The sequence below is a fragment of the Dama dama genome, chromosome 2, assembly GCF_033118175.1.
Source record: "Dama dama isolate Ldn47 chromosome 2, ASM3311817v1, whole genome shotgun sequence".
NCBI lineage: Eukaryota > Metazoa > Chordata > Mammalia > Artiodactyla > Cervidae > Dama > Dama dama.
Window position 1 is genome coordinate 10,879,519 of NC_083682.1, and position 138,377 is coordinate 11,017,895.

Sequence of the window (138,377 nt, forward strand, 5' to 3'; positions counted from 1 at the left end):
TGCTCCTTGCATGCCTGTGTTTTGGGGGCTTCCCTGGTGGCTCAGTGGTAAAGAATTCTCCTGCAATGCAGGAGCTGCAGGAGACACAGGTTCAATCCCTGGGTTGGGAAGATTCCTGGAGGAGGGCATGGCAACCCACTCCAGTATTCTTGCCTGGAGAATCCCATGGACAGAGGAGCCTGGTGAGCTACAGTCCGTGGGGTCGCAAAGAGTCGCACACGACTGAGCGACTTGACACACGTGCGTGTGTTTATCTGTATATACTGACCATTTTCTCCTTTTTACCTTTCTATTGACTATTGGAGGTCAGCTTCATAATTTAATCTTTATATAATAGAATATTTAGTGAGACCATGGCAAATTTGTGGAGTAATTAATATAGTCAGCTATGGATACAGTGACTGTTGGGACTGTATGTCTTCTCATTTTAGGGGAAGAGTGAGAATGTCACTTTAAAAAATATATTTATCTATTTGACTGCATCGGGTCTTGACTGTGACACGCAGGTTAGATGAGGCTGCAAAATCTCAGTTGTGGGGTAACCCTAATCCTAACCCTAGTTCCCTGACCAGGAATCGAACCCAGGCCTCCTGCATTGGGTTCAGTGCACCAGGAGGGAAGTCCCAAGAATGTGGCTTTTAAGAATAGATACATGTTGTCAGTAGGAATGCAACATGGAAGTTCAAATAAGTGTAGAATGGTGCTTGAAAGCTGAGTAGCTGAAAAGACGGACATGAGCTCTGCATTCACCTTCAGAACCTGTCCTGTGATTCCAGACTGGACTTGGCATTTCTCCCCTTCAGTGAGCACAGTGGTAAGCCCTGTCTGTAGAGGGCGCTGGAGGGACATTGAAGGAAGGAAAGGGCTTGTCTTCCTAGCTCCCATAAGCTCTGGTTTGTTTTTCCTGCTCCTGCGCTGTGGTCTCAGCGATGCAAGTGGATGTGTGTGAGGACAGCTAGGATATCAGATGATCCTCTCCAACCATGTACCAAGAGCGGGCACTCCCTCGGCAACCTTGAGAACCTGGTCCATGCCTGGTGACCTCTTTGCGGTGGCCCTCCTGTCGAGGATACCGCGTGCTCTAGGCCTTGGCACGCATGGCAGTTCCCTAACTGTGCACTTGCCCCCGCGGCCTTGTTTATCTCTGCCCTGGATCACCCTTCCCCAAGCCCTCAGGCATGGACAGTGTGCATCCACAGTGGGGCCCAACTCCACATGTCTGCTCACCAGCCTTGGCTCTTCTCCCCTGAGGGTTGATTCCCGTGGCCCTCCATGCCCGGCATGGACAGCATGCACTGCAGGCCTTGTGCACCTGGGGCATTCCTACTCTTTGGGTGCACCTGCCCAATGGCCTTGGCTCAGCTGTGCCCCAGGGGGTTGTTTCCTGCCTGGCAACTGTGAACCAGCTCTGCCTTGGCCAACCAGCGGACTTGTCCACCACTCAGTGGGCTGTCGTGAGGCCTAAACCCCAGATTTGGGGGTGGGGGACCCTACAAAGTTTGTCCTCAGCCCTCAGGTACCCTTTTAGAATTCTCTGTACATTTTTACAGGGCTTTCCAGGTGGGTCAGGGGTAAAAAATCTGCCCACCAGCGCAGGAGACACAGGAGAGGCAGGTTCGATCCCTGGATTGGGAAGATCCCCTCAGGGAGGAGATGGCAACCCACTTCAGTATTCTTGCCTGGGAAATCCCATGGCCAGAGAAGCCTGGAGGACTACAGTCCACGGGGCAGGGGGGGCGGGCATTGCAAAGAGTCAGACACGACTGAGTGACTAAACAACATTATATTTTTATAGTTCCCCTCTTATAATTTAAGGATTATGTTAAACCTGCCATGTATAAATTACTAGGTGGTTTCTGTCTTCTGATTGGACTTAGATTGGACCACCTAGTTATCTTATTGTTACTGATTTCTAACTCATTTCCATTATTGTCAAGAAACATGCTCTTTCTCCTGTTAAATGTACTAATTATTGTTTTATGGTTCAGCATGTGGCTTGCACTGGTCATTACTCTGTGTACATGGAAAACACTGCATTTTATATTCATAGGTATTATAAATAACTTAATAAGAAAAACATTTAAAAATAGTCTTTATATTTACTCAGATACTATTTCTGATGTACTCCATCCCTTTCAGAGGATCTGAGTTTCCATCTGTTATCATTCCCCTTCAAGCCAAATAACTCTTTTAGCATTTCTTTATAGCGCAGGATTGCTGGCAACAAATTCTCTCAGTTTTATCTTATATCTGAAGTATATTTTTGGTAAATTTAGATTTCTGAGTTGACCTCTTTTTCTTGCAGCACTTTAGAGATGGTGTTACACTCTCTGCTGGCCTCTGATTTCTGGTGAGTAGGAAGTTACTAATTGTTGTTCTTCTGTATGTGGTTTGTTTTTCTCTTGCTGCTTTCAAGATTTGCTCCTCATCTTTAGCTTTTGACTATGATGTTCCTAGATGTGGCCTTTATGTGTTAATCAAGGTGGCTTTGTGGAGTATCTAAAATCTGTACATTGCTTTTCAACACATTTGGGGAAATTTGGGCTATTTTGTTTTTCTGCTTTCTTCCTTCTCTTTGCCTTCTAGGATTCTAATCATACATTTGTCAGACTGTTTGACATTACCTAACTGGCCTGGGAGACTTTAAAAAGAACTCTTTTTGTCTCTGTTCTGCAGCATGGGGAGTTTCTATTGGTTTACGTTCTAGTTCATTGACCAGTTCTGTAATCTCTTTTGCTGTTAAATCTATCCATTTGATTAAAAATGTTTCAGTTGTTGTAATTTTTATTTCCAGAGTTTCTATTTTTCAAAAGTCATTTGTTTCTTTGCTGAGGTTACCTATCTTTTTATTCACTGAGAACATAATTTCACTGCTTCTTTATTATCCTTGTCTGTTAACTCCAGTATCTGGGTCACCTCAGTACTGGTGTCAGTTTTGAACGTTAAATTGTGGAGACTCTGGTTTGTGTTATTTGTCTCCAAAGAGTGACGGTTCTTTTATCAGGCAGTTAGCTTGGGTGGATTGTTGTTGTTGAAGTCCTTTCCAGCTCTTTTTTGACCCCGTGGACTGTAGCCCTCCAGGCTCCTCTATCTGTGGGATTTCCCAGGCAAGAATACTGGAGTGGGTTGCCATTTCCTTCTCCAGGGGGTCTTCCTGACCCAGGGATTGAATCTGGGTCTCCTGCATTGGCAGGCAGATTCTTTACCACTGAGTCACCTGGGAAGCCCATTTCGGGTGGATACACAGTGCAAATCACAGTTAAGGGGCAGCAGCTCCAATCTTGGTTTAGATTTTCTGTCTTTAGCTGAGTTGCTTGAATCTGAACAACACATTTGTGGTCCAGAACTTGGTGGTTGCTGCCTCTTCCCCTCTGAGACTCCCATCTTTTCCTCCAGTGGCTTCAGTTGCCCTGGCTCAGTACTTGTACTGTGATTGTCCACCAGCATAATGTACCTACTGCTTTGTCAGCTGCCAAGTTACAAGCAGCAAAAATAGGAAACTTTCTCTGCACAATTTCCTCCTGAGTGTGAACTCCCCATCAAACTTTCTGTCTCCCTTCATTCTCCAGTAGTCTTTAAGTAGCTGTTTTTCATATCATGTTCAGGTTTTACAGTTGTTTGTTGGAGGGGTCATTCTCAAGCATAGTACTCAGTCATTATTAGACATCCTTAGGTGTAGTCTAAATAATTAATCTATTTCTTCCATATTTTCCTCTATTTCTTGAACATATCAGTTTAAACTCCTTTTCAACCTTCTCAACAATATTTGGCTCACCTGTTTCTATTTTCTACTTTTGCTCTGGTTTTAAATAATATGGTCTTATCTCTTGACTTGCTAGTGATTCTTACTGGAGTCAGAAATTGTATATAAAAAAAATTATAGCACCTCTAGATTTTTTTTCCAGTTTTTTCTCTGTTACACCAAGAGAATGGGGGCTAATCACCTTAATCCACGCAGAGACTACATGGTTTGCACTGGGATTTTAATAAGCCTGAGTCTGCCTGTTTCACCTTGTTTCTAGTAAGGAGCCCTACTGAGCTTTGAACTGAAAGACCTGTGTGTTCACCAGTCCCTGCCCCATCGTGGGTCCTGAATTCTAATCATCAGCACCATTAGTCTGCCAAAAATTCGATTCTGCTTTTCAGAAGTTTGAGGTTTAGCTCTTTATAGCTTCTGGCCCTATACAGCTTCAGAGTTTGGTAAGTATCTTAAAGAAGAAATGTGTTACATCCTTGAGGCTCTTTCAGTCCCATTTTGTTCTTCCAGTGTTATGAGAGCACTAAGCTCCACTGGCTTCTCTGGTCCCCTCTGCCTGGGCAATGCCTGGATCCTCAGCCTCTTGCTCAAACCCAGTCAGCAAATGCTCCCAAGGGAAAGTCTGCTGCAAACTGTCAGCTCACGTCCCTGGTTCTACTTCAGAATTTTAGGCCCTTTCATCATCTTTCCGTCAGCAATTCTCTAAGATCTTTTTAGACGACTTTCATATTTTTTCTGGTCTTTCTAGTTCTCTAATAGAGCACTGGTCAGCTAGAAGCAACTCCATACGATTAAAAGTCAGCACTTTTAAAAGTGTTTATTTTCTTCCTTTGATCTTCGAAAACTAACTGCCCCAAGCAATCAATTTACATCACATCTTAAAAATATATTCCTACTGCTAAGTGAAAAAAGAAAAGCAAACTATGTTATGGCATATTCCCCATAATCACAACTGTATATAAAATATAAATACATACCATCAAAAATATGATATTATTTATTTCTGGGGTAGGATTAGCGATTTTTTCTTCTGTAAAAATGTTTCTGAAATGTTACACTGTCTGTAAGAAATTATGCAACTAAATGTAGATTGTCAAGAGGGGAGGAAGAAGGAACTCAGTGACTGAGATACAGAAGTGGAAAGACTAATTGCACAAATATAACTTCAATTTCGTATCACATGAATGCATTAACTATCAAGATAAAGAAAGAAACAAAGGAAGAGGGAGGGAGGGAGGGAGGTGGGAAGTAAGGGAGGAAGGAAGGAAGTAACACACACACACATACACACACACACACACACACCCAAGAGACTCCTGGGACTACAAAGTGCCATTTATACTGGGAGTGAGGAAAACAAACATTTGATTGTACTCACTAGCTGCAGACTGCAGAGAACAATCCAGCCCTGATTCATTTGGGGACACAAAAAAATCTATCTTTCAGGGATTGTGATGAGCAAAGGGGATTATAATATTCCTGTAAGAGCTTTTATGAAAAGATTCAAAATTGGGCTATTGTCATTTTTTGTACAGACGAAGGTACAGTACACATAGATGGTGGTTTTGTTAGGACTTTTTAGATCACTTCTCCCAATTATAGGGGATGAGATCTTAGGTATTTTCTTAGAACTCTGTAACTTGCTTTTAAAATATCTGATAAATCTTGACAGTACAGCTGATTACAGCCTCTCTTTCCCTAGGACTTCACTGTAGGCTTCTAAACTAGGGGTCAGCATACCATAGCCTGAGGGCACATCTAGCCTGTTTTGTATGGCCCTCAAGTTAAGATTAGACTTACATTTTTATGTGGTTGAAACAAAATCAATATATTTGTGACATGGGTCATTCATCTGAGTTTCATCTCTGGCTGCTTTTGTGCTTTGATGTCAAAATTGAGTAACTGCAACAGAGGCCACATGGCCCTCAAGATCTAAAATATTTACTATCTGACCTTTAACAGGAAAAGTTTGCCAACTCCTGGGCCAAAGTACTTTTTTTTTTTCAGAGTACTTCTGAATAATGAGTTTCATGGGGCAGCTCTCTGGTGGGGCAGACCGACCGCACCCTTGTCTTTTGCCAAGAAACCTCCTAGTGCTTTCCCACTCTGACACTGGGCTCAGTCACATGATTTGCTTTGACCAATGGGAGTTGAAGAGACAGTAGAGGCTTGAACTGGGGTTGCTCCCTACAGCTTGATTTCCTGCTTCTCTGCCCACTATCTAGTCAACCGACCCAGGCAAGCCTGCTGGACAATAAGTCATGTGAAGCAGAGTCATTCTAGCACAGGTCAGCCTAGGTTAGCCAGAAGTCAATGATCTCAAGATCAAGACAGCTGCCTGGCTGACCCTCAGCTGACCACAGACACATGTGTAAGCCCAGCGAAAACTACCCAAACCCAGCCAGATGAGCTGAGCCCCAACACTCAAGAGCCATGCCACTGAAGTGTGGTGGTGGGTCTGTTACACGCGACTATTCCGGCAATAGAAAACTGATACTACGGGCACACGAATGTTTAAAATTTCTTTTGCCAAAAGAGGCTAGGGAACATTTCACTCTCCTGAGGACAATTCTGGGTTCTGACGGGGGAAAGACTGAATAAAACATGGAAGTCTGAAACTCCAGAGATGGGGGTGGGGCATCAGATCACATCTTGATTTTCTGCAAAACTATCTTGTACTCACAATGGGATTCAAGGAATACCCATATCTGCTCTGTGGCTCAATTTGCCCACTGGACCAAGTAGACGCTAAGGCTAGGCTAGCCTAGGACTTGGCATTCCTCTTAACCACAGAGGGATTGAGCAAGGCAGAGACTCCATCATTTATGGAAAAGAATTTATTTCCTATTTATACAATGTAAAAAAAAGTACCTTGGGTATAAACTCTAAATGTCTGAGGTGTGCTCAGTCAGGAGCCCAGAAAAGTCACTCCTTGCATCCTTCAATCATCAGTGTGCAGTGCAAACAGAGCCAGGGCTGGGAGCTCCTCCTGTACTAGCATCAGTGGAAAGTTCCCTTGGGAAAAAGCCACAGAGCCCTTGGTGAGGAAGAGGGGCAGAGAGAGGGAAGGAAAGGCGGCAGGACTGAGGAAGGAGGCTGGGAAGGAATGGTGTTCAGGAGTCTGTACTGGGGACACTTTAATTTGCTAGAGGGAGGCTCCTCCTCTTCACCTGCTGCACACTGACTGGCCGGGGCCTGTCCTCGGAATGTCAAGCCACTTCCTAGCACACAGGCCGACTGCCCCTCTGCAGAGCCCCCAGTATGACTTCTGTCAGAAAGGAAAGGTGTTCATCGATGTGACAGAAAACGGTCACCTTCGAACTTGCATGAACTCCTTGCGCAGCCATAAAGAGTCCTGGTAGAAGCGAGGATCGCCCAGCCTCACAGCTGTCCGTTTGTAGAAGTAACAGTACAACACTGCCGCTGTGGAGAATAAATAGGAAAGGAGAGTCAGGGATGCACCTGAGTATTTGTTTCAGGGGAAGAACATGACCAGACGAGGCTGAGGGGCCCAGTCCCATGATTTCCCAGTGACTCCCAGAAAGGGCAGAGGGCAGTGGTCTCTCCTGGTCTTGGCATGGCTGTTCCACTCCTCTCATGCTGGTTGTGATGGGCTGGGAAGCTAGGATCAAGGCCCTCACTGCCAGAGCCAGAGGTGGGACCGAACTGAGGCCTGAGGTTGTTCTGGTTCTTACCTAGCCTCTGGAATACAAACAATGTTTGAAGTCCATCTGTCCAGACAAAGAGGTTGGAGTTTTTCCAGCGTAAGTTCTAAAGGAGACATGAATAGACAGAGAAAGGTGAATGGCCAGATGATGCCCTGACATCTCCAGCCTGGTGAGCTGCAGATGCTGCTTGATTTAGTATCAGACTCATCTCACCCCCTTCTTTCTTTCCACAAGCCAAAGGACTGTTTCTCAAACAAGCTTCAACAAGTGCCCTTGTTTTTTGCTGCAGAGGAAGTAATTCTTTTAACCCTGAGGGAGTAAGTTTGAACTAAGCCATTTATTTCCTTTCATCCCATTGCATTGGCCAATAAGAAATGATACACATTATCTCAGGAGTTCAGCATGGTCTGTTTTGCCTTGGAAATCTGAGGCTTGGTTCCTGGCAGATAAAGGCTTGGTGCACTCAGGGTTTAATCAGATTAGCAGTTTCACAGTACAAAGCCAGGGCTATTTTGGCTCTAGGAACCTGAGCAGAGACAATCCTCTCTGGGAAGCACCTTGAGGCTTTGGCACTGTGCTGCTTCTTCCCTGCGAGTTCTTGTTCTCTCTGTGGAATCACAGGGGCAACCTAATGGGAGGTTTAGTCTGAGAACATGCCTTTAGTAAAGAAATGACTAGAGAACACTGAGGTTTTAATGTGTTCCATTAAATGAGTACAAAGAAACACATGAGATACCCACATAGAATTTGTGGAGCAGAAGAAATTTGAAGGCGTTCCCTGGTGCCCCAGTGGTTAGGACTCCACACTTCCAATGCAGGGAGCATGGGTTTGATCCCTGGTCGGGGCACTAAGAGCCCATAAGTCACTCAGTGCGGCAAAAAAAACCAAAACAAAACATGAGAAACAAAAAAGAAATCTGAAACCATGAAAACTGGATCTGCTTCAGGCTTATGTTAGAACCAGAGGGAGGCATCTCGGAGGCACGTTCTCTTAATGTAAGTGATGGGGACATAGCAGAGGGCTCGTGGCACTCCTGCCTGGCTATTTCCCATGGGACACTGATGCCTAAGGATAGCCTGTATCAACATGCACCTGCCCAAACAGCTAATGATGGAACAGATTCAACTTCCTGTTTTAACCTGCAGGTCTTTGGGGGCAAAATGAATCAAACATTCCACAAATGCACCTGGACTCCTGGATACGGCTGTTCTTCAACACATAAGGTTGAGAAAAAGTGCCTTATGAAATTCTCATGTGTTGAGCTCCAGGCTGGACCACATTCATTTCACGTGTTTCTTATCAAGGATTCTGTGAGATAAACATCCAGAGATGCTGGATTCCGACAGATAAGACATTCCAAGTCCTTTAAGGACTCAGAGCCTCCCTCTTACCATGACCCAGACATGAAGAGAGATGCTCAGGGCGAAGTACACAGCTGTCAGGATGATGGTCCCTTTGAACTTATGGAAGAGGAGGTTGACCAGGCCAGCCTGGAAGACGAAGGTGTTGAAGAACATGAGGAAAATGATGATGATGTTGAAGAGGATTGCGATATCCTGGATGCTGCAAACATGGAAAACAAAAGGATGGCCAAATGGAGGCCTTGGGAGCACCCAAGAGTCAGCCCTGAATCCTAAGGGACACCATGAGGTCTGTCCTTACCTCTGAAACCCCCCGAGAAATAGTGTGGGTTTTGGACCCCAAATGACATGAAATTAAAACTACCCGCTACCTGTTGGTCCAATCAGTTGAATTGCAGTCTATGGACAAGGCTTTCCTGCTGACACTCCCAACTCAACAAGCCTCCCCGGGACCTGTGAGAAGCAGCTAGTTTCCTCCTTGTATCCAGAAAATGCCAGCCTTGTCTGTCAAATAACCTGGTGCCTAGTGCCATTCAAGTGTTGGTTCAAATGTCCCCTCTTCAGAAACTTTTCTTTCACCCCACTACCTAAAGTAGCCTTCTCCCCATTCCACATACTTTATATCCACTGTATAACATTTATTACTATTTGAAGTTATTAAAATATTTGTTGTCTCTCTCCACTAGAATGGAAATCCCATCAAACAGAACTTGTCAGGTCCACCACTGCAACTATAGCACTGTCTGGTAGGCTGATGAACATTTGCTGAGTGAAGACAGGGTCTAAAATTGTGGTTTTCTGTTTAGAACTTGCCTCATGGAGACTAAAAATCACTGTGGATGAAACATGACAGTAGGTTCCATCCTCTGGGATGCATATATGTTATCAACATGGTTATTCTGGAAATTTCCTGGTGGTTCAGTGGTTATGAATCTGCCTTCCAATGCAGGGGATGCAGGTTTAATCCTGGTCAGGGAACTAAGATCCCACATGCCACAGGGCAACTAGAGAGCCCATGCTGCAACGAAAACCCAGAACAGCCAAAAAAAAAAAAAGATTATTTTTACTCAGGGCCAGGGCAGGGAAAGCACTGAGTCCTAACCCCTGGACTGCCAGGAAGTCCCTGATAACCCCTTTACCTGACATTTTGCAACCCTGTTTCACGGCACTGTAAGACACTTTCTACTCACAGATGGAGATGACAGTGTCAACAATCTGACCCTCATTTTCTATGTGCACTGCTTCCTGTGTTCCAAACCCTTGTTAGAAGTATATCAAAGCAGAAGTATCAAAACGGTGTATCCTGTGACATGTCTATGGACCATGGAGTACCCAAGACAAACTGCAATTTTATTCTCCCTGATGTTTCTCTATTAATAACTTTAAAACGCTAAATCATGCTTTTTGGGGCTTTTTGAAATGATTGGGTTGAGCTGCCCAGTCCCACTCACATGAAGAGCACCAGCTGGATTACTGGAGCCATTCGGAGTAGCTCAGAGAAGGAATTGACAAAGAGGTCATAGGACAGCAGCAGGAACTGCAGGGAGAGCACCAGGCTGTAGTTACTGGTCTGGAGCATCTTCCTTCTGCTCTCTTGTGCCCCCAAGGGCACATACCACAGTTCCTCAGAAAACAACTACTGGTCCACTCCCAGGCACTGAGTTCTTCAGAATGGCAGCTGCTTCCCTTGCTCTAAGACAAGGGTCTGTTAAAGGCCCCCCAAAAAAAAATAAAAAGAAAAGAGAGAAAGAGAGATTAGAAATTCAACAGTACAATAAATATTTACTTAGCACTTACTATATGCCAGGTACCATTGTAGGTGCTTGTGATACATCGATGACAAAACCAACAACAACAAATGCCAACTAGTCATTCCTTCCAGGGACCCTCACCCTCAAACCTGTCTCCGTGCCTGGAACCCTCTAAATGTAGAGCTCTTTCTAACCAGTTTTGAGTCCAAAGGAATCTAGAGAAAATACAAAGTGACTGTCTGGTCATGTAGCGATAATAATTCTAATTGCAGAAGCAAATCTTTGTATATCACTTACAATTCTAAGCACTAACATTTAAATCTCTCCATTACCCTTGAGGTGGAAGACACACTATAACTCTCTCCATTTTACAGAGGGGACAATTGAAGCCCAGGGAGGAAAATAATTTGTCCAACGTCATGCTAGTAATTGGCAGGGCTAGCGATCAGATCTAGGCAGTCTGGGTCTGGAGTCTGAGCACTTAACTACTGCACAAAGCTGTCTCTCACAAAACTGACAGCTTTACATGCAACTAGGCAGGAAAGGGCTTCTCAGGTGGTTCAGTGGTAAAGAATCCACCTGCCAATGCAGGAGACGTGGGTTTGATCCCTGGGTTGGGAAGATCCCCTGGAGGAGGAAATGGCAACCCACTCCAGTATTCTTGCCTGGAAAATCCCATGGACAGAAAAGCCTTGTGGCTACAGTCCATGGTGTCACAAAGAGTCAGACACAACTGAGCATGCACATGGGCAGGAAAAACATTGGCACAGAAGTGGTTAATGATGTACGCAGAAAAAGCTGAGAGAAAATAGTGCTCTTCTAAGGTTAAAGATTATGGTAGCGACACAATGGCACCAGGTAAGGGGGGCTGGGCCTATATTTTCATTTATTTCAAGACAAAGAAGCTGCTCTGGGGTTGTCCTATGACCCTCTCCAGCTGGATCAAATCCATAAGCAAATTTCAAAATGTTTTGAAGTGTTACAGAATGATTAAATCAACATATGTAAAATGTTAGTTTACAAACTCTGCATATTTACTTCCTTATTTAATCCTATATCCATTTTAAGAACTAGCTGTTATTATGCTTATAACCCCACTTTACACAGAGGCTCTGAGAAGTTGCAGAACCTCGTCCATCTCCACCTAATGAAGTCCCACTAAGGATGTACAATGTGGTTTTCTCTGAGCCGAGTTTCCTTATTCATTAAATAACATTGATAGTATCACCTATGTACCCGCACCATGATAAACTTGTCAACCAAGATAAATTCCTTTAGTCCTCGAAACTACTCTGCAAGGTGGGAAAGAATTATCCCCGTTCTACAGGCAAGGACAGTGTCAGAGTTCAAGCCGGTCCTCCACGATTCACAACTAGGTGTGATACGAAAGCCCATGCTCTTAACCGCTAGTTCACAGGCCGCCACAGAAGGCTGTTGTGAGGCTCCGTTAAAAAGAACCGCTCACCGCCATCACTAACGGAAAGATGACCATCACCTCGGGTTAGCGTAGCGGTGATCTCGCAAGGTAATGAAGCAGTTCGGTCTTCTCACCGCTATCTGCCGCGTTCTCTCGGTAGAGCAGAGCAATTTTCCCCACCCGTCCCAACCCACTTTTAAATGGGACTGCCTTAGCGAAAGACCAAAACCAAAGCAATTAACAACGAAATTCCGACTTCTGGCCTCTTTACACACTCCTCAACACGGACTCTCACCTCAGAGGCCCAACGTCGGTTGTCATGGGGATATCACCCTGGCTTCCGGAAACCGGTTTTAAATTCCGGAAGTAGATGGCGGACGCGGGCTCAGCCTGCGCCGTGCTGCATGGTTGTCCTCGGCTTTCTCTCCCCGCTCTATGGCCCGCTCGGCCGCCATGTTTGGGCCCCCGTTTTCCTGGGCTTGCCTCTCTCCAGGCCTTCCCAGCGTCGCCGCGGCCTGTTCCAGGGCTCCTAGATCCGGCCAAGGCCTCCCGCTCACACCGCGCGCCGTTTTGCGGAGGGCCAGTCCCTGGCCAGAGGCTTCGCCTCGGCCTGAACATTTCCGCTTCAACGGAATCGTGGGGCTGAGGGTGAAGGACAGGGCCGACCCGTGACGGCGTTCCTGGTCCCCGGTACCTCGGGGTTGGGGAAGAAACGCCAGCGGAAGAACTGGAGTTGGGGGTCAGCACCTTGGCGCCTGAGAGCTGGGGACCCCCAGATCCGGGACTTCATTTCCCAGGCGGCCACGCGCGCGACCGGAAGTATGCGCGCCTATAAGAGGACAATGCGCCCCCAGCTTTTCGGCTCTAGCGCAGCGGTGCCTGGTGGTCGAGACTGTTGCTGAGAGTGTCTCACTGCATCTTTCAGGAGGCTCGGGAGCAGCGGCTCCGGCGCGGGTTGCCAAGAGACGGGTCTCGGAGACCCCAGTCCCCTTGCGTCCCACTGTGGTTCGGGGGTGAGAAACAGTCCGGGCTGGGAGTTCCGGGACCTGGGTTCGAGTGCTAGCTCTGCTACTACCTCGTTTCGCGCTGTCACGACCCCTCTCTCTCTAAGTTTTCTCTCCTAGGAAATGGACACTATTCTCCATGCCCTTCCTTCCACAGGTGGTGGTTGTAAAGCACGAAAGCTCTTCGGAAGTCGCAGTCAGCAGGCGGAGCCCCTCGCCTAACTTTTCACCCAAGGTTCAGTTCAGTTCAGTCGCTCAGTCGTGTCCGACTCCGCGACCCCATAAACCGGAGCACGCCAGGCCTCCCTGTCCATCACCAATTCCCGGAGTTTATTCAATCACCATTGAGTCGGTGATGCCAAGGTTAGCTGGGACCAAGGTGGCCCCGGCGGCGGGCGAGTCAAGGATCAGTCCCTGGGTTCCTAGTACCCTTATCTGGATACTTCGGTCAGACGAGAGCACGGTGCGAAGGGCGTCCCTGTAATCACTCTGGCGCTCAGGAGGACCTTGCTTATCTATCTCCTGCCTGGTATTTAAGGCCTCTCACTCCTGAGTCCCTGACTTTAAGGACGCTCCGTTTGGAAGTAAGGAGTCCTTGGAGCCGAGGGGGAGTCAACCTGGAGTCTTTTACCAGCTCTGCCACTCACCTTGGCCGAGTCACTTTCATAGTTTGGGCCCCAGTATTTTTAATCTGTAAGATAAAAGTTTAGGATTTGAGCTCTAACTGTAGGTCTCAAGATTCCTAAAGCTCCCCACTATTCATCTGAAAAGTGGGAGCAGCCAACAGCCTTCCTATGCCTTGATCTATTTGCACTTCTAAGTGCTTGTGAAAAAGTTTGGAATCGTATGTTTTCCTAAGACTAGGGCTGAGTAGGATATAGCCGTTTTCTGCCCCAGGGCTTGATCTGTTTTAGTGCAGCCTGGGAGAATCTTTTTTGCTTAGGGATTGAGAGTGTATTAGGTTGGAGAGTACAACTCCTTAGATCAGGGTCAACAAACATGACCCACAGTCCAAATCTGGCTGACCTGAATGGGTTTTACATTTTTCAGTGATTGAAAAGAAAAGGATATTTTGTGATGTGGAAATGATATAAAAACTGAAATTTCAGTGTCCATAGTTTTTTGAACACAGCTTGTACATTTGTGAAAGTATTGTTTATGACTACTTTTGCAGTATGTCAAGAGTTGATAGCACAGTTGTGACAAACCATATGGCCTGCAAAGTCTTAAGATATTTACTATTCTCACACTTCACAGGACTTTGAGGACTTTTGTTTTTGAATGTGGCTCTACAAGTGCGGGCAGACTAGGAGCCTGCACACATCCTGAAATCTTAGCACATACTACTCTCTTGGAATAAATGAGAGGATATTCTTAGCATTTGGATGACAATTTTCACTGTGTTCTTTTTCTCTCCTTTTGCTCTCCATTTCAAGCAGAGGGAGGGTGCGTCTGTGTACTCTGAGCAGTAAAACATTCCAACCAGTCTGTCAGGAAAGTGTCCCCATTATCTATTCCAAGTCTGTCCCAGAGCAGTAATCCAGATCTCTTCTAGGGGGGTGGATATGGTCCCTTTTGGATATTTTCTTTTTTCCTCTTAAAAAGGGAAACAAATTTAAAAGTAGATACTAGCCAATGGATGAAGCCTGCTGATTGGGAGCTCCTTTGTGCTAACACTTCCCTGGGAAGGGGGTGATTGAACATCTGGTGACCTGAAACTTCCACTGCTCTTATAGGAACTAAGGGGACACCTCTGAGGCTGGGTAGCAAATCGCTGAGTTCAGCAGCTGAGTCCAAAAGCTTCCAGGAAGCAAGTGGCATGATTTTTCTCCCTCTAACCCCCTGGAAGCTTATATATTTTTTTCCCCCAGAACTCAAATCTTGCTTTCTTAGAGACTCCTGCCACCTTGGATCCCTTTTGAGAGCTCCGCACCTGGTTAGGTGGACATCTGGCATCGAGAGAGCTGGCATGACATGGAATTGGGACCACTGAGAGGCTTGGGCAGCCATGGGGGCCATGGGCTTCAGGGTTTCATTAGTAGTTAGGATGAAATGCTGTAATACTACTAAGAAAATGTTAATAATTTACAATGTCCTTATATATTTTCTCACTTGATCCTCTGGCAACCTGTGATCAAATCAAAAACATGGAGATTGAAATGGAAATAACCCCTCACAGGACTGTCAAGAGGAGAACATGAGATCGATCATGTGTCTTAAGGTTCTGGTGTGATGTCTGTTCATAGCTGCCTTTCAGTAAGTTATATCCTGTTGCCATGGTTTTCTTTCAGATGAGAAGACAGTCCTTCAGATGTTAAGTGATTTGCTCAAGGAGCCTCAGAGCCTAAGAACTGGAGTCCAGGCCACTACTCTGTCAGCTTGTCACTGGGTATAAAGGTGAGGGTCAAATGTTTTATCTCCTTGGGAGTTCTTGGCGATTTTTGGGGCGTCTTCTCGTGTTAGCTGGTTCCAGTTGAGGAACCTCAAGTTCCGGAAGCCATGTGTCACCTTCTTGCCCTGACTCCTTGGGGACAGTGTGCCTGCCTTGAGAGCTGTGTTCATGCTGAAAGCAGGGGCATCCTGTGGCTTTGCAGACTGCCTGCCAACTCTCATGCCCACCTGCCTGGCTTTTAAGAGCAGCTGCTTAGGGGGCTAGGTGTTCACCATGCCTGAAACCAGAGTTGGTTTCTGAGTTATCAGGTATACGTGGAAACTTCAAAATAAACTCTTTGCTTTCTAGATCATGAGTTCTTGCTTCCTCTTTTCTACTCTGGACTTTCCCTAGAGAAGAGAAAGCAGAAGTTTCAGGTCTGGGGACCAGCTGCAGGCTTTTGCCCAATTCAAGATGTGGAGTATGGGGACTGGAGCGAAGACCCCATCTTACCTTCCCATGGGTAGAGGTCACTGTCTGGGGAAGAACTCTGCTGCGGAAGTGGGATCCTGTAACACTTTTCTCCCAGGTGGCCTTGTAATCGTGTGGAGACTGAATTTTGCCTCCTTATGTTAGAATGGAAGGCCTGGGCATTTGTGTTATCTAGGCTGGATTTTGATTTCTGCCCTTTCTTTTTGCGAGGAATGGGAGTATAATTCTTCACCTCTGGTCCTGTGAGGGGAGACCCATCCTAGGGCTCTGGACTTAGCATCCGGCCACCTCAGAGGAGGCCTCTCTCCAGGGCCAGCCCTGGGGCTGAGGTGGCTGCACTGTGCGCCGCCAGGTGCTGGGGTGGCGCCTCACTCTCACTGTTCATACCAGAGATGGGGTCCAGCCTGCCGTCAAGGCTTCATGGGACAGAGCCCAGGCTGGTGGCAGGGGAACCACCCTTCCGGCCAAGAGCAAGGTCAGTGCTACCTCCTCTAGCTGGGGTGTGGGCCGCACCCGAGCCAGCAGGGATGTGTGATCTCCCCTTCCTCTAGGGCTGCCTGATGAGAATGGCGGTGGGATGGTTCTACCTGTCTGTCCTGGCACTGTGCTCCCTGGGCTCCATGTGCATCCTCTTCACCATCTACTGGATGCGGTACTGGCACGGTGGCTTCGCCTGGGACGGCAGCATACTCATGTTCAACTGGCACCCGGTGCTCATGGTTACAGGCATGGTGGTGCTCTACAGTGCTGGTGAGTACGGGTCGGCAGCAGACACGTGGCGTGGCCCAGGCCCGTGTGGGGCAGCGCTCTCCTCTCATCCTGGCCTTTGTTACTGTAGGTTCAGGGCTGTGGGAGGCGGTGGGTTGTCTCTGGGCCCAGCTGACATTTGGAAGAAGTAGTCTTGAGAACTGAGACATCTGAGAAGGGCAACTCCACGGATGTTCTTAGGCAGAGGTTTGCACACTTCCTGTTAAAGGCCAGATAGGAAATATTTTAGACTGCATGCCCTGTGATCTGTGTTGCAACTACTCAGCTCTGATGTTGTACTGTGAGTGACCAGAGACATCACAGAAACGTGTGTGGCCGTGTTCCAATAAAACTATTTATAGTGGTGGGAGGAGGAGAGAAATAGGTGAGGGAGAGCAAGAGGTACAGCGTTCCAGTTGCAGAATAAATGAGTCATAGGTACAGTGTGGAAAGTAGAGTTAATGATTATATATCTTTGCTTGGTGACAGATCATAACTAGAACTGTCACAGTGATCATTTTGAAATGTACAGAAATATCGAATCACTGTGTTATGTAATAGGAAGTAACATAGTGCTATAGGTCAGTTATACTTCAAAAACAAACAAACTCATAGTAAAAGTGATCAGATTTGTGGTTACCAGAGGTGAGGAGTTGAGGGGAGGGGGAACTGAACGAAGGTCGTCAAAAAAGGCACAAACTTCCAGTTTTGAGATAAATAAGTACTAGGGATATAATGTACAACATGATCAATATAATTTTTAACACTGCTGTGTGTTAAATATGAAAGTTGTTCAGATAGTAAATCCATAAGTTGTCATCACAAGAAAAAATTTTTTTCTATTTAATTCTGAATCTGTATGACAAGACGGAGGTTCACTAAACTACTGTGGTCATCATTTCATGATGTGTCTGCAGCAAATCATGATGTTCCACACTGTAAGCTTATGCAGTGCTGTATGTCAGTTATATTTTAGTAAAACTGGAAAAAATCAGTAAAAATTTAAAAATCAGTGCCATATAAAGTATTATTTAATATATATGATTTGATTGGGGTTGCAAAGAGTCAGACACGACTAAGCTACTTCACTTTCACTTTCCGTAAGCATTAATTACCTCGGCATAAAGGAACAAAAGTCATATAAATTCTACAGAGAAAAATGTATAAAACTGTATTGAGAGAAATTAAAGAAGCCTTAAATAAATGGAGGGATATAGTACGGTGTAAGTGGTCTGAAAAACTAAACATTGTAAAGATGTAAGTTCCCCTGAAATTATTTTGTAGGTTAATTTCAATCCCAAAGCCTCAGTGCTTTTTTGTGTGAAAACTGACAATTAAATTACCTTGAAATGCAAAGGGCCAAGATTAATCAAGAAGGTTTTGAAAAAGAGCACAGTTGGAGGGCTTGCTCTCCCATCTAGACAGGTTTATTATAAAGCTACTGTAATCAAGACAGTGAGGCACCTACCGTATAACACAGGGGTTATATTCTCTCAATATTCTCTAATGGCCTGTAAGGGAAAAGGATCTAAAAAGGAGTGGATATATGTATGACTGATTTACTTTGCTGCACACTTGGAACTAACACAACATTGTAAATCAACTATACTCGAGTAATAATAAAAACAGTGTGGTCATGATAAGTGAATAGACAGGTGAGGAAAGGTGGCTCTGTAGAGCTGTGGGACAAAATGTTCTTTTCAATAAATGATATTCAGTCAGTCATAAGAAGAAAAACCCCTTTATTCACAAAAATAGGCAGCGGCCTGGATCTAGCCTGGGGATGGTAGTCTGCCAGCCGTGCTCTAGGAAGCATGAGGGTGAAGCCCCTGCTGGCACAGTCAGGTCCCGACACGAGGGATCTGCTTACTCCTGCCGGGCCATCCTTGCTTACCCTAAAAACTTGTGTCCTTGACAGCTCACTTCAGTTGTGAGAGTTCTTAAAGTTAGATGAAATAATGAATGGGACACTGCTTTTCAGCCTATATATAAAAATGCATACACATGGCATATATTATTTTAATGACAGAACATCAAGTCCATGAAAGCTGTTCCTCCCTCCCCTCCTTTTTAAAAGAAATTTAGGTTTTTGTTGTTGTTTTTGGCCGTGCTCTGTGGCACGTGTGATCTCAGTTCCCTGACTAGGGATCAAACCCATAACCCCCTGCAGTGGAAGTGTGGAGTCCTAATCACTAGACCACCAATTCAGTTCAGTCGCTCAGTCGTGTCCAACTCTTTGCAACCCCATGGACTGCAGCATGCCAGGCATCCCTGTCCAGACCACCAGGGAATTTCCTAAATTGAAGTAGTATTGTTTAGTCACTAAGTTATGGACTGTAGCCTGCCATTATCTTCTGTCCATGAGATTTCCCAGGCAAAGAATACTGGAGGGGGTTGCCATTTTCTTTTTCAGGGGATCTTCCTGACCCAAGGATCAAACCCACATCTCCTATATTGGTGGGAGGATTCTTTACCACTGAGCCACCTGGAAAGTCCAAAAAATTGAAGTATAGTTGATTTACAATGTTATGTTTCTCATATACAGTGATTCAGTTTTATATATATATATATATATACACACACATATATATATATTCAGATATTCTTTTCCATTATAGTTTATTACAAGATAGTGAATATAGTTCCCGTGTTACACAGTAGGATCTTACTGTTTATCTATTTTATATGTAGTAGTTTGTATCTGCTAATCCCAAACTCCTAGTTTATCCCTCCCCCCGCTCCTCCCCTTTATCATGATCCCTTCTCCCCCTTCATGAAGTGATGCCAGGATGGAAGATCCTGGGGAGTTGATACTGGTGTCCTAGCACTTCCTCCTCCCTGTTAGGCAGCTGTTTGGGAACACGGCAGGGTGACTCCCCTGATGCTTGGGTGAGCATAAGGGGAGGAGGCTGAGCCCTGGGACTGCTCTCTCCAACAGCATCGCTGGTCTACCGCCTGCCCCAGTCATGGGTAGGGCCCAGGCTGCCCTGGAAATCCGGCCATGCGGCCATGCACCTGCTGGCCTTCCTCCTGACGGTGCTGGGGCTGCACGCGGTCTTTGAATTTCACAACCATGCAAAGATCCCCAATCTCTACTCCCTGCACAGCTGGCTGGGCATCACCACCGTCTTCCTCTTCGCCTGCCAGGTGGGTACTCTCTGTGCTCCTTGGGTACCCATTGGCTGCCCACTCCGCCTGGGGCTTCCCTGGCATCAGCACCAAATCTTCCTTCTGTTCAGTGCCTGGAGATGGTGTGGCAGGGCACATGCTGTAGGATCGGCAGTTTGAGGGGCTCTGGGAGGTTGGTGGTTCTCCCATTCACCCTGTTCTGCTCTCACCCCTCACACCACCCACTGTGGTCCTGGAGCGCTCTGAGCTAGCTTGATCGCAGTACGTACCAGGCTGACTCTACGTCACCTTTTCCACTACCCTTTTCTGTGAACCAGAAGCAATTCTAGTAGTAGTAGCCACATCCTGATTTTAGGCTTGTACGATTTGGGAGTTTTGTGAGCCAGGATAGGCAGGGAGCAGAGACAAACAAGGACGGCTGGGTTTGCGGGAGGGTGGAGGGTAGCCAGGCATCTCATGCAGGTAGCGTTTCTGTTTGTGTCAGACCACAGGGAGGAGGCTGCAGTGCCTGGCGGAGGGTTGAGCTGGGAGAGATGGGCCAGGGTTCACTGACGAGTAGGGGCTGCTGATGGGTGGTGTGACCCAGCGTGCCTTTGGTCACACGCAGTAGTTGGGTATTTCCTGTGTCCACAGTGGTTCCTGGGCTTCTCGGTCTTCCTGCTGCCCTGGGCATCCATGTGGCTGCGCAGCCTCCTGAAGCCCATCCACGTCTTCTTTGGAGCCTCCATTCTCTCTCTGGCCATTGCGTCTGTCATTTCTGGCATTAACGAGAAGCTTTTCTTCAGTTTGTGAGTGTGGGGGTGCATGGGACCCCCAACTGTAAGGTGGGGGGCAGGAACAGGGTCTTCAAAAGATGGGTCATAGGACCCGACTGAGGGAGGGAAGCCTTTGGGGTTGAGCTCATTCCTGATCCGGACGGTAATGGACTCATCTTTCTTTAGGCTGAGATTGGTAAACTAGTCACAAAATACTTACCCAGCATCAAAGTGATTTAGAACCCACTGTGTGGCAGAAACTATTGTAAACGTCTCAAATTTAGTCCTCCAGGTGCCCTACAGCATTGATAATGTTGTCACTGCCACGTATAAATTAGGGAACAGGGGCACAGAGAGGCTTAGCAGTGTGCCCAAGGGCACACAGCCAGTATGTGGCAGAGCTTTGAGTTAGAGGACTAGAGCTCATGCATCTAAGCACTACCATTCTCCATTTGGGGAGGCAGTGGGGGTGCAGTGAAGAGCAAACAAGATTTGAGGTCACACCTGGGTATAGATCTTGGCTGTGCCATTTCCTAGTTGGGTAACTCAGGACAAGTTCATTTCATGTCTGGGAGCTTCAGCTTCCTCAAGGGTAGACAGCATTCTGCAGACACTAGTCATGGCAGAGACTTAGAAGGTATGTTAATATTCCAGGTTGCAGCAGGCCCTGGGAAGTCTTTCTCATCCTCTGTTAGTGGCATTGGGAAAGAACAGGTAGAAAAGTTGCTCAAGGGCCCATGTTGTTTTTGTCCTCCTCAGGAAAAATGGCACCAAGTCATACTCCAACTTGCCCAGTGAGGCTGTCTTTGCCAACTGCGCTGGGATGCTGGTGGTGGTCTTCGGGCTGCTGGTGCTCTATATCCTACTGGCATCATCTTGGAAACGCCCAGAACCAGGGATGCAGGCCGAGAGAGAGGTATGAGGTCTTGGTCTCCTGTTTCAGGTTGGGCTAGGGCCAGGTCTGGGGAGGGGCCACCCAGTAAAGGCTTGGGCTTTGCCAGGAAGACCAACCCAGTAACGTGGTGGGAAACCAAGTAGCTTGAAAGTGGGGTTCGGCTGGCTGATGGGGAGCACCAGAATGAACCCAGCGCTTCCTGCTGTGGCAAGTGCAGCTGCTCCTGGGAGCCTGTCCGCTGGGGGAACAGGGGGTTCCTCCCCTCCCCAGATGGCTGTGGTCTCACAGGTGGAAGTGTGGCCTTACCTTCCCCAAGGGCGGGCTTGAGCGTGAGGAGGAGGCGTGCTGATTTCTGCTTCTCCAGCTTCACGGCTTATCTAGCGGGATGGGAGCGTTCCTCTTGGGTGTGTGGTGACAGGTTGAGGACTTGAAGCACGTTTTGCCTGTTCTCGGCCATGCAGGCACTGAGGGATGGGGTGTGTCGGTTGAGGGACTCGGGGGCTTCCCTGAACGGTGTGGTGGGTGGACTTGGGGCTCATCCTGCAGGTTGGGGTCTGTCTGAGCAGCTCAGGCCTGGCAGGACTCCCGCAGGTCAGGGGCCATTTTGACACCTGCTTGTCTTTCCAGGCCCTGTTGCATGGCGGGGAGTGAAGGAGGAAGTGGCTCCCAGGAGTAGTTGGTGTGCAGTCTGGACTCCTTCCCAAAGCTCTGCTCTCGCTGGTTGTGGGCCCGTCTCCCCTTGCCTCTGGGTGGGCCTGCTTTCCCACAGCCTGCTGCCCATGTGCTTTCCTCGGTGGCTTTGGCTTCTCTGCCCCTTCTCGGCATTGACTTCTCAGGTCCTCTGTTGACCCCCGGCCTCCTTGCCCTGGCTGCTCACACCGCCACTGCTCGTAGAAGTCAGGTTCGCTTCCCCCACATGCCTGAGGATGTGGTAGGGAATCCTGAGGACTCAGATAAGCTGGGAATTGAGTGCCATCCATATTGTGAAAAGTGGGGGAGCCAGGGCTTCCCTTGGCTTTCCCCTGAAGTTTAGGCTGCCGCCCTTGCTCTTGTAACCTCCCATCCAGCCCACCAGGACACGAGGCTGGGCGGGAAAGCCAGAGGTGATGCTGGAAGGAGAGCGGGGACTGGCAGAGCCGCTTCTGCAGAAGAGAAGCTGAGGGCCGGCTGCTTGCTACTTGTTTCTCATCGCTGCCTTCTGTGTCTGCGTGTCTACGTGCCCTGCTAGCTGCTGCTACGACTGGGCCTGGATCCTGGCTCTTCCCTGTGACTGATGTGCCCGTCACTGCCGCACAGCCCTACGTAACCTGCTCTTCTGAGAAGAGCTGGTCCAGCTGTCCCTCGGAGGAGGAGCAGACCTCGTTCCCTTTCCCTTAGTGGGCCCAGGCTCGCCTGCCTGTCCCCAGGCGGGATCAGCCTCATGCGCTCACCAGGGCCCTTGCCCAGCCAGCTTCCCTCTGTGCTCACCAGGGAACGTGCCAGGGTTGTGGTGCACTGTGCCCAGCAGAGCCCTGGGAGCCCTGGCACCTCCAGGGGCATCCGTTGCTGAGCACCCAAGTGCCTCACTTGCCCCTCCCACCCGCCGTGGCTGCTTGCCTAGCATCAAGTCTCTGGGGTGACGTGAGTGTGAGGGGTTGCTTTTCTCCCAGCGAGACTGGGGTGGCAGGGCTTGCTCCTAAGTGTTGGCACTGCCCTCTGCACACAGGCCCTGCCAGGTCCCAGGCTCCATGCTGCTGTGCTTAGGTGACAAGCAGCAGGACACCTGGTGTCCTGATTTCTGGCAGGTGGCAAGGCTGACTGTCCACCCCACCCCACGTGGCCAGATGCTGGCAAGAGGGCTGTGACTGAACCTCCCAAGCAGCTGAGACCCTCCAAAGGCACTGGGATGACCGCCAGGCAGCTTGGTCACGAGACCAGCTCCCCCTCTTTTCCACATGGGTAGGCATTTGACTTGATTTTCATTAAATGTGTTTTTAAGAAGCAAAGCCTTCTGTGCTGAAATGACACTCTGGAGAAGTGAGCTTGGGCCATTTGCAGAAGCCATGGGCTAGTTCTGACCCTCAGACCTGGGGAGGAACAAACCCAAAGGCACCAAAGGTCCACATGACTGTTTTCCTGGAATTGCATGTGACTGTTGGTTCCTGAACTTGTCCTTAAAAGTAAATGGCCTTTGAGGATTTGGTTATCTTACCAGGAAGGAGCTGTTTCCTCTTTCATTTTCTGGAACATAAGACTTAAAAAGGCTTAAGTGATTTGCCTGAGGTCACCCAACCAGACAACAGCAGAGTTGGGATACGCAGGCCAGGTGTCTGAGGCCAGAGTTTCCTTCCCAGCTGCTGGGTGTGTGCATCTGTGCCCACTGATAACTGTGCCTACGATCAGCAACCCATGGTGTGGATGATGGATGGGGGGACCCTGGGCAGAGAAGGAGAAGCCAAAGGATTGAGGAAGCCTGCAATCAAGTTTGGGCAAGATAAGTGGTCCCAGTGTGAGGAGCTGAGACCACCTAGTGCTTGGGCAGAGGACTTGGAAGGGGCTGGATGCAGACATGTGATGCTAGTAAATCCCAGTGAGTGAGATCTGGATGGTCTGCAGCCTTTATCTTCACTGGTTCATTGGAATCCTTTCTGTGTGCCTTTGGGGCTTCCTGGTGGTTCAGCAGAAAGAATCTGCTTGCAGTGCAGGAGACGCAGGTTCAATCCCTGGGTTGGGGAGATACCCCTGGAGGAGAGCATGGCAACCCACTCCAGTACTGTTGCCTGGAAAATCCCATGGACGGAGGAGCCTGGTGGGCTACAGTCCGTGGTGTTGCAAGAGGCTGGACACGAAGCGACTGAGCACATGTGCCTATGAGGTGGGCACCATTCTTGGTTTTAGATTCTAAGAGGCTAAACAGGCCTGAGTTTATGTGTAGCTAGTTTGAAACAGGACCGGGATTCAAGGTCATGTCAGTGTCTAAACTGAGTCACGCTAATGGCTTTAACTGCACCCCTTTGCCAAGCAGGGGCCAAGGGTGCACTGTACTGTCTCCACCAGGAACCATCCTGACCTCACAGCCCCTCCTGCTCCCCCGGGGCTGTCAATGATGGCTCTGGAGACGTGGGGCTGGCCTGAGCGCAGTTTCTATTCTACTGCTGATCCTTAGGAGTATGATGATTTGTTTTCCTTTTGGTGACCCACCTGCCCATTTGACTCCTGAAGAATCAGTGAGTTCTTTTAGTCTAGTGCTGAGAAAAGCACAGCCTTCCGGGGTGTGTGTGCACCGGAAGGACAGGCTGCGGGTCCCAGTGGAGTTGGCCCACCTGCACAGGACCCGCCTCTGGGCCTCAGGTGGGAGGAGATGGGGGCTGAGCGCTGAGCCTCAGGGCATCAGTGGGCCCACTTGTTCACACGCTTGGATGAAGGTCCTTCAGAGGAAGCACAGCTCTTTTGCTTCAGCGTGGTTTATTGGCTGGCTTTTCCACACTGGCTCAGTTCATGTGCAGAAGACCTTTCATGGGGAGTCTCAAAACCAAATTAGCATCACCAGTTAAAGGCTGTGTTGCCACCCAGGGAAAAGCCTTATCACTAAAGCTCAGAACTGACTGGAGGCAGAGCCCAGTGACCCTAGGACTGCCCCCTCCCTGAAGAGGGAAAACACATTTGACACCCACTCTGGGCCTGCAATTTCTACAGTGGAGGATCTGTAGGCTGGTTGAGGAGTTCCTGTTGAATGCAGAGGACAGGTCTCGAGAGCGAGAGGCAGGCGGGGACGGCAGAAGGCAGAAGTAAGTGACAGTGGCTGCTGGGGAGAGCAGTGAGAGAGGCCCTGAGGGCCAGGGAGGCCTTCACGCACCCTGACTCTGCAAGACCTCCAGGATGGCACGCAGAATGGCCGCGGCTGCCACTGCCCCAGGGTCTGGCTGATCCAGGCGCGCCGAGCTGATGTAACTGGCTCTTCCAGCTCCAGCTTCCATGTTCTTGGTGGCCTCAGCTGCGGCTTCTGCACTCTGGGGTGGGGGGTGGGGGTGTGGGAGCAGGTTCAAGGAGGAGCCATCAGGCTTCCTTCCTGCCATGGACCCTGGGGTCCCAGCTTTGCCAGGACCCTCTGCATAGTCACCAGGGTGGAGAGGTCATTGCCCACCCACCACTGGTAGGGATAAGGGGTCACCATCTGCTGAGGGCCTGCTATGTCCCAGACCTAGTGCTGGGGCCCTATGTATCTCTCTACTCCCCAGCCACCCTCTGAGACAGGTATTCTCCATTGTCAGAGGAGGAAAGTGAGGTATAGAAAGGATATGAACTTGTTCAGGTCGCATGGAGATGGGAGCCTGGTGGTTCTGAGTCTGTCTCCCTGGGTGGCTGGGCCCAGCATCACTCACCTTGACAGCCTTGGTCAGAATCTGGAGCAGATTGGCCCCTGGGCTCTTCCAGGCTTGGAGCTCCTGTCCTGCTGCCCACAGAGAATCCAACTGGACAGGGTGAGGGGGGAGAGGGGCTGAGGACAGGCCCTGCCACTGAGACTGGCCTTCAGGGCTTCTACGCTCAAAAAGGGGAAGGCCTGGGCCAGATACACACCATAGTCCTGTCCCCTGGGGCAGCCTTTCCATACCTGGCAGGGAAGAGAACTAGTAAGGCTCACTGCAGGGAATCACCACTCTGGGGGTGGGTGACATCAACCACCACCCCCCAGCCCACTCCTGGTCTGGGGCCCTGGGCCCTGGCTCACTTCTGCATGGCCTCCAGACCGGCATCCATGGCAGCAGACCAGGCTGGGAGGTCAGTCTTGGCCTTGAGTGGCTGGGCCGCCGCAGTCAGGAACAGGCTGTAGAGCTGGGGAGGACCAGGATGCTGAGCACACAGGGTTGGCCTGAGGCCTTGGCCAACCCAGGACCCCTCTGTGTCAGCCCCCCACCCCCGGGGGCTGCTGGCACTCACCGCCCCTGAGGAGCCTCCCATCTTCTCCAGTAGCAGGAAGGACAATTTGGAGAGTAGCTGGGCAGGGCTGGCTGGGGATGGGCCCTCCTTTAGCCACCCCTGAATTGCTGCAGGCAGAGATGGCAAAGAATTCAGAGACCCTCTGTCCCATCTGCCTGGACCCCAATCAAGTACCCAGGCCTCGCTGCCAGGCGAGAGGAATGGGTGCTGGGAGAGGCTGAGGGAACCCACATGAAGAGACTCCCTGGCCCCCTCTCTGGCCTGCTGCCTCTGGAGAGGAGCAGGGACTGGTCACCGATGGGGACCTTGGTGGTCACTGAACAGGTGAAGATGCTTCCTTGCTTCCCTGTTTTTTGTCTTTTACTGATTTCCCTTGTTAATGGTCTTTCTCTCCTACCAGAACATAAGCCACAAGGGCAGTGATTTTAATGTTTTTCTAGCTATTGTATCCATAGAGTTGAGGGCAGCACCTGACTGTGGTTACCACTAAATATATTTTTCTTGATTGAACGAGATAATCACTGGATAATTCAGAACTTTTCCCTCGTCTGGGTAAGCTGAGAAAGAGTAAGGACTGAGTTTCCCTTTTGGATAATCTGAAGTTACTATTCAGGCTTCCCTTGTGGCTGGCTCAGCTGGTAAAGAATCCACCTGCAATGTGGGAGACCTCGGTTCAATCCCTGGATCTGGAAGATCCCCTGGAAAAGGGAAAGGCTACCCACTGCAGTATTCTGGACTGGAGAATTCCATGGACTATATAGTCCATGGGGTCGCAAAGAGTTGGACAGGACTGAGCGACTTTCAAAGTTATTATTCACTGAAAGATTTTATTCTGTGATAACAACCTTCCTACATCTGTAGTGCTAGAAGTATCTCTTTATGAAAACAGGTGAAAAGCATGCTAAGTTTGTGATGACTTCGTTTGGCAAAATAACAGTTGCCAGCCCCATGTGAGTATTCCAAATGCTTCTGAAATCATTGATTCATGAAATGCCGCCATCTCCACATGAGTGTGCCATGCCACCCCGTCTCCTGCCCCAGGTGAGTCCTGGCACCAACCTCTGGCTGCACAGCTGTGAGTGGTTCCACAGTCCCCGTCGCCGGCAGCGCGGTCCAGGGCGTTCAGACGTTCCTCCAGGCCCAGGAGGGTGGTGCACACCCGCTCCAGCACAAGTACCATCTGCTTCGAAGCTGCACCTGCAAAGGGAGGATAGCAAGAGGGAGGCCACCTGGCTGGCTCTTCTCACAACTGAACGTGACCAGAGTGGAGGTGTGGGTCCAGGGCCCCTGCACGCCCCTCTGCACACACTGCAGCCTCTAGGCCTCAGGCCAAAGGCCTGGGCCACCTTCCCCAAGCGCATGGCCCCTACCTGCTGCAGTAGTGGAGTCAGGGGCCGCCAGGGGCTCCACGGGGGTGGTCCGGCTCCGCTTCCGCCCAGTCACCCAGACCTTGGCCACATTAGGCCAGGCCGAGGCAGTGGTTTCAGCATCTAGGGACAGCAGGATGACTCTTCTTAGGGACGGGTTGGCTGGCCAGGGATCAAGTAGGGCCTGGACTCCCCACCTGGTGGCCTGGTTCCCTCCACCGCAGTAAGTGGGTATTGAGTGCTACCTGTGTACATGGGAAATGAGGGCCCCCAGGGGAGGAGCCTAATTCCAACGCCTCCACAGTCAAGTGGGAGTTGGGGAAGGCTGGGGAAGCCAGAAAGGGCCTCTCCACAGGGTCCTAATTGTCACGGTCAGCCCTGATGGAGTTGGCTCCTTCCAGCTCCAGGGAGCCCTGGTTTGGCTGACCCCAGCTTCCAGGTCTCACCTATCAGTTTCAGGAGGGGCTCATCCACCAGCAGGAGGGTGAGAGAAACGCCAGGCATCTCCAGGGCTGACATGAAGGTGCCCACAAGGGCACGGGCAATCTTCACCCCGCGGCCCTCTGCAGTACCAGAGCATGAAAGAGTGTGAGGGAGAAGGGAAGTGCTTCTGGGCAGTTTCCCCCAAAGCATCAGAGAAAGAAGCAGAGTAGGAGAAAAACCAGGACTCTGGGAGCTGGGCCCTGAGGTCAGTAGGGAGCTGGTCACATTTCCTCAGGGCGTCCTTTAAAGATACCTTGAATGACCACATTCCCTGGAGGTGTCCCTTTTATGGGGGCAGATGAATAACAACAGGTCTCAGTTACTAGGTTCTTACCAGGTCCTGCGCTAAGTGTGGACAGAGGCAGCCATGGGGTTGCAAAAATGTTGGACACAACTGAGCGACTAAACAACAACAATCCTCATGACAACCCTTTAAGGCAGCTACTATTACCACCTTCTTTTTACAGACAAGGCAACAGGCTCAAGGCTCCAGGCAAGCAGGTGGCAGACGGCCATTTAAGTCGGGCTTGACTGACTGCACAGTCCATGCTCCGGACCATCATTGCAAGGCTCTATCTCAGGTGCTTTTCTTACATCCAGCTTCAAATGGTGGGCAGGAGGAAGCTCAGGGGTCAGGAGGTCCGATTCCAGTGTGGGGCTCACCCAGAGAGCGGACGGCAGCATCGGCTATGATGCCCAGTTCCAGGAATGACAGGCCACCCAGGTTGTTGACCATCAACACTACTGAGGAGCCTGTGGGCAGACACGATGCCCAGGTGAGACTCTCTGGGCTCCATTCCCAGAGGGGGAGGCAAGGCAGGGAGACAGCGTGACAGCCCCTCACCGGACTGCACAGGCACATGGGACACGTTGGAGGAGCTCGTCATGTGGTCCAGCATGAGCGCCACAATCTCGTCGGCGGTCGCCATCTGTTATGGGGAGCTGGGCATGAGCTGTGTCGGGGGCCCCAGTCTCAGGCCCGCCTGCGCCAGGGAGGCCGCCTACCTTTATCCGGCGCACGCCAGCCTCCCCGTGGATCCCTGTGGACAGACACAAGCACTGCTGACCCGCCCGGAGCCTGGGGATTCGCTCAGCATGTTCTGCTCAAGGATTTTCTAAGTGGTCAGCACTAGGCTAGGCACGTGTATCTGGGGAGCGTGGGGCTGGGGGACACAGATGGTCTAGTGAAACACACAGAGTCTCTGTTCTCTGGGAGCTATGGCTTGGTGGTGGAGAGAGCCAGAGCTTTACTTAACTTCCAACTAGTGAAGTAGCCGAACTAGAGGCAGTCACAGAGAGGCCACATGAGGCCTCTGCCCATCACTCTGAAAGCACAGGGGAGGAAGAGGGGAAGTTCTATAGCTGGGGTGGCCCCAGACCTGCCCTTGAAAGAAGGGCTGCATCTTGGCAGGGTCCTGGGTACCGGAGAATGGTGGGAACACAGGCAAGGAGGCACATGGGACACGGAGCCCTCAGTGCGGAGGGCAATGGCTGGTAGAAATTGGGCAGGTTGGGCCAGAACGGCCTCATGGGCCCAATTAAAAAACCTCAGAGCCCTGAGGCGACAGCTCCAAGTGAGCAGACCCAGTAGATGGCTCCCAGGGTAGAAAATGCTGGAAAAACCCAGGGGGCCCAAGGAGTCACAAGCTTACCCAGGCCCAGCTCCACCTCATCAGCTGATAGCTCAAAAGTGGGTTTGGAACCAGGGACGCTGCAGGAGGACAAGCTCACTCCCAGGGTTCCTACGAGAAATGAGGTATGAAGGGGATGACTGTCCTGCTCTCGGTGTCAGGCGTCAGCTGGGCAGCAACAAGCTCAGAAGTCTCTTCACTGATACAGGCTGCCGGGCTCTTCATCTCAGTGATGGAAGAGAACCCCTGCTCGGGCACCCAAAGCCGCCGTTCCTGGGAACCCCTCCCGCAGCCTCTGGGAGGCCTCCTGTGCTGCTTTGGGGAACCTGCTCCTGGTCCAAGGTGGGCCTCGACCTCCCCTGCCCTTCCCGGGCCCTGAGCCGGCACTCACCCATGGCCTTGGTGACCATGCTCACCCGATCTGTGATCTCCTCCAGGCCCATACCTGCCTCGGCCAGAGCACCCGCCACCTGCGCCCAGAGACACAGGCCCCCAGTGGGGAAGGGGTCACTGTACCACTTGTGGGCAGAAGACAGGCTGGGGCTGAGCTTCTAGCTGGGAACAGGGAATCTCTTCGTCCTGCTGCATCAACCTGGCCTGCCATATTTAGGGCAACTGCCAGGACTCTTTAAGAATCCCAGAGCCAGAGGAACTTTACAAATGGAGAAATGGACCCAGAGAGGGGAGGTGGCTTGTCCAACGTCACACAGCCAGTTGGTGGCTAGCCTCCCAACTCTTGGCCTAGAGTTCTCGCTCCATGGCGTATGTATTGTGGCTCACTTTGGCCACCCACCCACTTCTTGCCAAGCATCTAGTATGTGCTGAAAAGGGGAAAAGGTGTCTAAATCATAGTCCCTACTTTGGAGGAACTCGGTCTGGGGAGGGGTTGGAGAAACAGCACAGACTGAACGTTTCATGTGAGGTGACGCCTCTGATCACGGAGTTCACAGTAAGAGTTACGGGAACACTGAGGGCAGGGGGTCCGAGCCTGCTTGGCGTGGTGGGAGGGCAAACCTCCCGGAAGGAGAGACAGCAGGCGTGGGCCTCCACAGAATAGGAGTTAGCCAGGCTAAAGTGGGGCTGGACAGTGGAAGGATTTTCAAGGTCAAAGACTCAGCATCAGCAAAGCCCCAGAGGTGAGCCACAGCCCAGCAGTACAGGGCGCAGGTGTTCACGGAGCATGAGGAGGCCACGGGACAATGGGGGAGGAGCCTGAAAGCCAGGTTGGGGGGCAAGAGCGTGGTGGGCGCCTGACCAGGAAGCCTGCGCTGACCCCAGGAACCCTGGTTGGGGGCTTTCTGTAGCTGAACAGCCTGGTCAGAGACACATTGTTAAAAGACACCTCTGGGGTGGTATGGGGAAGAGACTGCGGGAGAAGCGGGAAGGAAGCAGGCAGAGGAGTCAGGTGAGAAGGCAGCAGCAGCCACCTGGGTGCAAGCAGGCAAGACCAAAGCAAGGCTAACAGGAAGGGTGGGGCTTGGAGGAGGAGGTGTCTTTGCAGGCCCTGGGGAGTAGGGCCACAGGATGGGGTGATGGGTGGTCGGGTAGGGGGAGGGCAGGGAAGGGGCTGGGAGGATGAAAGCCTGTACCTGGGCTGAGCTAGTTACGGGGATGGGGGTGCCCTCCTGGATCAGGGAATGCTGGGGACGCAGTGGCTTCCTGGGGGGTGGGACAGATGGCTAGAAAAGTCCGGCACCGGGTGCAGCCTGGAAAGCAAGGGCTAGGGTCCCAGGAGGGGACCCTCACCTTGTGTATGAGCACTGTGCCACAGAGCCCGCGCCGGCCCGCCTTCTTCAGGACGGTGAAGGCACTGTCATCCCCGACGACCACCATCTCCACGGGGATGCCCTCTGCCCGGGCCTGCTCCCGGGCCAGGCCGAAGTTGAGCCGGTCCCCGGTGTAGTTCTTCACGATGAGGAGGGTCCCCACTGCGGGAGCAGCCAGCAGGGTCCCGTCAGTGCCTGCCCTCCCCACAGCAGCCCCTCCTGCAGGCCAGGCTTACCTACGCCCGCCTGGGCCACGGCCCTGATGGCTGCCAGGATGCTGCCCACTGCCGGGGAGGTGAACACGGCTCCCGCGATGACCCCAGTCAACATTCCCTTCCCAATGAAACCTGTGATGGAGAGAGGAGGGGAGAGGATGCTGGGTGGGGACCTGTGCCTGCAGGCCCTGGGGCTCAGGGCTTCATGCCCTGGTGAGCCCTACTGTGTGCCTGGTGCAGAAGAGCACCTGGGTCACATTCCACAGATCTTTCATTTCCTTGGAGAGGTCTTCCCCAACCTCCCAACTGAATAGTCATTCATTCCATCCCCAACTATTCGCTGCTCCTTTATCCTGCTCTCCTGTCCTCCCTACCTCACTTACATGCTCTGAAATGATCTCTTTCGTTTGTGTGTTTACCTGGTTTCTGTCTCCGCAAAGGAGAACAGAAGCTCCATGAGGGCAGGTACCTTGTCTGTCTGGGTCACTTTTGCGCCCCTAGTGGCCAGACAGTGCCAGGCACAGGTGCTCAGGAATGTTTGCTGAATGGATGGATGAATTCGCCAGAGAGACAGGAAAGATACAGAGGATACAAAAGCCTGGTCCCTACTCCTCCTCAACCCCCACCCCCATCCCTGAGCTCTCAGGGAAAGTTCACATGCCTGGCACTAAATAGGAAACAATCCATGACTGTCCACTTTGAATGTGAAAATACAGGCTGGGAATTCAGAAGAGGGATACTGCTCTAGGCTGGAAAAGTCAGGAAGGCTTCATGGAGGAGGAGACAGCAGGTCAGCTGGGCCTGGGAGGCAGGGAGGATTTGTGAAATCACTGACATTCAGCTGGAAAGGCCTGAGAGATCATTTGGCCCAAACTTGTGCTTTTACAGACGTAGAGACTGAGGCACAGAGAGGCCAGGCCTGGCTTCAGATCACAGCTCAAGGGAGCAGAGAGCCAGAGCAGACACCAGGCTTCTGACTCTCGGCCTGGCTCCGTCCTGGACCTCCTAACGGCACCAAAGATCTCCCAGGAGCCCCCGTGCACTCTGCCCAGAGCCCACCCCCCACCTCTGCCCAGGGTGCTCACCGGCATGGGCGGGCTCATGGCCAGAGCCCCCACCTGACAGTAGAGCCACCCGGCCCTTGAGACTGTCCAGGTCAGAACGGAGGGCCACGCGGTGGCCCTGCAGGAGCTGTAGGCTGGGGTTGCAGGCCACCAGGCCGGCAAGGGCGTCGTCGGCACAGCCTGCCACTGAGTTCACTAGCTTCTTGGAGGTCTGTGGGAGAAAAGCAGGAGGTGGTCATGGGTGTAGCTGACAGGGACACCCCAGTCCTGCCCAGCCACACCGCTGTGACTAAGACCCCTAGCCCACACCTGCCCAGGAACTCCAGGGAACAGCGGTTCCTTGAATTAGGCATCATTTTATCTGGTGGATATTTCTATGACTTTGTAATTTGTGACTTTTTATTCAGTGCCTAACCTGTGCCTTAAATTTATCCTGAAGAATGGCTTTGATACAAAGAAAATGGGGGAACTGGAGTCCTCAGTACAAAAAAGATTAGGGCCCAACAGCCTTTTGTCAAAGGAGAAGAAGCCCCAGGTTGGGGCTCCTGTCCCAGGGGAGGGGGCCAGACAGGTCTCACACCCATCTGCTTCCTCAGCAAAACAGGGATTTAATGAACTACAGGATATGCCCACTATACAGTAAAAACTGAATAAAAGGGAGCTAGTCCCTTCTACGGAGAAGGCAATGGCACCCCACTCCAGTACTCTCGTCTGGAAAATCCCATGGACGGAGGAGCTTGGTGGGCTGCAGTCCATGGGGTCGCACAGAGTTGGACACGACTGAAGCGACTTAGCAGCAGCAGCAGCAGTCCCTTCTACCGCCAGCTCGGAAAAGCCAGAGCTGGCTGAAGGGGTTGCATGTGGCTCCTGCCTTTGTCCCAAACAGAGAAACTGGTGCCCAATTAGGATCAGAGAGGGCTGGGCTCCCAGCGCCCCCTGGTGGCCCGAGGACTGCCTGCAGCTGAGCCTTCCCCAAGTAGGCCTGAACTTGGTTCTTTCATGCAAACTCTGGTCTTTTCTAGGTCGGGGGTGGGCCAGGGCAGTGAGCCAGACCTCATTCTAGATCCAGACCTGATTCTAAGCACATTAAAGCACATCTCATTCAACCTTCCAACAACCCTATGGAGTAAAATTAGCCCAGTGAGGAAACAGGCAGAGTTATATGACTTTGCCCAAGGTCACAAAGCCAGCAAGTGTCCAGGTCAGCCTGGCTCCAAAGCTAGTTCCATTTTGGCTTTATCATGCTGCTTTCCCCGGGGGCTGAAGGGAGGCTGAGAGTGGCAGACGTTCTGCCCGAGTGAAGGCATGGGCTTGCGGCTCCCAGAGCCTGCTAGGGCCTGGAACATGCAATGAAGTTGAGAGTGGGTCTCAATTCCAAGCTTAGCCTCCAACGCCACCACCCTCTGAGAATGGGTCCCCTTGCCATCCCTAACAGTCTGCCCTCCCTGGGATTTGCAACCATTCCCAAACAAGAGCCAGAGGAGAGGTCAGGGGCCAGTGCCATCCATGGCTCCCAGTGGCCTGAAGGGATGGAAGAAGGGAAAGTTGCCTCCCACAGGCAAATGTGAGAGGCCCCTAGATCCTGGTTTGGTCAACACCCCATCGACTAATCTGTAGATGAAGAAAGAGGCTCGTAGAGGTCATGTTTCGGTAAAATGTCACACAGCTGGTTAGTGGTAGGCTGAAACTTGAACCCAGGTGTGCCCAGGCATGAGTTTGAGCACAATCTGTGACACAGTGAAGGGCAGGGAAGCCTGGTGTGCTGCAGTTCATGGGATCACAAAGAGTTGGACACAACTAAGAGATTGCACAACATCTGCCCAGGGCTGTTTTGCTTCAGACCATTTCTAGAATGAGCCTGGAGCATGCCGAGGGTCATGATGAGCCTCCTGCACTGTAGATCCCACAAGCCCACACATGCCCGAGGCTCAGAAAGACACAACAGGTCCTTCTTTCGGACTCCTGTGTCTGGTAGTGTCTATTACAGAGTAGGCAGCTGTTAATGTTCTAAATGCATGATCCAGACCAGGGCCATGTGGGCCTTGGAGGGACTCAGAGGCTGCAGCCACAGACCGGGCTGGGCCTAGCTGAGAAATGAAGGGAAGTCAGGCCCTGAGACAGAGGATAACTCTCTCTCTTAAGCTCAGGAGGCAGCAGCATCTCTTGGTCAGGGAGCGAGGAACTGCAACATGCCCAGGGCCGGCACACCTACTGCCCCAAGGCCATAGCCATAGTGCCCTTCCCCTGCCCTGGCCCTCATGGGACTCACCATGATGGGAAGGCTCTGAAGGAAGTTTGCCTCACACCGTCTCACTGAGCTTCTGGCAGATGGGCAATCCCGTGGGAGCAATCAGGTCTGAGCACAGTGAAGATGGCAAGCGGAATCTGCAAGAGGTGGGTGACAACATGAGCTGCTGAAGACACTTGCAGCCTACTGGCACAGTCATGCTTCCAGCGCCCTGGTAATTAGTGAGCTTCCCCAGACTGTGATCTAAGTCCAAAGTCTAGAATGTGAGCTGGGAATGGAGAAGAGTTTGGGGCTGACCAAGGTTCACATTCTGCACCTGGCTGCCAGAACACTGATAGATCCATGCTGGGCACACGTCTGCCTTATGCTCAGGAGTGGTGCCCACCTTATCACCAGGGGGCAAAGTTACCCACAGAATAACTTCATCTATTACACGGGCACACATGCAGTGAATACGTTCCTAAAGATCTTCACAGACTTGCTCTTGTCAGTGTTGGCACCTCACCAGGAAGGAGATGGCTGAGTCTGTGACTCTATTTTCCTTCTGGGAAACCGCCCCAGCAAGCTCTGTGATGTGCCCAAGGCCATTCCAACAACAGCCAGGATTCAAACCTATGTTTAGCTTCTCTACAAATCCTGTGTTCTTTCTACTGATAAATTCAGTGCCTCCAAAGTCAAGGTTGAAAGTCCTGGATGTGGGAAATCACATATATAAATTACAAAGACCTTTCGGTTCAGCCAGGTTCACAGGTGTCTTGGGCTCACGGCACCTTTCTGCAATGGAAAGACTCTCCACCAGTTCTCAGCACCTAGCTCTGCCTCTGATTTCCTAGGGGATTCTGGGTAAACCAATTTGCCTGAGCCTCAGCTTCCTCATTTGTAAAATGGGGGCGGCTTCCTCTACAGCCTTGCGGCAGGTGCTCCAAGCCACGTGGTTCTCCTTCTACCCCTTGCAGAGCCCGTCTGATGTGGAGTGGCTTGAAAGCTGCAGGGCTAACTGACTGCTTTCCTGGGTCACTAAGGTTCTCACCAGGGAAACTGTGGTTTCGTGTTTGACGTCTGAGTTTGCACAAACCACGGGGGCACTAACTCTGCTGGAGAAGGGGCCTGCTGGGGCCTTGAAACACAAAGTTTCAAACACAAACAAGTTCAAAGGAGAGAAGGGACAGTCTAAGCGCCTCCCCCAGACGCCCGCCAGGTGAGCTAGAGTGATCGGTCATTCTAGGATAAGGCATGGCTGGGTTTAGAGATACTAGGAAGGCTAGGGAGAGGGAGGTACGAACCTCGGTTCTAGTCTGGGAGGTGCACAAATTGATGTCACCTTCCTCCCCCTCTCTGTGCCTCAGCAGTATCTTCCGGTTCCAAAATAGGGAATAACCCGAGGGCTCCTGGAGCTAAGAAGGGGGTGTGGACGGGGTCTGCGGAAGGGCGAGGGAAGCGGACTACGGATGAGGTCGGCGGGTCAGCTCCGGGGAAGAAGGAGGAGTCGGCGAACCTCTGCGAACCGCTGTCGCCCGGGTCAACCTTTTCAGTAACCGCCACCAGGACCGAAAGACTCGCGACGGAGCGCCCTCATCCGGGTACTCCAAGCTCCGGCGGTAGGAAATGGGCGGGGCCTCCGGGGGGCGGGGCCTCCCTTGGTTGGCCGCCTCTGTCTCCTTGAGTCCTCCAAGAGGCCAGGTGAGGCCGTCCCGTGATGCCCTGCGTTCCGGCCGCTCTGGCCTGCAACGTGTCTCTGGGGCGGAGACAGCGGCAGTGGAGTTCGCCGCGCGCGGGTGGGGGTTCCAAGTCTTTTCGCTCGTGTCCATCCCTCAATCGTTGCGCTTGAATCCCATTGGGCTGCCCCAGGCCTCGACATGTCGTACAACTACGTGGTAACGGCACAGAAGCCCACCGCCGTGAACGGCTGCGTGACCGGTGAGGCTGCCTGGGCAGGAGACCCCTGCGAGGGAGGGAGCTGGGGGCAACTGAGGCCTAGGGAAGCTCGCGACCCCCGGGTGGCCACCAAGCCCGCGGCCAGGACCGGGCCCGGGGAATGGAAGGCGCTGGCTGCGGAAGGACCTCCCACAGTCCCCGACTTCAAAGAAGCTGTCTAAACACATGCCTTTTAGGGGAGTAAGCGCCTTTAGGGGGGTCAAAACTGCTTTTGAGGGTCCACTTTCGTTCTCGGAGGTCACTTGGTCTTGAGGACAGGGACGGGTCCGGTGGGACAGAGAGTGGGCTCTGAGTTGATCGTGCGGTGTTGCTTGAGCCGCGAGATTGGCCTCGCGAAAGGGCGGTGGTGATGGCGATTTGGGGGCACGAATTTTCAAGTGGGAGAGCCTGGGAGGTGGAGGGATGTGAAGAATGTCCGCACTCAGGCGAAAGAGAGGAGTCTGCCTGAGGCTGTTGTTTACAAGAAGGAGCTGCTGGGGAAGAGGATTTAGAATGGCCCAGCCCAGTGCTGGGCTTGCGTTGTTTGTTTGTGCAAGAATTGTTAAGGACACAGATGTCCAGAACCCTCGAATAATCATCTTGAGCCAAATTTTCAACAGAATAGGAAGCTCTCAAACTTGTATTTTTATGTAAATTATAGTCACGACTCCAAAAGAAAACTATTGTTTGAAGAGTTGGAGGCGGTGAAGGAGTGTGGATGGGGTTTTGGTAGACTGCTGGGAGGGCAGGCAGGGCAAACAAAGCAATATTTTAAGGTGAACCTCTGAGAATTCTCTTTGTTTGATCTGGTCTGTTTGGTTAAGGTTTTGTGAAAATCCAACTAAGGAACTGACTAGAGAGGAACACTTTCTTCAGCATCTCTTCTTAATTAGAGGATGAGTCGGCCACTGCAAAGGGAAAAGTGAAATTCGAGGGCACAGAGCCATCTGAAGGGTTTTCACAGTCATTGTCAGGTGAAGGACATGATGCTCTTAGGCCCAGGCTAGTTTTCTTAGTCTGATGAGGAAAGTAGCTTTCTTGAACATATGGAGTGAAACTCTTTGACGATTTGTTGAGAAGGAAGAGAATGGAGGGAGCCAGAGAAATATGTGAAGTAAATGAGGATTCAAGAGGTTTTAGGTAGAAGTGATAGGATTACTTAGTGCTTTGGCTTCAAAAATTAGAGGATCTGTTCTTGCAGGACACTTTACTTCAGCAGAAGACTTGAACCTGTTGATTGCCAAAAATACAAGATTAGAGATCTATGTGGTCACTGCTGAGGGGCTTCGGCCTGTCAAAGAGGTGGGCATGTATGGGAAGATTGCTGTCATGGAGCTTTTCAGGCCCAAGGTAAGTGCTCTGGGTTGGTTGGGCCCAGCAACAAAGGGGAGAACTGTTGGTTGTAGTTGAGTTTATGTTGTTTTATGTCATTGCTCGTTTAGGATGGCCTAGGAGAGAATAAGGCCTAGGAGAGAAATAAGGCCTAGGAGAGAAACTTTTCTCTTTTTGAATGGCAGAGTTCAGTTTATATTCTTATTTAATAAGTTTCCAAGAGATAGAAGGAGAAATTCGCTGGGGAAAAAATTTATTTTATCAAGTTGACTTTTTTAGAAGGGAACATTAAAGCAGTTTGAAATGTGGGTCACCATCCTGTGGGCCATCATAGTGATTCAGAGAGTAGGCTCTGGAGTTAGGGCAGTACACTTTATTCCTTACTAAATCTAATTTTGGGTGTCACTTAACCTTTCAGAGACTTACTTCTGCATCTGCAAACTGGGGATAACAGTATCCAATCTTCTGGGTTATTGTGAAGATGAACAGCACCTAACACATAATGAACATTGACTGTTACCACTTACCATCGAATTATTATTGTTATAATCCAGCTGCTTTCATCAAAATAGCCACCATGTTGCTTCATTATGTCTTTATTGAATCTGATAAGAAAGCAGTGGGTTCAAAATTTAAATTATAACCCTTTAAACAGAAACTCCCTTTGTTGGGGTCTATTAATAAGTAAGAAAGACTTGGTAGATGCATTTGAGCTTCCGTTGTCCACAGTTTTTTTCTTTTTTCCAAGTATTTGGGAGGGATTAGAGGAGGCGTTACATTCATCTTTCAGAATTTGAATGGAATAACTGAGATTAGCTGACATGGAACTAGATGAATACATTGTTTGTAGAGCAGAGATAGAGAATCATGAAAGTGGACTAAATGTTTACCAGCTTCAGTTCTGACCTTTTGTACACACCCTTAGGGTGTGTGTAACTCATGTTGTTTATTAACGTACATGCTCACCATGGATTTTTTTCAGGGAGAAAAGAAAATTCTTGAAGAATTTCATATGCTTAAGGAATGATGAAAGCCTAGATAGGTATTCCTGTTTTCAAAAGAAATTTATTTTGATAGTATGATGTTGGTTTCCAGGGGGAGAGCAAGGACCTACTGTTTATCCTGACAGCTAAGTACAATGCCTGCATCTTGGAGTATAAGCAGAGTGGCGAGAGCATTGACATCATAACTCGAGCTCATGGCAATGTGCAGGTGAGGTGGTTGCTGCAGGCTGATGAGAGTTTTCCAGGTAGGGTTGTCATGGTTTGGTGAAGGAAATTGAAGTGCCGGGGCAGCTCTCTCTGTGTGGTTAGAGAAACAAGGAGAAAACACTAAGGACTTCTGTAGTTTACTCAGAATCCAAGGGATAAGGTAGGTAATAATACTTCATTGAGATTCAGTGTATTGCAAAAAAGCCCACACTGACATTTGGGCTACTTGGCATGTCAAAAAGATGGCACTTGTTTTCCTACCACTCCTGCTAAAGTCGTCCTGGGAAGGTGGTACCCAGTGTTCTCTGTTACCCTAGGTGTTGAGGTTCTTCCCTAACCCCAGTTTATTCCTCAGGACCGAATTGGCCGCCCGTCAGAGACAGGCATCATTGGCATCATTGACCCCGAGTGCCGAATGATTGGCCTGCGACTCTATGATGGCCTGTTCAAGGTTATTCCACTAGACCGGGACAATAAAGAGCTCAAGGCCTTTAACATCCGCCTGGAGGAGTTGCATGTTATCGACGTCAAGTTCTTATATGGTTGCCAAGCACCTACCATCTGCTTTGTCTACCAGGTACTGGAGCAGGAGGAGAGAGAGAAGCAGTGCGGTTTGGCACCGTGGGGAGTTCATTTTTGCTCATCAGAATGTCTAGATTTCATGGTAGGATGGGCAGAAGTGTTTAACGTATTTGTCCTGAAACGTTTTGAATGATGTAATTAGTATGTGTGAGGTTTTGGTTGCACCTTGAGAACAGTAGTACTTATTGTGGAGGCAGGAAGCAGTCAGGAGCTTGTAGCAGGCTTTAATCCTGAGATTACACTCTGGTTGTGCGCCTTGGAGATTTTGTAGGGTGACCCAGTTTACACTTTGTCACTTACTGGCATGCTAGGGGATTATTAAAATTTAGCTGTAGAGAAATGATCTGGAAATTGCCTTTGCACACAGTGAGAAAATATCTTGGGGATACTTTATGTGTCTTCCAAGAAGAAGTACGTTTTGATCAGCGCGCAACTTTCTGGTGACTGCTGGCTCTTGACTTCTATTTTAGTCTGTGCCTAAAACTTTTGTTGAGCTGATCCTGGGCAGCTGTTCTCTGGGCCAGATCTCTTGAGGGGGTGGGGGTGGGGGCAGGGTGGCAGAGCACCAGACTAACATGCTTGTATCTTGGTAAAATCTCAGCCTTTTAACAAAGGGCCATACAGCATGAGGTTATTTCAGTAGCATGTACTTGAATAAATGTTGGAAGGAAGCTTAGTCCAAGTTTAAGTACTGTGTGTGGGCATGTAAACACTTTGATAGCTGTGTTAAGTATTGGAAATACTGATGTATTTTTGTATATTTCTTAGTGTCACCTGAGTGCTGGTTTTGATTCTGGTTGGTATAAAGTTCATTTGAATAGGTTGAAATCAGCTTTGGAGATTTTGTTTAATCTTGTTTATAATACATTAAATATCAGAGCTGAAATAAAAACTTAGGATTTCTCTTCTTCAGTTTTGTAAATATCAGGTCATTAAGACATTGATGTTGGTTATTCAGGACTGACTCTGGGCAGGCCCAGGACTGCCAGTTGTGAATGAGCTTCATTTCCATATGTGGGAAATGGAGGCCCAAATCCAAACCCCATCTTGAACACATGGTGAAGTTGAGTCTTACTCCTAATCGTTGGTGGCAAAATTCTCATCAGCTATAAATTATTTTTTTCTCACGTTTTGTGCTCAAAAATTAGTTTGAAAACTATCACATGAGGGAGTTCCTGGTGGTCCAGTGGTTAGGATTTAGCACTTTGACTGTCGTGGCCTGGGTTCAGTGCCTGGTCTGGGGACTGAGATCCTTCAAGCCCCGCGGCGTGGCCAAAATTAAAAAGATAAAAGAGAAAGGAAAATACCATGTGAAAGGTAGTCATGCACAGTGCGTCAGGAGCTATAACAGTGATTGAGATGTGGTCCCTGCCTTGAAACACACTGTCGGATTCCTTCCATAACTTCTCAGAGCCTGCTCTGGCCTTTGATGAGGCCACTCTCCACTGGCCTCAGGCCGGCTCCTTTAGTCTCTTAAAGGTGACTTTGATAGTTCCAGGTCTGAAGTGAGTCATGATTCAGAAAAAGGAGGGGAAGATGGTGTTGATGATGGCAGGGTTGGAAGTTTCGACTAACGTTAGAGGAGCCGCACGCTCTGTTTTCTCCTGTCACCCCATCAGAATGCATCTGAGAGTGTATCAAACAAATTTTTAAAATGTGTTAAATGTATTTTACTTCTCAATGTGTTTGATTTTCCTCTTTAGCTATTTTGCAAGTTCCTTGAAAGTAAGGAATAGAGGAGATACACACACACACACACAAATGTACATATATGTACATTATATTTCTGTAGTGGTTAGTACAGTGTGACATGTTCATTTTTCTACTTTTTAAATCTCTTTGTTGGTTTCGTTGTTAGAAACAGTTGGCCTCAGTTGCAGTTTCCCCAGACTATCTTAAGCCCAAGTGGTGGCTGTCAGCATGCTTATGGATAAGGATGGGGAGGCTGGTGTGACAGGAGTGTCCAGGACCCTCTCCAGCCCAGGGTTCACCCTTCCTAGGGACTAAATATTCTACCTTTCCCCACCTAGGACCCTCAGGGGCGGCACGTAAAAACCTATGAGGTGTCTCTCCGAGAGAAGGAGTTCAATAAGGGCCCTTGGAAACAGGAAAACGTAGAAGCTGAAGCTTCCATGGTGATTGCAGGTTTGTTGGGGGATGTAGGAAATAGGCCCTGCCCCAGTTCTCTGTTGTTCCTTCCCCACCTTCTCTGCCCCTTTATCTCCGAGCTCCAGTGCTGTTGAGCACACGCATTGTTCACCCCTCCCTTATGTCTCCTCTCTGTAAATGTGCTTCTCTTTGCTTTTTGCATTTCTATCTTCAAGATTGTCTTGTTTTTCACTCTTTCCCCCCCAAAGTGTGTAGTTTTCCTTTCTTTGCGGTGGTGGGTTTAACTAAAACAATGAGATTGATTTGCCGAGTGGCACATGGAAAATAGTCTCATTTTATTGTTGGCAAACATTTTTAAAAACCAAAAGAGGCAATAATGCTTATCTTATCTGGTTCCTTTATTTCCCAGATGAGGAAACAGGGCCGAGGGACTTGCCTGTGCCTGTACCTCACTGGCAAAGCCTGGGCTGAAGTCCAGGTCTCTGCTGTTTATCCTATATCTTTCCTCAACATTGTTATGTGTTTTACCCAGTAGAGAAGTTTTAAAACTCTTAAATGCAAATTGGTTCTTCTATATGGTAACCCTGATAATGGGGGAAGTTAAGCTAAGGAACAAGGGGAAAAAGTAAAAACTTTTGGATCAGACATTTAGAAGAGAAAGGGGCAGAATGCATATGGAAGAACACTGGGAAGACTCCCCATCCTTCAGATCATGTGAACTTCAAAAGAGTGGCAGTGAAAATATTTATCAGGAGTACAGAGTGAGCAGCTTACAATTTCTAAGACAGGAATCTCAGAAAAAGGTTATCGTGTTCCCTGGACTTTGATGTCTAAAATAATGATTATCTTCCAGTTCGCCTCAGAGATAACTGGCTCAGTGCCTGAGTTGCCTCAGGGTTTGGCAGGTTCCAGATGCTGAGCATTCTAATGCTGCCCTCTCTCCTGCAGTCCCTGAGCCCTTCGGAGGCGCCATCATCATTGGACAGGAGTCGATCACGTATCACAATGGTGACAAATACCTGGCGATTGCCCCCCCCATCATTAAGGTGAGCAGCATTCTTTTCCTTTTCTTCCTTCTGTTTGTGTCTCCCTCCTTACCCCCTCGTTGGTCAGAAGGGGATTCACAACTGTCACATTATTCACTGTGTATATGAGACTGTTGGTCACTGGGAATACAAAGAGAGATTGGCTTGGTTTGTTAACAAAGAGCTTGCTTGCTAACTAAGGGAGAGAGAATACAGTTCAGATTATCTTTTCTATTCATTTGTGCAATCTGAAGAAAGGAGAAATTTGGGTAATTTTATTGAATACTAATGTCAGAGTTCAAAACATGTAAAATAATAAAGTGAAAAATACATATAGACTTAAAACATTAGTCATAAAAAAATTCACCTTAAGATACTGAGTCATAAAAATGAAGCCTTGCATGTTTAGTTTTATCTTTTGAGGCTAAATAACAAAATCTATGGTAGCATAGTCCAGGGAATACTTACAGCTGTTTCCTCTTCTATATATTTGTTTTCCAGTAGAGTAATATGTGAGTAAACAGTTAAAGTATATTGAGCTCCTTGGAACATTGTCCTCAAAAATAAAACGTCCCTGTTTTTGGTCACCTATGTGAGTTGAGTGGATTCCTTGCTCATGAAGTGACTGGATTTGGTACAGGGAATGGTCTGCTAGTTGTGGAAGACGCTTTATATCTAATGACTCTGTCTCCCTCTTGGCAGCAAAGCACAATTGTGTGTCACAATCGAGTGGACCCCAATGGCTCTCGCTATCTGTTGGGAGACATGGAAGGACGGCTCTTCATGCTGCTTTTGGAGAAGGAAGAACAGATGGATGGCACCGTCACCCTCAAGGATCTCCGTGTGGAACTCCTTGGGGAGGTAGGCCTTGTCCCTACTCTTTTACATTCTACTAGGTGCCTGGTGACCCCAGATGTGTGGTCTGAAACTGCAACTGGGAATTACATGAGTTGACAACAAATGCTCAGTCCTGCTGTGGGAGTTAGTTTTGGAATGAGTAGATTCTAGAGAATCTCACAAGCAGTGGGGTGCTACCTCAAGTATCAAAAGAAAGAGAAACAGAAAGATAGACTATAGAATTAAAGGTTAATCTAGGGCTGATACTCATTTATGGGAGGACATTCTAAAATAGTACTATTAAAAAAAAATAGTACTATTAAGAACAACTCAGTGAATTTTAGAGGTCTCTAGCTATTTGGAGCTGTTGGGATTAAAATGGTCGTTTAGAGCAGGCTATAATATATATTTATATTTATAAATATATATTTAGAGCTGGCTATAGGGATGCGATAAAGGAAGAGTCACAAACTTCAGGGATTTAGGAACGTTTGTTGAGTGTTAGCTGGGGATTTGAACTGGAGACTTGTTTTGGGAACCATGGCTGCAGTTGTTGTTTTCCTAGGCACAGGTCTGAGAGATGGATAGGATGGTGTCTGGATCCCTTGTGAAGTACATTCTGATGACTTTCATGCTACTGATTTTCTTTTAGACCTCTATTGCCGAGTGCTTGACGTACCTTGACAATGGTGTTGTGTTTGTCGGTTCTCGCCTTGGCGATTCCCAGCTTGTGAAGGTGAGAAGACATTTTCTTCTTTCTGGCTTCTCTTTTGCAGTCTTCACTGCTTCTTCTTCAAGTTTTTCCCCCGTGTTTGGTGCCATTCAGAGTTTCTTCAGTTCATTCATATCCTTGCTATACACCTTTCTACTTGGTTGATGTAGCATCCTACCTTGATTAGCTCTTTGCCCTAAATGTTCATTCAGCAGTGTGTTAGGTTCTGTGGATACAATGATGTGCAAGATCCAGCTTCCGCCCTCAAATAGATTATAGTCTAACATACTTTATCCCTCTAGAATATAAGAATTTGAGCCTTCTCTGCAGAAAAATGCATGCAAATATTTTGCATTAATTTCCAAACTGTTCCTCTGAAATCCATCCATGAGATGCCAGGTTAGAAATCCCTGACTGGTTAGTGGATCACCTGTAGGATACCCATGTCCCTTAGTCAGCATTTCCCTTCTGGAAGCATCCCGTAGAGCACAGGAAGGGCAGACTTAGTAGGGTTGAGTTTCTTTTGGATGATAACTATTTCTCTAGGGAGCATCTGGAGCGTTCTAAGACTAAAATTGTTCTTTCTTTCTTAGCTCAATGTTGACAGCAATGAACAAGGCTCCTACGTAGTGGCCATGGAAACCTTTACCAATTTAGGACCCATTGTGGACATGTGCGTTGTGGACCTGGAAAGGCAGGGGCAGGGACAGGTAAGGGGTCATCCTGGAAAGGGATAGTTGGTATGCCCACTCAAACTGTGTCCTGGGTCTGCTTACCTTGAATGAGGAATGTGCACTACAGATAAGTTTTGAGAGCCTCACTCACTAATTCCAAAGATGCAAGGATTACTACCATTTACTGAGTGCCTATCTTGGTCTGCCAGGCACTTTACATACATTATCTCTGATCACCCCAGCACCCTTTTAGATAGGGATTCTTGCCTATTTCAGAAGTGAGGAAACTTAAGGCCATGAAGGATTAAACAACTTGTCCAGCGTCGCATAACTACTAAAGGGCAGGTGTGTCTGCCCCCAGATCCTGTGTACTTTCTGGTGAACTAGGATCCCAGGAAGGAAACAAGTTTGCTGGGAGCAGTGGTAGGACCCTTTTGCTTCTTGGACTAGAGCGCCCTATCTGCTTGATAAATTTTAGAGACTTTGGCAGTCACCCTCTGCTAATTCTGCATCCTCAAACCTAGCTCCCCAGCAGAGGGTGCTTGGATTTAGGTACACCTTGTTTACTTTCTGAGCATCAGTCCAGTTGCCCCCATCTCTGGAAGGGGTTATTTAGAAACCTTTTCTCTACTTGCAGCTGGTCACTTGCTCTGGGGCATTCAAGGAAGGTTCCTTGCGAATCATCCGGAACGGAATTGGAATCCACGAGCATGCCAGCATTGACTTGCCAGGCATCAAAGGTAGCCTTTCGGTGGACATAGGATGCAGATCTTATTTGAGTGACTTTGGCCTCATTACATGTCATGAGGACGCTTGGGAGCTAGGGGAATGCAAATCAAATGAAGAGAAAAAAAAGTTTTAATGCCAGATAAGTGGTGGAAGGTTAAATGTATTTAAAGGTTCCAAAGTAAACTTAAGATATTGACCAAAATTGGATAATGGAGTAGAGAAATGGGCAATTTAGTGGAAAATTTAATGTTGTTTACATAAGGGAACTGATAGAATCCCTAAAGAAAGAGGAGACTGAGAATGTCAGAGAATGAGGTATGTAGCCAAGGTAACTTCTAGAACAAAAGTACACAATCCTCCTAAATTCCAGGAGAACTGTAATGATCAAAAAGATCAAAGAAAGACTACATAGTGAAAGACTTTTTTAATATACAAACAGGAGACATAACCTAAAATAATATGATAGAACTCAATGTCAAACATCTGTATGAGTAACTGATTCATCAGATATCTGCTATCAGTATATGTAAATAGGCTAAAATGACCTATTATAAGAAGTAGATGATCAGATTGGCTCATAAGGCAAAAATTAATTCAAAGTAGTATACATAACACAACTTAGAAGTAATTTAGAATATAAAAAAGTAAGAAGATGAGAACAGCTTAAAACAGGTTTATGAATTAGGAAGAGATCATAAAACTACAAAACCCAAGAGAATGAATTGAATAGCTATAGACAATAAGAACTCATTAAGGTAGGATATAAAATAACTGAAATCAATAGCTTTCATGTAAAAACACAGTCAATTAGAAGGTGTAGTAGAGGAAAAGAGGAAAAGAAGAAAAATAGCAATAAAAAGATAAAATACCATGGAATAAGTTTAGCAAGAATTGTGCAAAATTTATTTAAGGAAGACTTTAAAATACTCCTAAAGGATTGAAAGGATAGATTGATCAAATAAAAAAGACATGCTAAGGTCTTATAAATTAATATTATAAAGCTTTCTCTCTCTCTGATCTTTATATTAAAATATATTTCAATAAAAAATACCAGTAGGTTTTTTTTTTTTTCTTTGACCTGGACAAGTTGAAGTCCAAATGGGAAGCAGAAGATGCAAGGAAAGGTAGGAAAAACTTAAAAAAAGAACAATGAGGTGAGTCTAGTCCTACCAGATAATAAAAAATACTGTTAAACCTTAGAAATTAAAAGTATGGTTTTGGTGCACAAATAGGCAGGAATCCTATGAGCAAACTCAAATGTCCAGAAATAGACACAGTTGTGTATGGGGCTTCAGTGTAGGATAGTGGTGGTATCTCAACTCAGTCAGGTAAGGATGATTCTTTTGAATAAACACTGTTGGGATAACTAGAGTCATTTGAGAAAAGATAAGTTTGGGGCCATACTGTACAATGTGTACCTTGCTAGAATCTAAATAGATCAAAGACTTAATGTAAAAAATTGAAGCCATGCAAAAGCTAAAAGAAAAAGTTGGTAATTTCCTTTCTAATTTTGGAGTGGGGAGTCTTTCAGACTCTGAGTCAAAAGTACAGAAGCCAAAAGGAGACTGATAAATTCAACAACATAAAAATAAAATACTCTGCTTGGCAGAAACGAAACACTATAAGCTAAGTTAGGAGAAATGGTAAATTAGATGAAAACATTTGTAGTTCATCTTATATACAAAGGCCTGGTCTGTCTAATTGATAAAAATTGATAGAAAGACAACCAAATTTCCTGCCCCCAAATTGACAGAGTACATGAATGGACAGATAACAAGCCTAACTTATAATAAGTGCAAATCAAAACAAAATAGCCATACTATTCTTCACCAGTTGCCAAAATCCAAGTGTGACAATGTCTGTGTTGGTAAGGCCATGAGGAATGGGCATGCTCATTGGCAGTGTCTACTGAAATTACAGCTGATTTACCCTGCAATCCCAGTTCTGGGCATCTGACCCATAGACTTTCATGTACATCAGATGACATAAATACAAGATTATTCATTGTGGTATTGTATGTTATGGCAGTATACTGAAAAATGTCCATCATTGGGAACTTGCTAATAAACTAAGTACATCCATAAAATTAAATACTGTGCAAAGGTCAAAAACAAGGAACTGTTTTGTTCTGATAAGGACTCAGACATATATTAGATGAAAAAAAACAATGTGTAGACAGTTTGTGAGAGGCTACTGTATTGGCTTGCAATACAGCATTTATCTATTGAAAAGAATTGGAGGGATAAATTATTATTGTTTACTTATTTGGGGGCTAGGTTGGAAGGAGAGGTATAGGGGTGAGACTTCTGTGTTAAATATTTAAAAAAATAAATTTTGACTTTGAGTCATGGAAATGAATTATCCCATCCAAAATCAAATGAAAAGCTTTGAAATATCAAGCTCAAACAGTTTAAAAAATACCAAACTTCTTCAAAGTCTTGAAGCCAGGGAGGAACAGAGTGGATATTTCATCTTAGGACTGGACTCCAAGTTTCTTGCTCTTTTTTTGGAGTTAGGCTGCTCCTTCCTTAGACTGTGTGGAGCCGAGTGTCGGTCCGTGCTGTGCCTCTTAATCTTTGATCTGTGTTCCAGGCCTGTGGCCACTGAGGTCTGATCCCAACCGGGAGACCGATGACACGTTGGTGCTCTCTTTTGTGGGCCAGACAAGGTAAGACGAGTCAGCTCCAAGCGTCCATGTAAAGGTTGCAAGGTGGGGCAGCTGGTCCGGCTAACCCCAGCCTTCCCTTCTGCTGCAGAGTTCTCATGTTAAACGGAGAGGAAGTGGAAGAAACCGAACTGATGGGTTTTGTGGACGATCAGCAGACTTTCTTCTGTGGCAACGTGGCTCATCAACAACTTATCCAGGTAGTAACTGAGGAAAGGGCAGGCCCCATTTATGCATCAGTTTGACCTGGAATGCAGTACGGAGCACCACTGGATTTTAAAAGTCAATTTTTATGGGTCTAAAAGTAATGTAAAAAGGCTTGGGAAAAAAATTGAAATTACCTAATCACCCATTACTGAGAGGAACCTAACTCTTTTTTTTTTTTTTTTTAAACTTTGGAGTTCTTTTAGTTTTAATTTTCTTTTGCAAATGTATGTATAAGTTGGCCCTCTGTATCTGTGGGTTTTGCATACATGTACTCAACCAACCACAATGAGAAGTATTTGGGGTGGGAATTCCCTGGAGATCCAGTGGTTAGGACATGATACTTGCACTTCAATCCCTGGTCAGCAGACTAAGATCTGCAAGGCACTCAGTGCAGCCAAAAAAATAAAAAATTGGGGGGGGGGGGGAACCATCAGAAAGTTCAGAAAGAAGCAAAACTTGAATTTGCTTTGCTCCAGCCACTATTTACATATCACTTACATTGTATTCACAGTTATTTACGTAGCATTTACATTGTATATTATATTGTATTGTAACTTCCTTTGTAGCTCAGTCAGTAAAGAATCTGCCTGCAGTGCAGGAGACCCAGATTCCATCCCTGGATTGGGAAGATCCCCTGGAGAAGGAAATGGCAACCCACTCCAGTATCCTTGCCTGGAAAATTTCATGGACAGAGGAGCCTGGTGGGCTGCAGTCCATGGGGTCGCAGAGTCAGGCACGACTGAGCGACTAATGCTACATTGTATTAGGTATTACAGACAATCTAGAGGTGACTTAAAGTGCACTGAAGGATGTGAGTAGGTTATAAGCAAATACTGTTCTGTTTTATATGAGGGACTTGAACATCTGCGCATTTGGTATTGACTGGAGATTCTGGAACCAGTCCCCTGCGGGTACTGAGGGATGGCTGTATATTGTATTTATTTACATTTTCTGTTATGGATGGGATCATTTTGTGTGTGTGTGTGTGTGTGTGTGTATTTGGGGGGGCAGGGAGATATTGTTTTAGTACTAATTATATCCTGTCATCTGAGACACATTTTTCCACTCATTGTAATAGTAATATATACTTATTTGGAAAATACTGAAAAGCACAAAGAAGAAAAAGATTAGTCATACGCTACCATGCATATATGAATTTTGATAGCACTTCTAGTGTACTGCTTATAACTAGAGCTCTAACTCTGTTCAGATACTTATTTTAACTTTTTCTGTGATAATGGGGATCATACAGCCCTTTGGTACTTGTTAGCCATGAGAGCCTGATTTCTTCGCGTCTCTCAGGACCTGGCAGGCTTAAGTTTGGAATGGCCATGATGCTCTTGGTTTTTTGCACACCCTCCTCACCTCAGGAGCCGTTCTCCACACTGAGCAGAGTCAGTAGTTGCCTGTCGTGGCTGTAGCACTTGAGGGCCTAAGGGCCTAAGGGTTACTGAACTGTCTCCATAGTTTTATTCTCTTGGTCTTCCTTTTAGCCAATAGGCAGTGTTGGGTTTAGTTAAAAACCAGAGGGAAGGTCTGTCACTTTGTTGAACAAGTGTGGGAAGTGCCCAGATACTGACTCAATGCTTTGTCGGTGTTTTCTAACTGGGACCTGAATTCTGGCCCCAGCTCACATATCTTATTATTCAAGGGCCTTCCTCTTTTTTTAATTTTCAGAATTATGCTGCTTCACTGGTTTTGTAATTTGTATTGGACCAGGCTCTTCAAAAGCTGATTTCCTATGTTATGCCAGCTCAGTTATTACTAATGATGGGCTTCTTTACCAAATGGAAAGACTAATAACTCTAGGAAGTATTATGTAATTGCATTGTAGTTCATTAGTATCAGTAATAGCTTGTGGTGTTTTTCTGCATCTCCCATGATGTTTATAGTTCTAAAGGTCTTTCTTTAAGTAGAAACTCAGTTTTGATAAATAAAATATATTGATACGTAATAATATTATCAACCTGCTTTTTGTTTTACTTCAGTAATGGAATAAATATAAAAATAAAATGCATTTTAATACAGTTTTGTAGACTTTACTAAAGAATTTTATATGATTTTAATGGTTCATGCATAGTAAAGAACTTGGATATTTTAAATTCTTCAGGCTGTGCTACACAGCTTGCAGGATCTTAGTTCCTTGACGAGGGATTGAATCTGCGCCCTCGGCAGTGAAAATGCGGACTCCTAACCACTGGACCACCAGGGAATTCCCAGAAATTAGACTTTTTTTTTTTTTGGACATTTTAGAGATCTGACTTTGGGGTTGAGAAAAACAACTAGACTGGTAGTTGCAGGGTCTTACTCCATTGATACCTTTCCATAGGGTGCCATTTGTGATACCCAAGCCTTAATCAGAGTGAAACAGGACATGCCTTCTCTTTTTTGGGCTGTAGGTATATGAGCTATAAGCTGCTTGAAGTCAGTCTTCTTCAAGGATTCAGTTAAAAATGACATCTTCATGTAATCAGTCATTGTGGAACTTGGAAAAATCTATCTCCATGGCAGAGGAGGACCTCCATAGCTTATTCTTAGGGTTCTGTGAGGGCGGCATTTACTGCCTTCTCCCTCTGTGTAGACCCCCTGCAGGGGCTTGGGGACACTGCTCTTTTTTTCTCTAGATCACTTCGGCATCTGTGAGGCTGGTCTCCCAAGAGCCCAAGGCCCTCGTGAGTGAGTGGAAGGAGCCTCAGGGCAAGAACATCAGCGTGGCCTCCTGCAATAGCAGCCAGGTGGTAGTCGCCGTGGGCAGGGCCCTCTACTACCTGCAGATCCACCCTCAGGAGCTCCGGCAGATCAGGTGTGTGTTTCTGTCTCTGCTCTTTCTGCCCGCCCCTCTTCTCTGGGACTTCCTTGATCCCTGGAGTCCTTCCTCTGCCATATGCTTCTTTGTTCAGCCACACAGAGATGGAACACGAAGTGGCCTGCTTAGACATCACCCCTCTAGGGGACAGCAATGGAATGTCCCCTCTTTGTGCCATTGGCCTCTGGACCGACATCTCAGCCCGAATTGCAAAGCTGCCCTCTTTTGAGCTACTGCACAAAGAGATGCTGGGTGGAGGTATGTTTCTCTTTTTTTGGGGGTGGGGTATATGTGTTTCTTTTAAGGGCCTGAATTAGGATCAGAATCAAGATTTGGAACAAGAGCTCAAAGTACCTCTTTTCCACAGAGATCATTCCCCGTTCCATCCTGATGACCACCTTTGAGAGCAGCCACTACCTCCTTTGTGCCTTGGGGGACGGAGCGCTCTTCTATTTTGGACTCAACATCGAGACAGGTGAGACTAGCACGTCAGGTGAGGGGTGCTTTGGAGAATCTGGGGTATTGAAGTTGGCAGGGTTCTTAGCTTCAGGGTGCATCTTTCGAACCTTCACAGTCCAGCTCTGTCCTGTTTTTGTTTCTGTTTTTCTCCTGATGCTCTTCTTTCTGTAGGCCTGTTGAGCGACCGTAAGAAGGTGACTCTGGGCACCCAGCCCACAGTATTGAGAACTTTCCGTTCTCTTTCAACCACCAACGTCTTTGCTTGCTCTGACCGCCCCACTGTCATCTATAGCAGCAACCACAAATTGGTCTTCTCCAATGTCAACCTCAAGGAAGTGAACTACATGTGTCCCCTCAATTCAGATGGCTATCCTGACAGGTGAGCCTCTTTTTCTTTCTTCAGTGAGAGCCAGGACTGAGGGCATCATGACCCTTCCCCTCCAGCCTTTCTCCAGTGACAAAGCCAGTGACTGGCTGAGACGTGTAGAACAGAGCTTTGCAGACCTGCAGTAGAAATACCTCGGAAGCCTTTTAAATGTACTGAATTGTTTTTGAATCTTTCTTAGAGTTTGCTTTGGTAGATCTAGGGTTGGGCCCCAGATCTGAATCTGTATTGTTAGAAAACCTCTTAGGCAATTCAAGTCAAGTTTGAATTGGTCAAGTTTCAGAGTCCCTGATGCAGAGATCATTCATTATGTGTTCCCCTGAAGCAGGTATTCTCAAAGTGGCTCCCTCTGTAGCCATGGCACTACGCGGGAACTCTCTGTTAGAAATGTACATTCTCACGCCTCGCCCATGGACCCACCAAATCAGAAACTCCAGGGGCGGGCCCAGCAGTCTTAGCCTCACAAGCCTCCCAGGTCATTTTGATGCCAGTGTGGTTTGATAGTTCGAGAATCACTGTTCTATATCCGAATGCTGCACTTCAGTGTTAAACAGATACCTGTTAAAATCTCAGCCTAGGCCCAACCAGACCAATTAAATAAAACTTGAGGGGTGGGACTGGTCTCCAGGTGTGTTTTGACAGAGCGGTAGTTGAGAACCACTGCCCTGGAGTAAACTAGTGTAATTCTGCCTCGTTTTTCTTCCGCTCATGGAGCTGCCTCATAGAACCCTTTCCTTCCTTGGGTGTACTCAATCTAAACCCAGAACCTTCTTTCCAGCCTGGCACTGGCCAACAACAGCACCCTCACGATTGGCACGATCGACGAGATCCAGAAGTTGCACATTCGGACGGTCCCCCTCTATGAATCTCCCAGGTGAGGGGCAGGGTAGGGGAGTTGCGGGGGAGGGGCCCTGGGGGTTGGCACGTAGCGCTTCAGCCTTCTTCTGAGGGGCCCTGTTCCATACTTGTTCTGCAGGAAGATCTGCTATCAGGAGGTGTCCCAGTGCTTCGGGGTCCTCTCCAGCCGCATCGAAGTTCAGGACACAAGTGGGGGCACAACTGCTCTGAGGCCCAGCGCCAGCACCCAGGTGAGGGCAGGGGCCGAAGAAGAGTGGTGTGAGCAGCGGCAGGCTGCTCGGAAGGGGTCAGACAGTAGACGCTTTAGGCTTTGCAGCTCACCTGATCTCAGCCACAGCTACTCGCCTGGGCCATTACAAAGGCGTCTGTAGACAGGAGGTGGGCGTAGCTGGGCTCCAGTAAAACTTTAAAAAAATAGGCAGTGAGCTGGATTTGGCCACCTCGTTAGAGACTTGAGAAGAACTTTGAATAAGTGTGGCCTCAGTGATTTTGCTACTTGGTACCCTTGCTTGATGAATAATTCCTTTTCTCTTAGCATCATTTTGGGTACTTTGTGTCAGGTATGGGGAACAGTGTCATACTGTAGGTAAGAGCATGGGACTTGGAGTCTGACAGAACTGGCTCCAGGGTTCGTTGCTCGCTGTGTGAACTTGGACAGCTTCAGTTTTCTCATCTGCAAAATGATAATGGACCGTCTAGAGCCACACGTCACAGACCCAGTGGAGATATTAGCCAGTTGCTTTATTCCATGTATTTTCTGCTTTTCTTGCTTGCAGACATCCATGGTCTGACTTCTTCCCTTAATCCAGAGTAGGTCTTTATGTATTCTTTTTACTTGCAGTGGTTTCCTGCTCTTCCCATTGAGAGAGGTGGAAGCCTGTCACTTTATTAGGTTGCCTGGATTTCTTGTTAGCTTTCTTGATTGACTTAGCATCACTGTTTTAGTGCTGTTAAATGCCCTTCGAGTCTGGTAGTGTTTTGGACTGCTGTGTCAATTCCATATGGAGTTTGGATCCTTAGCCTCAGTCCCTGTGTCCTCTCTGAAGCCTTTTGCACTTGGGCTCTGTGCAGGCGGCCAGCCTCAAGTTTTTCTCGTTCAGACTCTTCCTCTGTTCTCTGATCCTGTCTGATGTTCACACTGCTGTCCCAGCACCCGTTCTTTTGAGAGGGGTGATGTGTGTTCTCTCTGTTCCCAGGCCCTGTCCAGCAGCGTCAGCTCCAGCAAGTTGTTCTCCAGCAGCACAGCCCCTCACGAGACCTCCTTTGGAGAAGAGGTGGAGGTGCATAACCTCCTTATCATTGACCAGCACACCTTTGAAGGTGCAGATGAGCTCTTTCTATCATGCTGTACCTACGTCCTCCTGAAGCTAGGCTCTTCTGGGCTCTGCTGTATTCCAGAATGTGATAGACACTGGCAGACTATCCTAGGAGGAGAAGAAAGGGGTGGGGCCTCAGAGTTGGCTGTGAGTTCAGAGTACTGGGCCTCCTCATGTCAGAGTAGGCTGGCGAGGAGATAGGAACAGCAGGAGGCAGACGCTCCAAGCTGAGTTGTGGACCTCACAGAAGTGCAGAAGCACACATGCGTGGGGGTCGTCAGTCAGTCACCTCTCTACTATTCTTCTTCTAGTGCTTCATGCCCACCAGTTTCTGCAGAATGAGTATGCCCTCAGCCTGGTCTCCTGCAAGTTGGGCAAAGACCCCAACACGTACTTCATCGTGGGCACGGCCATGGTGTACCCAGAAGAGGCAGAGCCCAAGCAGGGTCGTATTGTGGTCTTTCAGTATTCAGATGGTAAGTGGACACAGTCGCTGGCTTTTGAGAATTTTGAAAACTGGGAAAGGAAGCAGACAGAGAGTTTTAGGTTTCAGCCTCAGTTATGCAGAAGAACTTGGATTAATTGCAGTGACATGAGATTCAAGATATTTCTCTCTTTAAGCTCTTGATGGTCTGAATGAGTTTTGGAGTATGTGAGCAGCGGCACAAATAAAATCTACCCTTTTTTTCTTCCTTTTTTACTCTTTGAAAGGAAGAGAAAGGGAGAGGCGACCAGAGTGAGAGTTAGGAGTTCTGGTAGGACTCCGTGATGTTTTCCACTCGGCTGCTCAGCCTTTTAGGCCCTCTTCCCAGCATCAGCACTTGGTGTTCGTTTCTCTATCTTTTCTCATCTCCCCTACCCATGATGGCTCTGAAGACTAGCTGTCAGCCCCAAAATCTCAGGTTAGATGGCTGAGGTGGAGTCTGGTCTCCATCTTGAGGGGGAGATCGGAGTCCCAGGTGGGAGGCAGAACCTGAGCGCTGTCTGGGATCACTGCATGTTATGTGGGGGCCCACACTTCTAGAGGTGGTTAACCCCGGTATATACGGATTCTATATTCTCTGCTTTGAAATGAGGGGTTTGGGGGGGCAGGAATTAGAGCCGGGGGGAAGCACAGGATTCTTCTGATTTGTTAAAGTGTGGGCTCATGAAGGAGACTGAAGGGTGTCTTTTTTCCCCCCAGGAAAACTACAGACTGTGGCTGAGAAGGAGGTGAAGGGGGCCGTGTACTCCATGGTGGAGTTTAACGGGAAGCTGTTAGCCAGCATCAACAGCACGGTGAGTGCTCCCTCTGGCCTCCCGCCTCACCTCTGTCCACAGAGCACATTCCCCTTGTATTTTCTGAACTGCCTGTGTGTTGCAATTTTAAGGGTAACAGAGTAGCAAGGATGGAGGATGGAGCTGGGGTTGGACCAGACACCAGATTTGGTTCTGAGAAGCCCTGTATGTATTGTTCTGAGTATTGTGGGAATTGAGAAGAGGGTAAGAACTGTGGTCCCTGCACTCAGAATGTGTCATGGCATGAGAATATTTCATCTGTGTGGGATAGAATGAGCCAAACTTCATTCATCATGAGTAAATCCCTGAAATACTAGGCCTGTGAAATTCTCCACTTTTCTTCTGGTGTGACCCCACCTCCTCCCTTGCCAAAAAGAAAAAAAGTTACACAGTCAAACTGATTTGGGACCTGCTGTATCCTGTATCTTCTGCTTAGAAGCTTCTCAGTGCATTGTAGCATATGAAAGATGCTGAGAAGATCAAGAGTAGAGAAACATTGCTTAAATACTTCTTTTTTTTTTTTCCAAAGAAAAAGCAGCTTTATTTATTTTTTGGCTGTGCTTTGCGGCATGTGGGATCTTAATTCCTAGACCAGGTATCTCACCTGCACCCTCTGCAGTGGAAGCACAGAGCCTTAACCACTGGACCAGCAGCGAAGTCCCCTTAAATACTTTAACTTGATATTCATCGGGAAGTGCTCACTGAGCACTTGAAGTATACCACGCACTGTTCTGGTAGTTGGGATGTAGCAGTAGATGAAATGGACAAAGAGCCAGCCTCCTGGGGCCTGTGAGCAAATAGAATATATACGTGTATGTATGATGAGAAGTACCGTGTGAAAAATAAAAACGGGACGAGAAGCTGACAAAGTGCCAGCGCGAGCATGGAGGTGGCGCTGTTTTGACACGTGGTCAGGAAGGTTCACACGGTGGCTTTTGGGCAGATTTCTGAGGGAAAGGAGGGAGCCAGCCATGCCTTGATCTGGGAGAAGACAAGTGCCAGGAGTCCACGGCCGGCCTGTGCCCAGTGTGGGAAGGCAGTGCTGGGTGCTGGGAGGTGAGTTGGAGAGGCAGCTGGGAGCTAGCACGTGTGGAACCAGATAGACTGTGTGCTTTAGGTTTGTAAGGACTTCGGGTTTTACTCTGAGGGGATGAGAACCTCTAGAGGGTTCAAGCAAATGCATGACATGACTATAGTTTTATATATATATATATATATATATATATGGTATTGGTTTACTTATTGGGCTGTGTCCAGTCTTAGTTGTGGCACACAGGACTTTTGTTGTAGGTGCGGGCTCTCTAGTTGTGGTGTAGGGGGGTTTAGTTGCCGTACAGCATGTGGGATCTTAGTTTCCCATCCAGGGATTGAGCTTATGTCCCCTGCATTGGGGGGGCGGATTCTTTTCCTTTTTAAATTTATTTATTTTTAATTGAAGGATAATTGCTTTACAATATTGTGTTGGTTTCTGCCATATGGAAAGTGGATTCTTAACCACTGGCTCATCAGAGAAGTCCCTGTAGTTATATTTTGAAAAGCTCACTGCACATCTTGGAGAAGGTGGTAGAAGACCAGGGGTAGAAGCAGTGAGATCAGCTTAGAGGCTCTGGTGATGATCCAGAGAGCAATGGATAGTGCTGGGAGCAGTGTGCTAATAGAGGAGGTGAAGGATAGTCACATTCCACAGATGTTAGTATCGAGGGGCTCTAATGAGGGATTGAAGATGAGTCGTGAGAAGGGAATAAAGGGTCAAGAGTTTCGGCCTGAGTGACAGATGGTGTTGCTCTGTAGTGATGGAGGAAGACTGAGTGGAGCAGGTTTGGAGAGTAAAGGAAAACTATCTTTACTCACAGCACTTCTGCCAGCATGTATGAGGAGTTTTTATCCCTATGACAATCAGTTTTCCAACTGGGGGTCCTATAATTTACTTAAATTCTGACTTTAACTACCCAGAGTTGGAGTCAGATGTCACAGGTTCAAGGGCTCGGTCCCACAAGACTGTCTTTATTTAAACCCCTGGCCCAAGTAGTGTTACTCAAACTTCTGTCTGACTTGCTACTAAGTTAGGGGTTCCCACAATCTCCTACCACCCTTAGGTTTCATAATTTGCTGGAAGGGCTCACGAGACTCAGACTGTTTACTTGCATTTGCAGCTTCTTCACCCCACTCTTGGAAGTCTGGAAGCCCAGCCCAACTGGGCTTATCCCAATTTGTGGTGTTCCGGGCTCACTTGACCCAGAACAGGAGGTGTGGTAGCCATTGTGATTATTACGAGTGAGCCTTGGAGTGTACACCTGTGGAGCTAAGGTTTTTTGGACACGTCTTGAGAAATCATGGCTTAATATATTCTTCCCAGGAGTGTCTGTATGTGCAGAGGTGAGGGTGGGGCTGCCTGGACCCTGCAGAATCTGCTGGGACTGGGCTGTGCCGAGCATCTGTTCATCTGTCTGTTGATCGTAAAGCATCTTTGTTCTTTTGGAAATATGGTCATAACTGAAGAAACACTGCAGTGAAGAAAAAAAGGGTATTTTTTTCCCCTTTGGGTAGAGTGGTAGCCACAGACTCTAGTTCTTTAGAGTAAGTTTCTGTTGGACTTTTCTATTCTATTTTCTTTGCTCACTGGATGTACATCAAAAGGTGCCAGGGATGTATGTGTTTTGAGAAGGGTTCAGAAAGGGCAGTTTGTTGGGAGGTGATCTTGTTTCTTTCTGATCAGGAAATTGGAAATGGATCTTCTCTTTCTAGAGATATTTCTGTAGACAGTTACCAGACTTCAGTCACAAAACCATCTTTTGTCATTTCTATAGTGTTACTTGCATTACTGTTTACTTAGTATTTTTCTTTATCCTGACTTATTATTTTTTTTTAATATAAAGGAAGACTTTGTAGTATTAAGTTTCACGTATTCACTCTGTTTTCATCTTTCATGAATGTGTAATAATTACAAACGCTCACCCAAGTTCCACAGCAAACCATTTCATACCCCACACTGCACTTGGGTAAGTGGTGCAGCAGATGGAGGATTGAGGCTGGTGCAGGCCCCTGGGGCTGAGAGAAACGCACTGTCTGCCCCTCCAGGTGCGGCTCTATGAGTGGACGACGGAGAAGGAGCTCCGCACTGAGTGTAACCACTACAACAACATCATGGCACTCTACCTGAAGACCAAGGGCGACTTCATCCTGGTGGGCGACCTGATGCGCTCGGTGCTCCTGCTGGCCTACAAGCCCATGGAGGGCAACTTCGAAGAGGTAGCTGGGCGCGGGCAGCCGGCCTGCTTAAGCTGGTGGTGAGGGCTGATGAAGCCCCGGGTGGGCAGGAACGGCATCCCTGGACACACATTGTGCATCTGTTCAGTCCTTTTAGGGAGCCCCAACTGGAACTCTGAGCAGGCCATTTCAGGACCGTGTTCGCCAGACAAAGGAGGGGCTCTCCCTAGAGGGGCGGTGGTTAAACACAAGGGCAGGGCAGGCACTTGGCCAAGTCCCAGCACCGGCTTGCATGCAAAACTGCTGATTGTATTTCCCCTCTTGTATTTTCGTTTTTAAGATTGCTCGAGACTTTAACCCCAACTGGATGAGTGCTGTGGAAATCTTGGATGATGACAATTTCCTGGGGGCTGAAAATGCCTTTAACTTGTTCGTGTGTCAGAAGGATAGGTGAGTGGCCAGCTGTGGGAGCGGCCTGTGGTAGGTGAGGACACAGGGCCCTCACAGGCTCGGGTGTGCCTCTTCACAGGGGTTGAGGGTATCTGTGAGAGAATCAGGCTGCAGAGATGAGCCTCTTCCGGCCGGCTCCTTCGCTGTGGAGTGGGTGGGCCCACCAGGGTGTCTGTCCAGCACTGCACGTGGCCCTTGGGGCCCCATCTGGGGGGACAGGAGGTCTGGGTCGTGAGTGTCTCGCACCCCTTACAGCGCTGCCACCACGGACGAGGAGCGGCAACACCTCCAGGAGGTTGGGCTCTTCCACTTGGGCGAGTTTGTCAACGTCTTTTGTCACGGCTCTCTGGTTATGCAGAACCTGGGCGAGACCTCCACCCCCACACAGGGCTCGGTGCTCTTCGGCACGGTCAACGGCATGATTGGTAAGGGTGACCCTGTGGGGCGTGCTCCCACACAGCCCTCCTTCCCAGGGACAGGGGAGAACAGGGTTTCGAAAGTCGGTGGCCGGCTCATCTGTCCTCCTGCCTGGGCTCCCCTTGGCAGGCAGTGCTCGCTGTGGGCTCTGGAGCACCCTGTATCTTTCGGCTCTCTTTGCTTCCTTAGGCCTGGTGACCTCACTGTCAGAGAGCTGGTACAACCTCTTGTTGGACATGCAGAATCGACTCAATAAAGTCATCAAAAGTGTGGGCAAGATTGAGCACTCCTTATATCCTTCTCAGAGTTGTCCCCTTGCTCAAAAACATGGCCTGGCCCAGGCAGAGAGCACTGGAAATTTGTCCCTCTAGAAAATGTCTTGACTAGGTTCTGGTGGGGAACAGGCTACGTAAAAACTTCTCATGGAAAATTTCAAGCACACAATAGTGGAGAGAATCGTATTAGTGAACCCCATGCACTTATCGCCCAGTTTTACTGGTTCATCTTGAAAATGTATGTTAGTATTCATGCAGCGTGTTTGCTTCTGACCTTTCTGGCGTTGCCATGTCAGACGTAAGTGTAGATCACAACTTAGAACATCCTTTCAGAGATCTTGTTGGGGGCAGCGGTGTTTGAGGACCCTTGCTAGAGAGGCTAAATAGAAAAGGAGGGGAAGAGCAGAGAAGCTGTACATTCCAGAAGCCCAAGGATCAGCCCCCTGGACACTGAGGATCCAAGTACTGCTGGAAGTTTGTTTATTATGGGAGAGGGATGAGGAGCCTTCGAGACTCTGGAGGGGATTCGCTGAGAGTCTGTTGTAAGGCAGGATGAACCAGCTCTCGCCAAGGAGGGAGGAGGTAGGCTGACATGTTGGGTGTTTTGCTAACCTGCAGGACTTCAGGCACCTCTCTTGTTTCACTGAGCCTCAGTTTATTAATCTGTGAAGGCTAGACTTAAAGAGCGGTTCTTCCTAGGCAAGCATCCAGTTCACATGGAGCACTTGTTAAAAAAAAAATCTATACATGTCCATGCTCTGAACTAAGAGTCATCTGTATTCTATCTGTTTTTTAAATTTTTATTTTTAATTTTTTAATTGTTTTTGGTCTTGCCGTGCGGCTTGCAGGATCTTAGTTCCCTGACCAGGGATTAAACCATGCCCTCGGCATGGAAAGCCCAGACTCCTAACCACTGGGCTGTAGGGGAAAATCCCTGTAATTTTTAAAATGTTATTTTGATGATTATTCCAATGATCCATTGAGAGGATCATGGATTAGGTAAGGGTTTATGGGTCTTTGAAATTGCAAAACTGTCCAGACAGCTGTGAGTTTTAGTTGAACCTGTTGTTTTCTGTTCTCCTCCTGATGCTTGCTTCAGACTGGTCTTGTGCACAGAGGTGGGGATGACTTTGGAGAGGGTATTTATTATTTCCAAATGATCGGCACATTCCTTAACTCACCTGTCCACCTGGAGATCCTTTCATACTGAACGAAAGACAGAACCAGCCACCGGCTTCATCGATGGCGACTTGATTGAGAGTTTCCTGGATATCAGCCGGCCTAAGATGCAGGAAGTTGTGGCAAACCTACAGGTGAGCTGTGCCGTTGTGCAGGGTGCAGCCCCGGGGCCACTGACTCAAATCCATTGTAGGGCCAGGCACGCCAGGAGGCCTCCCCTCCATGTGCCAAGAGCCCTTTTTAAGTTTTCTTCTACCCGCATGGGAAGGTAGTGTCCGAGGGCAAGGAGATAAGGCTAAGGCTCGGGGGTTCCCCCACCAGGCACCAAGCACTATAACTTTAGCAACAAGGGCACCTTCGGGCATGTCTGGGGTCCCTGGCAGATGCTCAGGAAAGGGGGCAGGGCCAGGATCCTGCAGGGGAGAGGAGTTTCCATGGTGCTGGAGTTTGGGGTGTTGCCCACTGGAGGTGGTGCCTCTGGGGAACAGCCGGGTGGAGGTGGACGTATATACTGGGTGGCGGCCTCTGGGCAGCTTTGCTGCCAGCCGACCCTGCTCACCTGGACCCCCAAGGAGAAGCACGGGCTTCTGATGAGTCCTTGCTCCTGCCATGGTAGTGTGGTGCAGGGTACCGTTGTTGTGGGCGTCCCCTTCCCCGGGGAGGGAGAGCCTGCTCTCAGCCCTCACGGCCTCCCTTCCTCCCCTCTCCTCGTTGCAGTATGACGATGGCAGCGGGATGAAGCGAGAGGCCACTGCGGATGACCTGATCAAGGTGGTGGAGGAGTTAACTCGGATCCATTAGCCAAGGGCAGGGATCCCTTCCCAGACCCTCTCTGAAGGCTTTGCCCTCCTGCTCTCCTCCTCCCTGCCACTGTCTCTCAGCCATGGGAAACCTGTCCCTAAGCCCCAGAAACCACAGCCTACCTGAGTGGAAATGGGGATTTCGTAGAACGAAAACCAGTTCACTGGAGACCTGGGCAAGGGCTGAAGGTGAAATATTTTCTCCCTGGATTTTTACCAGTCTCTCATGATTCCAGCCATCACCTTGGGCCACCAAGCCTGGATTGGTGCAGGCAATGTCCTCCTTCCAGGGAGCAGTTTTGCAGCTCTTTGGCTGAAAGGAAGCTCTGTGTGTGTGTTTGTGTGTGTGTGTGTGTGTGTGTGTGTATGTGTGTGTGTCTGTCCCACACTCATGCATTGTCCTCACATCTTTTTATTTAGGTTTGGGGTCGGGGAGGGCTGTGGGTAGGGGGGAGGTGGGGTGGGAAGGGTTCGTTGTCTTTGAGGTGAGAGCTTCCTTCGCTTTCTTCTGTTGCCTCTGAGAGCTTTGGGTCTGGAGGGCTGACCACCAGGCCGTGGGCTGCCTGAGGGTAGTAAGACCTGCAGATGGTGGATGATTTCCAAGCCACAGCCTTTTTGTCTCTGGGGAACTGCCTTCTTCAGAGGGAAGGAGGTGGGGGGACGTGAACTGGTGGTTAGTTTCTTGAGTTTTACCAAATAAAGTAGAGTCTAAGAAGAAAGATGCGTTTGTTTCTGCTCTTCTTTCCCCGTCTGGCTCTGCAGCATCCCAGGCGCTCTGTGCCCAGGGCACTGCAGGCGCCGTTCTCTCCTTCACAGCCACTGCAGCAGCCCCTCGTCCTGGCTGCTGGAACACTCCTTTCAGGTAGAGAAGTGTCCTCTGTACCCCTCCTTTGTCATGTGGTGGGATCCCAGGCATGAAGGGAGTCAGGTTTTTGAAATTCAGCTGTCTTGGGTTGCCTCTGACTCCAGTCATCCTTCTATTCCCAGTGGCCTCTGTTAGTAATGCTGCTTGGGCTGCCTCTCCTGACGTCATTTTACAGCCAGCTGTGTGTGCAGCATTCAGCCAACTAGCCCCCTAGGCACTGCTCCTCACACTCCTCCCAGCTTCCTGTTGCCACATGCCCTTTGGATTCAGATTTTATTTCCTCTGGTTTCATTGAGTAAACCGTTGGTGTCTTAGGTTTGAAAATACAGGAGTAGGGCACACTTGGGGTTCACCCTTCTGTTCAGCAAACAGAGCTGGTCTTCTTTAAGCCCAGTGGGTCAGCGTGTCCGGGCCCAGTTTCCACCAGTGATCCAGTGGGAATAAAGGCTGCTCTGTCCCAACAGTGGAGCGGGGTTGATCCCAGGCATATTGGCTGGCTCCTTTAAGACCAGCCTTTGATACAGTGTCAGGAAAATTGTGGTTTCAAGTTCAAACTGTGGTTTTGGGAGATTCTAGCTTAAAAGGAAAAGAGCAAGGAAGCATCTCTGCTTTGGGGGTCTTCGGGAGTAAGTTTCCTTCCCTGGAGGCATTCCTTGAGTTTCATTGCCGTTCTTTTACCCTTACTCTCCTGGGGTTTCTGAGGGTGGAGGATAAGGGTCTTAAGGGAAAAAATAATCATCTCTGAAAACCCACAGTTTGAACTTGAAACTCAACACTGTGATTTGAATTCTTCAAGTCATGGTTTGAATTGAAAAGCCCTGCCCCCATGCCAGAGGCCAGCTTTAATAAGGCAGGCACGCAAAGGCCTCCAGACTGTGATTATTTAAAAAACTTAATCCTAGATGGGAGAAAAACAGAATGTGGCGGGGTTATTATTCTGGTGCTTCTCAGTGGTTTGACCTGTAGTTGCGTAGACCTGCCATGTTCAGGAGAAGGTTATTACTTACCAGTAGCTTCAGTCTTGACTTTGGAAACCGGAGTGCGTGCAGCTTTTTGCTTCCTACAATCTGGGGTATATTCACTCCGGATTGAATTTCAGCAATCCTTTGGAAACTGACATCCTGCTGCCACACTCCCACATCCCCTCTTAAAACCATTAATCACCTCTCCCGGGGTGAAAGGTTGCCTTTGGAGCTTTGCTGCAGCCAGCTGGAATGGCTCCTCTCCATGTAGGCGCTGATGAGCTCGCCTCACTCCCGGCCTCTGCACGAACGGACCTTTGGGAGAATAATAGAAACACTGACTCATCACATGACCATTTGGAAGGGTCACAAGCCAGAGGCCTCCTTTCTACAGCCAACAACAACTTGAATCCTCCACCCTCGGTGGAGGGTCCCTTTTGTTACTGAGCAGCCACAAGCCACAGAACTGGGGAAGAAATACTGAGGAGCCGTATGGGCCTGAACTCGTCTTTGAGGATGGATGATTTCAAGTGAGCAGCTCTCCGGGTCCAAAGTTTGAGAAGCCTCGAGGTCACACAAACCAAAACACAAAACAAACAGAAAATAGTGAAAACCAAACTGAAGAAGTGAACTTGGTATGACGAGCAAGGTGAATGCCATAAGGTCAAAGAAACAGGAAATGAAAGAAATGTCAGGGGCTATTTAGAAAGTTGTTTCTTTCAAAATTCACCGGTAGGAATTTACAGATTTAAATATCCTGGGCTTCTCCTGTTGAGGGTAGGTAAGGATTTTCTTTACACACACAGTTACATCTCGGTCATTGTGGCTGCCCATTGGCCCAAGTCTGCCAGACTTACAGGGTGAGATGGAGGGGCTGCAACTCCATAAAGTAGTCAAGTTCAGAAAGGAGGTAGCTGAGGTGTGCTGGAGCATGGGAGAAGATGGCATGAAGGGTGACAGATGTGTAAAAAACTGTCCTGTGCAAGTGTGTTGAGAATTTGTGGGTAGCCTCTAGATCCAGGAAGACAGAGCGCCTATTTGACACTGATGGTGGTCTAGATAGGAATGATAAGGACGGTGGAGTGATAGATTTTGCGGGCTCGAATGAAGGAAGAGTTTTCTGTTTATCCCTATTTAATAATTCAGGGCTATGGGATTCCCCTGGTGGTCCAGTGGCTAAGACTGCACACCTCCAAAGTAGGGAGCCCGGGTTCCATCCCTGGTCAGGGAACTAGATCCCACACGCCACAACTAAGACACAGTGCAGGCAAATAAATATATAAATTTTTTCAAATATTTTTTAAAGAATGATTTCAGGGCTAGATTTCTGACTATGTGGCCACTGACAGTGGGCATCGAAGCACTCTGTGAGTGGTGGTGAGGAATGCAGTCTGAATGACAGGAGGAAGTGCACCTCTGGATGTTTAACATAAAGGAAAGATGCCCTAAGACTCTGAGGGTCCTCAGGACTCAGAATGGACATAAATATGGAAGTGGCATTCATCTCCCAATACAGACTATTTTGGCAACCTATTAGCTGAAAACGTGTTGCTCAGACGGGTCAAACTAACACGATGAGTTATTTAGTTGCTAAGTCATGTCCAACTCTTCTGCGACTCCATGGACTGTAGCCTGGTTCCTCTGTCCACGGAATTTCCCAGGCAGGAATACTGGACTGGGTTGCCATTTCCTTCTCCAGCAAGGTGAGGTAACCACCCTAAATTGAACATCTGCAAAAACTCAGCCACACAGGTTCACGTAAGGAGATCGGCTTAGCAGTTTGTGTTCAGTAACAACAAACAGACATGACAACAAAGAGCACCGGAGGCTTCCCTTTACTGTAAATCTTATGTAAGGAACTGACAGCATCATTGGCTTGTCAAAAAGGCCAAGTAATATCAGGCTGTGTTAATAGAAGTATGGCCTCTGGAAGGGAGGAGGCAAGAATCCAGACCACTGTTGGCACCGTGTTCATTTGTGGCCACCAATGTTAAGGACCTTAGTGACAGGCTGAGGTCGCCAGTGGAAGGGCTACTGCACAGGCAGAACCAAAGGCACGGGGGTTATTTAGCTGGGAAGGAAAAAACACTTGCCAACAAATGGAGTTACTCACAATCGGATTGGGCTGCCTTCTGATAGGTACTGAGACCTTCATCCCTGCAAGTGTTTAAGTAAAAGCTGGACTGATTGAGTCTGGGTGGCGAGGGGAGGTTCCTGCCCAAAGCAGAAGGTAGAATTTAGTCAGCCTTTCAGCTTTCTACCAGCTGGATGATTCTGATTTACGTCCACCACCTGCTCACCACCTCCCTGCTTACCATCTCGGACTGGCCTGGGGCAGCTGCTGAAGGGGACAAGAGGAGTCTGTGGGTTCAAGAGCCGCCAGCGCCCCCAACCAGGGAGCAGGGGAACCCACTGACCGGCGCAGCCAGGGAGCGTTAGGGTGCAGACCTGCTGGTAGGCTGGGGGCTAGCCTAAAAGTGCCCAGCAGCGAAGGGACCCAGCGTCCCACCTTCTCGTACAACGCAGGTATCTCGGGCTCCATCGCGACCAGCAATTCCCGGGGCGCGCAGCCTCCAGCCTTGTTCCCGGAGTCTCTTTCCTCCCCGGGCCTCCGTCTGACGCCCACAGCCCTTCGCAGGAAGCCGACTCCCAAACCCGGGCAGGGGGTGTGGGCCGAGGACGAAACCCCGCCCCCAGGGGTCCCTGATCTTTGCCCCCGCCCCGGGCTCCGCGCCTCCCTAGGAGGCCACCGGCGGGCCGGCGGGTGCCGCTGCCTTTTGTGTGTTTCGAGGTGCAAGAGTACCCCCCAGCTGTCCGCCGCGTCCCCTCGCGGCCCCCGGCGCCTCCTCTCGGCGTCCCCAGCCCCCCTGCTCGGCTCCGCGTGCCAGCTCGGGGCTCGCTGGTTCGCTCCCCGCGGCGCCAGGAGGAGGGGCGAGGGCCCGCAGCCCCCTCCCCCGCGCGCGGCGCCGGAGCCCAGCCGAGCCGGGGGGACCCGCCGCCGCCGGTCATGTGGGCCGGACTGCTCCTCCGGGCCGCCTGCGTCGCGCTCCTGCTGCCGGGCATCCCGGCCCGCGGCTATACCGGGAGGAAGACGCCGGGGCACTTCGGGGCCGAGAGGTAAGCGCCCCGCAACCCTCCCTTGCGCCTCCGCCGGAGCGCTACCGGCGCGGAGCCGGGAGGCACGGAGGGGCGTCCCGGAGTCGCGGGTCCGGGCAGACCCCCCCTCCCCGTGGCACTGTCGGCGCGGGCGAGCCCGGGAGGTCGGGACAAAGGGACAACAGCTTGTGGTCCGGGCGGGTGGCCGTCCTGCGCCCCTGGCCGGGGCTGTCCTGACTGGGATCTGGCGGGGGGACCGAAGATCCCGACGCTAGGTGAGCCCCTCTGAGTACCGTGGAGCGCGGATCCCTGGTCAGGGGGCCGGGGACATGCCAGCTGGTCTTCGGACTGGCGGGCTTTTCGCTCCCAAACGTGCCCGTGGCTCTGCCTAGGCAGTGCCTGGCCTGCCCCGCGGCGCTGGCTGCTCCGCGGCTGGGGGCTTTGCCTCTGTCCAGGCTCTGTGCCCGCCGTGGACCTTGGAACCGCCGGGGTCTCTCTAGGTTATGTTTCGGTTTCTGCCAGTGTGCACGCGGGCGGGGGTGGGGTGTTTGTCCCTTTGCTCTTTCCCGATTGATGTCTCCCTCCCCTCGTGTCTCCTCCTGGGAGGGCCGGGTCGCCGCGGGCGGAGCGCGTGTGTGCGTGATGCTCAAAGCGAGGGAACACGGTGTCAGCGGGCGGCCTGGCCCGCGGCCACGGCCTCGGGGGCGGGGGGCGCGCAGGGGGGCGGCCCCGCCAGGCTCGCAACTAGCACGTGTGTTCCGCAGCCACCGCCAGTTCCTGCTCAGATCCGCCCGCTCCGCCGGCGTGTCAGAGCCGTGCTGCCTGCCACCTGTCTCCCCGTCACCGCCCACCCTCGGCCCCTTGGGGCGCTCGGCCCCTGCCCACCTGAGGATGAGGCTCCAGTGGCCTCCCGGGCATCCTTCCCTCTGCCGCTTTGGTGCACCCCTGTCCCTTTGAGAGCCCCATCTGAAGAGCCTCCTTCTCAGGCTGCTGCCATAATCGCTCCCGCGAGGGCAGCGGGTGAGACATCCCTGCCGCACCCCCCCCCCCCCCCCCCCCCCCCCCCCGCCACCCGCTTCCAGGGCCCCTTCTTGTGCGATGACTTCAGAGAGGGAAAAAGCTTTTGGAGGCTCCAGGGACAGTTTTCTGCAGACGTTTCTGTTTCGCCCTGTGCCCTGAGTTTCCCTTTCCAGAATACTTGTTACTTTTGACACAGATTATTCTCCAGAAGAGCAGACTGACTCTGTCTTTCCATTCATGTCCCCAGTGCCTGCTGCACATCGTGGATGCTCTGTAGACTGCCTATTGCTGTTGTTTAGTCCCTAAGTCGTGTCCAACTCTTTGCCGTCCCAAAGGCCCCAGAGGAACCCTCCAGGCTCCTCTGTCCATGGGATTTTCCAGGCAAGAATACTGCAGTGGGGTGCCCTGTCCTTCTCCAGGGCATCTTCCCGACCCAGGGATCGAGCCCACGTCTCCTGCACTGGCAGGCAGATTCTTTATCCCCAAGCCACCAGGGAAGCCCAGAGAGTGCCTGACTGGCAGGATATTCCCACCAGTCTGCAGTCTTGGGTAGAACACTGTTGGGGGAGATTTCTTGTCCCTATTCTGTTGGACTAGGATTCCTAGTTCAAACTAGGCTGGGCTTCACCATCCTCTACCCAGCCCAGAACCAGTTCTTGTCATCCTCTCTGACCCCTTCCAGGCCGGTGCACATGCCGCTCCTGCCTGGAACATTCCTCCACTCTCACAGGCTGCCCCCATTCTCTCTCCAGCCTCAAGGGAGGAAACCACTCCTGTGCTTCCTCCCTAGCCTGTAACATTGTGGCACTTATTGTTACACATGGTTCCTTGTCTGCCCCTTGAAGGTAGAGGAAATGGCTTGTTCATGGCTAGACTGCGTGGCCTCACCCAGCATTGGGTACACTGGGTCCCCCTTCACTCCCTTGGGCAGCTCACCAGCACCCTCTCCCCCTTCTCAGAGATGTCACCTGAGGACTGACATTTCACCATCTCCCCACTCTTCTATTGTTATCCCTTCTCAGCGTTGCCCTCAACTGCCATTGATTAAACACCTACTATGTGCCAGATGCTGCCCTTGGTGCGGAGTTGAGCAAAAAGATGAAGCCCCTGTCCTCAGGGTATGGTAGGGGAGCCAGGGAATGAGTACGTCAACAAACTAGTGAGTATTGGGTTGGCAAAAAAGTTTAAGATGTTATGGAAAAACCAGAACAAACTTTTAGTCCAACCCAATAATTCAGTGTCCCAGAAAGTGTTATGAAGCAGAATAAAGTGAGGTAAGGTTGCAAAAGTAGGGCCTCTCTGAGAAGGTGACTTGAGCAGAGAGACCTTTTACAGGAAAGGGGGTGCTATGTGTGTGTGTTTGGAGAAGAACTTTCCTGATGGGGGAAACTGCAAGTGAAAAGGCCCTGAGGCAGCCGTCCCTGGGGTTCTTCATCCATTGCAGTCTTCCCTTCTCAGCTCTGAGGGCCCTCCTTGCTCATTGTCTACGTGACAGGCAGCTAGTGTCTGTTCTCTTACAACTTTGTCTTTGTCCTGCCTCCAGGAGGGACAGACCATCGGGTCATTTTTCTTTGGAAACGTCTCATTGTCCATTGCGGGTGGAGGTGGGGGTTTCCAGAAGTGTTGGTGACTTACTGACTGGCTGGGAGGCTTTCACGGCTCAGGAGATGAATCCTCCCCCGACCCCCAGGACAGAACTCGGAAGGTACTCTCTCCTCTCTTGCAGACGCCGGCTGGGCCCCCACGTCTGCCTCTCGGGGTTCGGGAGTGGCTGCTGCCCTGGCTGGGCGCCCTCCATGGGCAGTGGGCACTGCACCCTTCGTAAGTGACTGTCCACGTGCCCTAAACATCCTCCTCAGCAGGGTGCGCGTTCCCTGGGCTGGCCTGAGGGGCAGACTGGGGGGTTCCAGCCCTGACTCCCTCACCTGTGTTTCTCCTCTCAGCCCTCTGCTCCTTTGGCTGTGGGAGTGGCATCTGCATCGCTCCCAATGTCTGCTCCTGCCAGGACGGAGAGCAAGGGCCCACCTGCCCAGGTAACTGGGGGCGCGGGCCCTGGCTGATGGGAAGAGCTCTGTTTACAGTGAGACTGTGCCAGGCACTGGGCAGTCGTGCCCTAGCGCATCATTTTCAAACAGCCCTATGAGGTAGGCATTCTCATTCCCATTTTATAGATGAGAAAACCGAGGCCCAGAAGCTAGTGGCTCGCCCTGGGTTACGTGGCCAGTAAGTGGCAGAGCTGCATTTAAACTCAGTCCTGTTTGCCTCCAGGGCCCCCTTCCCCACAGAATTTAGGAGGAGCCGGGGGGCAGTGGGGAGGGGGCGGCTGGGACTGCTGTGTGGCGCGTGCTCACAGGTGTGGTGATTGTTTCAGAAGCCCACGGAGCCTGCGGGGAATACGGCTGTGACCTCACCTGTAACCATGGTGGCTGTCAGGAGGTGGCCCGAGTGTGCCCCGTGGGCTTCTCCATGACCGAGACAGCGGTTGGCATCAGGTGTACCGGTGAGAGGCCTGAGAGCAGCAGGGAGGGGCGGGCGGGAAGGGGGTCTCCTCCCTGGCCTCCGAGGCCAGTCTCCCAGGATATGCTGGAGTGAAGCCGAGCTTGGAGCGGCCCTGAAGTCTGCAAGTGGGCAGGTGGGCAGGTGAACACAAGGAATCTGCCCCTTCGGCTATTCCACAAATACCTATCGAACATGTCCTACGGACCAGGAACTGAGCTGGGATTGGGGTTATGCGGGCCATCTCTGCTCATATGTTGCTTCAGGATATGGTGCAGGGAGATGAGGAAGGACAGTGACAGTCCCACCTAATGGGACCATCATCGGAGGAGTGCACAGTGCCAGGACCCACAGGGGCACAGGGAACTGGGTCCAGCCTTTTGCTGGACCACAAAAGGCTCCCTTGAGAATGTGACATTTGAATGATGAGGCAAGGGAAACTCAATAGTTACTTTGTAAAAGTATTATTTGTTCCCAATTTTTTAAATTTCCTACAGGCCAAGTCTGTTACCTTCTTCATAGATGCTACTGTGACCAGCTTCTTACTTGTGTTTCCAGAGAGCTTGAAAGCCATCCCTGCCCCCCACCCTTGTGCCTTTTTAACATTTTGTGAAAATAAACATTTCTTCCCCTGAATATAAAAATAAAAAATAACTTACTTTGGAACATTTGGAAAGTAAAAGAAGAGTAGAAAGGTGAAAATAAACATGTCCCAGAAGTTCCTACCCAGAGATATTTGTTACTAAAATGAAGTTATTTTTTTTTTTCCTGCCCTTGTTCCCTTGGTCGATATGTGTATTTGTATGTATATTTGTGAGTGTGTGTGTGGGACTGTGTGTCAGGCATGCCTCTCTGTCTGTTTTATAAAATTGGGATCATACCTTATCTATCACTTTCGTTCATTGTTTTTTAACTTTGTGCTGTGAGCAGGAAATATTAGTAGTCCTTACAACATCATTTTTAATGGCTGCAGATGTGGCTACTGTAATCTAAGTACCTACTTCTGTGCTATCCATCCTTAGCTTGTCTGCAGTGTTTGGCTGCTATGAATAATGCTGCAGTAAAGTGGCTTCCAGTCGGCCTTTCTGATTATTTCCAGAAGGAAGACTATTGAGTCAAAGGTCCCATGAAGGAGTTTTTGTGCTTGCTCCTTCCCCACCCACTTCCCGGCCTTTTTCAGAAGGTTGAAGTTCTTTCCAGACACATTTCTCCTTGCAGAGGCAAACTGGACTAAGGAAAAGCCAGAGACCAATGTCGAAGCAGGTGCAGAGCAGGGGAGTCACAGGGGTGGGATAGGGTGTCAGGGTGGATGTCTTAGAGGAAGTGGGCATAGTTCCAAAGGTGCCTGCCATGGAAAGAGCAAGGAAGGAGGATGGAGGGCACCAGCATGCATGGGGGCCAGGGGTGGAAGGGAGGCTCAGGTGGGCAGAGTAGACTGGAGTGGGAGGAGCTGACCTCCTAGATCCTCATGGTTCTGAGATCGGAAGGGATGCTCTGAAGCTGGGGTGGGGGTTCTGTCTCTCAGCACCCTCCCCTACCCCCAGGCTTGAACCTCCCTAAAGCCCTACTGGCCCCCCCTGGACAGAAGCCTGGAGGGCTCCTTTGTGCCCCACAGCTGGGCCTTAACCCACCACCTCTCCACCTCCGCTTCCCACCAGACTGACCCCCCACTCCTCCACTGTGTTCCCTATGCTTCCTGGAAGCTCCACTTGACAGCCCCCTTCTGGCTGCCCCCTGGTCCTCTCAGCCCACTTCTCCTTCATCACACACCTGCCGTGGGGGGCGGTCCCTGATGGGGCACATGCGAAACCCTGCCCCACACTGGCCTCTCGTGGATGTGCCTTATGACTCCTGTGTTCTCAGGCTGCGACCGTCTGGAGAGCCAGCACTGTGTCTTAGTCACATTTGTGTCCTCGACAGATCCCTTCCAGGTCTGCTGCATGCCAGCGGTGCTCCACAAGAACTAAAGGGAATTTAATCAACCTTCCTGCCCACTCCCCTGGCCTTTTTGGGGTTGCCTTGCAGGTGGGACCGTTGGAAACGGTTCTGTTTCAACCAGCCTCTCCCGTCATCTGTTCTGTGTGGGTCAGAGAGGCTTGGCCCCGTGGCCTCTTCTTTCTTGGACTGGGGGTCCCTAAAACCAGAAGATTTACCTAGTGCCTTCCTTCTCCCTGGGGTGGCAGTCAGGCATGCCCCATGTGGGCTCAGGGTCCTCATGGGATGCACACCCTCCCCACATCCAAAACACATTCAGAGTGAGCTATGCAAGTGTTTCCTCTCTCCCCAGACATCGATGAATGTTTAAGCTCCTCTTGCGAGGGCCACTGCGTGAACACGGAAGGCGGGTTCGTGTGCGAGTGTGGGCCGGGCATGCAGCTGTCTGCGGACCGCCACAGCTGCCAAGGTGAGCGGCTCTGGGAGGGGTAGTGATGCTGTGTGCCGTCGCCACCGCTTTTAGGCTCTGACGTGGACCTCAAGGCCCTGCCAGGCCCAGCCTGTGCTCTCCAGGCATGACGGCACATCACCTTCTCCACGGTCCTCTAAGCAAGATGCTGCTCACTCTCTCTCTTTTTTTTTTTGCCTGTACCTCTTGGCATGTGGGACTTTAGTTCCCTGAACAGGGATTTAACCCATGCCCCCTGCATTGGAAGGCAAAGTCTTAACCACTGGACTGTCAGGGAAGTCCCAGGAGATGGTGTTCTCATCCTCACTTTATGGATGAGGCTTGCCCAAGGTCATTCTGTCAGTAGGAGGAGGGGGAATCAGGTTGCGTTTCTGACACTATGGCCTTTGCTCTGGACCACGACTCAGTAGAAACTGCTGCTGCCATCGTTGCAGGGTCGGGGGAAGGGGAGGGAGAGGCAGAGGGAAGGGCCAGGGGCAGGCGGAGCAGACTGACGAGAGGGAGGAAGCCCCTGAGATGGGGGAGGGCTGAGGGGAAGGGGCTGTGACACCCTGGGGGTGTGTCTTGTGGGAGGCCGTGCTGTGATAGTCATCACCTGCCCCTGTGCTGGCCCAGGCTCTGGAGACACACAGCCAGGAAGAAAGCATCCTGCCCTCCAGCGCCCCGCCTGATGGAAGGGGAAGAACAGTGAGGTTTTTCAATGAGGTCCTCATGGCTCTTCTGCTAAGGGCACTAATCCCATCATGAGGGCTCCACCCTCAAGACCTCATCTACCTCCCAAAGACCCCACCTCCTAATACCATCACATTGAGGGTTAGGGCTTCCATACATGAATTTGGAGAATGCAGTTGAATAGCACTTGGTCATCAATCTGATGAGTGACCTGCCTGCCTCTCCCCAGTACGTGAACAGACACACATGTGCCCTTATAGAGGTAGAAGGATAAGAGATGCAGGGAGTAGGGGGGTTAATAGTTATTCAACTCCTGTGTTCCAGGCATCACGTTAAGTACTTAACACACATTTTCTCATTTCATCTTCAGAATTGTCCTATGAAGTTGGTACTGTTCATTTCCATTTTCCTGGTAGGAATAGTGAGGTTTAAAGAAATTAATTTGCTCAAGATCATGTTAGAGCTGAGATCTGAACCCAGTCATTGCTCCACCTGCTTTTCCCCCCTTAACAGTCCATCTTGAAGATATTTCCACATCAGGGTCAACAGATTTGTTTTATTCATGTCAACTGCTGCCTAGTGCTCTGCAGTGCAAATATCTCATAGTTTACTAACTCTTCTCTTATTGATGAATATACAGATTATTTTCAGTTTTTCCCCAGTTTCAAACAATGGCTTGGGGAGGCTTTGACAGAGGAGGTGGTATAGATGCTGGGTTTTAAGGTATGAATAGGAGTTTTCCAGCCAGACAAGATGAGAAAACATTCTAAGCAGATAGGAGAACATGCGTAAAGGAGGAGGCCCACAAGAGCATGGTACATTTGGAAGATGGCCAGAATTTAGGCCAAAGTCAAGGTGAGGGGGAAAGAGGGAGCTTGGAAGGCAGCCTTGGGCTCCTGAGCTATGGTGGATCATTCATACCTGTGGGAGCCTTGGAGAGATTTTAAACAGAAAGTGGCCTGATCAGAGGTACCCTTTGGTCAGAACTTCCTGGAGGCTGTGTAGAGGGTAGCGTGGGAGGAGCACAGGGAGAGGCAGAGAGACGCACAATGCAGTTGTTATCCTCTAGACCAGAGACAAAGGTGTCCTGGGCTAGGATATGGCAGTGATGGTGGAGAGAAGTGGTCTGGTCCATGAAGAACTTAGGAGTTGATAGGCTGGATGTGGGTTTTGAGAAGGAGAGGGGTTAAGAGTCTGGTAGAAGATGGTGATGAGAGAGGTAGGTAGAGAGGACTGTATGTTTCCAAAACCCCACAGGGAAATGAACTCCAGCCATGTCCCATTCCCTTCCAGACACCGATGAATGCCTTGGGAGCCCCTGCCAGCAGAGATGTAAAAACAGCATTGGCAGCTACAGGTGCTCCTGTAGAACTGGCTTCCATCTCCATGGCAACAGGCACTCCTGTGTAGGTAAGGCCAGGGACCCTGTTGTCTTCATACTTAGGTTGCCAATCAGGAAGACCGACAGGGTGAGCCCAGGGACGGGGAAAGGTCAACAGTCTGGACCTCCTTGGTTCCCTGGAGCCTGCAAGCGCTTGAGCCATTGCTCAGAGCCTGCCTTTCCCTGGGGTTGGCGTGACTGCTAATGGAAGACCCTGTCTTGGACTTTTCCTGGCCACATGCCACTTTCATCCTGTTATGTTTCTCTTCCACCCTCTCCCAGATACACCCCAAGGATTCCTCTCTGCTCACCCATTTTCTTGGCTGCCTTTGCTCCCCTTGGTAAATAAAGCACGTTATGTCTTGGTTCCTCTGGTTTAGAAGGAGACCCCTGTTTTCTCAGCCCATTAGCAGAAATTTCCAGAAAGGGATTGGCATGTTTGGCTTGAGCTTGGCTCATGGGTTGAAGGTGGGGTCCCATGGGCCTGAAAAAAGACCTTGTTCTAGCAGAGTTGGGTGTTTGTCCTGAAGCCTGCCCTGAGCAGTGCAGTGATTTTTTTGAGACTCTTTTTCAGAAGGGCCCACAGCACCCGATGCCCAACACTGGGATGGTGGAGGGTTTGGAGCCGAGATTCCCAGTGGGGGCCCATCCCCACCGGCCAGCACTTAATCACTGCTGCCCAGTGCTGGAGTGTGAGTCACTGGTGCATCCATTAAATGCCTACTGGATGTACTGACCTTCCAAGGGGACTAGCACTAGACTTCAGCCCCATTCCCAGACATCTGAGTCACGTCGTCGCCCTGGGGCAGGGAAGGACCCCGCAAGAACGTGGCAGGGAGACTTCCCCGGTCTTTTGGGCTAAGAGATGGAGGAAGGATGACTTGGTAGCCCCGACAGCCGTCGGTAGCGAGGCTCTCCCGCAGATGTAAACGAGTGTCGGAGGCCCCTGGAGAGGAGAGTCTGCCACCATTCCTGCCACAACACCGTGGGCAGCTTCCTGTGTACCTGCCGACCTGGCTTCAGGCTCCGGGCTGACCGAGTGTCCTGCGAAGGTGAGCGCCTGGCCCCGCGCCCGGCTCTAGGCCCCGCCCTGGCTCTAGGCCCCGCCCCGGCTCTAGGCCCCGCCCCCGGCCCTAGGCCCCGCCCCCGGCCCTAGGCCCCGCCCCGGCTCTAGGCCCCGCCCCCAGCCTCCCTGCTCTCTCCCGTAGCGTGGGGAGGCAGAGTGCCTCTTCCTTCCGCAGGAACTTTTTTTCAGTGCATCTTCTTTGTTATTTCCTCCACCGATCTTTCATCCTCTCTGTCTCTTTCCCCTTTACCCATCCTTCTTTTATTCTCCTTTCACTGTTTCCCCAGCCCTACCGTTTCCCCCCAAATAGTAAAGGGGAAAAAAACCCCACCAAAAAACAACCCATGATAGAGAAGCCTTTGATGTAGGAGTCCCAGTAACCTGGGCTTCGCGGGACACTTGGGACAGTGTGGGGTCAGTTCTCTGCCATGCTTTAACGGCGAGTGTGCCTGTCAGCGTCTGTGTAATATTGTGTCAATATCCGAGGCACGGGGCCAGTTTTCCATGCTGTGACTGCCTGTGTTGGTCTGAGCTTGGCCACCCAGGTTCCCCTTCCCTGCCCAGCCTGTTTTCCCCCGGGCGCACTCTGATCCGTGACTTTCCCTTTCTGCGCATACCTTCGCCCCACATTTGCCTCCTCTCTCGTGTTGGTCCGTCTCTCTTTCAGACTGTTGGGCAGTTAGTGTCCATCTGCAGGGAAAATGTGTGCTTTCCTAAGCCTGTATGTGAGTGTGTGTGTGTGTGTGTGTGTGTGTGTGTGTGTGTGTGTGTGTGTGTGTTGGGGGAGGCAACAGCTTGTAAGCTGGCCTGTCTGGGGTGGGACGGGAGAGGACCCTGGGCTCTTCTCCTGAGCCTCAGCATCTCCTCGTGGGAAGTCCCATCTGGGTCAGGGAGCATTGCTGACTTGTCGGGACACAGAAGTAGCGAAGGGTCATTCCTGGGATGGATCCCTGAGGGCTTAGAGAAGGTCTGCCTGGCTCAGGAAAACCCGAGTCTCCTCTGTGGCCAGCGAGGAGGGGAAAGGAGAAGACTGATTTGGCACTGGCTGAAGCTTCTGACTGCTAGTATCACCAACTCGTAACTTCGGTCGGCTGCTTTGGTACTTTTTCATAAGTCTTCTCTCCTGATCGTCACTGCAGCCCCATTAGTCTGAGGTTGAACTGGTGGTGTTAGACCCATCCTGCTGATGAAGAAACTGACCTGGAGACGTTCAGTGCCTTGTGATGGTGGACCCGAGTCCTCGCCCCGCGAATCTCGCCTCCTGCCCCTGCTGCCTCCTTCCAGATGCTTCTGTGTTTCCGTTTCAGCTTTCCCCAAAGCCGTGCTGGCCCCATCTGCCATCCTGCAGCCTCTGCAGCACCCTCCTAAGATGCTGCTGCTGCTTCCAGAGGCAGGCCGGCCCGCCCTCTCCCCCGGGCACAGCCCTCCTTCCGGGGCTCCGGGGCCCCCGACTGGAGTCAGGAGCACACGACCACCACCTCCCACACCTGCACTGCCCACATCCTCCCCTTCTGCCCCGACGCCGCTGCTGTCCACCCCGGTGGCCACCCCCGTGCCGCATCCCTCTCTGCTGGGAACCCTCAGACCTCCCGCACAACTCCAGGAGAAGACGGCGGTGACCCCTCCCTTACCCAGGGGCCCTGAGACCACACGGCTGGCACCAGGACCTTCTGCCTGTTGGCACCTAGGGGCCACATATGAGTCAGGGAGCCGCTGGACAGAGCCTAGCTGTTCCCAGTGCTGGTGTGAGGTGGGTGTGAAGGGTCCTTGGGGTTTCCCTGGTCTGGTGTCTGGGGCCTCGTGGTGGCTGGAACTTCCATTTCTGCTTCTAGGATGGGGAGGTGACCTGTGAAAAGGTGACGTGTGAAGCTGCTTGCTCCCACCCGATTCCCTCCAGAGATGGAGGGTGCTGCCCATCGTGTACAGGTGGGCGCTAGTCCAGGGAAAGCTATGAGTTTCCTGCAGGGTCCTGCCTCTTCCCTTTTCCTGCCTTTCTGCAACTGAAAGACAGTTATCTAACTTTCATATATCACCTGAAGGCTGATCCCTGGGCCTAGCCCCCAGAGCTTCTGATTTAGCAGGTATAGGATAAGTCTTGGGAATTTGCATGTCTCACAAGTTTCTGGGTGAAGCTGATGCTGTTGGGCCAGGGACCACACTTTGAGAACCACTGGTATCTGTGCTCCCAAGGGGAACGTTTCAATCTTAAGGGCATCCTTTTTTGAGCTTTATTCATTCATTCAGCAGGTTTCTCCAGACCCAGTCTGCAGTCCCCTCCCCTGCCCCAATCCCCCTCCTAACTGCAGGAAGAGTAATTGTTCATAAATTGTATCGCTTTCCTGATTCCCTCCCACTATCTGCTGACAATTTTTTAAGTTTGCTTTCATTGCTGTTAGGATAAAGACCTCAAATCTTAACAAGTCCTTCAGCAGAGTGCTTTAAAACTCATCCTACACAGGAATTTCGGGCTTCCCAGGTGGCTTGAGTGGTTAAAGAATCTGCCTGCGATGGGGGAGACCTGGGTTCTATCCCTGGGTCAGGAAGAGCCCCTGGAGAGGGGAATGGCTACCCACTCCAGTATTCTTGACTGGAGAATTCCATGCACGGAGGAGCCTGGTGGGCTACAGTCCATGGGGTCGCAAAGAGTCAGACACGACTGAGCAACTGAGCACACGTGAATCGCTGGGGATCTTGTTAAAATGCAGATTCTCATTCAGAAGATGTAGAGAGAGGGGCCTAAGCTGTTACATTTCTATGAAGCTCCTGGTGATAAGATACTGATGCTGTTGCACTTTGAGCAGCAGTGAAAAAGTCTTTCTAAGGGTGACAATGAAAATGCAACTCACTGATTTTATTAATGATGATTGTTATCTTTTACTGTGTCTCTACTATGTTCTAAGCCCTGAATGTCAATTGCTGTCTACATTACATCTGTGGTTGTGGCTCCTTCCAGGTTCCCTGCAGGGCATGTGGTGGTGTTTCCATTTAACAAAAAAGACAGCCAAGTCCCAGAGAGGTTAAGTGACACATCCAAGTCCAAGGCCACTCAGGTGACAGGCCAGGTTTGGAACCTGGGGCTGTATGGCTGCCTTTCTTGCTTTATGGGAATAAAGGGCCACACTTTCAGCACAGTTGTGGGCTTATCAGACTTGAATAGGACCCTCCCAGGGCACCGTAAGTAGATGTCTCCTGTGGTTTTCCAGGGGTCTTAGGACCCCACAATTCTGAGTACCTAGATCTGGCCACTGCTGAGGCATCCAAGCCAGTAAGAGAAGGTTCCAGGTACGTTATGCCTGGAAAAGGAGCGAGACCTCCAGCTTCCTCTCCTTTTAAGAGGTTTGATGCCTCCACTCCTATTTGTCTTTCAAAGGTTGTTTTCACAGTGGCGTCGTCCGGGCTGAAGGGGACGTTTTTTCACCTCCCAACCAGAACTGCACCATCTGTGTCTGTCTGGTGAGCATCCCAAGCTTCCTGAAGCCTCATGGGTGTTTTCTTAACCTTTGGGAGTTTTAGAGGAAGAGGGAAAGACGGGATGTTAAAGGTGAGCTCGTTGAACTGAGGGAGGGCTCTCAGGCTGTGGATTTGGGTTGGAACTTGTCGTATTTAAAAGTGTGGGGGACGGGAAGGCGGTAGTCTGTGGGGTCAGGGAGGCTTCTGCTCAGCAGAAAAGAGCCAACAGGCAAACAGGGTCCATCTGTCTGGGAAGGGGAGGGGAGGGTACTCCTTTGGAAACTTCCTACCAGGGAAGCTGTTTTTCTCTCCAGGCAAAATATTTGCCGGCACAATAAAGGTGTCCACACGGGGAGGGAGACGGCCGTTACAGGACTCAGCTTGTTAGTGTTTTGCTAGAGGCAAGTGCACTCCTCCAAGAATAGTTATTAAGCTCCTACTGTGTGCCAGATGCAATCAGGTGCTGTCCTGAAGATTGGCTCATGAGCACCCAGTGTGCACAAGTCTGGGGGCTTGGTACTTTCCATCTAGTTCCTCACCTGAGGCTCCTGGCAGCTCTTCAGGGTTGGCTTTACTGTCCCCATTCTACAGATGCAAAGACTGAGGCTGGGAGGTGACAGAACTGGAATTTGAGCCAAGGTCTGTCTGCGTCCAAACCCAGGCTCTGCCCACCAGTCCTCACTGCCTCTGATCGTCTTTAAAAGTGGTCCCAGCCTGGCAGGGATGATGGAGCCGCAATATAAAATGGGGGAGGGGTGGCACATAGACAGCTACCACCTTCCTTACTGAGCCCTTCCCATGTGCCACACTCCTGTGCGGCAAGCTCTTTTGTGCCTGATCGCATCTTACGCAATCCTCAACAAGCTCCTGGCTTTTCTCACAGGTAGGGAGACTGAGGCTTAGAGAGGTGATATGCTCTGCCCATAGTAGGAGGAGCAGACCCTGGGCCTCAGGTCTGGCTGACTCCAAAACTGGGGACCTTTTTTTGGTCTTAGCTTCAGTTTTTGAAAACTGAGTTTTGAATTTAATTCTCTGGCCAGTATCAGTAACTTGGTTCAAAACTCAGATGCGCAGGAAAGTGAAGTAACCTCTTCCTCACTGCCTAGCATCCTTCTGAGAGCTTCTGAATGCTATAGGAGGGAATGGCATAGGGGGCAGTGCCATGGAAGGGGAAAGTGCCGTGGGGGACAGTACCATGGGGGGGCAGTGCCACTGGAGGGATGCCATGGGGGGATACCATGGGGGTAATCAATGGGGGGCAGTGCCATAGTGGGAAAGTGCCATGAGGGGATGCCATGGGGGGCAGTTCCCTGGGAGGGAATGCCATGGGAGGGGGTGGCATAACAGGGGAAGTGCCATGGGGAGAATACCATGGGAAGGAATGCCATGGGGGGATACCATGGGGGTAATCAGTGGGGGGCAATGCCATGGTGGGGAAGTGCCATGGGGGGATGCCATGGGGACCAGTACCATGGGGTTCCAGGCTCGTCCATTTTCGTGAGGAAGGCAGCATGCTCTGCTCTCTGTTCTACCCCTCATCTTGGAAAGGGGGATGTTGGAAACCAAGACCATAATAAACCCTGCTACTGGGTCCCTGCTTGCATCCCTTGTGTGTCCATGGTGGCATTTAAAGGTCTGGATGGCTTCCTTTAGGAGACTTTTGTGTGGGAGAGGAGTCCTGTGGGTGGTGTGAAATCGGGACCGAGCTGGTTCTGACGGGCCTGATGGTCCATCGTCCCCGACCCACGCCATCTCTCACCTCCCCAGGCTGGAAACGTGTCCTGCATCTCCCCCGAGTGTCCCCCCGACCCCTGCCAGGCCTCCCCGAAGTCGGACTGCTGTACTTGTGTCCCAGGTAAGGGACTCTGCAGGACGAGGACAGCAGTGTAGGAGGGGATGGAGGGGTGTACTTTGAGTGTTTTTTTTGAGGGGGAGTGAACACAGAGGATGAGATGGCTGGATGGCATCACCGACTCTATCAACGTGAGTTTGAGTAAGCTCCGGGAGTTGGTGATGGACAGGGAAGCCTGGTTGTGCTGCAGTCCATAGGGTCGCAAAGAGTCGGACACGACTGAGTGACTGAACTGAGCACAGGAAAGAGCAAGGACATTGATTTTTGCTTTAGAAACTCAGATTACGTGAAGCGTTTTAGGGTGCTGGGTTTTTTTTTTTTTTTTTTTGGCTGCACCACCTGGCATGAAAGATCCTAATTCCCCAACTAGGGGACCCGTGCCTCAGCATTGGAAGGGAAAGTCTTAATCAGGGAAAGTATGGTCTATTGGACCACCAGGGAAGTCCCAAGATGCCGGTTTTAATTGAGCACCTACTGTGTACACAGCAGCTTGGATGCTAGGTTGGGCTCAGAGCCTGGCCTGCCCCCAGACAAGGGTGGTGCGTTCAGCACTGACAGGAAGGGGTTTGGGTCCACCCTGGGCATGGCTCCGTCCCAGCACTAGGAGGGGGTCTCCTGTGCCCCACCCATGAGTCGGTTCTTTGTTAAAATGTGCTTCTCTTTCCTGAGATACTTCATGGCTGTCACTGCTGGCTCTGGGCCGCTGCTGTGTGGGGTGCTCGCCAGCCCTTGATCTCATTAATCCCTGTGGTGCAGCCCTGAGAGAGTACTATTCATAGCTCCATTTTATGGATTAGGAAACTGAGGCTCAGAGCGGTCATCACTGCCCAAAGGGTATGCCAGTTAGTAAAGGAGCAGAGCTTGCTCTTAAGTTTACCTGATTTCAGAGTTAGTGTTCTTATTAAATACTGCTTTTCCTTTGAAGTTTTGAATGTTATGTTATTTTTAGTTAAAACATTTTTTGAATAGGCAATATGCTCCCTTTGAGGTAGGAACTGTTAATCCCATTCTACAGATGAGAAAACTGAGGCTAAGGAGAGCCTAAGTATTTTGCCCCTAGCGAGTTGAGAAGCTAGAATTTGAATCCAGTGCTCTCTGACTGAGCCCAGGTGGAGCCTGGGCAGATTTTTAAGGTTGTTTTTTTTACCAGCAGGGGTGAGGGATGTTCAGATAAGAGGTTCTTACCGAATCCTCCCCAACCCCGTCCAGGGAGTGGCGGCATTCCCAGACCTGGTTGCAGGTGTCTGGGGCCCTCTTTTTTCATTTCTTCTTTTCTCTTATTCTTTTAAATTTTTAAAAAAATGTGGATCATTTTTAAAGTCTTTATTGCATTTGTTACAGTATTGTATCTGTTTTATGGTTTTGGTTTCTTGGCATGAGGCATGTGAAATCTTAGCTCCCCAACCAGAGATTGAACCCACATCCCCTGCATTGGAAGATGAAGTCTTAACCACTGGACTGCCAAGGAAGTCCTATTTACTCTTCAGTTATTCAGGGCTTCCCTGCCTTCTTGGTTAAGGACCTTATTTTGTATGTGATTCATTCTCCATCAGTTTTGAAGCACCGATCTAACTCTATTAATAGTTGAGGGTTCGGAGGGTAGCAGTGTTGGGCTCTTGGGTTTGGGCAAGCCGTGGAGTATTGTGGGGGTGCATTTTCTTCCCAGAGACCCCCTTACCTGTTTCTTTAGCTGCCCAAAGACCTTGAGCTGCCTCTTCCTTTTTCCTCCACAGTGAGGTGCTACTTCCACGGCCGGTGGTACGCAGACGGGGCTGTGTTCAGTGGGGGTGGTGATGAGTGTACCACCTGTGTCTGCCAGGTAGGCGGCTGAGTTGGTGGGTGACGGGCAGGGGCACAGGACTTTCCCAGGAGCCGCTGACTGGGAGAAGAGGAGACACTGGATAGCAAAAGGGAGACTGAGGCAGGAAAGAGACTAAAGGGACCTTAGCATTCCCCAAGGCCTTCCCGCAGCCTCCTTGAAAGTTGTCCTTCAGCGTTGTTATTATAGAGCACCTACCGTGCACCTGGGACAATGCTGAGTCCTAGGGACACAGCCGAGCACAGGGCAGCCTCGGATGCCTCCATCAGGAGGCCCACAGCCAGGCGGGCAGTGGACAGGGGACCGGGGCTCTTAACCAGACTGTGCGCTTCAGGGAAGCCTTCTTGGAGGGTGAGGTGCTAAGCTGAGACCTGAAGGATGACAAAGACTAACCAGGTGAGGAGCTGAGACAGGTGTGCCTGGCAGAGGGCACCGTGTGAGCAGAAGGCAGGAGGCGGGAGAGAGTATGGCATAGTCTGAGGCCTGGTGGTGTCCATTCTGGCTGGAGGCCAGATGGCGAGAGGGACTGGAGATGCAGCCGAGGCAGGGATCCTGTCTGGGCTGGGTTCCAAGAAGCAGGGCCTGGGGCGGGCCTCTTGTGTAAGTGGTTTTCTGGGGGTGGTGCTCTCAGGAGGAACTGACCAGGGAAGCAGGTCAGGTGGGCGAAGGGGCCACATGGAGACGGGGTCTCAGGCTGATTCCATGGGGAGCTCTGGAATGGGAGAACACCAAGGAAGTGGGTGTGTCCAGAGGCCAGGGAGCTGGGCTCTTACACCCCCAGCATCAGGTGGTTGTTTATAGTCCCTTGCTTCCCAGGGAGTGTAGGGGGAAGGAACCTGGAGGATGCTGTCCCCATCGGCCTAGGGCCAGATGGGGTCTGTGTGTGTGGGTGACAGCATCTGCTTCAGACTCAGTCAGGAAGGGCTTTGCCAGCCAGGCAGAGGGTTTGGACCTGGCAGAGCTGCCGGGTTTTAAGTGATAGAGGGATGCAATCAGATTGGTGCGTGAGAAGGTTCTGTGGCTGCAGGTGAGAGTGGTTTGGAGTGGGAGCAGAGAGCTGTTGGAGGAAGTGAGGGGAAGAGATGCTGGAGGCTGCAGCTACAGCAGCCTGGGACCCTGCAGTCACACAGTCGACATGTTCCAGGGACCCTCTCCCGGCCTGACCCCCAACCCCCAGGGAAGGACTCACCCTTCCTTCCCCTCTTGCTCCCTGGAGATCTGTCACTTTCAGGGGAGGAGATGGCAGCCTGCTGATTTTCTCTTGGCCCTCCCTGGTTTGTGCCTCTTGGTTCTCTTCCAGAATGGGGAGGTGGAATGTTCCTTCACTCCATGTCCGGAACTGGACTGCCCCCGCGAGGAGTGGTGGCTGGGCCCCGGGCAGTGCTGCTATGCTTGCAGGGAACCCGTGCCCATGACAGGTGAGGGCCACCCAGCCTGCATCCCAGGCCGCACCCAGCTCCAGGCCGGGAAGCGGAGAGGAGTGAGGCTGAGCTTCGCCCACTGAGACTCTTGTGTGTGTATGTGTACTCTGGAAGCAGGTGTGTGTGTGTGTGTGAGTGTGTATGCTTGTGTGTTCTAAGTTTGTATATGAGTAGCATCTGTGTGTGAGTTTGTGTCCATGGTGTCTGTGAGGGGTATCTGTGTGTTTCATTGAGTATAATTGCTTTACAATGTCGTGTTAGCTTCTGCTGTATGATGAAGTCAATCAGCTCTTTGTATACCTGTATCCCTTCCCTCTTGGACCTCCCTTCCACCCCACTGCCCGTTCCACCCCTCTAGGACATCACAGAGCCGAGCTGAGCGCCCCGTGCCGTGTAGAAGCTTGCCCCTAGTTATCTGTTTTACACATGGTGGTGTAGACGTACATATATGTCAACGCTACTCTCCCAACTTGTCCCACCCTCCCCTGGCACCCTGTCCACATGTCCGCTCCCTATTCCTGCCCTGGAAATAGGTTCGTCTGTACCATTTTTCTGTCTGTGTGTTTTTGTTGTGTGTCTGTTGCACTCGTATGAGTGTGTCTCTGTGTGTGAATGGGGGTGTTCATGGATGTGTATGGACGTGTACATTTATGTGTGCGTGTGCCCGTGTATACCAGGTGCATGCTGGGAGGGAAGCAATTGACTAACACGGGGAGCCAGGTGGCAGCTGCTGGGGCAGGGCTGTGTGGACGCAGCGCGAGCGAGCAGAGGCGTCTGTCTGTCCTCCCCGGGTGGTGCTGTGGGTCCCTCCGACATCAAGGCCGCTCCTCGGCACTTCTGCCCACTCGTGCTCTCTCCCTCACTGTCTCCCGCCAGGCTGCTCTCTCGATGACAACGGGGTTGAGTTTCCGGTTGGACAGATCTGGTCTCCCGGTGATCCTTGTGAGTTATGCATCTGCCAGGTGAATGACAACCTGCGCGCCTTCAGCTGCTTTCCCCGCCTCCCCGTCCCGGCCAGCACTGCTGCCTCTGCAGAAGGGGGCCACGTCAGGCCCCGTCCCAGTCTCCCTTCCATGGTGTCAGCTCCTGTTTTTGTACAAGATCTGGGATCCAGGTTATTTTGTCCTCCGTAGATTTTCAGGATGGCAGAGCTTGGCAGTCTGTCTGTCGTCAGAGTGGAATGTGACCCATGGTGCGTGTGAGGGGAGCCGCTGGCCTCAGGAGTCAGAACTAGGATTCCCGGGACCAGGTTTTTCCTGGACAGGGGTAACAAAGGGAGCCAGGCAGCCTGAGGCCCAGTAGCTCAGGCCTTTTCTGTGCAACTGTGATGCCTCCTTCATTAACATCAATCCTGTGACCTCACTTCTTCAGAAATGGATAAGGTGAGGGTGTGTGAGTTTGAGAGTCAGATCAACAGAAATGCAAACACAGCTGTTTACCAGCGCAATCGTTTTAGCTCCTGTTTGAATACAGGTTGGCTTTCCTTTCTACTTTAAAAAATATAAAAAAAATTTTTTTTTTGTCTGCACCATTGGGCATCTGGGATCTTAGTTCCTGACCAGGGATTGAACCCATGCCCCCTGCAGTGGAAGTGAGAAGTCTTAACCACTGGACCTCCAGGGAAGTCCCCAGCTTTCCTGTCTTCTTTGAAAGAATTTTTAGTCCCCTTGATCTTCATTTTTTAAAATGGGGTCCCTGCACTGGCTGTCGGCTTCCCAGGTGGTGCTTGTGGTAAAGAACCTGCCTGCCAATGCAGGAGACATAAAAGACGCTGGTTCTGTCCCTAGGTTGGGAAGATCCCCTGGAGAAGGGAATGGCAACCCACTCCAGTATTCTTGCCTGGAGAATCCCATGGACAGAGGAGCCTGGTGGGCTACAGTCTATAGGGTTACAAAGAGTTGGACGTGACTGAAGCTACTCAGCATGCACCCATGCACTGACTCTGTCATTGGCATTGCTGGGGGGCCTGGTAGAACCAAGGTTGGTTCTTGGACTTGGACTCAGGCCTTGGACTCAGCATCTGCATTTTAATCCCTGGGTGACTTGTGTGCCCACCAGCTCCTGAGAACCACGGCCTTTACGTTCTCTTGATGCGGCATTTGTTAAAAGGCGTTAGACTCGTACAAAACTTGGAAACATTTAGTTGGAATTAGAGCTGGCAGGAAAGGTACCTCCGCTGCCTTTTTCTTCCTTCAGGACTGATCTAGGGCACTCAAATTACAAGAAAATCACACAAAAGTTCAGCTTCTTTTGAAAGAAAAGAAACTGTGTACGGTGCTTTCATCTTCTGAAAGATTTCCGGTGGAATAGCTTTCTATAAAAATAGGGTTTCATTGTACTCCGTAGGTTTGGGGTGAGCCAGGGTTTCAGGGAAACGCTGAGAGAATTTGGATGGGGTTGTGGCACAGCCTTGGCTTCTGGGGGAAGGGACTGGAAGCTGAGGAGACCAGACCCCAGCTCTGACCTTTCCCCTCTGGGGTATGGGAAGGCTTTCTGGAAGGCTCAAGCCCCCTCTCCCAAGTAGCTGGTTCTCTTTGGGGGAACTCTGACACCTCCCAGCTTCACTGTGATGCCCCTTAGGCCAGGTCCTGGCCAATTCGCAGCACTGCCCTTTCTTTTGGGGGGCTGGCAGGGTGGAGTGGGATGGGGAGGTGGGGACTGGCGTGGCAAGTGGGGTCTTGGTGAAGTTATTCCTTCCTCCAGGCAGATGGCTCAGTGAGCTGCAAGAGGACAGACTGTGTGGACTCCTGCCCTCACCCGATTCGAATCCCCGGACAGTGCTGCCCAGACTGTTCGGCAGGTAATGTTCTGCCTGGGGGGGCGGTGGGGGCGGCAAAGAACCCCCGGCCCCCGCATCCAGGCTCACCCTGCACCAGGCTTCTCCATGCAAAGCACCACCCCTGCTTCATCTCTGCTCGTCCTTGCAACAAATCCGTGGGACAACCCCATTTTAGAGATGAGGAAACTGGGGCTCAGGGACGGAAAACAGTTTGCCCAAAGGAAGCTCCATCGGGGTGCTGGAAGCAGATATGAAAATGTACAGAGCTTGCAGCCTAGGTGGGATGATAAACGAACATCCCTATGAGGGATGTTCTAGAACAGGGAGAGGAAATTAAAGAGATCTTTTATATTTTAATAGTTATTTTCACCTTTTCCATTATTTCACAAGTAACATTTTGTTATAGAACATTTAGGATATACAGACAGCAAAGGAAAAAATTAAAAAGCAGCGATTACCATAACTTGATGATTTTGTCTTTCCAGTCTCTCTTCATGATATAACATCAATATCTATATATCTCTATCTCTATAATGTATCTATAACATACATATCCTGGGTTGGGAAGATCCCCTGGAGAAGGGCATGGCAACCCACTCCAGTATTCTTGCCTGGAGAATCCCGTGGACAGAGGAGCCTGGTGGGCTACAGCACACAGGGTCTCAAAGAGTCGGACACGACTGAGTGACTAACAGGGGATAAATACAGAGAGGGGGGCTGTGGGGGACCCTCCTGGAGGGTGGGGTTTGGGGTTTGGCTGAGTGCAGAGGAGCAGAGAGGGTAGCTGTGGCACCCAGGTTGGTTGAGTCTCCGAGTCCTTCATCCTGATCCTGCCTGGTGAGGGGTAGGAGGAACGGCCCCCTTCCCCAAGTGAGAACCCTGAAGTGAAGACTCTGTGATCCCTTTGCTGAATCCAGTGAGAAAAGTCAGCACCTGATCCAGGCATGTGTTCTGTCCCTTCCCCCCTCCCCTGGGCAAGTGCCTGCAGAGCCTGTTGGCCTGACCTTTGCTGCCCCGATAGGCCTTGGGCTTCGGCCCTGGCGAAGGCTGGCCACTGCACCCCCTCCCCCTGCACCCCCATCCCCCCACCCCTGGCCAGCCCTCACCACATGCTCTCTCTGGCAGGCTGCACCTACACAGGCAGAATCTTCTACAACAACCAGACCTTCCCCTCTGTGCTGGACCCGTGTCTGAGCTGCATCTGCCTGGTACGACCACTCTGACCCAGTCCCTGTCTGTGGAAACTCCCCAGGAACTGCCTCCAGCTTTTGAACTCTGGAGGCAAACATCCAGAGACCTCCAAGAGAACGGTCGCTTCTGGGTCATGGCGAAAGGTGGCTCTCTCCAGCCCTGCCTGGGGTGAATCTTCACCTAAGGCCAGAGAAATACTTTTACCCCTGCCCAGCAAACATCCTCTGCTTCTGGGTGACCAGGGAGGGTCTGGGGGGGCCTTAAGGTATAAAATGTGGCCCAAGGTTCTCCCTGAGAGTGAAGGTGTGGAATGCAAACCCAGGACTCTGCCCGGAATCTTTAATATACTCACGTTTCTGAGCCCCTGCCATGTTCCAGGCCCTGAGCTCAACACAACCTCAGTTAATCCCCGGGGAATCCTTTGAGGTGGGCACCACTGCCGTCCCTAGCTGCTGAGTAAGAAGACCAGGCACAGAGAGACAGTCATGTGCTCAAGACTCTATAAGTAGTCAAGTGAGGTGGCAGGAATCGATCCTAGCAAGCTGAATCTCTTTCAGAAAGCACACATTTACCCTAAGCCATATCACCTAGGCCATATCTCAGTCTAAATGACAGAAGCATCGTTTGGTATTTGGAAAATGGAAAAAATAAGCCCTTATTGCTTGTCATGTTGGATATGTTTCATGCTGATGGGGCTTCTTTGTTGATGGTGGTCTGCTGAAAAAGATTGAGACACTTCGGGTGAACATCCCTGGCCTCTGGGTGACCCTGTTCATTCATAGCCATTTACTTTGGGGAGCTTTGACTTCTGGGTCCTTTCTCCTAAATTTAAAAAAGAAATTGATAATTTATCTTTGGTTGCGCTGGGTCTTTGCTGCTGCCCGTGGGCTTTCTCTAGTTGCGGTGAGCAGGGGCTACTCTTGTTGCAGCGCATGGACTTCTCATTGCGGTGGCGTCTCTTGTTGCAGGGCACAGGCTCTAGGCACACAGGCTTCAATAGTTGCGGTACACGAGCTTAGTTGCTCCAAGGTGTGTGGATTCTTCCAGGATTAGGGATCGAGCCCGTGCACCCTGCCTTGGTGGCAGATTCTTATCCACTGAGCCACCAGGGAAGTCCTTCCTAAGTTCTGGGTGCTCACCTTCCCTGGGCGGTTCATGACTTGTTCAACAGGTACCTGTTGACAGATGAGCTCTCAGGGCAAGGCCGGGCCCTCGGCCCCGGGGGGCTTGCGTTCTAGCGGGAGGACAGACTCGTACTCGGTCTGTCCCCTCACCATGGACCCCCGCCTGGCCTTGGTGGCTCCGATGGGCCCTCAGCGGCTATGTGGTCTGTCATTCCCGAGTGTCCCTCCAGCCCCCAGAACGAAGGGCCTTGCGAGTTTTCTGTGTCCTGCAGCTGGGCTCCGTGGCCTGCTCGCCAGTGGACTGCCCCATCACCTGCTCCTACCCTTTCCACCCTGATGGCGAGTGCTGTCCCGTGTGCCAAGGTGAGTGGGACCAGCCGCCCCCCTTCCAGGACTCCCGGCTGGGCCTTGGCTCTCACAGCTCCTGTCTCCCCTGCCCGCTACAGACTGCAACTACGAGGGGAGGAAGGTGGGGAACGGCCAGGTGTTCACCTTGGACGATGAGCCCTGTACCCAGTGCGTATGCCAGGTGAGCTGGCCCTGGGGACCCTGGAGCTGCCCAGCTGGGGGCTGCTTCTAGCCTTTAGTCCCTTTGCCAAACCTGGAGCCTCTTAGCCAGTGTACGCCCATCTTCCGCCCGCCGTTTTGCAGCTTTAATTATCTGTGGGGATACCTTGGGTTTTGACGATATCCTTTGCCTGTATAGTTTCCTTAAGGCGGCCCCACTGGGTCTGGCTTCACCTGTTGTTCAGGTGAGGACCAGGCACTGCAGCTTCTGCCCGAGACCTTTCCGTGGGTCCAGCTGCCGGTGTAAGAGTTCCTCGAGGGTGCTGCTCTGGGCAGGTGAGATGCTCTTCTCACCTGTCTCCTTCTGTTTCCCCAGCTGGGAGAGGTTACCTGCGAGAAGGTGTCCTGCCAGCAGGCCTGCTGGGACCGCACCATGCCCCGCAGGGACTGCTGCGCCTCCTGTCCAGGTAAGCAGGCCTCTGTGACCTGGAGTCTCACCACCGTCTTTTTTCCACTCTGCTCTTCTCAGAAACACAGAACTTGTACCAGGCTGGATGTGGCAAACCCAGGCTCAGAGACGGAATGTGGCCCACCTGAGGTCACAGAGCTGGCACATGGCTCGCCTGGGCCCACGCCTGGGCCTGCTGACCCGCGCCGGGGCTTTTTATTCTGCACTGCGCCATGCCGTCAGATGGTCTGTTTACTGTTCCTTTTTCTTCATTTCCTCCTTTCTGAGTCTCTTCCCCTGCTTTCTATTTTTTTTCTTTCTTTTTTTCTTTGTGCTTTTTCTTTTTTTCCCTGTTTTCTAAATCCTTTCTCTAAAAATTAGAATTTAGGAACTGAATCAGTTTTGCAGAAGAATAATTGCTAATATGTATTGAGTACCCTTTATTTATCAGGGAACATCATATATTATAATTTTTTAATTGATGTATAATTGACACAACACCTGATATTTGTTTCAAGTGTATGACATAATGATTTGATATTTTGTATATTGTGGAAAGATCACCAGAGGAAGTCTAGTGAATATCTCCCTACACACAGTTATGATTTTTTTCTTGTGATGAGAACTTCTAAGATCTAAACTCTTAGCAACTTTCAAATATAATATTTCAATACAGTATTATTAACTGTAGTTATGTTGTACATTATATCACTATGACTTACTTATTTCATAACTGAAAATTTCACCTTCTGGTCGCCTTCACCCCTTGTGCCCATCCCTCACCTCCCATCTCTGTCAACCACAGGTCTGTTCTCTGTATCAATGAGCTCAGCTTTTTAAAAATGATTCCATATATAAGAGAAATTATATGATCTTTATCTTTCTCTGATATATTCATTTAGCATAATACTTTCTAGATCCATCCACATTGTTGCAGATAGTAAGATTTCATTCTTTTCTGTTGAGTAATATTCTACTTTATATATATATTAATATAAGTATATATATAAATATATGTATAGACCCTGATGCTGGGAAAGACTGAGGCAGGAGGAGAAGGGGATGACAGAGAATGAGATGGTTGGATGACATCACCTACTTGATGGACATGAGTTTCAGCAAACTCAGGAGATGGTGAAGGACAGGGAAGCCTGGTGTGCTGCAGTCCATGGGTTTGCAGAGTTGGACACAACTGAGCAACTGAACTGAACTGATATATATATGCACACACCACATACTGATCTATCTTTATCTTTATCTATTGATGGATACTTAGGTTGTTCCCATGTCTTGGCTATTGAAATAATACTGCAATGAATCTGGAGGTGCATATATCTTTTTGAATTAGTGTTTTCATTTTCTTTGGATATATATCTGGGCATAGGCTTCACTGGTAGCTTAGCAGGTAAAGAATGCACTTGCAATGCAGGAGATCTGGGTTCGATCCCTGGGTTGGGAAGATCCCCTGGAGGAGGGCATGGCAACCCATTCCAGTATTCTTGCCTGGAAAATCCCTATGGACAGAGGAGCCTGGCGGGCTGCAGTCCACGGGGTTGCAAAGAGTCAGACAAGACTGAGCACGCACACATAGCCGGGTGTGGGATTGCTGGATTGTATGGTAGTTCTAGTGTTAGTTTTTTGAGAAACCTCCACACTGTTTAATGCAATGGCTTTACCAGTTTGTGTACCAGTTTACATTCCCACCAACAGTGCATGAGGGTTCCCTTTTCTCCACATCCTTACCAATGCTTCTTATCTCTTGTCTTTGTGGCAGTAGCCATTCTAACAGGTGTGAGGTGGCATCTCATTGTGGTTTTGATTTGCATTTCCCCAATGATTAGTTATGTTGATCATCTTTTCAGGTACCTGCTGGCCATCTGTCTGTTTTCATATGTGTTATTCCATCCCCTGTTCACAGCAAGTCTTTGTGATAGGTTCTCTTGTGTGTGCTAAGTCACTTCAGTTGTGTCCGACTCTTTGCAACCCAATGGATTATAGCCTGCCAGGCTCCTCTGTCCATGGGATTCTCCAGGTAAGAATACTGGGTGGGTTGCCATGCCCTCCTCCAGGGCTTCTTCCCAACCTGAAGATCGAATCCGTGTCTCTTTCATCTCTGACATTGGTAGATGGGGTCTTTACCACTAGCCACCTGGGAAGGCCCATAGGCACTCTTAGCATCCCCATTTTCCAGATGAGGAGACTGAGGCACAGAGAGATGAGTGAGGTGTTCAGGGTTACACAGCTGATTGGCAGTAGGGCTGGGATTTGAGCCCAGAGTCAATGCTTTTAGCTAATCTGCTGCATTAACTCCTGGACATTATTATGATCTCTATGTCATGAGTGTTCATCCATGTAGATCTTTTTGCAGAAGTATAAATGAGATACGGACATCCTACTGTAACACATGCCTGTGTGCATGCTAAGTTGCTTCTTTTTGACGCTATGAACTGTAGCCTGCCAGGCTCCTCTGTCCACGGGCTTCTCCAGGCAAGAATACTGAAGTAGGTTGCCATGCCTTCCTTCAGAGGATTGTCCTGATCCAGGGATTGAACTCACATCTCTTATGTCTCCTGCATTGACAGACGAGTTCTTTACCACTAGGAGCCACCACACAGTTTCAAAGAATTCATGTAGCCCGCAGTTGGCTGTTTAAAAAGTTCCCGAATGTTGTGGTTTGCTTACCCCTTGTGGTTTTGGCTGACATTTAGGTGGTCTTCTTCTTCTTCTTCTTTTTCTACCCATAATGGACATACTGTGAAACATCTTTGATCAGACACTATTTTTTCCCAAATGTGTGAGTTATGTTCAGACCCCGTGGTTAATAGGTGGAGTGTGTCACAGGGTGTCAGGAGTGGTTTGGTGATTCCCACAGCATGACAGCATGTTGCCAGATGGGGTCCTGGAGAAAGAGGAAGCTTACAGAGATGGATGTAACTGGTTCCCTATTTACCCACCAACTCTCCACTGTGTGTTTTGAATTTAATTTTTCCAGTTTAGCATGTCCGTAGAGTACCTTACATGTGGCTATTTTGCACTTTTTTAAACTTCTAGGAGGACAGTGAATTTTTCCACGGATTTGTGGCCTGAATTTCCTCTTGTATAAAAGAACTCTTTAACTCCTTTGACCTTTTGAAGAGGACATTCTGTATTTAGAGCAGCTCTTCAGATCTGTGGATGAGTAGCTGCTGTCGGGACTGGTGGGACTGGAAACATTCTGATCCCGTACAGTCATTAAGTTGGGAACTGTTGAATGATTGTAGATTCAACTTTAACCAGCACAAACCCCTCTGCAAGCTGATGGCTATTATTCCCCCAATTTCTAGAGACTAATCATTAGCTAAAGTGCCAGGCAGTGTACGGAGCATTTTATGTGTATCATTTCATTTAAATGCCCCAAGAATGTTCATGCATTTTGTTGTTCAGTCACTCTCGTGTCTGACTCTTTGCACACCAGGCTTCCCTGTCCTTCACTATCTCCCAGAGTTTGCTCAAACTCATGTCCATCGAGTCAGTGATGCCATCCAACCATCTCATCCTCTGTCATCCCCTTGTCCTCCTCCTCCCTTCTATCTTTCCCAGCATCAGGGTCTTTTCCTGTGAGTTTGCTCTTTGCATCAGGTGGCCAAAGTATTGGAGTATTCAGCATCAGTCCTTCCAATGAATATTCAGGGTTGATTTCCTTTAGGATTGACCGGTTTGATTGCCTTGCTGTCCAAGGGACTCTCAAGAGTTTTCTCCAGCACCACAGTTCAGTTCTCTGTTGCTCAGCCTTGTTTATGATCCAGCTGTGACATCCATCCATGACTACTGGAAAAACCATAGCTTTGACTATACGGACCTTTGTCAGCAAAGTTCATGCATGGGTGCTCTTATCTCCATTTTGTAGATAGGGAGGTGGAGACTCAGAGAAGTTAAGTTTCTGTCTTTTTTTAAAAAAATTATTTATTATTTATTTATTTTTTTTAACCATGTCACCAGGACTTCCCTGGTAACTCAGACAGTAAGGAGTCTGCGTGCAGTGCGGGAGACCTGGGTTCCATCCCTGGGTTGGAAAGATCCCCTGGAGAAGGAAATGGCAACCCACTCCAGTATTCTTGCTTGGAAAATCCCATGGATGGAGGAGGCTGGCAGGCTACCAGTTCACAGGGTTGCAAAGAGCCGGACACAACTGAGCAACTTCACTTTCTTTACTTTACTTTACTTTCTTTCTTTACCCGGCCTGTAGGATCTTAGTTCCCCAACCAGGGATCAAACCTGGGCCCCCAGCAGCAAAGTTGCCAAGTCCTAATCACTGGATTGCCAGGGAATTCCCAAGTTTTTGTCTTTAAGGCCATGCTCTAGGTGATGGTGTCCTCAGACTCAGGGCCAGGTCTCTGATTCCTCACTCCCTGCTCGGTCCCATTCTGTTCTGTTGCCCCCGATGGAGAATCATTCCCCAAGAGGCGAGATGCAGAGCCTACCCACCTCCTTCTCCTTCACCTGCCTCAGCTGCAGTCACCTCTTCCTAATGTATTTTTAAGGAGAAACTGCTTTTTACTGAAATATAAGGTGAATTGTTTCCTTTGGATAATTTAAAAGAAATACACAGCTTACTTGAGATATAATACACACACCATACAAATAACACACTCAAAGTACACAACTCAGTGGTTTTTGATAGAGTTGTGTGATTTTCCTTCTGACGGTTTATATATATATATGTGTGTGTGTGTGTGTGTGTGTGTATGTATATATTTAATAGAAGTATAGTTGATTAGGGCTTCCCTGGTGGCTCAGATGGTAAAGAATCTGCCTGCAATGCAGGAGACCTGGATTCGATCCTTGGGTCACGGAGATCCCCTGGAGAAGGGAATGGCTACCCACTACCATATTCTTGCCTGGAGAATCCCATGGACAGAGGAGCCTGGTGGCTATAGTCCATGAGGTTGCAGAGTTGAACATGACTGAGTGACCAACACTTCAATTCATAGTTGATGTACAATATTATATAAATTTCAGGTGTATAACATGGTGATTCACAATTTTTAAAAGTTTTCTCTTGATGATTTTTAAAATTTAATCATCCCAATTTTTAATGTGTTTGCCAGCCTCTGTCTCCTCCCTTGATCATACCTTTTTCCAGTAGTTTTTTTTTCCTTTCCTTCCTTTAAGTCCTTATGATGCTCTGGACTCCAGGTTGCTACTTAAAAAATGATTATTTTTCAGTAGACTCTTTTTTTTTTTTTAAAGAGCAGTTTTAGATTCAGAGCAAAATCAGGCAGAAGGTTACAGAGAGCTTCCCGTGTGCCTACGTCCTGCCCTCCCCAGGCACAGCACGCCCTTCCCCCACACCATGGTCAACATCCCCCATCGGATGGTGCCCTTGCTACAACTGATGAACCCACTCTGACACACATTTGTCACCTGAAGCCCATAGATTACAACCGGGTTTAGGCGAGCCTTCTCGGGCTCCATTTCATTCAGTCCTCACCGCATGGCTTCTGTGGTCATCACTGTTATTATGAAGCCCATTTTACAGATGAGGAAATGGAGGCTCAGAGAGTTAAGAGCCTTACACAAGGTCACACAGCCAGTGCCTTTGGTGCACTGCCTCTGTCTGGTCATGGTTCCTCTTGGGCCTTCCCTTCCTGGAGGCAGGAGCTGGCAAGTCCCCCTTCTCCCGGGCCCCCAGCTGTGCGAGGACCCTCAGAGGACACATACGGGGCATCGTCCTGGGGCAGCTCATGCCGGCCCTGCCTCACGGAGAACCACTGTGCATCTTCTCGCCCCCGCCCCTCTCTCTAGAGTCCCTGGAGGAGAGCCGGGCACTCTCCCCTCGTGGAGACGTGGAGCTCAGCAAAGCAGCCCGGAGCCCCCGTGGAGACCCCGAGGCCCCCGTCAACTGCAGCTCCTGCCCAGGGCCCCCAGCGGTGCCCCCTCAGAAGCCAGCGCTCCAGCTCCTCCAGCTCCTCCTGAGAACGAACCTGTCTAACACCCAGACTTTACCTGTGAGCCCCTCGGGAGCCCAGGCCTCACCCTCACCGTCTTCGAGGCCAGGGGTGTCCGGGGCCTCCCAGCCTCCTCAGCCCTCATTGGGGCCTCCCATCCCTCCAGGAGCCTCCTCTCTACCTCCAGCCTCTCCCAGGGCTCCCGGATCATCTCCTTTGACTCCAGCGCTCCCGTCCTCCGCCTCCGGGGCCCACTCAGTGTCCAGACGGCCTTCTCTGCCTGCCGCCGTCCCGCGTGGAGCCTCATCCCTTTCCACGATGGGCCCCGGCGCCTCAGAGACCCCCGTCACTGTCCTCAGGCCTCGCAGGTCCTCTCCAGCCATCTCCAGACTCTCTGCAGCCCTCGCGGCCACGGCCAGCCCCGGCCCCCGGCAGCCCACCCTGGGGACCTCACAGGAGGAGGAGTCCACGGTGTAAGCAGGCCTCCGCTTCAGGGTCATGCCTGGGACACGTGGGACAGAGAAGACTCTGCCGGCGGCCCTGGGAGCTTGCAGGGCCGCTCTGGGGACCAACGAGGCTGCTGATCCTGCAGGACTCCTGGTAGCGCTGGAAAATGCTCAGGGCCTGATGTAGCCGTGCTCCCAGGAAGCATTTGGGATGTACTGTGGAATCCAGCAACATGTTCTCCATGGCCAGCCTCCTGCCTGGACCGTGGCCTGCCTGTCTTTTGAGAAAGGTTGGGCAGCTGAGTCCTTGCTCTGCAGGAGGAGGAGAGTCCAAAGGGCCTGGGATTCCACTGGGATTGTGCTACCAGCTGCCACATGTCCTCACCTGGGGTTTCCTGATTAAAATCTGTCTGGTCTCCCACAGGCTGCCCTGCTCATTCACTTCTCGCCTTTGGAAAGTGAGAAGTCACTGCCTCATCACTGCCAAGCCCACGGGGGATGAACTTGCGCCCACCTCAACCCCCAGCTTGGAAGGAAAGCCTGCATGGGCCTGGGGCTGGATTGGGAGGGGTCTTAGGTGAGCACCTGGTGGCCTTTGATTCTGGGGCACTTCTAAAGTGAGGAGGGGGAAAGACAGATGGAGAGGGCTTTGCAGGATGGCTTCCCTGGGAGGGAACCTCTGAGATGGAGTAGGAGGCAGGTGGAGTCTTAGGGCCTGCGCTCAGCTTTAACATCTCTGGGCGCGAGGGAGAGAAGCAGGAGGCCGAAGGGGTGGGGCTGGGCAGTGCCAAGGTCTCAGCCAACCCTCTGTGGAGCTCTGAGGCTGAGATGGCCCTCAGAGTCATCCTGAGTTGGAGCAAGGGGACAGGGCTTCGTGCTTCCATGTTGACCAGTAATTCTATCTGGGCCGCTTCCAGAAAGGGGTGTCAGCCAGGGCAGTTCCTTGTGAGGGCTGGTGGCCCAGAGCTGCCGCCCAACAACCTTCTTTCTGACTGGGGGAGTAAATGTGTCCATCCTGAAGGGGGCATATGGGTGGTGCAGCCCAGTTTCCATGACAGTTAGAAAGAGGACGGTGCTGTCATTGATGGGGAGAAGTGAGATGGGGGTGGAAGGCAGAGAACTATGGTGTCACCAAGTCACCAACTTGCTACCCCTGAAACCCAAGAAGGCTGCATAATCACCTGCAGCCCCCGGTGCACGGACCCCACTTGTACTGGCCCAGGCCACCCTCCCCTTGGGTCTTCTCTACCCTGGTGCTCACCATGCATCCCGGGAGGAGGATTCCCAGTGGTTATTGACTGCAAAGGCCATCTGGGGGCATCCAGCCCAGATGTCGGTGGAGTTGTTGTTTAGTCGCTATGTCGTGTCCAACTCTTTTGTGACCCCATGGACTGTAGCCTACCAGGCTCCTCTGTCTATGGGATTTCCCAGGCAAGAATACTGGAGAAGGTAGTAATTTCCTTCTCCAGGGGGTCTTCCCTACCCAGGAATTGAACCTGTGTTTTCTATATTGCAGGTGGATTCTTTACTGTCTGAGCCGCCAGGGAAGCCCTCATGTTAGTGTGAGGAGGGGTCCTAATCCAAGCAGGGTGGCAGGAATAGTGAATTTGGAATTAGGAGCCTGAAGACCAAAGACTTTAGAGATGCGAAGGACTTAGAGACCATCAAGTGCAGTAAGACCCAAAATGTGTGGTAGAATGAGCTCTGGGGTACCATGAAACCCAGGTTTGAGCCCTACACTCTGACTAGCCATGGGACCTGAGGTCTTAGTTCTGTCATCTGTATAATGGGATTATGACAGTCCTTCCTCCTGGAATTGAGATGGTTGGATGTGACACAGACTCCATATGTCTCCGTGCTTTGTGGTGGTGACCTTGTGCAGTCTGCCGAGCTTCACAGTGCTGCCTGGGATCTAATTTCAGGATGAGAGTGTAGAACACTGGCTGCCCCTCCTCAAACACACCAGCTTTCAACATGGTAGAGGCTCAAAGTCAGTGCTGATTTTCTCATCATTATCCCTGTATTCAACAAAGGATGCGATTCAAGTTTTAGTACTAGTCTTTCCTGTCCAGAACACTCAAGTATAATAAATGGTATTCATTTTGAACATTAAAAAAAAAAGGGGGGGGGCTGAGGGGTGGGGGAGTGGGAGGACAGCTGTGAACACTTCCTCCAAGTTGGTCTAAGTATAAAAACATACTTATTTGAGACTCCCCTATCCCCTACTTACAGCTGAGACCACAGAGGCCCAGAGAGGTCAGGAGAATGTCCTAAGGTTGCACAGATTAGGAAGACTGAGCTGGGAGGAGGGCCCAGGCTTCTGACTCCCAGTCTGGGCTTTTTTCCTTTGCGTGGCATTTTGCTGGCTTCTGTTGGAGTTGCAGGGAGGGAGTTGATGGTTGCAGTTTATGCGAGGGTGCTGTGACCCCCCTTGTCTTAGTTTGAGCTCTGTGAGAGCAGAACCGGAGAGAGAGATTGGGTGAAAGTCACCGCCCTGGAGGTGATCCGCAGGGAGCATGGTGGGGATGAGGAGGAGGGAGAGAGAAGGGGAGACAGCCAGTCAGCTTTTGTTAAAAGAGTGGGTCACTGCTGTGGACCAGTGGCATCCTGTCCTGTGGACCTGCTGGGAGGTTGTGTAGCACACACTTCAGAAGTGTCCCCTAAAGCCCTGAGGATGTCACTCTTGTCCCTCTCTTGCTCATGGGCTGCCTGCTCCCCATTGAGCCCAGCTGTCCCCACCCAAGGACCATGCCTGCCTCCTGTCAGCTCGCGCCGGGCCCAAGAAGGCCTGACTGGGGGAAGGGAAGGAGGAAGTGCAGGAGCTGTCGGCAGAGCACTCCACCCCCATCCCCCAGCTGGGCCAGGGCTCTTACTGCCCTCCCTGTGGTCACCACAGTCCCTTCTCAGGACCCCTGGGGTGGGGAGGCTTGTGCTCTCTCCACCCCTTGTGGGCAGGCAATGCCAATTGAGACACGTGGGGAGGCCCTGGGGGGAAGTGGTAAGAGCGTGCTCTGCCAGCAACAAGCCCAATATGATGCCCCTTGCCCAGGGCTGGCTGGCATCAGCAAAACCACCTTCAAAAATGTCCCAGATAGGCACAAAGTGCAGATCTGTGCTTTTTTTTTTCTGTCACACCACTTGGCTTATGGGATCTTAGTCTCCTGAGCAAAGATTAAACTGGTCCATGACAGTGAAAGTGCAGAGTCCTAACCACTTGACCACCAGAGAAGTCCTTGGCACAGAGGGCCTTTCGCCAACAGATGAACTGTCTGAGTTCTCAGCAGCCTGCGCTCCAGCAAGTGGGGGTGGGGAGTGCTTGTTCTTGGGTGAGTTCATCCTGCACTCTCTCTCCTAGGAGTCGACCTGTCTGGTTCTGAAAAGCAGTAGAGGCGAGGGAGGGTGGGCTGGAGCCTGTTCCCCTGGGTCAGTTTTACTGGATCCAGGGAATTCCAGAAGGTTCAAATGATCAAATGTGGTTCAAGAGACTTGCTTTTGGAGTTTATTAGATAAACACGCTTGAGGACAAGCCACGGTAGGTTTCGAATTGGGACAAACTCTCTGAGGTCTAAAAGTACCTTTCATTAACTTATTTTCAATGTGTAGTAACCCACATCATTAGAAATAAAGATCTGAAAAATTATATGCGGGCTTCCTTGGTGGCTCAGATGGTAAAGAATCTGCTTGCAATGTGGGAGACCTGGGTTGGATCCCTGGGTCGGGAAGATCCCTTGGAGGAGGGCATGGCAACCCAATCCAATATTCTTGCCTGGAGAATAGTGAGGCATCTCCCCTCACCACATCCACCTAGACACCCCCTCCCTTGCCACCCCTTTTGTGGTTTCTGGTTCTTAGGCACCATTTCTCTGCTTAAATATGTGCAAGCAAATCTTTTTCTCTTTATATCCAAAGATAGAATAGTCTAGGCTCTGTTACCACCGGCTGTTCAGCATGTGTGTCTTTCTCACCTAACAATTTCTTCTTGAGATCTCTCTGCCCCATCCTTAGCTCGCACCTTCATTCCTTTGCTTTTGACAGCTGCACAGCAGCTCACAGCAGAAGCCATTTAACCATCTCCTGGGGGTGGACTTTGGGTCGGTTCAAATCTTGCTCTTACAAAAGATGCTACAGAGAATAACCCTGGCCTTACATCATTTTGCACGTGTGCAAATTTCATCTTTAAGATGAATTCCCAGAAGTGAACTTGTTGGGCCAAAAGGTAAACGCCTGTCTGATTTTGATGGATAGTGCCAAATGGCAGTCCTTAGGGGTTGTACCAATGATGCTCCCACCAGTGGTGTACAGGTATCCGGGAGGGCCCAGGTTCCCCAGATCAGAGCAGAGACCTATGAGATGAAAATAACACTCCAGGGGAATTCTCTGGAGGTCCAGTGGTTAGGACTTGGCGCTCTCACTGCCATGGGCCTGGGTTTGATCGAACCCATGTTGGGACCTAAGATCCCGCAAGATGCATGGTGCGGCCAAAAAAAAAAAAAAAAAAAAAACACCCATCAAAACACTCCTGGACAAGTATGAGTGGAAAGGATGGATTGAGCTGAGCTTAGACCCCCAAGGCCCTCAGGAAGTGGGGAAAGATGGATGGGAAAGAGGCCTGAGACCATAGAAACAGAATGTGAATCCATCTTATCTCGTGGAGGGAAGTGTCAGATCAGACAAGTTAGCTCAGGGTTTTCTAGTATGGATGATCTAATGGGGAGCCTTTTTAGACTCTGGATCCAGGAGTCCCAGGGTGAGGGAGAGGAAGAGGTGCTGGGAGGGAGAGGCTGAACTGCAGCTGCTGGGCTGAGTAGGGAGAACGCGGCGGAAGAAGCAGGGAGGTTGGGGCCAGGAACAGGAGAACAGGAAGGGTCTGGGGAGACCTGGCTGTATCCCTGGAGCCTAGAATACTGCCTGGGGCATGGGAGGAGCTCAGGAAATAGCAGAAACACAAACACAGTAAAGAGCCAGGACACGGTGAAATTCATCTCCAGAAACCTGAGACTACACCTGTTTGTCCCAGGACCAAATATGACCAGGACAGACTGTCAGTGGGAGTGGGAGTGGACCCACCTGTGGTCTCAACCATAGCCTCTCTCAATTCGGATCCACACTCTCATCTTATCCTAGCTATTTCCTTCTAAAACATTATCTCAAATTCATCACTCAGTCAACAAATATTTATTGAGCACGTCCTGTGTGCCCGGGCCTGCTCTTGCTGCTGGTGCTTCAACAGTTAAATATTTGATCACAGTCTCTGCCTTGGTGGATCTGAAACAAGTGCTCCTACCAAGACATCATCACCAGCTGTGCCCAGTGCCGTGAAGTAAAGGAGGGCCACCCCGTGAGAGGGTGGCCAGGGAGGGCTTTGCCGGGAAGTGATGTGTAAGCCTGATACCCACAGGATGCTAGGAGGGCACAGTGTGTATGCATAAAGGCCTGAAGTGGGGAGAACTTGTGTAGGCGGTGGGCAAAGGCCAGGGCGGTGGGAGCTAAGGGTATGAGGGATCAAAGTGAGACAGGGAAAGTCCATGGGTACCAGAGCCTGCAGGGCTTGGAGACCACGCCAGAGATTTATTATCTTATTCCAAATGCAATTGCAGAGCATTGATGAAAGGGTTGAAGCAAGGGAGGAATGTGATCGAATTTATGTTTTAAAAAGATTGGGACATCCCTGGTGGTCCAGTGGCTAAGACTCTGCCCTTCCAAGGCAGGGAGTCTGGGTTCGATCCCTGGTCAGTGAACTAGATCCCACATGCCTCAGCTGAAAGATCCTGCAACGAAGATCGAAGATCCTGGTGCTGTGAAAGGGGAAAAAAAAGAATAGATTAGGTTTCATGAAAGACTTGCATAAAATTTAAAGAAAAAAGAGAAGATTTTGCAGCTCTGGAAAATAGGCTAGAAAGGGTACAAGTGACACTGGGGAGACCTGGGACATTGACTGGGAGAGTTCACCCCACCCCTTCGTTGATTCCAATATCTTGCATTTATGTGATAAATTACAAATTGGGGAATGATATGACAAGAGCACCCAAAGCCATTTTGTTCTGCGCATCCCAAAGTCAGTCCCCCTCGGCAGGGAGGCTGGCTCCAGCCCTCAGGCCAGTGTCTCCAGCAGACAGCCTTCAGCACAGCAGAATCAGGCACCATGGGAATTTTTCGAGTGTGCAAGGAGAGACTGAGATAGATTCACCAGCAAGAGAGGAACTGGGATCAAGCTGGTCTGAGTCCAAGTGAAACAGATCACTTTGCGGCAGGAGTTTTCAGAGCCTTTGATTGGGGTCTGTTCCCCGTGAGCCTCGAAGAAGGGCCTAGAATCTAGCCCATCCCATACTTATTTTGACACTTTGAGAAAATGATTTTATTTGTTTATTATTGGCTGTGCTGGGTCTTCCTTGCTACACAGGCTTTTTTCTAGTTGTGGCGAGCAGGGACTGCTCTCTAGTTGTGGTGTGTGGGCTTCTCGTTGAGGTGGCTGCTCTTGTTGTGGAGCATGAGCTCTAGGGTGCACGGGCTTCAGTAGTTGTGGCACTTGAGCTCATTAGCTGCAGCTCCCGAGCTCTAGAGCACAGGCTCAATAGTTGTGGTGCACTGGAAGTTGTGGTGCCTGGGTTCCATCCCTGGTTGGGGAACTAGTTAGTTGCAACTAACTTCACATGTTGCAACTCAGAGTTCAATTGCAAGCCACAGCTAAAGATCCTGAGTGCTGAAACTAAGACCCAGCACAACCAAATCAATCTATCTATCTATCTATCTATCTATATATATGTATGTGAGAATTCAGGTGCTCTATTCTATGAGAACTTCAATCCCTGGGTCAGGAAAATCCCCTGGAGGAGGGCATGGCAACCCACTCCAGTATTCTTGCCTGGAGAATCCCCATGGACAGAGGAGCCTGGTGGGCTACAGTCCATAGGGTCGCAAAGAGTTGGATATGACTGAAGCCACTGAGCATGCATGTGTGATTCTGTGAGACTGCAACAGCCCTGGCATGTCTGGTCCCCAGGTCTTTATATGACTCTCCCAGCTGGTCCAGCAGAGGCCCATTCATCTTCCTCGCTCTGTTACAAAGCATGTGCTGCCACTGTGTTTGGTACTGTCCAAATGAAAGTGGTCAATTCTGTCCCCCTGCCCCGGTGTTCCTACCCCAGTGATGTAAAGTGGAATTCCGGCAAACAGAAGCAAACACACAAGGCATTTTCCAGGAGGTTATGATTTATTCTACTTTATTGACGTGACCGGGAACAGGGCCAAGATTCCACCTCCAGGATCCCAGAGGAGGAACAACCAGGAGAATTATCTACATCAAAGATCAGGGGCAGAATCAGGGAGGGATCTTCCTGGAAGTGGCTGGAACCACGTGGGCTCAGGCCACGGGAGCCAGGCCGATCTGGTTGTTGGCCCTATCGAAGACGGTGTAGTACTGGCGGATGAAGACATCACCCAGGATCCAGAGGTCCCCGGAGGAGGTGGAGACATCCATGCCCTCGAACCCACTGGAGCAGACCCCGTCGCTCTGGAGGAAAGGAGAATAAAACCCGAGCTGGGACGCAGACCCTTTGGGGACAGGCTCTGGGGCCTGAGTATCCAGGACCATGGTGCGCTGCCAGCCACGTGCAAGGAGGAGCTTCCTGGCTCGTGCCTGGGGACTTGGCTCTTCCTGGCCTGGGGTCTGCCTCTGTAAGCGACTCACTGCTCTCTGGGTTTCCAGGGATTACCAGACATTATCCAGTGTTTCTGGCAGATGTACACACCCTGACGTCAGCATCGGAGCTAAGGGGTTTAGGGAGAACTCAGCTGCCGGGAAGGATTCTGGAAGCACTGGTGACACAGCCTTTTCTCATTATTCTGATCCCCACCAGTGGCAAACTGGATCAGCTGCTAGTCCTTTTCATTCACTAAGTCACTGACTTTGTGACTTTGGCTGCATATTACAATCCCCTCTGGAACTTCAAGCCTTCTGCACCCCATCACCCACCATGGCTTAGGCTCCACCCCCTCCTAATTAATCAGCATCGCTGGGGGAGGGGCCTAGTTAGTTCTTGTTGAATGACATCTACCCACTGGGCAAAACTAGTTTCCCATCCAGCTTTGTACTAGAAGGCAGGGTTTTCCTGAGTGCATCTGATTAAAGATTTACTAGTTGGTAGAGACCGTAGGAGCATCATAAGCCCTGACCCTATGGGCGGTGTGGTTTCCATTTGCCCAACACTTTGTAGCTTTGATGTGGGCAGTCTCCCTTGATTACGATAACTGCATCCTGGTTGTGGGGAAAGCTCTCGGTTTTAGATGAAGGAAGGATCCAGGGGCTAGTACCTTGCTCAGGATCCTGGGGCTAATCCTTGAGACCCAGAGCTTGGACTCCGGGGCCCAACTAGAAATCCTCCTTTCACACCACCAACCTCTGCCATGCTTTTCCTCCCTGGGGGTGCTGCCTCTCAATTCTCATTCGCACATTTATCTGTGATGTATCCCTTTTCTCCAGAGGCTGTCCAGAGCAGATGGCAGCTCCAGCTTGTGGAAGTGCCCTTGCCCTTGTGCCGAGGGGCAGTCTCTGGCCACATTCTGGGCACATCTAGTGGAAGGCCCAGAGCCCCCTTACCTGCAGGATGTAGGCACTGGGGGGCACAGGGTACTGGACACCATTGATGGTGAAGACAACGTCGGGCAGGCTGTCGATGGAAGAGCAGCTGATCACCACCTGGAAGGAGCGAGGATTAGCAGGGCTTTCATTGCTCGTGCATGGCAGAGTCATCGCTTGGGTCTAGAACAGGGCAATCAGGGCTGGACTTACTTCGCCAGAGGAATCCTCGCTGGCTCCAATGTAGCTCTGAATATTGGAAATGGCAGTGGTTGGGCCGGCCAACAGAGAGGTACCAGTGTCAACAATGGCCTGGCAGCCGTCGCTGCAAGCGATGGACTCTCCATTCATGGTGATGCTGAGGATAAGAGGCAAGTCAGGGTCCCCTGAGCCCCTAGGGGGTACATCTCTCAAGGAGGAACCAGGTGACGCTGGTTCCTTCCCCATCCATTGGCCAATGCATAAAATTTCAGCTTCTCTTGTTCACACACTCATTCTCTGAATTCATGTATTCTACCAGGAATTACTGAGTGCCTGCTCTGCGTTAGGCACAGGATGTGCAAAGCCAGACAAGATGGGTGCACAGTTTCTGGCTGCAGGGAGCTCCTACTCTAGCTGGAAAGATAAATTATGATTGAGGAGGAGCAGGATGAATAGGGGAATAGAACCCAAGCCAGGGTGAGGGTGCTGGTGTGGACCGAGCCAGGGAAGGCTTCTTAGGGAAGTGGACACCCAAAGGTTGCTAGGGAGAGGAAGAGCTAGAGGAAGAGGTGACAGAAGGTGGGGAATGATGATGGAATGATGGCCAGGTGAGTCCAGCCCTGACTGCCCCATTCACCCAAGGGGAGCAGGGGCAGGGGTTCGAGGAACTGATGGGGTTTTGGCATGGCTGGGGCAGACATAGGGAGATCAGTGTGCCCCAGTTTCCCTGGGACTGTCTTGGTTTAACTACTGAAAGTCTGGCATCCCAGGAATCTGCTCACTCCAGGGCAAACCTGGGCTATGGGTCACCCAAGCAGGCCAACGGAGGGCAGAACAGTTGGGGGTTAAGGCTGCCTGTGGACAGACAGTCTTTGAAGGGGAAAGTGGGAGGAAGTGTGTGTGTGTTAGTCGCTCAGTCTGTCCGACTCTCTGCGACCCCATGGACTGTAACCTGCCAGACTCCTCTGTCCATGGGATTCTCTAGGCAAGAATACTGGAGTGGGTTGCCATTCCCTTCTTCAGGGGATCTTCCTGATGCTAGGACTGAACCTGTGTCTCCTGCACTGAAGGTAGATTTTTTGCCATCTGAGCCACAGGAAAGCCCATGGGAGGAAATGTTTTGAAACAACTTCTCCACCATCTTGCCCTGACCTTAGACCAAAAGTGACAAGCCCCCTAAAAGCCAAGATGTATGGACAGGGGACCCCCTACCCTCCCCAGAGATTCTAGTAGACTGTCCTGTCTCTTTGCTCAGAAGGGAAGTGGCTGTCTCATCCTTGCTGAGTCTCTGGGTTGGGGGGGGGGGTGGTCCCAGACACTGCTTATCCTCCAGTGATGTGCCCTTCTCCGGGTCTCTCTGACTCGGCCAACTTTTACCTTCTTATTCTGGAGCACATTTCCGTGTGCTGGCTGTTCCAGGAGGATCCCGGAATTCTTAGTTAATTATGAGCGTGTAAAGAAATGGGGTCTGGGGCCCATGCCAGGATATAGCCCATCCATGATGACCTCACCTGTCCACAGTGATCTGCCAATAGCCCTCAACAGAAACAGGCACCCAGTTCAGACTTCCCGAGTAGTAAGAAGAATCGATGTCACCAAATATCACCACGCTGCCGCTCTCTTCGTTGCTATGGAGAGTGGAGGGAAATCAGGAATTCATTCCTACATTCACATTCCAACTGAACATATGAAGTGTGTGCATTCTAAGAGCTACTTAAAAAAAAACTTTTTATTTTGTATTGGAGTATAACTGATTAACAATGTTATGTATCAGATGTATCAGATGTATTCAGATGTAATCAAAGGGACTCAGCTATACATATGCATGTATCCATTCTCCCCCAAACTCCCCTCCCATCCAGGCTGCCACAAAGCACTGATCAGAGTTCCATGTGCTCTACAGGAGGTCCTTGTTGGTTATCCATTTTAAATATAGCACTGTGTACATATCCATCCCAAACTCCCTAACTATCCCTTTCTCCTAGCCTTTCCCCAGCAACAATAAACTAAGAGCTACTCTTGATTGGGATCTTGCCAGGGTCAGGAGCTGAGCAGTGTGTGTAGTCCACAGGGTTTCTTATAATCCTGACACCAAGACCCATGCCGTGATCACTATTATTTCTGTTCTACATTGAAGTAACTGAGGCTCAGAGAGGTGGTGCAATGTGCCCAAGGTCACACAGCCAGGGAGTCACAGAACCTGGGTCTTTTTGGTTCCAAAGTATGTGTGGTTTCCACCACATACTCTCTTTGCTGTGGGGACCTCAAGAGAAATAAATGAATGACAGCGTCTGCTCTTAAAGCCTTGATAATGTAGTTCATGGTTTGCTAATGTCTGCAGGCGTTTTTCATTGCCATGACTAGGTCGGGGTTGGGGGAGCCACTGGCCTGTAGTAGGTGGAGGCCAGGGAGGCTGCCAAACATCCCAGAGCAGCCCCCAAACAGCAAGGAATCATCTGGTCCAAAAATGTCAATAGTGCTGGGATTGCTAAACTTCAATCTAGTTGGCCTTATGTGAATTACATAACTGCCCATAAAAACAGATTATGTTTAAGAGAGCTGAAACTTGAATATTAAGTGGCCAAGAGAAAAAAAGGCTAAAATGACCCTCCTATTATACATTGCTGGAGTCCTGATTACTGGAATATTCATTGTCTAAATCTCTGCAGTTTCAGTTTAGACAGGAAAGCAAATGTAGATGACACTAAGAAATTATTCACCAAGCAACTGGTCACAGACAGATGATTCCACTCCCCTAACCCAACCCCACCCCACCTTCCTTGTAAACATCTGACAGTACCAGTGAGATTATAGAACAGTCAATATCTAAAAAAAAAACAAAAACCCATCAATGATGACAAATCGCTTCAAAAGAAAAGGATGTGAGTGTCAGAGGAAGGTTGAATGTCTTGAGAAAGTCGATGACACAACATCAGATGTTCTGGCACAAACCTCTACTCAGCCAAAACCAAGGCTTGGTTATTCTTTATTCTTAGAATTAACTCATAGCCACACCTGGAACCTAAATTTTGTTAACTAATAAGAGAAACTTGCTTTCATCATTTAAAAGTTTCTCTGCTCAAGGTGTAAATCCCAATCAAATCTTCTTTTCATTTATTGCTATGAACTTTTGGCTCCAATTTTAAGTGGATTCACTCTTAAAATTTTTTTTTTTTTTTTTTAGCTTGGCTGCATCAAGTCTTAGCTGCAGCCGGCGGAATCTAGCTCCCTGACCAAGGATTGAACCCCAGGCCCCTACCCTGGGAGTGCAGAATCCTAACCACCGGACCACGAGGGAAGTCCTTAAGTAGATTCACTTTAAATGGTGGTCTTCTGGAGAGCAAATGGCTAATGATATTTGACTTGCATAAGGCAAGGCGACAGAGAATCTCACTAGTAAAATAAGACGATGGAGATTGTTCGTCAGAGAGGAATTTGGCACCATTCTCTCCAAAGATATACCTCTCAAGTCTAACATACTGACTCTGCCAATCCCCCTGCTTGCCAAGAGTCCAGCCCATCCAGCCTTCGACATTCTCCTGCTAGACCCGGTGACCATGACCTTCTTGCTTCACTTACCTGCTCAGGTAGACGGAGAAGAGATCTTGGGAAACCAGACCCTGGTCCCATATGTTGTCAAAGACAGGGGTGGCCCCGGAGGAGGAGATGCTGGGGTAGGCGAGACCCAGGATGCCGTCGAAGGGAGCGTAGTACAGGAAGGAGCCGGGCTCTGTCTCACTCAGGCCAAAGATCTGGTTGGTGTCGGTGATGCCTCCGACCTGCGCGGGGGAACCAAGACGTTTCTCATTAGCTTGTGCTGACTGAGCACCGCGGGGTGCCCACCCTGGGCTCAGAGCCTCCCCCGGTTCATTTCATGTAGGACTTGGCTTCCGGGGCATCAGGCTGGAAGGAGGGGAGAGGGATTAGCCCTGGAATTTCTTGTTATTCTGCTGGAAAGAACAACTGAGGCTGATCCCCAGATGGGCACCGTCTGTGACTTGGTGTGAGAATGTGCTGCAGAACAGATGGTCACCATGTGTGTGTGTTTCTGAAGATCAGATGCAAAGCAGACGCCAGGCAAATCAGAACCCTGGACCCCTGCTGCGCCCTGGAAAGGCTTGTGGTGGAGCTTTTGTGACTCAGGGGGGATGTGGGCTTCGGGAGGAGGAAGAAGAGGAGGTGCTAAAAGAGAACTGAGCCTTTTCCTACCTTCTTCCTACCCCTTCATTGCATTCGACTTGGGTGGTGCTGACGTTAGCTTCTGGCTTCTGGCATTCCTCTCCCTTACTATTTCTGCTCCCCACTCCACCACCACCAGGCCCTCCAAAATATCTGTGGTATCTCTGCCACTTTCTGCATGCCCTGGTTAGGTTGCTTTTGTGATACCAAGACCCATATTGAATGAGCTGGTTCTGCCTCAGAGGGTGAGGAGGGGGTGGGGAGAGGTCTGTGCTGTGGCCTCCAAGGTCCCTGAAGTTGGAAGCTGTGCAGGATGAGGCGGCCAGCCAGAGTGTGCTCACCTGGACAGTGTCGTATCCAAGGATGCCCGTCATGCTGCCGGTGCCGTAGGTGATGGACAGTGTCTCGCTGGTGGCCTCATAGGTGGAGGAATCTTCAGGGTTGAAGCGGTTGTGGTTGGCTATGAGGGCAAGAAGAGACATGATCAAACTGCAAAAGTTGAGCCAGAGTCATGGGTTGGGGGTGCCTTGGTTTTGAGTGTGGTTTTGGAAGAGAAAGTTAACTTTTTTCTTTAGACTTCGGCACGCTAGTGTTCCCAGGTTACATTCCTGTCTGGTTGGACCAATTGGGATCATCTCATTGTGGATGGAGACTGCGGCTATGAAATGAAAAGACACTCGCTCCTTGGAAGGAAAGTTATGACAAACCTAGACAGCATATTAAAAAGCAGAGACATCCCTTTGCTGACAAAGGTCCCTATAGTCAAAGCTATGGTTTTTCCAGTAGTCATGTAGAAATGTGAAAGTTGGACCATTAAGCAGGCTGAGTACTGAAGATTTGATGTTTTCGAACTGTGGTGTTGGAAAATACTCTTGAGAGTCCCTTGGACTGCAAGGAGACCAAACCAGTCAATCCTAAAGGAAATCAACCTTGAATATTCGTTAGAGAGACCGATGCTGAAGCTGAAGCTCTAATACTTTGACTACCTGGTGCTAAGAGCTGACTCAGTGGAAAAGACTCTGATGCTGGGAAAGATTGAAGGCAGGAGGAGAAGGGGGCAAAAGAGAGGATGAGATGATTGGATGGCATCATCGACATGATGGACATGAGTTTGAGCAAACTCTGGGAGATGGTGAAGGACAGGGAAGCCTGGCGTGCTGCAGTTCGTGGGGTCGTAAGGGGTCAGACGTGACTGAGCGACAGAACAATAATATTGCTGATGGAAGGTCCTGCCAGGCTCATGCTGACTGGAGCAGGCCCACGGCTGCCCGTGGTGTACCTGCACACTCTCTCTGCCACTGGACTGAACTTCCTGAGGGCTGGGACCACATGTGATTCACTCCTTCACCCCCAGGGCACCTAAGCCCAGTGCCTGGCACATAATAGGTGCTCAGTGAATGCCTTTGGAGTAGATCTCTGAGTGGCTTCAGCAGAATTGAAATCAGACCTATGTGAGGCCCCTGAGCATTCAGGGCTCCCAGGTGACTCAGTGCTGGGGGCCTGGAGAGGGCGGGGCACACTCACTGCAGGCTTCGCTGGAGCAGTAGATGGAGGGCACCCACAGGTTGGAGGAGCCGGTGTCAAAGATGACGGTGAAGTCCTGAGCGGGGGTGCCGATGCCGATGGTGCCGAAGTACTCCGTCTGCCAGGGGGTGGGGGGAGGGTGCGCAGGACACACAGCTCACCGACTGGGGACTCCCCAGCCTGGCCTCCCCGGGGACTGTCTCTGGGTCCTCTCGGCCACATCCTGCCTTCCCCTTCACTGGCCTCCTTGCCTTTGTCTCTTGATCCAGGGCATCCATCCATCCTTCAAATCCCAGCCAGATCTCCCTTCCTCCCTGAAGTCTTCCCCGACTGCTCTCCTGTCAACCTCGGCCTATTCTCTTCTAAGCCTCATGAACACCCACCAAACAGCCATCTGTCCCCTGTTGCCTTGAATGTCTTAGTCTTGCTATGCTAGAGAATGCACACTCTTGGATAGGGTGGAAACTTACCCAGCAGAGTAAATCTGTTCTTAGTTGCTCCATTGTGTCTAACCACCTGCAGCCTGATGGACTGTAGCCCACCAGGCTCCTCTGTCCATGGGATTTCCCAGGCAAGAATACTGGAGTGGCTTGCCATTTCCTACTCCAGGGAATCTTCCCAATCCAGGGATCGAACCCATCTCTTGTGTTTCCTGCATTGGCAGGCAGATTCTATACCACTAGCGCCACCTGGGAAGCCCCAGCAGAGTAAATGTGTAAGAATTTTTTCTTTAAATTGTTGATGGGGAGATAAACAAGTCACCTAGATGTGAAGACCCCTTGAGATAACTTATTCCTAAGTCTAGATGACTGCAGTGGGTTTAAAAAAGGGTATTCATGGGACTTTCCTGGCAGTCTAGTGGCTAAGAATGCGTGCTCCCAATGCACGGGGTCTGGGTTCCATCCCTGGTCAGGGAATTAGATGCCTTCATGCCACAACTAGGAGTTTGCATGCCGCCACTAAGACCAGGCGCAGCCAAATAAATAAAAAAAGAAAGAGTGTCTTCAGGAATTTTATTCTTAGTGGCAGCAGTTTTTCCCTGGCTAGCTCTGCTCCAGCCACGCTGCCATGGTTCTTCGATGACCAGCTCATCCCATCCCGGGGCCTTTGCATTTGGTATTCCCTCTGCTAGGAAAATGTTTATTCTAGATCTTTCCTTGGCTGACTCCTTCTCATCCAGTCTTCAGCACTCTAGTCAAATGTCACCTCCATCAAGAGGCCCTCCCTGACTACTTTATCTAAATTTGCCCCGGCCCCATTCTTTTTCTCCTTACTCTAATTGACTTTTTTCTCTGTGGCACTTGTGATTACCTGGAATTATCTTACATTCCTATTTATTTGTCTCCTATTTGTCTTTCCATCTAGAATATAAGCTCTAGGGTCTTTGCTTAGTCACCGCTGTTTCCCCAGCTCCTGGCATAGTCGCTGATAGAGAGTAGGTGTTTTATAAATATTTGTAAAGTGAACAAATGGGCTAACTTTACCAAGCCATTACCAAGCTCTAACCAAAGGCCAGGCCCTGTTCTAAGCACTTAAGAAAACCTGACAAAACCCAAAATGAAGAAACTTCCCCCAAATCAACCCTCCCCCACTACATTACTTCTTGAGTTACTTGAAAGAACCCTCTGGTGGTGGATAGTAATAGTTCTGTCTTACAGACAAGGAAGCTGAGTCTCACTCAGACTTGTCCATTGTCCCATGACTTGGAAGCATGAGAGCCTAGACTTGCTCCAGGCCTGGCAAATGTCATAGGCCAAGCTCTTAATGACAGGCAAGATTGCTTCACGACCTTGGCTTTCACCCAGGGGGATGTATAGTATCCACTGAAGGGCAAGCCCACTGGGTCCGAAATGGAAGAATCAGAATGATCTTCCTGAAACTCCAGTCTGATCTTGTCAATCCCACCTCTCCCCAGTTAAGATGATCCGGTGGCAATTAAGATGCCAATCCTTATCCCCCCCGCCACTCTGGTCTGGCTCCACCCACCAACCCCCATGGACACGGACCTCGCTTTGAAAACGGACTCTGGCTTCTGTTCCTCAAATGCACTCTGCTCCCCGCTGTCACAGGGCCTGGTGCAAGTCTTCCCACTCTCCTGTCCTCTTGGAACCCCCCTCTCTTCAGTGCCCCAGGGAGATGTCCCTGCCTGTCACCTGTCATGCAGTCAGCGTGTCACCTTCACTGGGTGGCCCTGGCCTGGTTGTGCTTGTCATGCTTTGTGAGGCTCCCTGATTATCATCTGTCTCTCCTACTAAATTGTGGGACCCTGAGGTTCGTTCACTGCTGCTTCTCTGGGCCCAGCACTGTGCCTGAAACATAGGAGGTGCTCCATCGAGGTAAGCACTGGATGAATGAATGAATAAGTGAATTGAGAGCAACACCTCTGACTGTGTTTTTCTACTCTCTCTGTGTCTCTGAGATCCAGGGAGCAGATCCCTGGGTTACACTTGCAGAGGTATTTAGAGCGCTGGCCCTTCTTCCCAGACCCTGGGATCCCCCCTCTCTCCTCTAGGCTGAGTCCTTGGAGCTGGCCCGCTGCCTGCCCACACACTCACATCCATGTAGTTCTGAAGGGGCTGGTCAGACACCAAGGTGGCGGTCTCCGGGAAGTACTTGCTGGCCAGGTTGTATTTGTGTGTCTGCATGAATTCCTTCAGCTTGCCATTCTCTATCAGGTTCCGTCTCAAGGACTTCTTTTTGACGAGTGGGATCCTGTGGCGAAGCATTTGTACACAGTTGGTTTGGAGGAAGAAGGGTAATTAGACAAAGGACCTGCTCATGGGGTGCTGTGGAAGATCCGGAAGGAAAAGGAAACTTGCCTGAGAGCACAAGAAGGAAGTCGAGAGGGGAGATGCTCCCGTCTTTGGGCAGAGTAATGCAGACAGGAGAAGTGATTGCTGGAAGTCATCCGGCCCAGTGCTGGTGCTGAGAACCCTACCCAGCCTGGCCTGGAGGGTCTGTGTTGTTAACTATGTCTGCTGTGCTGCGTCCCCCAATGAGCAGGGAAAAGAGGCTCTGGACAGATGCAGAGAGAGGAGTTGTGGGAAGGAAGAGGGAAGGACAGCAAAAGAAAATAACCCCAGGAAAACAGCTCTTGGTGTAGCGTGTCCCCCAGACTCACTTGAAGGCGCTGCACTCAGAGAGCGCCACCAAAGTAAGCAGGAGCAGCCACTTCATGGTTCTTCCTAGCTCCCAAGTCTCCGGAGAAGGGAAGACGGGAAAGTGTACAGTAGTAGGCACGAGCCATTCCTTATATACAGCCCAAGTCCTCAGGCATGGCCTTATCAGCCACCAACGTCACCCTTTACTCACACCCCAAGCAGAAAGTTTCCTGATAAGATTGTCCCTGCCCTATGCCATGTTCAGGGGAATTTCCAGTTGAGTACCTTTCCATTTGTTACCCAGACCTCGGGTTGGAATGACTCCACAGAGAGCAAGTGGCCAAGTGGCGGCTTATTTCTTAAATAATAGAAGGCATCCAAACTCGATAAGCGGAATATTTCGACAAAATTGGTCCAAAGTGCACTGAATGTTGGACAGATGTCAGAGGAGCTCCAGGTACCCGAATGGTCCTGGTGGGACAGACGGTGGGACAGAGCGGCTGTCCTTGCGGTGATGGGCCGTGTCACCAGAGCTGCTGTCCTCAAGCACATCCTTAGGTGGGTGGTGTGGGACTCAGGACACATTTCCCCATGAAAAGATCGTTATATGAGGTTGCTGGGTGTCTAGCTAGCATATGGGCCTTATTTTGCTCTTGCTGCTTGTGACTCTTGGGCCCCATCTTGGGAAAGTGGTGCGTGTAGTACAGAGCAAGGGGATGGGGTGGGTGGAAGAATGCTTCCGACCCTGGAGGAAGCAAACTTGAAACAGGCTGGGTTTGTCTTTGGAATCTCTGCCGCTCATTTTCTGACTCCCTTTTCTTCATACTGCTCCTCTCCCACCTTCTTGGTTACTCAGAGCCTTTGAGACCCCATCTGGGTTTGACTCCCAAGTGCTCCGTGCTTAAAACTTGACTGAATCAGCTGCAGTGGGCCAAAGCAATCCAGGCAAATTCATACTAGGGTGTGAATGACTGAGAAAAGTTCTCTCTCTTCCTCTCTTTCTCTTCTTGGCTTATGACATGCTGGATCTTCGTTCACTCACCAGGGATCAAACCCACGCCCCCTGCTGTGGAAGCATGGAGTGAAAAGCTCTCTTCTTAATAAAGATGCTTTCTAGCTCAATGGATTCTTCTTCCCTTTGTGGGGTTTATTCAGTGGACCAAGTGGAGTGAGAAGCTTGATGTAGGAATTTTGGTGAGGGTGTGGGAGGTGGGGAACACACAGGAGGGAGGTCACAAGTAGGGAGCAAGACCTGTCTGCGGGTCTTGTTCTGATATCAGATTCCCTGGGCCATGCCTGGGTTTTCCAACAGTGGGAGACACAGATTCTATAAAACTCCAATTTCCCTACGGCCTCTGGATAGGCATGGAGGGGTGGGCAGTGTGGATCAAGTTCTGGTCCAGTGGTGGTGAGCCTCGCTACAAAGCACGTTTGCATTCAAAACGTACCCATTAAGACACCTCTGTGCCCCAATCATGGTCCTTGACCTGTATTTTGCATTTTCTCATCTTTTAGTGCCTGCTTCCTCTCTGTTCTCTTTTCCTCCCCTTTGAGCATTTCTTCTTTGAGCTATGCTGTCACCTTTGGGCACGTCTCAGTGCTTCTAGGAGGAGCTGATGGTCCTGAAGATGCCTGCCTAGGTCCTGGGAACAGCAGATGGAAACCCTGGCTCAAGACTCCCCCCGCCGGGGCGAGTGGGGGGAAGGGCATGTTCTGGGGGCTGGCCAGGCTCTTCAGAGGTACTTGGTGTCTCACGCTGGGCAGTGGGTACATGGGTGCTCATCACGGTTCTTTACACTTTATGTGTAGGTTATGCATATATGAAACTGTTTATGATACTTTAAAAAAATAAAAGGAGGATCTGCATACTTTTCAACTTAGAAACGGAGGCAACTGAGGTTGGGTGGAGCAGGGTGAGTCAGGGAACCCTCAGGGTTGAGATGTGGGTAATGAACCATGAAGAACATTACGTGTGTTTTATTCATCTTTCATCTCCCTCTGTGAATTATATGGTGCATCAAGTGTTCAACACAGCGCTTTAATTAATCCCATGTAAGCTCGGCTTAGTTAAGAGCAGCCTGGGAGTGTACTCAGAGCAGGATCATGATTTCACAGTTAGCAGTTTGTGCCGTTTGCCAGTCACTGCAGTAACTGACTCGAGAAGGGCTTCATTCATGTGTTTCTCTTCCTTGACAGTGAGGGGAGATGAGAGAGTTTAGATTCACTACTCTTAGCTTGTTGTGGTAAGTGATATTATTATTCCCATTTTACAGATGAAGAAACTGAGGTCCAGAGAGGCTGTGCCACTTGCCTGAGGTGACACAGGTAAGAAGTGACTGAGCAGGGGCTTGAATCTGGGCCCCTGTCTCTCCCCACGCTTCTCCCTTGTGTACCCACTGACTGGGGTTTACTGGAGGCTGTGGAAGAATCTCAGGAGGAGCCCTGGCTTCAAGATCTGGGTTTGAATCCCAGCCCTACCTCTGAATAACTTCCAGACCTGGGGCTACTGGTCCAGTTTCTGAGACTCAGTTTTTTCATCTGTAAAAGGGGGATAATAGTACCACCAATTCCATGGGATTGTTGTGAGGGTTAAGTACAGAGTCCTCACCAGCCAGACATATACAGTGGCTGAAATTAAAAGTTCTGATCAAGATGCTGAGCAAGCAGAATGTTCCTCTGTTGCAGGCGGGGAACTTGAGATGTTATGGCCACTTTTGAGAACAGTTTAGCAGCTTCTTATCAAGTCAACATGTACCTACCATATAGCCCAGAAACCACCCTCCTGGGTGTTTACTGAAAAGAAATGAAAAAACTTATGTCCCCACAAAGACCACCCAAATGTTTATAACAGCTATTTTCATAATAGCCCTGAACTGGAAATAACTCAATTTTCTTTAGCAGATCCTTGGATAAGTGAAGAGTGTACAGCCAACTATGGAAGACCATTAGTGATAGAAATAGAAGAACTGAATCTCACAAGCGTTATGCAGAGTGAAAGAGTCCAGATGCAAAGGATTCTATTTATATGACATTCTGGAAAAGGCTAAATAATGGGAACAGAAAATGGGTCCATGGTTTCTAGGGGCTGGCGTCAGCATAGAAGATTGACTACAAGGGGCCATGGTGGAATTATGTGTGGTGATGAAAATAGTCTAGATTCAACACCTGAAAGGGTGGCTTTCACTCGGTGAGAATAGACCAGACATACCTGACTTTACAGCAGGTGAAGTGCTAAGCCAGAGATGGCCACTCAGTAGGGGTGAAGGCAGAACTGGGCGTCAGGCACTGCCCAGGGCCATGGAGGCCTTGGATGGGATTCACTGGGTTCATTTCACACAAAATGATGCAATCCCACAAAAGAGAACAAAAAAGAAAAGAGCAACCGGTCATCTCTGCTTCTGTTTTGGTCCTCTGAACCATGAGTAAAATATGTCCACACTCCATGTCTGTGGCAGGGGTGACAAATTTGGCAGGTGGCAGCAAAACCCCCAGGAGCTGGGTGGGGACTGGGAACATTTCTCAGGCTCCTGGGCGCTGGGCTGTCCGGATGGGCTCCTTCATGTCGCCCTGGGGGTAAGTGTGAGATGGCCCGAGTTTATTTAGGAGGGATGCTCCTCTGAGCATCCTGGAGCTAGCATGCAGTGCTTGGAGCCCAAGATTAGGCATCAGTCTGGGGGAAGAGCTTGTCTGTGGGACCCACATGGGAATTTTGGACAGAAGAGAAATCTATTTGGGAAGCAGGAGGGAGACTCCTCAGGCAGTAACCTGAAGGATCCATGTGCACAATCATTCAACACGTTTTTATTTTGTACCTACTCTGTGCTGGGTAAGCTGTCCTAGTTGCTGGGGGTACATCCCTGAAGAAGATGGAGCTAGGGTGTGCCTTGAGGAGTTCGTGGTCAGGTCGGGAGATGGCAGGGGGGAGGTCCCTTTCCTTCCCACCCAGAGACGCCTTTGGATCACACTCATGGGAAGCCCTTGGATTGGTGAGAATCTGAAGTCCGGGGAAACCTTCACGGGGGCTGGGGCTGACATGCTTGTTGGCATCAATTCCCAATATATGGCAGATTCTACGATGGCCTCCAATTATCCTCACCTCCTGGTGTTCATGCCTCTTGTAATCCCCTCCCCTCAAATGTATGCAGGACCTAGGACTTGCTTCTAACCAGTAGCATATGGCAAAGCAGATGGGGTGTCACTTTTGTGATTATATTATGTGAGATTGTCACTTTGGTCTTGCCAGCAGGCTTTTTGTATAGATTTTTCTCCCTGGCTGGCTCTGAAGAGGCAAGATGCCCCATGGGGAGGCCCACATGGCAAGGAATGGAGGGTAGCCTCCAGCCACCAAGGAACTGAGGCCCCTTGTCTGATAACCCACAAGAAACTGAATCCAGGGATTTCCCTTGTAGTCTGTGACTAAGACTCCATGCTCCCGATGTAGGGGGCCCGAGTTTGATCCCTGGTCAGGAAACCAGATGCCACATGCTGCAACTAAGATATCACATGCTACAACTAATGGTCCCACATGCCACAACTAAGACCCAGCACAGCCAAATTAAAAAAAGAAAAAGAAAGAAACTGCATTCTTCCAACAACCCTGTGAGCTTGGAAGATGACCTCCATTGGAGCATCAGATAAAATCACATCCCTGGCTGACACTTTGTCAGAGGCCGTGAAACAGAGAACCCAGCCAAACTAGGCCTGGATTCCTGACTCACAGAAACACTGAGATCATAAATGCGAGTTGTTTTAAGTTGTTAAATTTGTGTTAATTTGTTGCGGTGATAGAAAACTAATACAGGGTTAGATACCTCCTAGAAATCTCCACAAAGACCCACCTGGCTGCCTCCTGCTCTTCGCTGTTTGGGGGCCATTTCAGGGTTCTGCAAGGTTGTTCTCTGCTCAGGCAATATGAATGATCTGAGAAGGAGGGGGCTGACAGCATTGGTAGGCTTATCTGTAAATCCCCGTCAATATAACAGGGACTGCATTTCTGTGGCTCTTCATGCTTTTCTGAGTGCTTTGAGATACATGACCTTTTGAAAAAGTATTATTCCTGCATCATCCCCATTGACACAATTCAGAAGAGTTAAGCGATCAGCGCAGGTTCACATAACTAAGTAGTGATGTGGGCAGGTGTAGACCCCCGGGTCTTAGAAGGGTCTGGTCTTGGGAAGCTTTTGTCCTGGGCCAGGCTCTGTGCCCACATACATCCACCTGGTTTCCATCCATTGGTTAGAGTGTACAGTGGACATTCCGTGAAGTCTGATGTCAGCCAGGACTGATCCGTGACTGCCTGCAGGGAAGCCGTGTAATCTCATTGTGCCAGACTGGCGTGGCAGAAAGATTAGACAACAATGTTTACTTTGCCATTAGGCTTACCTGGCACTTGGCTTCTGGAGGCTTTCGGAACTGCTTTGCTAACGCATGGCATCTCCTGCCAAGGGCACAGGTGTTCGGAAATATTCTGCGAACATATCAAATTAGGCAATGGAAGGAAATCTAAAGAACTGAATCATGGCAAGACTGGGATGGAGCACGTTAAGCACGATTAGTGTCATTGAGCTGGTCTGATAGGCCTTGGGATGGCTGGTCCCCTGGGAGCTTTCAGTCATGGTCTCACCCCAGGCATGTGGTCATCCAACAACACAGAGAACATGTCTCCACTTCTCAGTCCTGAATCTGTGGAGTTTCTCCAGAGACAGACAGGTTTTATAAATTAAATTTATAAGAATATTTTTGGGACCCAATTATTGCAAATAATTTAAATTCATTGTGGTCTTCCCCAGTGGCTCAGTAGTAAAGAATCTGCCTGCAATGCAGGAGACATGGGTTTGATCCCTGGGTCTAGAAGATCCCCTGGAGGAGGGCACGGCAACCCACTCCAGTATTCTTGCCTGGAGAATCCCATAGACAGAGGAGCCTCGCAGGCCATGGTCCATAGGGTCATAAAGAGTTGAACATGACTGAAGTGACTGATCACACACACGCACATGTTCATTGTAGATATTTATAGATTTATAAACATTTTTAAATAACTCAACTCTACTACCCAGAACTATCCACCCTTAACGTTATAAATGAATATATTCACTTACAAAAATGAGGCCATTCAATACAGTATGAATGATATTTATTTGATATTCAAATTTTATTGAGACATAATTGACCTACAGCACTGTTTAAGGTGTACAACATAATGATTTGACTTACATACATCATAAAATGATGACCACGATAAGTTTAGTGAACATCCATCTATTCACACAGATTCAAAAACTGAAGAAATAGAAAAAACTTTTTTTCTCGTGATGAGAACTCTTTGGATTTACTCTCTCTCTCTTAAATTTTGGCTGTGATGGGTCTTCACTGTGGTGTGCCGGCTTTCTCTAGGTGCGGTGCACGGACTTCTCTCTTGTGGAGCATGGACTCTGTGAACTCAGTTGTTGCAGTGGATGGGCTTAGTTGCCCCTCAGCATGTGGGATCTTAGTTCCCTGACCAGGGATTGAACCTGTGTCCCCTGCATTGGAAGGTGGATTCTTAACCGCTGGACCACCAGGAGAATCCCTGGATTTTCTCGAACTGCTTTCACAGATTTTTATGTAACAGCAATGATAGTTAACTTATGATGTTGTACATTACATCCTTAGGACTTATTTATCTTATATTTGAAAGTTTGTATCTTTTGACAGCCTTCATTCAATTTTCCCTTCCCCTAATCCCACCTCTGATAACCACAAATCTGATCTCTTTTTCTATGAGTTTGTTTTTGAAGTATAATTGACCAAGAGCACTATATTAGTTTCTCTTACACAACACAGTGCTTTGGTATTTCTATACATTTCAAAATGATCAGCACAATAAATTTACTTACAATAGGTCACCATAAAAAGATAGATAATATTTGACTGTGTTCCCCACACTGTATGTGTCATACCTATGACTCATTTATTTTGTAACTGGAAGTTTGTACCTTTTAACCTCTCTCACCTGTATCTTTCCTTCTCCCATCCTGCTCCTGTCTGGCAACTACTTGTTTGTTCTCTGTATCTATGACTCTCTGCTTTGTTACGTTTATTCATTTGTTTCATTTTTTTAGATTCGCCATATAAATGAAATCATACAGTATTTTTCTTTGTTTCATTTATTTCACTAAGCATAATACCCTGTAGTTTCACTCCTGTTGTTGCAAATGGCAAGATTTTACTCATTTTTATAATGGAATAATATTGCATTGTGTGTGTATATATATATATGTATATATATATATACACAAGTATGTATGTATATACACACACTATATATATATATTTATCCATTCATTTCTTCATGGGGACTTAGGTTGTTTCCATATCTTGGTTATTGTAAATAATGCTGATGTGAATGTAGGGGTGCATATATGCTAATTTCTTAAGTTCAAACGCATTTTAACAGCTCTGCATTTTATTTCCCACCACATGTCTACAGTTTTTGACATCATATTTTGCATCTTTTTGTTTTGTGTATCCCTTAATTATTGCAGATACAGATGATTTTATTACTTTTGTCTTTTCATCTCCCTTCTAGTCTTTTTTTTCCTCCATTTTTCTTAGCTATGCTGGGTCTTTGTTGCTATGTGTGGGCTTTCTCTAGTTGCATTGAGTGGGAGCTACTCTGTGTTGCAGTGTAAGGGTTTCCCACTGCAGTTTTTCTCTTGTCACAGAACACAGGCTGTAGGCACGTGGGCTTAGTAGTCGTGGCACATGGCTCCATGGCAAGTGGGATCTTCCTGGACCAAGGATCGAACCCTCACCCTCTGCCTTGGCAGGTGGATTCTTAACCACTCGACCACCAGGGAAGTCCACCTTCATACTAGTTTTAAATATGATCAATTTACTACCTTTCCCATATAGTCACCCTTACCAATAGATTTTTCCTTGTGTAATTTTCATGTTTCTAGCTGTGACCTTTTCTTTTTCACTTAGAGAAAGCCCTTGGAACATTTCTCGTAAAGCTGGTTTGCTGATGCTGAACTCTCTTAGCTTGTCTGTAAAACTTTTGATCTCTCTCTCAAATCTGAATGAAAGCCTTGCTAGGTAGAGTATTCTTGTGGTAGGGCTTCCCCTTTCATCCATTTAAATATACTGTGCCACTCCCTTCTGCCTGCAGAGTTTCTGCTGAAATGTTAGCTGATAGCCTTATGGGAGTTCCCTTGTATGTACGTTGTTGCTTTTCCTTTGCTGCTTTTAATATTAGCTCTTTATCTTCCATCGTTGCCATTTTAATTACAGTGTGATTTGGTGTGGCCCTTTGGGTTGATTCTGTTTGGGACTCTCTGTGCTTCCTGGACTTGGATGACTGTTTCCTTTGCCAGGCGGGGAAATTTTCAGCTATTATATCTTCAAATATGTTTTCTGCCCCTTTCTCTCTCTCTTCTTCTGGGACCCTTATAGTGGGAATATTCATGTGCTTGATGTTGTCCCTTGAACCGTCCTCATTTCTTTTCATTCTTTTTTCTGTTCAGCTTCAGTGATTTCTACTACTCTGTCTTCTACCTCGCTGATCTGTTCCTCTGCACCATTTACTCTACTGTTGATTCCGTATAGTGTATTTTTCATTTCAGTTATTGTATTCTTCATCTCTGTTTGGTTCTTCTTTTGTGGAGTTTGCTCAGCATTCTAATGTTCTTTTGATGAATTTGTAAGGGAGAAAGTGGTCTCCCTGTCCTATTCCTCTGCCATCTTAGCTCTTCCCTCGTGTTTGGTTCTTCTTTATATTCCCTAACTCTGTTATGAATGTCTAACTTGGTCTGTTCATCCAATCTTCCCTCAGTTTCTTTGATCATTACTTTGAACTCTTTATTGGGTAGGTTTCCTGTCTCCTCTTCACTTAGTTCTTCTGGGGCTTTATCTTGTTCCTTCCTTTGGAACATATTTCTCTGTTTCTTCATTTTGCCTAATTTGTTATTTTTATTTCTGTGTATTTGATAGATTGGTTACATTTTCTGACTCTGGAGAAGTGGCCTTTTGCCCTGTGCACTTCCCTATAGTCACCAGAGCTATATGCATTCTCAGTTGTGCAGTTGTGTCCAACTCTGTGACCCCATGGACTGTAAGCCCCCAGGCTCCTCTGTCCATGGAATTTTCCAGGCAAGAGTACTGGAGTGGGTTGCCATTTCCTTCTCCAGGGAATATTCCCCACCCAAGGATTGAACCCACATCTCCTGTGTCTCCTGAATTGGCAGGAGGATTCTTAACCACTGTGCCATATGCTCTAGGGGTGCCCTCTGTTTGGGCTGCATGGGGCCTTCTGTTGTGGTGAGCTGATTACTGTGGGTGGTCTGGGATGCGTGGATGGCCCCTAGTCTGGTTGGTTGCCTGGCCTTGCCTTATGCAGAGACTGCCAGGCCCTGGTAGGTGGGGCAGCAGCTGGCAGCAGGGCCCTTGGGATCCCGGGACTAGTGCTAGCCTACTAGTAGTCAGAGCCAGGTTTCTGGGTCTCTGGTGGCAGGGACCTGGGAGTCCTAGAGCTGATATCAGCCCACTGGTCGGTAGTGCTGGATCTTGGGGCAGATGGCTGAGGGACCCAAGGTGTCTCAGAACTATTGTTGGCTTTCTGGTGGGAAAGGGTCCCAGGGCTGGTACCCACCCACTCACTGGTAGGTGAGGCTGGGTCCTGGGGTTAAGGCCAGGGCAGTGGTGGGTGAAGCTGGGTCCTGCAGTTTCTGGCTATAGCGTCAGGGGGTTCCAGGGCTGGTGTCAGCCTGCTGGTGGGTGGAGCTGAGGCCCACAGGGTCTAGGGGCTAATGATGGCCCACTGGTAGCCAAAGCTGGGTCCTGGGGTCTCTGGCTACAGGGCCCTGGGGGTCTCCTGGGACTAGTGCTAGTGTACTGGTGAGCAGGGACAGGTTCTAGACCCTCTGATGGGCAGGGCTGTGTCGCTGGGTGGCCATAGGCTCAGGGGGTCTCAAGGCAGCAGGCCTGCTGGTGGTTGGGGCTGTGTCTCCAACCAGCTAGTGCAACTTGATTTTAAAAGAAAAAACGTTTTCAAGTATTTTTCAAGTGATTTCTTAAAAGTTTACATCATCACTTTTTAAAGTATAATATGTACACAAAACAATTCAAGTCATAGGGAATAGCTTGATGAACTTTCACAAATATATCCATATAACCACTATGCAGCTCAAGAAACAGAACATTACAAGTAGCCCCTCCCCCTCCCCCCAAGCTCTCCCAGGCTTCCTTCCAGTTAAACACCCAGCCTCTAGAACCAGGTGTAATCAAAGCTTTAACTTCAAACAGCAAAGATTACTTTGGCCTATTTTTGTAGTTTAGATAAAGGGTACCATGTGACAAGCATGCTTCTGTATCTAGCTTCTTTGCTGAAAATTATGTCTGTGGGATTCACAGCAGGATAGTATATAGCTGCAAATAGGTTATTTTCATTGCTGTGCATATGTTTCCATTGTGTTTATTTATCTCTTCTCTGGTCAGTGGACATCTGGGTAGCTTTCAGTGTAGGGTTCTTAGGAACAGAGCTGCCGTGAACATTTTAGCACATACCCTATGGTGAACATATGCATGCATTTCTGTTGAGGTTGAGTATAGACCCAGGAGTGGAACTGCTGGAGCAGAGGTTAGGCAGATGTTTTAGCTTCAGCAGAAACTGCTAAACAGTTTTCCAAAGTGGTTCTATCATTTTGTGTTCATCCAGCAGCATTTGAGTGTTCTAGTTGCCCTACACCCTCATCAGCACCTGCTATGTCGGTCATTTTCATTGTGGCCATTCTAGGGGTTGTAAGGAGGTATCCTCCTGTAGTTTTGACTTGTATTTCCTGATGAGTAATAATGTCGGGCACCTTTTCATGTGCTTATTGGCTCTTTGTATATCTTCTTTTAGGAAACGTCTGCTCAAGTCTTTTGCTCATTAAAAAAAAGTTAGGGTGTTTGTCTTTTATTAGAGGTTGTAGGAGTTTTACATCAGTAATTTAATTTGATGGCGCAAAATATCTTTGCATAAAACATGACACGCATGTGATGTCATTGTAGAAAAATGAGGGTAGCTGGGCTGTTCAGGCAGCAGAGGGGATGAAAACTCCCCAGTCCCACAAGACAGATCTATGGAACCCTTGGGGATCAAAGGAACACAGTTTAAAAACCCCCTGAAATAGATTTTCTTCAAATGCTTACCTCCCATATATCTATCTCATCTGCAATTTTTGAGTTTTGGGGAAAAGAGGTGAGAGAAATCTACTCTTTAACTGTCCCCACCCAAGCTAACAATAGTAACTGGTTTAGGTTTCGATCACCTACATGTGTCAGGCCAGGTACCCACAGCCTCTCTTGGTGAGATAGATACAGGACTAAATGGCACCATTTTACGGATTTGTTGCTGGTGATCTGAGGCTAAGAGAGGTTCATCAGTCGGCCTAGAGCACAAAGCAGTGAGAGGCAGAGCTGACATCCCTGACTCCTCTGTTCTACTCTTCTGATCAGAGCATCATGATGCTGACTGTGCTTGCCCTTCAGGGCCTGAGAGATTCTTGGGAGAAATGCGGGTGAAAGTTCTTTTGGATGGAGCCACATGAGAGGCTTCGGCAGACTGGCCTGTTCTATTTCTTAGCCTAGGTGGGGTTACTAGTGTGTTTAATTTTATGTGTTAAACTGTGTACTTATGCTTTAAGCATATTTTTACATGTTTGTTATGCTTCACAATGAAAAAAATAGAAGAGCAGCTAGTCCATTCATTCTGGCTCTGATGCCTCCCTATCTATTAAGAAAACTAAATGTCAAGTTGGGTCTGGTTTCCAGACCTCTGAAGGCTGGCAAGTGGCACATGGAAGAGAGAATGCTTTCCCCAGTACAGTCCATATCCCTGGGGCAAAACCCCTTCCCCCTAGATAAGTCATCAGGACAAGGAGGCAGATGAGACAAGTAAGGCACAGGTGCCCAAGAGCATGACAATGGCTAACATGTATAAAGGCACGTGTGTTATGTAATGAAGAAGTCTCATTTTGACAACCTTATCCAGTAGGTACTCCTATTCTACTGATGGGATGCAGAGCTGTTCCTAAGTTGTTGAAGGGTTGCACAGTTTACAGAAGGCAAAGCTGGGTTTCAAACCCAGGCTCTCTGATTCCTGAGTCCACACCTATAAGCATTCACTGCTTTTTAGAATGTGGTGAAAACTCAGGGCCCCCTTCCCAGGAAAAGACACACACACACACGCACCCCTAGTTTCAGAGCTCCCAAAGCCCTTCCCTGGGGTCCAGCCTTGAGCAAGTTGAGTTATTTACCATGGATAAGGTAACCTACAGGTAATGAGCTCTGCTCCATGGGAAGTATGTAAGAAGAAGCTGAGATGCCATCTGGCAGCTGGTGCAGAATAGATATTCCATGCAGATTAAGTTACCTACTTAATGGCTCAGATGGTAAAGAAACTGTGGTTAGGAAGATCCCCTGGAGAAGGGAATGGCTACCCTCTCCGGTATTCTTGCCTAGAGAATCCCATGGACAGAGGAGCCTGGTGGGCTACAGTCCATGGGGTTGCAAAGAGCTGGATTAGACTGAGCAACTAACAATTTCACTTTCACAGATTAAGTGAGTGAATGAATGAATGAATGACTTTTCCCTTGAGGATAGGGGCAAGGACCACGGGGAGTGAGAAACATCTTGGCCCCTGATAGCCCCCATTGTATGGTCTCTTGAACAGGAAGGGCATGGGTACTGTAGTCCAAGCTCCTGAGGACACTTGGAAATCACAGAGTAGGCAGTGGTTCCTGGGGGCAGGAATGCAGCCATGTAGAGTCCTGGGAAGGGACAGGCATAGCCAGGAACCCCAACACTAACCTCCCACAACCAGTCTGGCCAGCTTTCGGAAAGCGTTCTGATACTTGCTTTTGAGTAAAACGTAAGAGAAGGGCTTGGGGGAGGCAGAAATTCGAAACTGGGCCAAGCAAGAGTTAACTGGAAGCAGAAAAGGAAATGTTTGGAACCTGGGAGGGGGCCGGCGGGGGATGGAGATATTAACCAGGGTATGGAAAATTCCTGAGAACTGGAGCGTAACAAGGAATTGGCTTCAAGTCCCACAGCAGGGACAAAGGGGCTCTCAGAAGGCCCCCACTGCCCTTGCAGCCCCCCGCTCCTCCTCATGGTGCCTCCTCTGAGCCGGTCCTCCCCCCAGCTGCAGAGCAAACCTACTGGAGATGGTGGCCTAGGTGAACCCCACTTGAGGACTGAGGTCAAGTTTCCTTCTGCTGATAATGGGTCCCACTCCGGCAGCCCCCATCTCCTTTGTTCTCCTTATCTCTAACTCTACGTCGCTCCCTGGTGAGCACAGCTCTGGACCCAATCCTCTATGCCTTTTCTGATCCAATCTTATTCGATGTAGGTCCTGTTCTTTGTTTCGATGACCTGGGCCCTGGCTTCTGACTGGTATCTTTATCATGTTTGGTTACAGTGGAGGGAGCTGGGGTGTGACGGGAGGGTATTTATTACCCTCCTGCTCCAGATGGACAAAGCCATCCTTAAGGCAGCCGGGGCACCCAGCCCTCCTGGCCCAAAGAGCTTGCGGCAGCAGCAGCTTCAGGCAACTTCGTGCCTTGGCGGAGTTGAGGAATGAGGCTGCGATCTAAGCAGAAGGCTTTACCATCTTCTCATGCCCTGCTGCTTGCCTTGCACCACCCACCGTGGCTGCGTTCTCGAGCACCCAGACACTTCTTTTGCCTTATTCATCTCTTCGTTCATTCATTCTACATACCAGGTAGTAAGCTCAACAGAGACGAGTTGGCTGTGAATTTTGCTCTTAATGGGTTCACAACCAAATGGGAGGGATAAGACCCAATTTAAAATCCCTATAAGACAGAAAGGGCTTCCCTGGTGGCTCAGATGGTAAAGAATCCGTCCGCAATGCAGGAGACCTGGGTTCGATTCCTGGGTCAGGAAGATCCCCTGGAGAAGGAAATAGCAACCCACTCCAGTATTCTTGCCTGGAGAATCCCTATGGACAGAGGAGCCTGGTGGACTACAGTCCCTGGGGTCGCAAAGAGAGAGACACAACTGAGCAACTAACACACACATGCATAAGACAGAAAATGACAGAGCTCGTTAACTAGAGCAGGATACTGAAGAGATGCCAGGGGTCATTTAGAAAAAGGAGCTCACTTCCAGAGTGCCTCTAGGAGGTTGCCATGGACGAGGAGGCATTTAAGCTGTCTTAATAATATTCGGATTGGAAGTTAAAACCCCCCAGGGGGAAATCACATTTTCAAGGGATCTGCACTTGGCACCCGTTGGACTAAGGGCTGAGCAGTAGACATCCGAGCTGACCCTGTGGAATGAGCTTTGGACGGCTGGCTTAGGGAGAGGAGGGTTCTAAGGCCGGCTGGAGGCTCTGAAATCACTGCTGGTGTACAGGCAACGTCAGCCGCTCACAGCATCATTCTCAGCAGGAGGCGGGCCTGTGTTATGGGGAGTGGAGCCCTAGGCCTGCCTCCTCTGGGCTCTCTGCCCCAGGCTGCAGACCCTATCGATGGTCCAGGGAAGGCTGCAGGTGGACCCCTAGCGATGGGTTGTATGGGTGGGACCAGTGGATGGAAGGAAGGAGGTGTCACAGTTCCCAGTCCAAGGCTGAGAGCTGGGACTTGGGCTGAAACAGCTTGATTTGAAACAGCTTGAAACAATCTTCCAGCAGGTCAGCCCGGGCCGTCTTGAGTTCTCCCAGAGGGCCAGCCTTCTCTGCCTCTGGGCCTTGGCACATGCTATTCCCTTTGAATGCGCTTCTCTCTCCTCACCGGGCATAGGGGTCAGAGTCCTTGCAGAAAACAGGTGACCACCCAGAGGTTTCACCAAAGAGACTCAGGGAAAGGGGCTGTGTACAGAGGGGCGGGCAGGGTGACCCCAAAGAGGGATGTCGAGGGGCACAGGAGCCAGTGGCCGTGGCGGGGGCAAGGAGGGGGCAGCATACCAGAACCTGGGGCTCTGAAGGCAGAGGGATGCAGCGGCCAGGAGCACGGAGAGTGTTGGCCCCCTCCCCACCTTCCGATCTCCGCTAGGGCTTCTAGGCCCACCCTAGGGGCCTGTGGGCAGCCTCCTGGGCTCTGAGCAGGGCAGATCCCCGAGAAGGAATCTGGAGATGGAGGAAAAAAGGGCCCCTGGGAGCTCCTGTCTCCCTTAGGTTTTAGCACCATCCCCTCTGATGTCCTGTGACTGTCTCATCCCCCGGCATCAAGCTCATGGGGCCTGACCCCCAGCAGTGGACTGTGAGCCTAGGACCGGGGCAGGGTCTTCCCAGGCTTTCACCGCAGCGCCTGGCTCCGCCTGGCCCAGAGCCTGGAGAACACAGTATGCAAAGACGGAGCCTATGAACACACGTCAGACCCTGCTTCTGCCCCTGCCTCCATGTTAGTGACCTTGAGTGACCTTTCTGTGAGCCTCCCTGCCTTTATTTATAAAAAGGGGCATTAACATCTAATCTGTTGGGTCACTGATAGAGTGAAATAGGTCCACAGTTGACAGCAGAAAAATGGAGGGCTCTTCTCCTCACTTCTGTTGTGGGAAGGAGAGAAATGTGACCTTGTTTATGGCCAAAGTTCTGGAACAATGTTGTTGTTGTTAGTCACCAAGTCACGTCCAAGTCTTTTTCGACCACCAGGGAAGTTCTGGAACAACAGTATGAGAGATGAAATCACTCATAACTTCCCTTTCCTAAAAGAGATAATTCTTTTCTTTTTTTTAAAAATTTTTTATTGAAGAATAGTTGGCTTCAATTCAGTCGCTCAGTCGTGTACGACTCTCTGTGACTCCATGGACTGCAGCACGCCAGGTTTCCTTGTCCATCACCAACTCCCGGAGCTTGCTCAGACTCATGTCCACTGAGTCGGTGATGCCATCCAACCATCTCATCCTCTGACGTCCCCTTCTCCTCCTGCCTTCAATCTTTCCCCGTGTCAGGGTCTTTTCCAGTGAGTCAGTTCTCCACATCAGGTGGCCAAAGTATTGGAGCTTTAGCTTCAGCATCAGTACTTCCAATGAATATTCAGGACTGATTTCCTTTAGTTGGTTTTCAATGCAACTAATTGCATTACTTTCTGCTTTAGTTATGCACATATATATTCTTTTTTCATAATGGTTTATCACAGGACATTGAATATAGTTTCTGTGCTATGCAGTGCATGAGTGCTCAAGTCGCTCAGTCGTGTCTGACTCTTTGCGAACCCCTGGACTATAGCCAGGGGGTCTTCCTGACCCAGGGATTAAACCTGTGTCTCCTGCACTGGCAGGCAGACTCTTCACCACTGAGACACCTGGGAAGCCCCAGGCTGTACAGTAGGATCTTGTTTATCCATCCTCTTTATAATAGCTTGAATCTGCTAATCCCAAACTCCCAATCCATCCACTCCCCCCACTTCCCTCCCCCTTAGCAACCACAGATCTCTCCTCTATGTTTGTGATTTTGTTTGTTTGCTAGATAGGGTTTATTTCTGTCATATTTTAGATTCCACATATAAGTGATATCATATGTTATTTGTCTTTCTATTTCTGCTAAGGTAAATCTTTTCTTTTGAAAAATATTCCCCCTCCCTTTTTTATTGGTAGGAGACATTTAAAATTTTAAAAGACTACTTTTAATTTTTTTTTTTTTAGTTTGTTGACTGTGCCATGTGGCAGGTAGGACCCTGATTCCCTGACCAATAATGGAACCTGTGCTCCCCTGAAGTGTGAGCTCAGGGTCTTAATCACTGGACCACCAGGGAAGACCCTAAAAAACTTTTCATTTTGAAAATTTTCAAATCTACAGGAAAATTACAACTACAGGGCCACAAACTCCCATATATACTTTACCAAGATTCACCTACTATTGATATTTTACCATGTTTACTGTTTCCACACACACAGTGTTATTTATTATCATTTTGGTCTGATAATTTGAATCAGTTGCAGTCACTGTGATCTTTACTCCTAAATATTTATTGTTATTCTCCAAAGAATAACCATATTTGCTTACAGAACCATAGCACAAAAATGAACAGATTCAGGAAATGTAACATTGATGCAATACTATTATCAAATTGTTGCTGTTTAGTCACTAAATTTTGTCCAACTCTTTGTAACCCCAGGGACTGTAACCCTGTAACCCGCTAGTCTCCTCTGTCAATGGGATTCTCCAGGCAAGAAAACTCGAAGTGGGTTGCCATTCCATTTTCCACCCTTCTCTACTCAGGGATTGAACCTGCTTCTCCTATATTGTAGGCAAATTCTTTACCACTGAGCCACCAGGGAAGCCCTATTGTCTAATACAAGGCACGTATTCAGTTTTCATCAGTTGTCCTAAAGCTGTCCCCTTTAGTGATTTTTCTGCTGCAGGATTTCACCCAGGGTCATATATTGTTTTGGGTTGTCTGGTCACTTCACTCCCCTTCAGTCTGGAATGGCTTTTCAGCCTGCCTTTGTTGTTCCTGATGAAAAGTTTTGAAAAGTGCAGGTCATTTTTTCAGAACGTCATTCAGTTTGGGTTTGTTTGATGTTTTCTTACGGTTCAATTCAGATTATGTTTCTATTTTTTTGTCCACGCTGCATGGCATGTGGGAGGGATCTCAGTTTCCTGGCCAGGGATGGAACCTGTGTCCCCTGCATTGGAAAGTGGAGTCTTCACCCCTGGACCTTCAGGGAAGTCCCAGGTTACTTGTTTTTTCAGTAGGAATATTATAGAAGCAATGCTGTGTCCTCAGGGCATCATATCAGGAGGTACCTAATGTTGATTCATCCCTTTATTGGTGACATTAACCTTGATTATTTAGTGAAGGTGGTGTCTTCCACCAAGCTTCTCCACTGTAGCTATTGAGATGTGCTCATGGAAGTATTTGGCAGGGAGATACTTAGCGACTGTGTAAGTAACTGTGGTCCATGCACTCTTCACCCAAAGTTCAAGCAACCATTGAGGATTTCTGCCTGAATCAGTGACTGAAATGATGGTTGTAGAGTTGTAATTTTCTAACTCTATTGTTTCCTTTACATTTTAAAAATTATCGGACTTCCTGGTGGCACAGTGGATAAGAATCCGCTTGCCAGTGCAGGGGACATGGGTTTGATCCCTGGTCCGGGAAGATTTCACATGCCGCAGACTAACTAGGCCAGTGTGCCATCACTGCTGAGCCCACGCTCTAGAGCCCGTGAGCCACAACTACTGAAGCCTGGGCTCCCAGAGCCTGTGCCCCAAAACAAGAGAAGCCGCCACAATTAGAAGCCTGTGCACCGCAAGGAAAAGTAACCCGCTTGCCACCACCAGAGAAAAGCCGTCGATCAGCAACAAAGATCCAGTGCAGCCATAAATAAATAAATACTGAAAAAAATAGATTGTTGTTCTTTGGTAAGGAAGAGATTTCCTTTCATCTTGTTTGTTTATATTTGTATTTACTGATCAGTGTGAACTCAAAGGTTCTGAGTCAGTCAGTGATAATCCATTATTATCATAATTTTCATGCTGAATTGTCCCATGTCTGGCCCATTGGTGTTCCTTATGCTGGCTCCTATATTCTTTTGACATGTCTCAGGGTTACTTTTGTGTTTATGATGTTATGGGCTGAATCATGTGTCCCTACCCTCCCCCCCAACCCCCGGAAAATCCATATGTTGAAGTCCTACCCCCAGTGCTTCCGAATGACTATAGAGATGTTTAAGTAGAGATGATTAAGATTAAATGAGGTCACCAGGGTGGGCCCTAATCTAATCTGACTGGTGTCTTGAGAAGAGGAGATTAGGACACAGACTTGCTCAGAGGAAACAACCTGTGAAAACACAGAGATGAGACGGTCACCTATACACCAAGGAGAGACGCCTTAGAAGAAACAGCCTTGCAGAACCCTGACCTCAGGCTGCCAGCCTCCAGAATGGTGAGAGTAAATGCCTGTTGTGTGAGGCGCCCCGTCTGGCATCTGCTATTGGCCCGAGCACACTGATACGGTTGGCAATGTGCATGTATGCGCTTGGTGGCTCAGCCGTGTCTGACTCTCGTGACTGCACGGACTGTAGCCCACCAGCCTCCTCTGTCCGTGGAATTCTCCAGGCAAGACTACTGAAGTGGGTAGCCATTCCCTTCTCCAGGGGACTGTCCCGACCCAGGGAGTGCACCCGGGTCTCTGGCATTGCATGCGGATTCTTCACTGTCTGAGGCACCAGGGAAGCAGCAATACTCGTACCTCTTACTTTCACAGAGTTGGACTCAGCATGAACTGTGACGCGGTGTTCACTTAGCCTTGGTTTCACTAATACTCATAACCAAAATATTTATTGAGCATCTGTGATGTCCTAGGCTCTAGTGGAAGCACTGGAGACTCATCAAGCATCAAGACAAACCCAAATCACTGCCCTTGTGTCTCCAGGGAAGGAGACAGATAATTAAAGATAGAGAAATGATATAGTATGTGAAATGGTGATGCTGGAGGAAAGTGAAAGCAAGGGAGGGAGCAGGGAGGGTTAGCATTTTAAATAGAGGAGGGGTCATTTCTCTATTGATTTAAAGGAGGTGAAGAAGGGAGAGTGAGTGTGTTTGTGACCTGAGATTCAGGCTGTACATTTCTTTATTCAGGCATAGTCCACACTCACCACCTAGAGAGCCAGGAGCTGATTCCTTCCTGGTGATAATTTCCTTGATGTTAGAATCTAGGGTGGTTTCTAACTTTTTACTAGTATAAATCAAATCCTTGGGACAGTATTTATAGTTAATAAATCATTTATAGATAAATACACATACTTGGAATCCATTTGTCAAAGTGTGATTATCAGGTCTAAAAGTGGGAGAGCTGATGGGAATGACTTCATGTTGCTAAATAGCCCTTCCAAGTAGATGAAGTCAACAGGCAGGTTCCCCAGCAGAGAGGTCAGTTCAGCTCAGTTCCGTTCAGTCGCTCAGTCGTGTCTGACTCTGCGACCCCATGAATCGCAGCACGCCAGGCCTCCCTGTCCATCACCAACTCCCGGAGTTTACCCAACCCAAACCCATGCCCATCGAGTCGGTGATGCCATCCAGCCATCTCATCCTCTGTCGTCCCCTTCTCCTCCTGCCCCCAATCCCTCCCAGCATCAGGGTCTTTTCCAATGAGTCAGCTCTTCGCATGAGGTGGCCAAAGTATTGGAGCAGAGAGGTCAGAGCGTGTGAAATATGCCTGCAATATCCACTATGGCCACTAGATGTCAGCCCTTCACCATCTGTTGCAGGATGGCTTTTTCTATGGGACTCAATCTGCTCCAGCAGCCAACTCCAGCAAAGGGTCCCCTCTTTGTCGGAAAGTGAAGTGAGTGAAGTCGCTCAGTTGTGTCCGACTCTTTGCGACCCCGTGGACTGTAGCCTACCAGGCTCCTCCATCCATGGGATTCTCCAGGCAAGAATACTGGAGTGGGTTGCCATTTCTCTTTGTCGGAAGGCTCTGTATTTTATAGAATAACGCTTAACTTTCCTCTGATCATAAATGCTATTCCTGAAAGAACTGAGAAAAGCATAAGGAGAAACATTTTCCGAATTGCTACCACCTTGATATAAACCATTGTTACACACATTTGGTCTTTCTCTGGTGTAAAGTGAAATATAATAACAGCTCATGCTACTTTAGGCACTTTCCTAAAGGCTTTCTGTAGATTAATTAATTTCATCCTCTCTATAGCTCTAGAAGTTAGGGGATTATTCTTTCCTGTTTATGTATATATATATGTATGTATATAACTATCTGATTGAGATGTATTTCAAATGTCATAAATCCTACCATTTACAGTGTATAGCTTAGTGATTTTTCATATATTCATGGAGTTATGCAGCTGTCATCACGGTTTAAATTTAGAACATTTTCAACACCCCAGAAAGAAGCAATGTACAAATTAGCAGTTAACCTCCACTCCCTTCCCTCCGATTAAAAAGGACTATTCATTTTTAATTTTTTAAATTGGAGTGTCATTGCTTTACAATGTTATGTTAGTTTCTGCTGTAGAACAACGTGAATCAGCTGTGTGTAGACATAAGACTTTTCAATTTAAAAAGGTATTTGTTTCTTTGTTTATTGTAGTAGTAGGAGAGGAAGAGGGCAATAGAGAATGAAATGGTTGGATGGCATCACCGAATCAATGGACATGAGTCTGAGTAAACTCCGGGAGATTTTGAAGGACAGGGAAGTGTGGCCTGCTGCAGTGCATGGGGTCACAGAGGCGGACACGACTTAGTGACTGAACAACAATAACAGACAATGAGATCCATTGCCTTAACAGAAAGTTAAGTGCACAATACAGTATTGTGAATGACAAGTGGTAGGCTGTATATCAGACCTCTAGAACTTAGTCATCTTGCGTAGCTGAAACTTCATACCATTTGAATAGCAACTCCTCATTTTCTCCTCTCCTTGACCCCTGACAACCACCATTTTACTCACTGCTGCTATGAATTTGACTATTTTAGAAAACTTGTATGGGTAGAATCATACTGTGTTCATCCTTCTGTGACTGGCTTCTCTCACTTCACATAACATCCTCCAGGTTCGTTTAAACTGTTGAAAATGGTGGGATTTCCTCTTTTTATAAAGGATGAATAATATCCATTGTTTGTCTCTACCACATGTTTTAAACTCATCCAACTGTTGATGGATCCAAGCTGTTTTTGCATCTCGACTATTGTGGAAAACACTGCAGTGTACACAGTAAGACAAATGTCCCTTTGAGATCATGATTATAATTTCTTTTTTGTAATAAATACTCAGGCATGGCATTGCTGGATCAAATAGTGATTAAAAAAATTTTTTTTTTAAAAAACTTCAATTCTGTTTTGGAGCAGTTGCACCATTTCAGACACCCACCGTTGGTGTACAGAGTTCCACATCCTCATTAGTACTTGTTACCTTTTGATTTTTGATAATGACCATCCTCATAGATATAAGATAGTACCTCATGGTCATTTGACTTGGGTTTTCCTGATGATTAGTGAGGGAGGAACAATCCCTACTCCCAAATATACAGAATAGGAAACTGATTTCCAGGGATGAACTTATTAAAGTCATGACTGGTAGGTCTCAGAGGTGGGATTTGAGCCCAGGCAGAAAAGCTCCAGGATATACATGCCTGGCGAGGATGCTTCACTGTCTTCCACGTGCTCTGCAAGCCTGGGATCATGCTGTTTTGTATTCTGTTCTTTTCTCTCAGTGTCCTGAGAGAAAAATTGGAAGAATTTCTCTTAACATTGAATACTATTTTCAGGCAGTTGGTTGCATGATGGCCTGTTTATGCTGTGGACACTCTATGTGGAATGGACCTTGGGAGGTCCCAGTGTTTCCTTTTTATAAGAGACTCTGAGGAATTCTTTCTTGCTTCTTTATGTTTGTGGGTGCTTCTGATCATAGAAGTGAAAGTCACTCAGTCGTGTCTGACTCTTGCGATCCCATGGACTACACAGTCCATGGAATTCTCCAGGCCAGAATACTGGAGTGGCTTTTCTCTTCTCCAGGGGATCTTCCCAGCCCAGGGATCGAACCCATGTCTCCCACATAGAAGGTGGATTCTTTACCAGCTGAGCTACAAGGGAAGCCCAATAGCTTTACATAAATGTTAGAAGCAAAATTTCTTGGACAAAAGGCCACGGGTATATTTAGGACAAATCATCTCCAAAAAGATTGAACAAATTTATACTCCTAGTAGAAGTGTTCATGACCTTTTTCTTGTTTTTTTTTTTTTTTTTTATCTTTTCTCTCATCAAAGTCTAATAATCTATGGTCTACAATTTGTAAAGGATAAAAGTGGAGGTTAGGGGAAGATGGTTGCTTTGAAGATCAGAATTCATCCTCAATTTGGTGATGCAGGCTGCAAATACAGAGCCTCAAGACTAGGGGGCTCATTAACAGACTCCAGCTCCAGCCCTGGTCTTAGGCTGATCTGGGGGAGCAAAGCCTGACCTTCTCCAGCTGATACTATCCGTAGCCATGCTGGGACCATGCATGTGTTCCAACATGGCTGAAGCAATGTGTCCCTGAGAAGTATCTACTAACTCACCCATTCATTTACTCAACATGCATTACTTGAGGGCCTGCTATGTGCCTCTCACCAGTGCTGAAGCCAGAAGACTGGAGAAGTCTTCTTTTCATCTGTACAGTGGGGGTTATGCCTTGCCGGGACTCCTTGGGGGTCAGTGAGATTTAGCGTCTGTAATTAACCGGAGTTATTATTCTCACTCTTGTTGGTGATTTCTCATTGACAGAAGCATTGCTTATGGTTCCATGAAGGCCACCTGGAAAACGAGGTGGAGAGACTGTCCACTCCACTCTTCATTTAGCTCACTTCATGATATTTACTATTAAAAAAAGAACCGCCAGTTCTATGCTCACCTCTTCCCCATTTATCAGCTTTCCACCCAGTCTGCTTTCACTCCCCTCAAGCCAGTCATAATCTAGCATCATCTC

At 49.4% G+C, this 138,377-nt stretch overlaps 6 protein-coding genes across 15 annotated transcripts; 3 read left to right on the forward strand and 3 right to left on the reverse strand.

Annotated features, from left to right (window-relative positions):
- Positions 1–6,579: 6,579 nt before the first annotated feature.
- Positions 6,580–12,629, reverse strand: TMEM138 (transmembrane protein 138). 3 transcript variants are annotated; one of them, XM_061166303.1, is made up of 5 exons: positions 12,251–12,629; positions 10,239–10,492; positions 8,818–8,989; positions 7,453–7,528; positions 6,580–7,180 (listed from the first exon to the last, which is right to left on the reverse strand). In XM_061166303.1, the coding sequence occupies exons 2-5, from the start codon at positions 10,364–10,366 to the stop codon at positions 7,068–7,070; spliced, it is 489 nt and encodes a 162-aa protein (XP_061022286.1). In that variant the 5' UTR covers positions 10,367–10,492; positions 12,251–12,629; the 3' UTR covers positions 6,580–7,067. The 3 variants fall into 3 exon arrangements, with proteins under 3 accessions (XP_061022286.1, XP_061022293.1, XP_061022288.1); XM_061166310.1 differs by lacking the exon at positions 12,251–12,629 and adding an exon at positions 12,034–12,223; XM_061166305.1 differs by lacking the exon at positions 12,251–12,629 and adding an exon at positions 12,004–12,223.
- Positions 12,630–12,657: 28 nt separating this feature from the next.
- On the forward strand, positions 12,658–23,333 carry LOC133072713 (lysosomal membrane ascorbate-dependent ferrireductase CYB561A3). 5 transcript variants are annotated; one of them, XM_061166290.1, is made up of 9 exons: positions 12,658–12,968; positions 13,117–13,322; positions 15,251–15,356; positions 16,213–16,297; positions 16,374–16,572; positions 19,508–19,716; positions 20,332–20,486; positions 21,213–21,369; positions 22,416–23,333. In XM_061166290.1, the coding sequence occupies exons 5-9, from the start codon at positions 16,383–16,385 to the stop codon at positions 22,506–22,508; spliced, it is 804 nt and encodes a 267-aa protein (XP_061022273.1). In that variant the 5' UTR covers positions 12,658–12,968; positions 13,117–13,322; positions 15,251–15,356; positions 16,213–16,297; positions 16,374–16,382; the 3' UTR covers positions 22,509–23,333. The 5 variants fall into 5 exon arrangements, with proteins under 5 accessions (XP_061022273.1, XP_061022262.1, XP_061022270.1 ...); XM_061166279.1 differs by lacking the exon at positions 16,213–16,297; XM_061166287.1 differs by lacking the exon at positions 13,117–13,322.
- Positions 23,334–24,644: 1,311 nt separating this feature from the next.
- TKFC (triokinase and FMN cyclase) lies at positions 24,645–36,638 on the reverse strand. Of its 4 annotated transcripts, none has more exons than XM_061166242.1 (18): positions 36,535–36,638; positions 35,061–35,176; positions 32,813–33,002; positions 31,749–31,859; positions 31,493–31,674; positions 30,138–30,216; positions 29,768–29,857; positions 29,121–29,155; positions 28,960–29,044; positions 28,779–28,868; positions 28,079–28,195; positions 27,636–27,755; positions 27,325–27,462; positions 26,266–26,372; positions 26,057–26,160; positions 25,906–25,939; positions 25,710–25,799; positions 24,645–25,337 (listed from the first exon to the last, which is right to left on the reverse strand). In XM_061166242.1, the coding sequence occupies exons 2-18, from the start codon at positions 35,061–35,063 to the stop codon at positions 25,176–25,178; spliced, it is 1,737 nt and encodes a 578-aa protein (XP_061022225.1). In that variant the 5' UTR covers positions 35,064–35,176; positions 36,535–36,638; the 3' UTR covers positions 24,645–25,175. The 4 variants fall into 4 exon arrangements, with proteins under 4 accessions (XP_061022225.1, XP_061022218.1, XP_061022234.1 ...); XM_061166235.1 differs by having other exon boundaries at positions 36,323–36,631; XM_061166251.1 differs by lacking the exon at positions 36,535–36,638 and adding an exon at positions 35,766–35,882.
- A 119-nt stretch (positions 36,639–36,757) lies between these two features.
- DDB1 (damage specific DNA binding protein 1) lies at positions 36,758–63,185 on the forward strand. Its single transcript, XM_061166220.1, has 27 exons — positions 36,758–36,956; positions 38,155–38,303; positions 39,381–39,497; positions 39,852–40,073; positions 42,109–42,223; positions 43,136–43,233; positions 43,915–44,073; positions 44,702–44,785; positions 45,355–45,471; positions 46,073–46,175; positions 48,757–48,832; positions 48,921–49,029; positions 51,661–51,839; positions 51,937–52,100; positions 52,210–52,317; positions 52,473–52,680; positions 53,465–53,560; positions 53,663–53,774; positions 54,741–54,864; positions 55,172–55,336; positions 56,044–56,138; positions 59,217–59,387; positions 59,686–59,795; positions 60,051–60,220; positions 60,402–60,504; positions 61,677–61,800; positions 62,384–63,185. Exons 1-27 carry the CDS (start codon positions 36,896–36,898, stop codon positions 62,465–62,467), a joined length of 3,423 nt encoding a protein of 1,140 aa, XP_061022203.1. The 5' UTR covers positions 36,758–36,895; the 3' UTR covers positions 62,468–63,185.
- Positions 63,186–67,282: 4,097 nt separating this feature from the next.
- VWCE (von Willebrand factor C and EGF domains) lies at positions 67,283–97,665 on the forward strand. The gene is made up of 20 exons (XM_061156951.1): positions 67,283–67,410; positions 70,136–70,230; positions 70,353–70,442; positions 70,781–70,909; positions 73,193–73,309; positions 75,275–75,391; positions 76,286–76,414; positions 77,736–78,178; positions 78,261–78,354; positions 79,799–79,881; positions 81,646–81,733; positions 83,464–83,549; positions 84,850–84,967; positions 85,847–85,932; positions 87,674–87,770; positions 88,875–88,957; positions 90,337–90,427; positions 90,511–90,593; positions 90,948–91,038; positions 96,804–97,665. Exons 1-20 carry the CDS (start codon positions 67,301–67,303, stop codon positions 97,421–97,423), a joined length of 2,850 nt encoding a protein of 949 aa, XP_061012934.1. The 5' UTR covers positions 67,283–67,300; the 3' UTR covers positions 97,424–97,665.
- Positions 97,666–104,583: 6,918 nt separating this feature from the next.
- On the reverse strand, positions 104,584–115,075 carry LOC133066167 (pepsin A). The gene is made up of 9 exons (XM_061156963.1): positions 114,993–115,075; positions 114,427–114,583; positions 111,872–111,989; positions 110,689–110,807; positions 109,748–109,947; positions 107,680–107,796; positions 106,181–106,325; positions 105,989–106,087; positions 104,584–104,902 (listed from the first exon to the last, which is right to left on the reverse strand). Exons 1-9 carry the CDS (start codon positions 115,046–115,048, stop codon positions 104,753–104,755), a joined length of 1,161 nt encoding a protein of 386 aa, XP_061012946.1. The 5' UTR covers positions 115,049–115,075; the 3' UTR covers positions 104,584–104,752.
- Between the last annotated feature and the right edge of the window lie 23,302 nt (positions 115,076–138,377).

Coding starts and splice junctions, on each gene's coding strand:
- TMEM138 (XM_061166303.1), bottom strand. CDS start 10,366: ATGCTCCAGACCAGTAACTACAGCCTGGTGCTCTCCCTGCAGTTCCTG. Junction 8,990..10,238: donor ATCCAGCTGGTGCTCTTCAT/GTGAGTGGGACT, acceptor CCATGTTTGCAG/CATCCAGGATATCGCAATCC. Junction 7,529..8,817: donor CTCTTCATGTCTGGGTCATG/GTAAGAGGGAGG, acceptor TGTCTCCTTTAG/AACTTACGCTGGAAAAACTC.
- LOC133072713 (XM_061166290.1), top strand. CDS start 16,383: ATGAGAATGGCGGTGGGATGGTTCTACCTGTCTGTCCTGGCACTGTGC. Junction 16,573..19,507: donor GGTGGTGCTCTACAGTGCTG/GTGAGTACGGGT, acceptor TCTCTCCAACAG/CATCGCTGGTCTACCGCCTG. Junction 20,487..21,212: donor GAGAAGCTTTTCTTCAGTTT/GTGAGTGTGGGG, acceptor TGTCCTCCTCAG/GAAAAATGGCACCAAGTCAT.
- TKFC (XM_061166242.1), bottom strand. Junction 27,756..28,078: donor GCCCCTCCTGAAACTGATAG/GTGAGACCTGGA, acceptor TGCTGTCCCTAG/ATGCTGAAACCACTGCCTCG. Junction 26,373..27,324: donor TCACAGCTGTGCAGCCAGAG/GTTGGTGCCAGG, acceptor CTCTGCCTGCAG/CAATTCAGGGGTGGCTAAAG.
- DDB1 (XM_061166220.1), top strand. CDS start 36,896: ATGTCGTACAACTACGTGGTAACGGCACAGAAGCCCACCGCCGTGAAC. Junction 45,472..46,072: donor AAAGGCAGGGGCAGGGACAG/GTAAGGGGTCAT, acceptor CTCTACTTGCAG/CTGGTCACTTGCTCTGGGGC. Junction 55,337..56,043: donor GGTCTTTCAGTATTCAGATG/GTAAGTGGACAC, acceptor TTTTCCCCCCAG/GAAAACTACAGACTGTGGCT.
- VWCE (XM_061156951.1), top strand. CDS start 67,301: ATGTGGGCCGGACTGCTCCTCCGGGCCGCCTGCGTCGCGCTCCTGCTG. Junction 73,310..75,274: donor GGACCGCCACAGCTGCCAAG/GTGAGCGGCTCT, acceptor ATTCCCTTCCAG/ACACCGATGAATGCCTTGGG. Junction 78,355..79,798: donor GTGCTGCCCATCGTGTACAG/GTGGGCGCTAGT, acceptor TGTCTTTCAAAG/GTTGTTTTCACAGTGGCGTC.
- LOC133066167 (XM_061156963.1), bottom strand. CDS start 115,048: ATGAAGTGGCTGCTCCTGCTTACTTTGGTGGCGCTCTCTGAGTGCAGC. Junction 111,990..114,426: donor CCCTTCAGAACTACATGGAT/GTGAGTGTGTGG, acceptor ACCCCCTGGCAG/ACGGAGTACTTCGGCACCAT. Junction 109,948..110,688: donor TTGGATACGACACTGTCCAG/GTGAGCACACTC, acceptor TCCCCCGCGCAG/GTCGGAGGCATCACCGACAC.